General features: G+C 47.3%; 8 protein-coding genes across 9 annotated transcripts in view; 2 read left to right on the forward strand and 6 right to left on the reverse strand.

Annotated features, from left to right (window-relative positions):
- The window catches only part of LOC100764548 (serine protease inhibitor A3N), a 4,722-nt gene extending 1,862 nt beyond the window's left edge, over positions 1–2,860 (forward strand). The window contains exons 2-4 of the mRNA XM_035445645.1: positions 540–813; positions 1,671–1,821; positions 2,666–2,860. Of these exons, the coding sequence (XP_035301536.1) occupies positions 540–813; positions 1,671–1,821; positions 2,666–2,860 (620 nt within the window). The remainder of the gene's footprint in view (positions 1–539; positions 814–1,670; positions 1,822–2,665) is intronic.
- A 7,207-nt stretch (positions 2,861–10,067) lies between these two features.
- LOC100764251 (serine protease inhibitor A3N) lies at positions 10,068–19,395 on the reverse strand. 2 transcript variants are annotated; one of them, XM_035445643.1, is made up of 6 exons: positions 19,377–19,395; positions 17,146–17,163; positions 14,574–15,173; positions 12,480–12,753; positions 11,168–11,318; positions 10,068–10,262 (listed from the first exon to the last, which is right to left on the reverse strand). In XM_035445643.1, exons 1-6 carry the CDS (start codon positions 19,393–19,395, stop codon positions 10,068–10,070), a joined length of 1,257 nt encoding a protein of 418 aa, XP_035301534.1. The 2 variants fall into 2 exon arrangements, with proteins under 2 accessions (XP_035301534.1, XP_027272263.2); XM_027416462.2 differs by lacking the exons at positions 17,146–17,163; positions 19,377–19,395 and having other exon boundaries at positions 14,574–15,180.
- Positions 19,396–28,187: 8,792 nt separating this feature from the next.
- On the reverse strand, positions 28,188–33,456 carry LOC100763955 (serine protease inhibitor A3N). Its single transcript, XM_035445646.1, has 4 exons — positions 32,820–33,456; positions 30,405–30,678; positions 29,320–29,470; positions 28,188–28,388 (listed from the first exon to the last, which is right to left on the reverse strand). Exons 1-4 carry the CDS (start codon positions 33,454–33,456, stop codon positions 28,188–28,190), a joined length of 1,263 nt encoding a protein of 420 aa, XP_035301537.1.
- An 11,601-nt stretch (positions 33,457–45,057) lies between these two features.
- Positions 45,058–51,318, reverse strand: LOC100760187 (serine protease inhibitor A3N-like). Its single transcript, XM_035445680.1, has 4 exons — positions 50,682–51,318; positions 48,525–48,798; positions 46,150–46,300; positions 45,058–45,258 (listed from the first exon to the last, which is right to left on the reverse strand). The coding sequence occupies exons 1-4, from the start codon at positions 51,316–51,318 to the stop codon at positions 45,058–45,060; spliced, it is 1,263 nt and encodes a 420-aa protein (XP_035301571.1).
- Positions 51,319–59,472: 8,154 nt separating this feature from the next.
- LOC118237607 (serine protease inhibitor A3N-like) lies at positions 59,473–65,369 on the reverse strand. Its single transcript, XM_035445651.1, has 4 exons — positions 64,733–65,369; positions 62,238–62,511; positions 61,017–61,167; positions 59,473–59,673 (listed from the first exon to the last, which is right to left on the reverse strand). The coding sequence occupies exons 1-4, from the start codon at positions 65,367–65,369 to the stop codon at positions 59,473–59,475; spliced, it is 1,263 nt and encodes a 420-aa protein (XP_035301542.1).
- A 13,360-nt stretch (positions 65,370–78,729) lies between these two features.
- Serpina5 (serpin family A member 5) lies at positions 78,730–82,159 on the reverse strand. The gene is made up of 4 exons (XM_027416480.2): positions 81,550–82,159; positions 80,374–80,644; positions 79,884–80,031; positions 78,730–78,963 (listed from the first exon to the last, which is right to left on the reverse strand). The coding sequence occupies exons 1-4, from the start codon at positions 82,154–82,156 to the stop codon at positions 78,730–78,732; spliced, it is 1,260 nt and encodes a 419-aa protein (XP_027272281.1). The 5' UTR covers positions 82,157–82,159.
- A 13,669-nt stretch (positions 82,160–95,828) lies between these two features.
- Positions 95,829–100,786, reverse strand: Serpina4 (serpin family A member 4). The gene is made up of 4 exons (XM_035445107.1): positions 100,150–100,786; positions 98,821–99,094; positions 96,634–96,793; positions 95,829–96,026 (listed from the first exon to the last, which is right to left on the reverse strand). Exons 1-4 carry the CDS (start codon positions 100,784–100,786, stop codon positions 95,829–95,831), a joined length of 1,269 nt encoding a protein of 422 aa, XP_035300998.1.
- Positions 100,787–140,084: 39,298 nt separating this feature from the next.
- Serpina12 (serpin family A member 12) overlaps positions 140,085–141,508 on the forward strand; it is a 7,030-nt gene continuing 5,606 nt past the window's right edge. Inside the window, exons 1-2 of the mRNA XM_027416479.1 lie at positions 140,085–140,718; positions 141,439–141,508. The exon at positions 141,439–141,508 is cut by the window's right edge and continues 201 nt beyond it. Coding sequence (XP_027272280.1) covers positions 140,085–140,718; positions 141,439–141,508 — 704 coding nt within the window. The remainder of the gene's footprint in view (positions 140,719–141,438) is intronic.

Genomic DNA, 141,508 nt, shown 5'->3' on the forward strand with positions numbered 1-141,508 from the left:
GGGATAAGCCTAAATGGGATATCTGTGCTTTGTGGAGGTGGCCATAGCCCATGTGTGAGCTGAAGACATGCAACTCACATATTAGTCCCCAATCTATGGGACCGTGGACTGCTCATGGTGTGTGCAAATTCAGTCTCTCTAGTCCTGTTTCCCCTAAAACCTGTCCCACAAGACATTGCCTTCCAGACATGATTCCTCCTGAGCAAGACAGGATCCCAATTCTCTTCAGGCTTCAGTCCACCACTGTCATCCTCATCTCTCTCTTCCCCACCCCGAGCCCAGAACCCTGACTGTTATTCAGGACTCAAGTAGCTGGGCTGTGGTTTCAAGTTCCCTTTCCAAACCAAGCTTGGAGTCTCCTCTCATCTCTAGGAATTTGTCTGCCTAAAAGGTTTCTTTTTCCAATCCAGCATTTGCCACCCTGACTGACACTCTGTGCAGTTGAAGGTTTGTTGTCACTAGTTAGAAACTGAAGAGAAATGGCATAGTGGTGGGGCTCTCAGGTGATGTTACTCTCTGATGACCTTCTTTATATTTAGGAAAATGGAAGACACCCTTTGACCCTCTTGACACATTTGAGTCTGAGTTCCACTTGGACAAGAAGAGGACTGTGATGGTGCCCATGATGAACATTGAGGACCTGACCACACCCTACTTCCGGGATGAGGAGCTGTCCTGCTCAGTGGTGGAGCTGAAGTACACAGGCAATGCCAGCGCCCTGTTCATCCTCCCTGATGAGGGCAAGATGCAGCAGCTCGAAGCCAGCCTACAGCCAGAGACACTGAAGAGATGGAAGGACTCCCTGAAGCCCAGGTACGTGTCCACAGGAACCAGAGATGGGTGCTTCCCATCTTGCTGTCAGCCTGAGGTCCAAGGTCCCTGTACCTCAGAGTCTCACTAGCACTCATGTAATGATTAGATCTTCAGTGGAGCCTGGTGGATTGAGGTGAATTTCCATCTGTTGACGGGGTAGTTTTGGGCCTGTTTTATTGTCATTTTTGTTGTTTGGCAGATGACATCATCTGTGTCTAACAGGCGGTAAATACAAGGACTCTTGAATTTGTTTGGAAGGCAGAGGGGAGTGAGGTTGAGATGATGTCAGCTCTGAACTTCAGCTCTGCCCTCTGTATGCATCTCTTCCCCTCATCGCTCACTCATTCACTATTCATGCATTGATGGCTTGAAGAGCTACTATGTGCCCAACTCTGGTTTAGACCCTGAGAGGATATCTGAGACTCCAACACAAAATTTCTTTCCCTCGAGGGCCCTTATTTAATTGACAAGGATGGAGTGGGGAATTGGAAATGCAACTATTCATTATTTGATTAGTTAAAAGGTGAGGAGGTGTGAAATTGAGAATGGGTGGTCTCAGGAATGAGGAGAGCTAGAGTCTGATGCAGTGTGAAATTTAAAATGGAAGTGTCATTCGGAGAATTGTGAAGGTCCACACAACAAGACAAATACTGCATATTCCGCCAAAAGAAAGCTTTCTCAGCTAAGCTACCATGCCTGTCCCTCTCAGGCACTAATGCATAATTGATGCATTACCAGGAGGAAAATCAAGAGGACTGCTCCCCAGTGACAGGGTTGTCTCTGGTTCCTCAGCTACCAGGTGTGTTGATGGAGCAATGGCATGCAATGACTCTGTCTTTTCTCTTTGTCATTCTCAGGAGGATTGATGAGCTCTATCTGCCCAAGTTCTCCATCTCCACAGACTACAGCCTGGAGAACATCCTTCCACAACTGGGCATCAGGGAAGTCTTCTCCACACAGGCAGATCTGTCTGGGATCACAGGGGCCAAGAACCTGAAAGTCTCTCAGGTAAACAGAGACACACTGGGTGGTTGTCGCTGGGACCTGTATGTGCAGGGGTGAGGGCTTGGCATGGTGTGTGAGGGATGTCAAACCTGTGAGAAAGTCTGCATTTCTGAGATTGCCTCACCCAGGAGAGTTGGATTCCAGCCGATATACCTCTTCTGGATACTGTGCAGCCAGTCCCTCCTCTACACCATGAACATAATCTCACCCTAGAGCTCAGGGCAGGGTGGCCTTAGACCACCATGGGAACCAACCTGGCTGTAGTGTAGATGCCACCAGAATGCACTGTACCGCTGGAGAGTAAATCTTGACTAGTTACAGTGGAGTAATTCACAAGGGATGAATGCACTCGATATAAAAATCTAAACTATAGGAGATAGATGTCTTAGAATCTCATTCTACATTCCTAGAAACACAGTCTGACCATACCTGTCCAGTGCCCACTCAGAGCCCCGGGGTCAGATTTGTACCAGCAGGGCATGGCAGTGTGGGAATGAGAAGCCATGCCTTGTGCATTGCTGTTGTATGTTCCAAGGAGGCTGCAGCAGGAGGGATAATGAAGCCTGCACTGGCTGCCAGCACTCTGGCTGTCCCCTGTGGGTCTCCTGAGAAGCTGGTGTGGGGTAAGGACTGGTGTTTCCTATACCTACCCTCCAGAAATTCCTTGGTTTGAGGGCAAGACAGATTCTCAGAGACTGAGCAGACTCAGGCCATGCCTCACCTCACACCCGGAACAGAGACTTGGAAACCCCAGGGGGAGAGCTCTTGCAAGGAACAAACAACTCCACCAGCAGAATCTCCTCTTCTGTGCTCCTGGTCTCCAGTGAGTGATGTCTTTCTCCTACAGGTGGTCCACAAGGCTGTGCTGGACGTGGCAGAGACGGGCACAGAGGCAGCTGCAGCCACAGGAGTCAAAGTCTCCCTATTTTCTGCAAAACTGGACCCATTTATTGTTAGATTCGACAGGTCATTCCTGATAACTATCTCTGACACTCATACTCATTCTGTACTCTTTTTGGCCAAAATCACGAACCCCAAATGATGCTAAAACTTCCAAAGTGTTGAGGCTTCTTCCCAGGAGCCAGGGATTAATCTTGTTTGTCGGTCTCAACATGAATTTTGATTTCCATGCTCTGATTGTCTGTGGCATGCCTGGATTGCACAATGACAGTGACTAACTGTATGACTCCCACACACACAGGGGCCTGTGGGCAGTCAGTGTCAGGCTCCCAGTCCTCTTGGCAGCACTAGCTCATGTTCCTGAGCCTGGAATCTGTCTTTGTGTCCCCTCCTTGCAGCCTCTCATGTATCTGCCTCTACCTAAAGCTTGGGCAATGGCAGGTAGGCTCTGCCCCTATCTAGGATCTGGTGATGTCTGCCTTCAGCTTCCATAGCCTTCGTGGGATTGTGCAAGCAGATAGGTCAACCATGTGCCACCCCAGGACTGAGAAGGGAACCTGTGTCGAGTCTATTTCCACCATCTGGTACCACTTGGCACCCATTTCCTGCCTCACACTTTTCCTCTTGCACCCACAATCCCTCCAGGGAGGGGCTCCTCACACCTCCCCCATCTGGCACAGTGTTGGGAGAGCTGACTCCTGCAGCTGCTTGGAGCCTGTTGGTCAGACCAGTCCTTTCCCCCTAGTACAGTGAACCCTTTTCTAGGTTCCTTGCTGACCAGCCTCACACAGCAGAAGGCTGACTCACCTTTGTCATCCATAATGCAGGGCTTGGAGCAAAAGGTCAATAAGCGAGTAAGTGCACAGAAAGTGGCCAGGCAGTGTTCACTCAGCTCCTGTTGGCATCGGTGTGACCTCTAGTGACAACAGGGTAGTAGAGATTGACATTCACCCTTTGTGACTGCCCTCTAACTGACATGCTTATTGCACCTCAGATGGTTTGTGGTCAAATCTAGGAACAAGCTCAAATGCCCCCTTGTTAAAATCAGACTTGTACAAAAATAGAAAAAACATGAGCAGTCTTATACCCACCAGCAGATTCTTCCATTTTCAACACATAAACACCCATTTATATATATATATATATATATTATATATATATATTGTGTGTGTGTGTGTGTGTGTGTGTGTGTGTGTGTGTGTGTGTGTGTGTGTTCTCTGTATACATATATATCTATATACACTCAAATACATGCTCACATACATATATATGTGTATACATACATATATATATATATATATATATATATATATATAGAGAGAGAGAGAGAGAGAGAGAGAGAGAGATGGGGAGACATCACACACACACACACACACACACACACACACATGCCTTGCCAGCTCTTTCCCCTGCTGGAATGATTTGAGGTAAATTCTACTTCTTTTCTAATAGTTTTTCCTCTCCTCCTCCACATAGCCTCATGTGACACAAAAGCAGACATTTTGGAGTGTTCCACATGGTGGCAATAGTTCCCCCAGTTCCCCATGCTGTGCAGCTGTTAGATATGAAGGGAGCCAGAGTGTATAAGGTTTCCAAGCACTGGCTTCCCTGAAACAATAGAAACCCTCAAAGTGTTTGTCAGTGACAGCAAAGCCCAAATGTATACAAGGGCAACAGTAAAATGTCAGTCATTAATTATGTCAACAGTCCTCATCAGATGGATTTGCCTTTCTGGGGACAGCACTGGAACTTGAACTCAGAGCCTCACACATCCTCAGAAAACACCCTCACCCTGAGTCACCCCAGCCCTCTCCTGACATTTTTGCTTTGACAGTGTGCTTCCTTAGGTTGCCCTGATTTGCCTTAAGCTTGCTATTAGACATCTCCTCCTTGGCCCCCAATGATAGAGCAGGTGAAATGACACTAAAATGCACTTCTATTTCTCCTCCTTGTGAGAGGGCAAAGCCTGAGACCTGGCAAGGAGGGTCTTTGGCCTGAGAAGTCCTCCCCAGCAGGCCTGGGGATGACCCAGAGGAGCACTGCTCTCCACTCCAAGACTCTGGGAGGATCCACCCCACCCCTTCACAGAAGTTCCAGTGAACATGGACCCAGCAGCTGGGCCTTTCCTGCCTCCCTCATTAGAGCTCAGAGAACCTCAGGCCTCACATTTCCTTCCTGCCTGGGCTTAGTGTAGTCATCTTACCTAACCAGCAGCGTGACCTTCCAGTTGGTCTAGCTTCAAACTGATTTATTCACTTCTGAGTAGATTCCACACCCATTGAGGAGTCACTGCTATCTCTCCTCCCCACAGCTCCTGACAATGGTTAGAACCCTGGGTATGTCCATTAATTTCTGTACCATATATTGTATGGACTGTGTCGGAGGCACATCACACAGGACCTCCTGCATCTGGCTTCTTTCACTGAGCACACTGGCAGGGTCACACATAATGCATCGGGAAATGGCACCTCCATACTTTGTCTAGCACACTAATGGTGCTTGGCTAGAGCCCACTCCACTCATCTGCTCATTTGATGGTGGGCACTTGGGTTGCAAATCCTTTGCTGACTATGAAGAACCTTCATGGAGACTGGCGGCCGCACCTGCCTAGTCCTGGAGTTCTGTCCCTCTGCGTACATTCCTACAGTTCAAGTGCTGCATTATGGGACTGCCAACCTTTGCACAAGCGTCGCCACATTCTGCATTCCTGCTGGCTGGATAAGAAGGCTGTGAATTCTACCTATCCTTGAAGATGCTTATTATCTTTCTTTGACGTTTTAAATAAATTGATGAATCCGTATTCAAGTATTTATTGTGTGTGTGTGTGTGTGTGTGTGTGTGTGTGTGTGTGTGTGTGTGTGTGTGTGTGTGTGTGTGTGTGTGTTGTGTGTGTGTGTGTGTGTGTGTGTTTGTGTGTGTGTGTGTGTGTGTGTGTGTGTGTGTGTTTGTGTGTGTGTGTTACAGAGGATAAAACCCAGGGCTCCCTGCAGAGTAGGCACCTTTCAGAAGGCAGTCTTTCTGGCCAGTGGGTGTGAAGGATGGCTTTGTCATCCAGCTTTTAAAGTTCTTCAGGATTCTAGGTGCAGATGTCTGAGCTGTAGAATTTCCTCCCATCCTGGGGATTTCTCTCCTTGCTCTCACAGTAGTGGGACCCAGATCCTCGCATATTCAAGGCAAGGCAGTATTTTGTCACTGAATACATCCCTAGCCCTATTTTCTTTGACTTTTGTGGTGGTTTGAATAAAAATGGCCCCCATAGGTTCATAGTTTTAACAGCTTGGGGAGTGGCACTCTTCCAAAGGGTTAGGATGCATGGCTTTATTAGAGAAACTTTGTCACTGGGGGTGGGCTTTAGGTTTCACAATCCCGGCTAGGCTCAGTGGCTATCTCTCACTGCCGCCTGAAGGTCCTGATGTAGAACTTTCAGCTACTTCTCCAGCATCATGTCTGCCTGGGCTCCAGCATGCTTCCCACCATGCTGGTAATGGACTAAACCTCTGAAACTGCAAGCAAGCCTCAGCTAAATGTTTCCATTCATAGAAATTGCTGTGGTCATGGCATCTCTTCACAGCAGTAGAACCTTGACCAAGATATTCTTGAACAGTTATTTAACGTATGTCTATGTGTTTATGAATGCATATGTGTGCATCCATGTGTATAACCATACAAAGGTCAAAGGACAACCTCATTCTTTCATCCTCAGGTGCCATCCATTTGGTTTTTAGAATAGGGTTTCTTCATAGGACTGGGCTGCTTAGGGTGGCTGGCCTGGGTGTTTCAGGGATCCACCTGTCTTCACCTCCTAAGAGCTGGGGTCACTAGTTCTTGTGACCACACTTAGCTTTTTACTTCTGCACCAGGGAATAGAACTCAGGTCCTCATGCACTGAGAGCAAAACTTTACCCACCTTGCCATGTCCCTAGCCCTCATCTTTTTGATAGTGTCTTGAGATGCACAAAACTTGCCCTGCCTCAGGCCCAAGGCTAAGAAGCCAGCAGACCCTGGCCTGAACCCTCTGAAACTGATTTCTACCAAACCTTTGCTTCCCTCAGTGGGTTATCTCAGATGTGCTGTCCCAGTGACAAAAGGCTAACTGACACAACCCTCTACATACTGTCTGCTCTGTGCCCCTCAGTAATAACATCAGAAAACAGACAGGGGCAGCCAGCTAGGCAGCAGCTCAGCATCCTCTCAGAAGGTTCTGGAGTTGCCTGTGATGGTTTTGGAGGAAGAAATCTTGGTGAGGATCTGCAGATGATGCAGTTCACAGTAGCTTCCCCTTGGGGACCCGCTGGGTGGGTTAACCCTTAGATACTTTGTCCTGGCCTTAGTATGGAGCACAGGTCTCCACACTCATTGCTGCGGATTCTGTACATGTTGTAAGACAAACTGGGAATGAACCATCATCTGTATTGCACGTCCTACTATGGTATTCTTAGCAAGTTACTGCTTGCAATCCTTCCTGGGAGTGAGGACTATGTCGTGGCCATTCCGGGGAAGTGTGGACACCATGGGTTCTGATGAAATGTACAGTGGCTGGAAGTGTCCTCTGCTGGGAGGTCATCTTGATTCCTGAAGGCAGCTGCCTCAGTGCCTTCCTGGCCTGTGCCAGCAGATATGGTTCAAGGGGTGGGAGGAAGAGACAGCCTGGCCCTTGATGGTTATCATAATCATTGCCACTACTATTCTTACTCTTCCACAGTACTCCATGGTTGATATTCTCTGATTATTGATGTGCAGACCTAAGACCTTGGCAATTACCTGTCAAGTGATTTGCCAAAGTCTCAAGATGAATGTGTCAGACTACAATAACACACAATGGGCCATGTGGCAGAGGCTAGGAAGGTAGTGCATGGTGCATAGTTTTTTTTAGACCACCCCACCACACAGCCACTTACCATCCTTAAATTCCTATAAAGTGAACATTCAGCATGTAGAAACCCCTGAGCCATGCATGAAGTTCCCGGCATTCAATCTCAAGAAACTGCAGTTTCCAGGCACCTGCTTTCCCCTCCATAGTCCGTTACCTCCATTGCACAGTGGTCCTGCCCCAATACGAGGTTCATCACCATGGCGACATTTGATGGCCAAGAGGTGGGGGATTCCTCATCCCCCAGGGAATGAGGAAAAGTGAATCCTCATATCTACGTCCTAGACCCCCATCAGAGGCAGACTCTGATTTGGCCACAAGTTCCAGACACAGGTCAGCTCAGCTTGAGATGCAGTCCCAGCATCCTTATATCCTTATATATCTGGGCTGAATCCAGGGAAAATGGTGGGATACAGCTGGGGCGTGTCAGTGCTTATGGAGTGCTGGTGGTGACCCAGCCTCAGGACCTTCCCTCTACATGTTGGAAAGATGGTTAGGACACTTGTCTGCTTTCTTTTTTTTAAATGATAAATAGGTGTTTATTAGGGAAGAACTTACACAGATAAGAGTAAATAACCACCATGTTCTTCCTGCTCCAGAAGACAGTCTGCTTTCAATAGATGGGTCTCCTTTTGCTCTCTCCTCATGGTCTTCAGGGAATGGTATCTCAGTGTTCACCGGGTAAGGGGATACTTTGAGGAGTCCACCAGGTTGCAATTCTCGGCTGATCTTATGTCCACCTGCTCAAGAGTGTCCCCAGGAGCCTTAGACCCAAGCAAGTCTCAAATGAATGTTCAGCTTTCCCTTTCCGTGTAGACTGCAGGCTGTGTCCATGGGCACAGAGGATTCTCCAAGAATACCAGGTGTCCCAACCCAAATGCATCAGGGCCTCCTCTCCTTCATCTACATGCCAAGCAAGCTCTATCTTGAGCTGAGTCACCAGCTTTCTTTTCCAGCTGTCCCCCCAAAATGCCCTCAGTGTCAATTCCCACATCTGCACAATTCAGTTCTCTGCATTGTAACCACACAGACTAACTTTCCTAAGACAGGAACCATGATTAAGTGTCCCACCCCACCCAGGCTCCCTGTGGCACTGAGTAGTTCCAGAATCCTCCCAGAGCTGGGCTCTATGCCATCCTGTGGCTGTAATTGCTTCTTCCTCTCCACCACCCTTCTGTTCTGTTGTTCAGAGACCCCCTTCCTCTCAGGTTCTCAGAAATGCCTCCATTGCTTGTACCCTCCCAAAGCATTCTTTCTGGTCATCTGACCACACTCTCATCTCCTTTGACCTCAGCACAGACGTCACATGATCCGTAGACTCATCTGGGTTCTCTCTGTGAAGCATCCAGAGCCTTGCTTTATGATCCACCTGCCGCCACCATGGTGATGCCCGTGGCACAGAACCCAGCTTGGTGAAGACTGTTCCTTCTGGCATCAGGATACTTGGGAGAACATCCCAGCTGCTATGATGTTGAGCTATGTGGTCTTGGGGAAATGACTAAACTTCTCTGTGCCTCAGTTTTGTCAGCCAAAAAAAGGGAATAATAATAGGATGAATGTTAAATGGCCTACTTGTCACAGAGTGTGAGTGATAATCGCTACCACACTGTGTTGTTACCAAAGGCCATACCCTTGCCAAGAGGAGCAGAGTGAATATTGTCTGGCCACTTTCTATGCAGTTATATGTTTATTGACCCTTTGCTGCAAGCGCTACATTTAGGGTGCTGAAGTTGAGGGTGTCCATCTTCACGTGAGGTCGGTCAGTGGCAAACTTAGAAAATGGGTACTCTGCCCTAAGTAGGGTACTCTGCCCTAAGTAGGGTACTCTGCCCTAAGTAGGGTACTCTGCCCTAAGTAGGGTACTCTGCCCTACGGGAAAAGGATCTGGTCTGACCAACAGGCCCTTCAACACTAGTGAAGGCTCCAAGAGTGGGCCAGATATTTTTGTGGCCAGCACCTGCTGCAAGAGGTGGTGGTTGGCAGAGCCCAGGGACTGGAGGAGAGAAAGCATAAGGCAAGAACTTGTCACCAGGTGGTACCCGATGCAGGAATAAGATTCAGTGCAGCAGGTTCCCTTCTCAGTTCTGGGCTGGATCCTCATGGTTTGGCCTGTAAGCTTGCACGATCCCACCAAGGCCATGGAAGCTGAAGGCAGATGTGCCTGGAGACCACATTGGGATAAGCCTACCTGCCCCTGCTCACATTTGGGGTACAGGTCTATATAGGGGAGTGAGCAGGGACAGGGCATAAAGATAGATTCCAGGTTCAGAAACGAGCGGGTGCTCCCAAGAGCCCCGAGAGCCTGTCACTAACAGTCCAAGGCTCCTGTGCATGGAGGAGCCATGGAGTTAGTCACAGTCACTGTCCTAGTTGGGCATACAGAACCAATCAGAACTCAGAGTCCAGGATGTGCAAACCCAAATGCAAGCTCCCTCCTGGGCTCCTGGGCAGGAGGCTATCCCCTTGTGAAGCTGTAGCCTCATTTGGGGTTGATGATTTTGGCCAGAAAGAGGGACATCTGAGTATTTGTTTCAGAGACAAGCATCAGGAATGGCCTGTTGAGACGCACTATCATTTTACTCAGTTTTGCACAACACGCGACACATTTGACTCCTGTGGCAGCAGCTGCCTCTGTGCCTGTCTCTGCCACATCCAGCACAGCCTTGTGGACCACCTGTAGGAGAAAGACATCACTCACTGGAGACCAGGAGGGCAGGAGAGGAGATTCTGCTGGTGGAGTTGTTTGTCCTTGCACGAGCTCTCCCCCTGGGGTTTACCAGTCTCTGCTCAGGGTGTGAGGTGAGGCATGCCCTGGGTCTGCTCAGTCTCTGAGAATCTGTGTTGCCTTGAAACCCACTACACTCTAGAGGACGGGCATAGGCAACGCCAGTCCTTACCCCACCACCAGCTTTTCAAGAGACCCACAGGGGACAGCCAGGGTGCTGGCAGCCAGTGCAGGCTTCAGTATCCCTCTGCTGCAGCCTCCTTAGGACATACAACAGCAATGCACAGGGCATGGCTTCTCATTCCCACACTGCCATGCGCTGCTGGTACAGATCTGAGCCCAGGGCTCTGAGTGGGCCCTGGACAGAAGACCAGGCATGGCCAGGCTGTGCGTCTAGGAAAGGAGTGTGAAGTCCTAAGACATCTCTCTCCTATTCTTAAGCTTTTTATCTCGAGTGCATTCATCCCTTTGATTTCCTCTACTGCTACTGTTCTGTGTTCCTGTCAGGAAGTACTCTCCAGCTGTGCAGTGAAGCAGCTGAGGCTGGAAGTGCTTTGCCCTGCAGTGCATTGTGGGTGGCATCTGCACCACAGCACAGGTTGGTGCCCATGGTGGTCTGAGCACAAGGACAGGAACTTCCTGACCCCAGGCTCCTGGATGAGATTATGTTCACGGGGTAGAGGAGGGACTGGCTGCACCAGTAGGAGTATGTTGGCTGTAATCCAATTCTCCCAGGCATGAGATAATCTCAGAAATGCAGGCTTTCTCACACATTCACCAGTCCCCTGCCTCACCTGGCCTTCATCATCCACATTCAGGCCCCAACGAGAACCACCCAGTGTGTCTCTGTTTACCTGAGAGACATTCAGGTTCTTGGCCCCTGTGATCCCAGACAGGTCAGCCTGTGTGGAGAAGACTTCCCTGATGCCCAGCTGTGGAAGGATGTTCTCCAGGCTGTAGTCAGTGGAGATGGAGAACTTGGGCACGTAGAGCTCATTGATCATCCTGAGAATGAAAAGAGCATATGAGGTCACTGGTCTCCATGTCCCATTCAATCCACCCAGTAGCTGGGCAATCATAGCCAGCCCCTCACTGGAGAGCAGACATCTTTACATCCTTGCCTAGGACACTTGATTTGCTCTTCCAAATGCATTAATTATCCATCAGTGCCTGTGAGTGTTTTCAGGGCCCAGCCATCAGTGATTGCTACTAGATATTTTTCTCCTGAGAGCGATTTCCTCTTAGATCTACAAAATATAATCCATCCCCTGTCATGGATCCTCAGACATCTCCTAATGATCCTTCTATTTAAAACTGCACACTCCAGCAGCCGACTCTAGCTTTCATTATATCTGGACACTCCCATCTGTACCTCACCCCTTCTCAACTTTTTTTCCCCCTGAGACATGGTTTCTCTGTCTAACTCTGACTGTCCTGAAGCTAGATCTGTAGACCAGGTTGGCCTTGAACTCATAGATTCCCCCTGCTTCTGACTCTTGAGTGCTGGGATAAAAAGGCGTGCGCCACCACTGCTCAACTCCCACACCTTGCTCCTTTTAACTAACAAAATACTACTGAATTGCATTTTCATCCCCCCATTCTTTCTCTCCCAATGTCAATATGATCCCTCAAGGGTAAGAAATACTGTGCTTTATCACTGATATCCGCCCAGGGTCTACATCAGAGCCCGGCACATAGTAGGTCTTCAAGTCATCATTCCACGAATGGTGAATAAACAAGTGATGATGGGAAGAGATGGTTACACAGGGCAGAGCTGATGCTCAGAGCTGATATCATCTCAACCTCACTCCCCTCTGCCTTCCAAACCCATTCAGGATTCCTTGTAATTGCAGCCTGTCAGACATAGAGGACTCCTCAGCCCCTGCTGTAACTGGTGTCATCTTATGGATAACAAAAGTGACAGTAAAATAGGTCCCAACTACCAAGTCCACAGAGGGAAACTCACTTCCATCCACCTGCCCCTTCTGACTCTCCAGCCATTACACTGTTTTCCCATCACTACAATCTTTATACCATTATCCACTCAACCTGTTTGGACTCACTCTCCTACCATCACACAGGGTACTAGTGAGACTGAGGTGCATGGACACTGGGCAGAAGGCAACATGGTGAGACAGAATAGCTCCGGGTCCTGTGGTCATGCACCTGGGCCTCAAAGAGTCCTTCCATCTCCTCAGGGTCTCTGGCTGTAGGCTGACTTCCAGCTGCTGCATCTTGCCCTCGTCAGGGAGGATGAACAGGGCGCTGGCATTGCCTGTGTACTTCAGCTCCACCACTGAGCAGGACAGCTCCTCATCCCGGAAGTAGGGTGTGGTCAGGTCCTCAATGTTCATCATGGGCACCATCACAGTTGTCTTCTTGTCCAAGTGAAACTTGGACTGGAAAGTATCTTGAGGGTCAAAGGGCGTCTTCCATTTGCCTAAACATGGAGTAATCATCCATCAGAATGTAACAGTACTGGAGAGACCCCACCTTCACCTCATTTCTGCCCAGCTTCTGAGTCTTGACAGCACGCAATCTGTTTTCAATAACGCAGAGTGTTCCTTAGTCATTGCCTAATCTGGATTGGAAAAAACCTGGCAGATTTATAAGTATGAATGAGAAGTGGTCTGCAGGCTCCGTTTGGAAATGGGGAACTCAAAATCAAAGCTTCCATAAGTGAGATATGTGAAAACCAGCCGTGGACCTCTGGTTGAATGTGTAACTGAGAGATGAGATTGACAGTGCTGCACTGGGGCCTGGGGAGAGTTGGCATCCATTCTTCCTCATATCTAGAAGGCAATTTCTTGTGGGACAGGTTCTCAAGTAAACGGAAAGAGACTGAGTCCTCCCATACAATGGTCTGTCAATGGTTCCCCTCATCTCAACCACCTAATGGAAGGCAGAGCCCAGACCCAAGAGTGGGCTTAGACACAAGAGACCTGCATCTTCTCCAAGTTGGACTGTGGACTAAGGCATGGGTAATGAGTTATCAAGTGTGGGCCACAATCACTTCCAAGAATCACAGACATCCTGCCTAGACTTGCCCCACATTCCGAGTGCATGTGACTATCTGCAAGGCACCCTGGTGGACTTGGAACTTTGACAATTGCTTGGGCTCAGCATCCAGAAGCATAAACATACATCCCCACCTCACAGACAAGCAGCCTTGAGCTTGGGTCCTGGGCCAGCAGAGAGGGCCATGCCCTACAGTCTAATCCTTCAGCCATCACTCAGTTTCCCCTCCCTTCAGATCACAGCTTCTTTGAGGCCATCCTGGACTCCTGTCCTGTGTCCTCCTAGCCTCTTCTGTCCATGGACAATTGATTTTCTGTTTATAGTCTCAGAGCCTGCCCTCCTCTTCCATAGCAAATCCTAAGTCCAGCCCCAAATCCACCTCCAGGCTCTAACAACATCATGATTTTGGTCAGGCATCATTTTGTGGGCTGTCACCTTGCTCCCTGATCTATCATGCAGGGTTTTGTGGTTGTGGACTCTGGATGTCTCTCAGCTAACACTATCCACTGCAATTCCAGATAGGGCTCCAAACTCTTTTGCCCCCACCCCTAACCCCAGACTCCCTGGCCCAGGAACCAGCCTTGGGCACTGTGTCCAACAGGATGTCAGGCTGGTCGTTTACAAAGCAAGATTCCATACAGCAGCCACACTCTGACAGACACCACATGGCTGAAATTTCCCTCTTGCAATTTCTCCAGTCCCTGCTTTTCCACGCCCGGGCACATCTCTTTACAGAAAGGGCTCTAGGGAGAGGTCCTTGTCAAAGTATCCTTTCCAGGTGTGGGCCATACTACTTTACCCTTAGCTTAAGAAGTTCCAAGCCCACTTGGACCCTCCTAGAGACAGAGGCTCTCCAACAGGGATGGACACCTTCTACAGGAGCACATTAGAAAAGCTGGGGTGGACAGACTGAGGGACCCTGTCTCTGCAGGGAGAAACCACAGCTTCTGCACACTCATGTCGGACTGGGCACACAAGCTATGCATTCTGTTAGTCAGGAAGTTTAAGTCACAGCCAAATTCAGCCCTCTTAGGGGAGAGCTAAGGATTTGTTTCGAACATGTACAAGGAACCACAACTATATAAAAAAAACTCAAAGCAGAAGTTAGGCCTGCTACTAATAAGAAGGTAGGCACTCATGTATCCAAGGCCATGAGCCCCTCCTTTCCAGTGGTCAGCATAAGGATACAACTTACCAAGCCAACATTCTCTCCATCCAGCCTGAAACAGTGGGCATTCTCACCTTTAAAATAGATGTAATTCACCAGCACCATTACTGTCTCATTATCCAGGTCTGATATCAGATCCTTGATCTTGCCCTGGGTCTGTTTGCTCACATAGCCATTGATGAGCTTTTTGGTCTTATGACGCTGCTGGAAGTCAGCCGAGGAGGCCTCGGCCTGGTACAGGACCCTTGCCTTCTCCTTGAACTCTGCCAGGATCGGCAGGCGTTTTTCAACAAACATGGCGCTGCCTGTGCTGATCTGCACCTGGTCCTCTGGCTGGCTGAGCATGTGGAGGAGGTGCCCAAAGCCCCTGTGGATATCTGCCTCAGGGGTCTCTGTGAGATTGAACTTGAGACCTTCCAGAATCTCTTGCAGAGTGTTGCTGCTTGCTCCCAGGGACAGGAAGGCCAAGGCAAATGAGATGCTGAACGGGGAGAAGACGATGTTTTTATCTGGAATCTTCAAAGCCAGCTCCTTGTAGAGGCTGAAGGCAAAGTCAGTGTTGATGGAGGCCAGGGTTAGACTGTCCACCTTTGTCCCATTGGTCCAATCTTCCTGAAATTCAGTGTTCCTTCCCAATGTGCCGTCTTTTTGGCAGAGGACAGAGGGGGAGACACCTGCCATTATTTATTCTCCTGGTTGAAAAGCAAAGATCCTTTTAGTCTGGATGCCTATGTGGTGCCCTGACCACATCTCAGTACTCCCATCTGGCCTGCATTGTGTTCTGCTCTGCTGCTACTTGATGCCTTTGTGATTGTGCATGGTAGGTGCTCTGGCAACTCTAACACAGTACCACACCCCCTGCTCCTCAGATGAAGTGCTGTTGCAAGAACCGATTTTCCTTATAGAGAGCCAAGACCCAGAGAGTTGAAGGAACATGCCTGGAACACAGAGTAAGGAAAAGAAGAAACTGGGGATGGGCTCAAGCCTGGTGTAATCTGGATTGGTTTATGGACAAATTAGAAAGCAGGGGGCGCTATTCCTTTGTTCATGTGCCTGAGGCCCCATCACCAACCTCTAGATGGGACTCCAGGAAGGATCCTGGGACCAGTTAAAAGCCGAGAACCCACCCCACCCTCTGTCAGACAAGTCTAACAAATCTCAAGGCTCTGGGCTGAATCTAGGATGGCTGTGTGGAGGTAGCAAGCAAATGGCTGGATGTCTCTGAGCAGCCTGGTGAGTGGTCCAGGTTTCATTATTAGTAAATGTGTCTGGCTGATTATGGGCATTTGGGTTGTTTGTGGGGAATGTAAAGAGGGCTATCTCCACCAAACTCCCCTGGAGCGTGTGTGTGTGTGTGGGGGGGGCACAGGCATCCTAAAAGTCTACAGATGGAAGCTTGCAATCATAGTAAACCCTTAGACTCTCGACTCCGTAGATGAGTTCAGCGGAGAAAGTAGATTCTACAGGGCTGGGAAGGTGATGAAGAAGAATCAAGCAGAGAGGACAAGGTGGGGATCGGTTGCAGAGGTGAGAAAGTGGAAGGAGGGGGCAGCAGGCTCTGAGCAGGGAGCGAGGGGGATCAGGTGAGGGAGCCAAGGGGAAGATGGGGGGAGAAGACCAGAAGAGAGTGGGAGGAGACTGGAGGAGCAGGCCAGGGAGGTGTCGGAGCTGAGCCACGTGTCCTCAGGGCTGCGGCATGCCTGCAGAGGGACCAGGGACTTCAGCTTCCTTTACCCTGTGTTTACTGTCAGACTGATGCAACAATTTCCTTGGGAAACCAGTCAACAATATTTTACTTCAAAATTATTTCCACAGAAAACAAGCTGGTCTGTTTGTGCAGGAGAAAACCCGGCTGAGTGGCAGAGCCGTTGTCATGTTGCCCTAGCTAGAAAGGGTGGAGTTCCTCTTCTTGGCCATGGGATCTATGAGGGAAGTGGGTCCCCTGGCCCCAAGCCACCTCCCTCAGAGGACTCGACAGCAGTCCTGTCTCATCCTGGCTCCAAGAGCGGTACCCAGACTAGTCAAGGTCTCAATACTTCCTCCTTGTGGAGGGTCGGAAGGAGCAGGCTCCATTCACTCCCCAGGAGCCTAGCCCATGACATCCGCCTCTTCCATTAACATGAAGACCCAGACTGTAGACCAGATTTAGATGCACCCCAGAAATGTTCCCCAACCCAGTCCCCCAGAAACAACTCCTCACCACCCCCCAAATCAAGACTGTAGGTCATCATCATTATCACAGCCCTGGAAAGGCACCTCTGTCCCTGAGAGAAGGAATCCTGAGCATTACCTGCAGAGCTGATGCCCACTGCCAGGGACTGTGTTAGGTGAGTCCCGATGAACGGGGTTGCTGCCTGCCTGGTGTATTGATCTTCCCACTGCTCACTGATGTGTATTTATCCACACCAGGGACTCCTCCCTCTGCTTAGGAAATGCTGACACATACAAGCTGTTCTCTGTGCTCATATGGGAAATGTTTAAAAGCTCTTGCTAGCAGAATCACTTCCTGATGGGAAAACCTTTCCTGTACTCTAAACAGGCTTGGGGTTCCTGTTGTGGCTTCTGTTTCTCCAACTGTTCTGTTCCTCTAATTGTTTGTGTACTAAGTTGACACACGTGGACCAGGGGAGAAGTCGGGGGCAAAACCATAGAGCACAAGGCCCACTTGTCACTGGGTAGTGCTGCAGTTAACGTTTGTCCTGTACTTTCTAAGTCACTTAGAAAAGAACACAACAACTCTCTGATCATAATCCCGGTTTCTGTAGGGAGGCTCACACGTTAATAAACGCATGCCTCCATGCTGACAGAATCCCACTGCTCCTGTATAGGCTCTTTACTGTGTGTTATCTCTGCCTCCTGCTGGGAAAGTGTGGGGACCTTCTCCTCCTGCTTGCTCTCTATCTATAAAGAGAGAGGCACAGTGTCTCTGAACTGATTCACCCAGAGCTCCCACATAAGGGCTGACACCCCAGGGAGTGGAACCAAAGCATGACCCCCAAAAGTCAGCATCCTTTGGAGATACCCTATGGGCATAATATGGCTGTGTCCTAAGGACCCTCAGAAGTTCCCCAGTAAGCACAAGCCACAGGGGATCAAAACACATTTCTCTTCCTGTCTATCTAGGCATATTTTAGTCATGGGAAAACTCCCCTGCCACTCTAAGGAAGCTCACACTGGGGCCCTTAAATCCCTTTTAATCAGTCAAGGCCCCCAGGCCTGTCTTACAGACTTAGAAATGTTTTGGACAGAGGCAGTGGTACTAGCACCCTAGACTTTGCCAGAAAAGGTGTGGGTGCCTGATCTCTGGATACCTGTCATTTCTGGCCTAGAAAAGAGAAATAGCATCGGGAGTGACACCTCAATTAACCTTTTTCCTATTTTATTGGCTATAATTGTCAGTTTAAAATCTTCCTCAGCTGAGGAGGTGGTCAAGGCCCCTGACACTAAGTTGGAAATTCCAAATGGCAATCCCCTATTGATGGGGAATGTCCTTGTGTATGTTTATCCTATTGGTTGTTGAATAAAGTACTGTTGGCCAATGAAGAAGCAAATTAGGCGGGACTAGGAGCCAAGGAGGATTCAGGGAAATGTAGTAAAGAAGTGTTGTGATCCAGGCAGGAGGTGACATAGCAGGCGCACTCAGAATATAAGCAGGGAGAAGAAGAAATTTGTTGCTCTTCCTCCTGCTCTCTTCCCTCTGGAGTCACCATGTGATCCATGGAAGAGGACTCCAGTGAAAGGCGTCCTCCATAAGGTAAGCCTTATGATTATGGTTGATAATTAAGACTGAGCTAGCATATAAGAAATCTTACTCAATTGGCCAGCAGCATTGTAAACTAATAGAAGACTGTGTGTTATTCTGGACCTCCATGTGGTGGCGGGGATGGGCAGATGGAGTAAAGCTTTATTGTTACACCCTATCTCTACTTTAATGCCAGCACTTGGGACAATTTTACTTATTCATATCTCCAGCCATTACTCCCCTTACTGCTCTAGGCACTTGTCTCTCCTCTTTGTCTCTGCTTTGTTTACTTTCACTATGAAAGCTATTTGGTATCCCAGGGATCTTCTTCTCATGGTACAGGGCTCCCACCACATGGAAAGGGATGCCTTCATTGGCGATTTGGGACACTTCTCTCTGAGGGGTCTTTCTGTCCCTTTGGAGACGTCCTGGATTGAAGCTCTTGTTACCATGAAGCTTATATTCTCTGTTTCCTGACACTCCCTCACTCCCCCAAGAGCTGCCTGCACTCTTCAATTCTCATTTAACCCTAAAAAATCTTTCTCCTACAATTTCTCCTAGCTTTCTCAGAAGACAGCTTGGTAGTTTGGAATAAACTTTTTCACTTTTCACCTAGGAGGTGGCTGTTTTGGTTTCTTTTCTGAACCAATTCTCATTCGTGGTACACAATAAAAGAAAGGATCAATAGTGATGTCAGTCTCTCTATGGACTGTATCTATGACCTATCATTTTATTTTGATATTAAAAGAGCTACTATTAAAATGATTATTTTTAAAGGTTAATCCTAATAGAGATGGAGCATAAATTCTTGATCTTATAAAGCTTTTGGCTTATTGTAAACTACCAAGGATAATTTAAAAAATGCAAGTTAATGGTTGGTCACCTTAGAAGTGATCACAATTTTAAATATGTTCAAAATTATCCTTATAGCTTTGTTAATACTAATGTAATTAATTATAAAATGAGCTTTTCTTGGCTGTCTGTATAAATTTTCATGGTTAAACATAAAACACACAATTAAAACAAATAAGGTTCATATATATATATATATATATGTATATATGCTTCAAGGATCTACAAAATATGGCATTTAATATGTTTAAGCGTCCTTTTAAAGACAATACTGCCTCATAACCTGCCAGAACTTTGCTCATCTGTGGACACTTTGGAGTCAATCACCTTTCTTAGCCAGGTCAGGGTGAGGTTAATCCTCTAAGTTGCTCTTCTGTCCTGTAACCATAGCGAGGGCACTGGACACCTTTGAAAGGGCCCTAGGCACCCTAACTGAACTAAAGTGTTGTTTTTTTGACACTGTTATGTGCCAATCACTTGCTTCTGCTGGTCCCTGCCACTCCCCCATCTCCCGCCAAGTGTTCAAATCTAAATTTTAGTGTCCTCCTTTGCAACTATTTCTCTGTTCCATAGTGCTGGACATATTTATGTCAACTTGACACCATCTATAGTCATTGGAGCGGAGGGAACCTCTATTGAAAAATGCCTCCAGTGGGGGCTGTGGACTAGCCTGTAGAGTTGTTCATTAATTAGTCATGGATGGGATGGGCCCAGACAATGGTTGGTGGTGTGATCCCTGGGCTGAAGCTCCCAGGTTCTGTATGAAGGCAGGCTAAGCAAACCATGATAAGAAAGCCAGTGACAAACACCCCTCCATGACCTCAACATCAACTCCCGACTTCAGGGTGCTGCCATGTTTGGGTTCCTGTCCTAACTTCTTGCAATGATGAACATTGCTATGAAATATAAGACACAGAAACTCTTTCCTCCCCAACGTCCTTTTTATGCTGTTTCTCTCAGCACAGCATTAGAAACCCTAAGGCATCTTCTTATTCTGGCCACTCCTCTGTCCACCCCTGCTTGCTTAGTTGACATTTTGGTGCTGCCTCCTCTGTGTGTCTCTCTCGTTGCATCACTGCAGCCTGATGTCTCTCTGTTTTTTTTCTACCACTGAAGCCTATTGAATGAAAGTTCTTCCATTCAGCAGACAATTCCCCTGTGCACTGTGAGCATGAGCACCCCCTTCTTTGGAGAGTGATGCCTGTCCACTATGATGCGGATCATATTTCTGACAAGTCTATTTCTCTCTGGGGACACCCTCATACTGTCCTTTGTCACTTACTACAAACCCTCACCGTGCCTTTGCTCCTGCGCTGTCAGAATCCCCCTCCTGGTGGGATTCCACTGGTCTGTTCTCTAAGTCCATCACACTTCCCCTTCACTCTGAAGCTCTCACTGCTGCCTTTTCAAGGATGAATTTCTTCCTCTTGCTCTGTCTCTCTCGCTTGCTCAGTCATGGGTTTTGCCATGCCAAGCCTGACTCCTCACCTCTGCTTGCTTCTGCCCTTAAGTCTCTTTCCTGCCTCATTTTATAGGTCTCTTTAAGCCTCACCACCTTAGTTTTTACTATAACAAACATGTCCTGGATTCTCCCTGCTCTGGACAAATTCTGCCAATGCATGGGGGAGGGGTCTGAGAACCTCTGTGTTCAGGCTTTCTTTGGGCTCATTGCTTTCTCCTTCCTCTGTGCCTGTTGGCAGAGGCCAAACCTCCAAAAGCTCATCAGATCCTGGAGCCCTCAGTCCCTCTCCTTTCAGCCTTGAGACACAGGACATAGCACCTCCATGGGCCCTCTAGAGTCTGTAACCTTTCTTCTGAAACATCACAGGATAGTGCTCCATCCTCCATGTTGCTCTCAGCATCCTTCTCTACCAAGCTCCCACAGATCAACCCACTGAGCTCCCAGCATTCAGTGGCTTTTCTAGCTCAAAGTTCCAAAGTTCTTCCACAATCTCCCCCAAGCCATAGTGGGGCTGTCAGAACAATACCTCACTAGGCAGGTACCAAATTGTGTTAGTTATGGTTTTCTATTCTTGTGGAATAAAATTATGACCAAAAAGCAACTTAGAGGGGAAAAGGATTTATAATGCTTAAACTTCCATATTGCTGTTCATCATGAAAAGAAGTTAGGACAGGAATTCTAAAGGGGAAAGAACCTGGAGATAGGAGCGGGTGCAGAAGCCATGGAGAGTAGGGGATTCTTGTAGAGAGAAACCCTGATTATGGGTATCACTGACCACACCCACTAGTGTGTGGTCACAGTTAGGTAACAAGGGTTTAAAAGCAGGGAGGTGAGCATATGGAGGCATGGGTTCGAATCCCATTTCTGACACCAGACATTGATGATTACAAAGTGGAGTCAGAGATAGTTTAATAACCAGTAGATTATTAAGGGAAAATACTCACGTAATGTAACCAGTGACCAGGTTTGCACCTGAGCAGGATGGTCCCAGAAATGCTTCCCAGTCAGCTCAGCCAAGCAAGGGAGCCAATGCTTGCCTCCCTCCTCCTTAAACCCCTGTTATGTAACTGTGAGTACCCCCAAAAAGGCATGGATAGTGATACCTATAATCAGGGTTTCTCCCTACAGGTGATACTACTGGCTTGCTTCCCCAGGCTTGCTCTATTGATTTCTACAGAACCACACTCCAAGGAGTGGCACCATCCACAATAGGCTGGGCCTACCTGATAACTAACTAATTAAATAAATGCCTGACAGCCAGATTTTATAGGAGCATATTCTCCACTATGGTTCCCTTCTTTCAGATACTTCTAGTTTGTATGTCCAGTTGTCATGAGACCAGCTAGCACAGGGACCATGAACAAAGTGGTCATGGTAAAAGAGATGGTAGTTATATGTTGGTTTGGCAACACGAACCTCCAGTCATCAAGGCTGACCTGTTCATATCTGCTGCTGAGTGCCAGATATGCCAGCAGCAGAAACCAACACAGCCCCAGAATGGACACCAGGACCTGGTGGCAGCCTGACTACATTGGGCCACTTCCTCCATGGAAAGGACAACGTTTTATCCTTACTGGAGTAATAAGTTTTATCCTTACTTATTCTGGTTATAGATTTGTCTTTCTTGAATGTAATGTTTCTGCCAAAACCATCATAAGAGGAGTTACAGAATGCCTTGTCCACCATCACATTATTCCACACTATTATTTCTCACTAAGTATGACAGTGGGTCCACGATCATGGAACTCACTGGTCCTACCATGCTTCCCACCATCCTCAAGCAGCTGTTTTGACAGAAAGATGGAATGTTCTTTTGAATCAAAGTTACAGTACCAATTAGGTGTTAGCAAATCTGGTTCATTGGGAAAGCATTTTCTAGAAGGTGACACATACTTCAAACATTTGTCTACTGTATGGTATGTCTTTTCTTTAGCCAGGATCTACAGGTCCAGGAGTTAAGTGGTGAAAATTGAAGGTTTCACACCCTCTCATCCCTAGTGACCTACTATGAAGACTTTTGATTCCTATTCCCCTGATTTTAAGTTCTGCTGGCCTAGAAGTTTTGGTTGTAGAGGGGGATCACTTCAGTCAAGAGGCACAACCAACATTCCATTGAACTGAATGTTAAGTCTTGCTCCTTGTCTGTTTGGGTTTCTGATGTCTTTTATCCAACAGTTTAAGGATGGAATATCTGTTAGGTGTAATGATTGTTCCCCATTACCAAGCAGAATCAGATTGCTTCTCCACAGTGGAGGGAAGAAACATTTTGTCTGGAGTTTGTGTGATATTTGGGCGGGGAGGGGGGGGATCCCTTGGTATTACCATGTCCTGAGATTAAACACTGAAACTACAACAACCCAATATTTACAAAGGAAATTATGGTTTGGTTCATTTCTCCAGGAAAGAGCAACTACCAGGTGAGGTGCTTGCCGAATGTTGGGGAAATACAGAACGTGTGCTAAAGGAACATAGATACAAATAGAGACTATGGCCATTTGATAAGTTCCAGAAATGAGAATTATGACTGACAAGGGTGTGTCTGTCACTTTTTGGTGATTCATCATATGTACATATTGTATTTTCTTTCTGCAACTTCTTAATCATCTAATTAACATCAACGAAGAAAATATCAGTGGATATGTTATTCAAGTTTGAGGTACTAAAAGAATGTCTCTCAAGTAACATTGCCAACTATTATACATCAATAATGCATCTGAGTTCTGAAGAATGACACTTCTGTCATGTTTGGTGTAATTAAGATCTGCTTAAATATATAATGCATTTTCAATTTTGTCTGGGACGGTTAAGCATGTAAGACATAAGTAAGACCTGGTTATGGCTCATTTGGAAATTAAACGTGGCTTTTAATATGATCTTGTGTCAAGTTGACAGTATGTGGACTCATGATGGCTGTAATTGATTGTGAACTTTATTTTATCTTTAATTAATTAAAACCCAAGAACAGGGTACATCCCTAAGAAATTTTTCTTTGTATCTTTTTTTTTTGTCTTAAGGTTTCTGTGTGTAGCCCTAGTTATCCTGGTACTCACTCTGTAGACAAGACTGGCCTTGAACTCAGAGATCTCCTGCCTCTTCCTCCTGTGTGCTGGGACTAAAGTTGTGAGACATTGCTGCCTGGTGAGAAATTTTTTCTTATAATTTTAAGTGGGAAGAGGCAATTTTAATATGGATCTTTAATCTGGGTCACATCTTCTACTGAAGGTTTCTCTCTTTGGCTGCTTGCTTTCACTCTGATTGGCAAGTGCATTCCTTCACTGGAATCAGAGCCTACTTCTTAGGGTTCCAGCATATATGGAAGATCAGGTGAGAGAACTAGGCTTGTGGACTGAACAACTCTTGGATTCTTGGACCATCTATTGGTACACAGGCATTTTTAGACTAATTGTACCACATTGTGTAAGCCATTGTCATAAATCCCCCTTTCTTTATATATAGACTCATCATATAACATTTGTTCCTCTAGAGAATCCCAACACATGAAACTTAATTGTCCTTTCACTGAAGATATTCAATGATAAATGGGTATTTGTGGGGGACTATATAGTAGCCCTTGATAAGTCATCTCTGGTAGACAGCATACCAATTATATAATCATGAGATTTTCATCAGTGAGCCAAGTAGACTCTTCACTGCAGTAGTGTTTTTTTTTTTTTCTGTGAAAGCATCAGTTATGACTTTCATCTTGTGGATAGAATGTGGACAGCAAACAGAGAGAGAGTCACAGGCCTGAGTTAAGAAACTACAAAATCCAAAGGGATCAATCCAGGCTGGTGAAACCCACAGAAACAGTGGACCCAAACAAGAGGGCTTTCTTGGCTCTCCAGACTGATCACTGGGAAACCAGCATGGGACTGATCCAGACCCCATGAATATGGGTGTCTGTGAGGAGGCCTTGGAAATCTATGGGGCCTCTTAGAGTAGATCAGTAGTTATCCCTAGCATAGGGATCGACTTTGGGAGCCCATTTCACATAGAGGGATACTCTCTCAGCCTAGACACACGGGGAGGGGGGGCAGGGTGGTGCAGGGCGGGGCTATACCCTATCCCAAAGGATATGAGAGACACTGAAGACCGCCCCCCATGGAAGGCATCGTCTCCCTGGGGAGCATAAAGGGTATGGGTTAGGTAGAGTGTTAGTGGGGAGCAGGGGAGGAAGGTAGGGAGAGGGAACTGGGATGACATGTAAGCAATCTTGTTTGTAATTTAAATAAATAATGGAGAAAAAAGAAACTACAGATTCACCTTTCCCTCCTATGCCCTGTTTAGCGGGAAATTACCAATACTGAGCCAAGTAGAAATATAACGGCTTTTTATAGGGAAAAGCCTTACTTACAGAGCAACCTAGCCAGCCAGAGTGGCAGCAGTCTGTCTGCAAGCTGAAAAGCAAAAACGACAGTGAAATGCAGCCCTGAACCTCTTACTCTAAGGCACCTTGATCACACCCTTGCAGGCAGGCTTAGGCAGACCTGTATCTAGCCCCTAAGCAGGCATGGCTACACGTTCTCCTACAGCCCTGTTTTTGCTTTATTTATTTTTTATTTTTTTTTCAGTGTTGCTTTAGGAAACAGAATCGTGCTTTGTAGAGAAGGGTGATGGTTTGAATGTTTAATGTCTCCAGAGAAAATAGAAAAAGAAAATGCTCATGAGAGTGCACATAACAGGCAACCTCCAGCACATGTCAGGTCTTCAGCCAACAGTGTGACTCATGAGAGGCCCTGAGGAAGAACCACCCAGCCTGGCTCCTCCTGGGTGCCTGACACTGGGATATTGCACGTTTATTGTTTCAAGCTGTGCATTTGGGGACAATTTATTCTGCATCAGCAGATGAGTGAGAAGAGACCAGTCTCCCTCTTAATCCTTAGGCCCAAGGGAGAGAGTAAAGACAGACATGTCACAAGACAACATGCAGGGTCACACTGAAATGACTAAGGTGAGTCCTTCATGCTCTGTCTCCATCTCATGTTTGCTCACACAGTTCTCAGCCTTCTCTGTTCCCCCACCTCAGTCATGTCTGACTTCACATGTGGTTGAGATTTCCATGGACACATCCATGGTGCAGAAGAATCAACCAGAGCAAGGAAAGGAAACTACATTAAATAAAGATGTCATTACTCAAAATTGTTTGTCATGCTATAACTGAGATAATTACTCTGCTCATCCAGGAAAGAACATTTCAATTTAATCTGATCTTCATCTAAGTAGTATGCAAATTATGGCCTTTGTGGTTTTGTCTTTAAACATGCTGTCTCCTGAGTTTGGGTTGCTACAGATTTTTGGAAGCTTGTGTTCACTCTAGGTCTGGCTATTAATAAATGTACTTAAGTCATTAATTGAATTAATACCATTGTTCCCAATAATTATCTCACATGGATCATTTCAACACATAGTGGTGTCTCACAGGGGACCCTTCCCTAGGGCAGAGTTCCCCTTCCTACCCTTCTTGCTCTCTCCCAATAGATACCACGATGGCCGCCACTGTTGCCTGCCCTCTGTTTGGATTACAGATGTCTGAGATCACTACTGTAAAAATGTCTCTTCCCTCTCCACAGATTGCTAACTCTATTGCACAGTGAGGCAGTCCCTGAAGTGGGTTCATCACCAGGGAAACATATGGTGGTCAAGTCCTGAAGGAAAACTCATAAATGAGAAAGAGTCAAACCCTGATATCTGTGTCCTAGACTCCCTTAGGAGGTGACTCAGACATTCCCATAACTTCTGGACATGGCTTACGGGAAGAATGAGATGTACTTAGCGCCAGGCTCCTTAGATGTCTGACCTAAAGCCGGGAAGGATGCAGCTGACACATGTCAGGGATCATGGAGTGTGTGAGGTGGCTACCTCAGGGCCTTGAATGGCTGTTGGACACACTGTGATATTGGGACATGGCTGCTTTCAATGCTTCTTATTACTCCAGAGTCCTTACGCACTGGTACCTCTGTGATCACTGGAGAAGGGCACCTGTGTGTGACCCTCAGGCTCTAATTCTCAGCAACTACGCATTCATCTGCTGAGTGTATGTTCCTAGGAGCTGAAGACCCAAGTAAGTCCTTTACTGAATGGACAGCTTTCCCTCTCCAAGCAAAACTCTGACTTAGTTTCTGTGCTCACAAATTCTCCATGGATACCCAGAACCCCAACCCAAATTCACCATGGCCTCCTCTTGTCTTCTACCAAGGCACTATACCCTCTGATACTTTGGCTGAATCTCCCATTCTCTCAGATGTGGTCTGATTACCCTGAAACTGCAATAATACAATCCCAGATCTGCCCAGAGCAATTTTCTGTCTTATAGACACCAAGAGTTACCAGGGTCCCAAGACAGAAACCCATCCAGAGCTCCATGTCATTCTCAGTCACTTGAGGGTCCTTACAGGGCCAGGCTCTTTGTCATACAATGGATGTTTGCCTTTTTCTAAGCTTATCACAACTGTTAGAAATGTCTGCACTGTTCTTCACCTCCCCTCTCACCACCACCTCCAAACAAAGCATTCTTTCTGGTCATCTGACCACCTCATCCTCTTCTGACCTCACCACACAGGTCACATGATATTTAGACTCATCTGGGTTCTCTCTGTAAAGCACCCAGAGCCTTGTTTTATGATACCACTGGCACCACCATGGTGATGCCTCTCGCTCAGAACCCGGCTTGGTGAAGACTCTTTCTTCTGGCATCAGGACACTGGAAGAACATCCCACCAGTCATAATGTCTACTGTGAGGTCATGGGAAAATGACTAAGCTTCTCTGTGCCTCAGTTTCCTCATCCATGAGAGGGTATGAAATACTATTAGGTGTATAATCCATCACAGACATCACAGACGGTGAGTGACAATCTCTACTGCAGGATTGTCACTAGAGGCCACACCCCTGCCACCAAGAGTTGAGTGAACACTGTCTGGACATTTTCCATGCAGTGATATGTTTATTGATCATTTGCTGCAATCCCCCCACTTTGGGTAGGGATGGTAGAAGTGTCCTTTTGTCATGTAAGGGTGGTCATTGGGAACCTAGAAAAAGGCTCCTCTGTCCTAAGTAGGTGTCAAAGGTGGAAAGGAGGCAATCAGACCAACAGGCTCCATGCAGCTGCAGGATTGAGTTCTCCCAACACTGTGCCCGATGGGGGAAGTGTGAGGAGCCCTTGAAGAGCCACTGGGTGCAAGAGGAAATGTGTGAGGCAGGAACTGGGCATAAGTGATACCAAATGCTGTAAATATTCTCAGGGAAGCAGTTTCCCTTTTCAGTCCTTAGGCTGAGGGCCACATGATTGACCTATACGTCTGTACAATCCCATGAAGGCAGTGGAAGATGAAGGCAGACATAACCAGAGCCTAGACAAGGGCTGACCTTTTGGGTTGAAGCAGATACTGGAGTGGCAGCAGGGAGGGCCACAAACAGGTTCAAGGCTCAGGAAAATGAGCTAGTGCAGGCAAGAAGACTGGGAGCCCAATAGACTGTCCACAGGCCCCTATGCATGTCAAAGTTATAGTTATTCACTCATTTTCCATCCAGGCATGCCTTAGCCAATCAGAGCATGGAGCCAAAATACGCATAGACACACACCTGCATGCATAATCCCCGGCTCCTGGGAAGAAGCCTCAGCACATGGGATTCTCTAGTTTTCATTGGGATTTGTGACTTTGGCCATGAAGAGTGGAGTCTGAGTATTTGTGCTATAGATAATCATTAGGAATGACCTGTCAAAATATACTTCCAGAGGGTTCAAAATCAGAGCCGATCCCACCATCATGATTCCCGTGGCGGCAGCTGCCTCTGTGCCTATCTCACCAACATCCAGCACAGCCTTGTGGACCACCTGTAGGAGAAAGACCAGAGACCAGGAGGGCAGGAGAGGAGATTCTGCTGGTGTAATTGTTTGTTCCTTGCACGAGCTCTGGCCCTGGGGTTTACCAGTCTCTGCTCAGGGTGAGGTGAGACATGCCCTGGGTCTTCTCAGTCTCTGAGATTCTGTGTTGCCCTCAATCCCACAACACTCTGGAGAATGGGCATAGGAAACACCAGTCCTTACCCCTCACCAGCTTCTCAGGAGACTCACAGGGGACAGCCAGGGTGCTGGCAGCCAGTGCAGGCTTCAGCATCCCTCTGCTGCAGCCTCCTTGGGACATACAACAGCAATGCACAGGCCATGACTTTTCATTCCCACACTGCCATGCCCTGCTGGTACAGATCTGAGCCCAGGGCTCTGAGTGGGCCCTGGACAGAACACTAGGCATGGCCAGGCTGTGAGTCTGTAGTGTGAGAATGTAGTGTGAGGTCCCAAAACATCTTTCTTATTATTGTGAAGTTTTCATCCTAATCGCCATTCACCTTGCTATTTCCTTACTGCTACTGCTGTGTGTGCTAATCAGCAGGCACTGGGCCATCTGTGCAGTGAAGAAGCTAAGGCTCATATTGCTTTCTTCTGTAGTGCTTTGTGGGTGGTATCCTCACTACAGAATAGGTTTGGGCCAGTGATGGTTGAAGACCTAGCAAGGCTCTCCCCACCCCCCAGGCTGCTTGGTGAAGTTATGTTTAGTTGGTAGAGGCTGCATGGTATCCAGCAGAGGTATATAGGCTATAATCCAGCTCTCCAGCAGAGGTATATACGCTGGTATCCAGCTCTCCTAGGTGAGGGAATCTCAGAACTGCAGACGTTCTCACAAGTTTACAATCCCCACACACCACACCTGGCTTTTAGCATCTACATTCAGGTCCCAATGAGAACCACCCAGTGTGTCTCAGTTTACCTTAGAGACCATCAAGTCCTTGTCCCCTGTGATCCCAGACAGGTCAGCCTGTGAGGAGAAGACTTCCCTGATGCCCAGCTTTGAAAGGATGCCCTCCATGCTGTCATCAGTGGAGATAGAGAACTTGGGCAATCGGAGCTCGTCAATCATCCTGGAAATAAAAAAGAGTAATGCAAGACTCCCTGGACTGTGAAACCACGGGGTATCTGGTGCACCGCTCCATAGACGTTTCTCTCAGCAAAGAGAACCCCTCTTTCTATCCATGCCTACATCACATGGCTTTCCTCTTTCTAATGCATTAGTTATCAACTGGTTCCTAGTGCCTGTGAGTGTTTACAGGAGCAGATAATGATTCTTGGTGTCAGCTGTTCCTCTGTGATGCACAAAATGAAGTCCCTCACCCATCATGTGAACCCTCAGACTTCATCTAATGATCCTTCTATTTGAAATTGCACACTGCCTCAGACTCCAGCTTTCCTTTTTGGAACTCTCCTTTTAAAATCTTACTCCTTCTCACCTTTCACAAAATACTGAACAGTTGCATTTCCATCTCCACACTCTCTCTAATTCACTTACAAGATGAGTCCACAAGGGTAAGAAAATTTGTACTTGAGTCTCTGATATCCTCTCAGGGTCTTAATCAGAGCTTGGTACACAGTAGGTCTTCAAGCCATCATCATTGCCTTCCCAGTGGGTGAATGTGTGTGATGGGACGAGATGGCTACATAGGGCAGACCTAATTCTCAGAGCTGAAATCTCATTCTCCCTTCCCTCTGCCATCTAAAACCCATTCAAGATTCCTGGTAATTATAGCCTGTTAGACACAGAGGACTCCTCACCTCCTGCTCTAGCTAATGTCCTCTTGTGAACAACAAGCAAAAAAAAAAAAAAAAAAAAAAGATGAGAGTAAAATCGGTCCCAAACTACTGAGTCAACAGAGGGAAATGCAGCCATCTCCACTAGTCCCTGCTGACTCTCTAATATTATACAGAGAGTGCTAGTGAGACTCTGAGGTACAGGAACATTGGGTTTTGGGCTGACAGCAGGATGGGGAGCCAACAGCTCTGGTTCCTGTGGACATGCACCTGGGTCTCAGAGATTTCTTCCATTTCCTCAGGGTCTCTGGCTGTAAGCTGGCTTCCAGCTGCTGCATCTTGCCCTCGTCAGGGAGGATGAACAGGGCGCTGGCATTGCCTGTGTACTTCAGCTCCACCACTGAGCAGGACAGCTCCTCATCCCGGAAGTAGGGTGTGGTCAGAAATTTAAGCTTCATCATAGGCACCCTCACAGTCCTGTTGTTGTCCAAGTAGAAGTCAGACTCAAATGTCGAATCAGGGTCAAAAGGTGTCTTCCACTTTCCTAAGGATGAAGCAGGTCATCAGATGGTAATATCACCTGAGGACCCCACCTCCATCCCACTTCTGCCCAGTTTCTGAATCTTGGCAGTAATGAATCCATTATCAACAACACAGTTTCCCTTACTGGTTTCATAATCTGGATTAGAAAAAACACCTTTGCAGATGTAGAACTATGAATGAGAAGTGATCCAAGGACTTTGTTTGGAAAGGGGAACTCAAAATCAAAGTGTCTCTATGTGAGATATCTGAAAAACATTCAAGGATCTACGGGTGGCTGTGTAACCGAGAGATGAGAGTGACCCTGCTGCACTGGAGCCTGGGGAGCGTTGGCGTCCATTCTTCCTCAAGTCTAGAAGGCAATGCCTTGTGGGACAGGTTTTAGGAGAAACAGGACAAGAGAGACTGTGTTCCCCCACACCATGATCTGTAGATGGTGCCCTTCACTGTGAACCTCCTAATGGAAGGCAGAACCTAGAGCAATGATTAGGTTTATAATGAAGATCATGAGATTTGCCTTCCTAGAGTTGCATTGCCAGTGCCCATAGTTGTTTGGCTAAGACATAAGTAATGAGACCTCTTCTCTCACATGAACTATGTTCACACTCATGAATCACAGAATCCTGTCCACACGTGTCCCACATCCCATTGCATTAACCATCTGCATTTTATCCTGGTCTCATGAGAGAATTACCAATATGGAGCCTGATAAAGATACAAGGGTATATGTTTGGGAGATGCCTTATTTACAGAGCAATCTAGCCAGCCAGCAGCGCACAGAGTAAGTACAGCAAGCCGATGATGAAAAGGAAGAAGTGGCCTCCACATGCTTTCCCCAGACTCTTAAACCTTCCCCACATCACCCTGACCACAACCTCGCAGGCGTGGTCAGGCACACCTGTAGCCAGTCCTTAGGAAGCTTGGTTACAGTGTCTCCCTACACTGGTCCAGCATTGCAGAAAAGGCTCATGGTAGAGATCCTGCAGAGAAGCTGCCAACAGGACACTTCAATTAGTGTCAGCCATGCTGCTTTCCCCTTATATTTGGTGTAGCCAGGCCCCTTAGGTCAAGATCCTTAAGATGGAGGTTGTCTAGCAGACAGATTCTGTGGGAACTTTTTAGAAACACTGTAATGGGCTGAATGAGGAATTCCTTGTGATAGTTTGAATGCAATTGGTCCCCATAAGCTCATTGTTTGGAGGTGTATCTTTGTTAGAGTAGGTGTGGCTCATGGAGGAAGTGTGTCACTTTGGAGGTAGGCTTTGAGGTCTCAAAAATGCTGAATTATTAGGAGGCATGCCTTTGTTTGAGTAGGTGTGGTTATTGGAGGGTGTGTGTTACTGTGGAGCCAGGCTTTGAGGGCTCATAAATACTGAAGGTACTTCCCATTGCCTGCAAGATATAGGACTCTCAGATACCTCCACAGTGCCATGTCGGCCTGCATACTGCCAGTCCCACCATGTTGACAATGGACTGAACCTCTGAACTGTAGGTGGGCCACCCTAATTAAATATTTTCCTTCATTAGAGTTGCTGTGTTCATGGGGTCTCTTCATAGCAATAGGACACTGACTAAGACACTGTCTCTGCAGGGAGAAACCATGGCTTATGCACACTCAGGTAGGCCTGGACAACCTGAGCTATGCATTCTGCTATTCAGTAAGTTTAAGGCACAATCAAATTCATTCCTCTTAGACTGAGGAGTAAGTACCAGAAACATCAGCTATATCCAGAAGATCCAAAAGGATAAGTAGGGTCTTCTAGTAATATCAAGTTAGGTACCTATGTCTACAAGGCCACTAGTACCTTATTTCCAGTGTTCAGCGTAAAGACACAATGTACCCTAATGAAAGAAGGAGCTTTGTAACCTGTGAGAGTAAGATATCCTTAATACAAAATCACCAGCCAAATGCAAGCCAGATTGTGTCAGGTGCAGCAAGCTAGGAAGGTCAGAGTGAAGGGCTCCCATGTGCCTCGCTGCCCCTTAAAACCCTATCACAGGTCATCCTGACCTCACCTTGACCACGCCCTAACAGGCATGGTGAGGCGCACCTGTAGCCAGCTCCTAGCAGCGTGGCTTACACTGTCCCTTACAGTACCCAGCCAACATCCTCTCCCTCCATGCCCAACCAGTGGCCATCCTCACCTTTAAAATAGATGTAATTCACCAGCACCATTAATGCACTGTCATCCAGGTCTGAGATTAGTTCCTTGATCTTCCCATGGGTATTTTTGCTCACATAGTCATTGATGAGCTTTTTGGCTTCATGAGGCTGCTGGAAGTCAGTCGAGGAGGCCTCGGCCTGGTACAGGGCCCTTGCCTTCTCCTTGAACTCTGCCAGGATTGGTAGGCGCTTTTCAACAAATATGGCACTGCCTGTGCTGATCTTCACCTGGTCTCCTGGCTGGCTGAGCATGTGGAGGAGGTCCCCAAAGCCCCTGTGGATGTCTTCCTTAGGTGTCTCTGTGAGATTGAACTTGAGACCTTCCAGAATCTCTTCCAGGGTGTTGCTGCTTGCTCCCAGGGACAGGACAGCCAAGGCAAATGAGATGCTGAACGGGGAGAAGACGATGTTTTTATCTGGATTCTTCAAAGCCAGCTCCTTGTAGAGGCTGAAGGCAAAGTCAGTGTTGATGGAGGCCAGGTTTAGACTGTCCACTTGTGTCCCATTATTTTGGTCTTCCTGGGCTGTGGTTTCCTTTCCCAATGTGCCATCTGGTTGGCAGAGGACAGCAGGGCAGAACACAGCCACCAAAAGAACAAAAGCTACACAGAGGGCCATCTTCTCTGTTCTCTAGGTTGAAAAGAAAGCTCTTTTAAGTCTGGGAAGGCCAGGTGGTGCCCTGACCATATTCTAGTCCTGCATACTGGCCTGCGTTGTGTCCTTGCTCTGCTGCCATTTTCTGCTGCCTTTGTGACCTTCCTTAGGAGGTGCTCTGGGCACTCAAATGGCATTACTAGACCCCATGCACCCAGTTACCCTGGAGGAAGTGATGCTCTGGTAGCCAATTTTCCTAATAGAGAATCAGGATCCATGGAGATGAAGGGACATGCCAGGTCACAATGTAAGGAAGAGAAGGACCTGGGCGTGGGCAAAAGCCTTGAGAAATCGTAACTCCTTCTTTCCTTTTCTGGCTTTGCATAAGGACTCATTAGACATCAGGGAATTCTCTTAGTTTGCACTTGTGCCCAATCCACCATCACATTCCAGTCAGGACTCAGTGAAGGACCTTTGAATTAGGTCAGTAGCAAATGGCTCACCCCAACCTCCAGATGACATGTCCATGGCTTCTCACTGCCCTGGGCTGCATCTGGTTCATGTTTCTGGACATGGGATGGGCTAATTGAAAGAAATCACTGCACACATCTGTTGTAGTCCCTAAACCATGGCACCCCTGAGAACTGGCATTAGAAGAGCACATGGGGGTCGTTCTTTAAGCTCTCCAGGATTTCACATGGTGGTTTGTATCTCAGGCTACGAAGGTTTCTGGCAGGAAGAAAAATCAGTGCTGTCCCAGTCTCTGCTGCCTGCACCATATTCATTTTGACTGTCAGGATGGCTGTGTGGTGAGCAATTAGGTGGACCTGTCTGTGCAGCCTGTTGAGTGGTCCAGGTTACCTTATGAGTAAAATTGTTTGCCTTATTATGGGCATTGTGGGTGTTTTTAGGGAATTTACACACACTTCTGGAGTGTGTGGGGGAGCACATGCATCCGAAAAGACCATATTTGAAAGCCTGTGATCATCTGTCCACTCTGTAGGTGAGTTCAGAGGAGAACGTAGACAGCAGAGGAAAGGATGGTGGGGAAGATGGATAGGGAGCAGAGAGGACAAGGTGGGGATCGGTTGCAGGGGTGAGAAAGTGGAAGGAAGGGGGCAGGAGGCTCTGAGCAGGGAGTGAGGGGGATCAGGTGAGGGAGCCAAGGGGAAGGTGGGGGGAGAAGACCAGAAGAGAGTGGGAGGAGAATGGAGGAGCAGGAGAGGGAGGTGTCGGAGCTGAGCCACGTGTCCTCAGGGCTGCGGCATGCCTGCAGAGGGACCAGGGACTTCAGCTGCTCCTAACTGTGTTTATTGTGTTTAATGCATTCTTTTCTTTGGGAAAACATTCAACCATAGTTCACTTCAAAATGATTCCCACAGAAAACAGGCTAGTGTGTTTGTGCAAGAGAAGACCTGGATGAGTGGCTGAGCGGTTGTGTTTTCTTTGCTATGAGAGGGTAGAACCTCTATTCCTCGCCATAATATTGGGGAAGTGGGGTGTCTGGACCCAAGGCATTTCCTTTCTGTTGTATGCACAGTAGGGATGCCACCTGCCCCATAGGGACTTTGTAACAGTCCTGTGTCCCCCTAGCTATGACAGCAGCACCCAGGCTTGACAATGTCTCAATACTTCCTCTCCGTGGAGTGTCGGAAGGAGCAGGCTCCATTCACTCTCCAGGAGCATAGCCCGTGGCACCAGCATATTCCATAGACAAAAATACCCAGACTGGAGAAAAGATTTATATACACCCCAAAATGTCCAACTCAGTGCCCCAGGAACAACTCCTCACCACGCCCCATATCAAGACCTCAGGTCACTGCAAGTACCATAGTCCTGGCAAGGCTCTTCTTCTGTCCCTGGAGAGAAGGAACCCTGGGCATTACCTGCAGAGCTGATACCGCTGCTGGCATCTGTTAGGTGAGCTGCAATGCTCCCAGTTGCTGCCACCTGGGTTGCTGTTCTTCCACTGAACACTGATGTTCTATTTATCCCTACCACCTCCCACCTCTTAGGAAATGCTGGCACACACAACCTGTGCTCTGTGCTCAAACTGGAAAAAAAAACAGGATGATTTCTGGTAACACCAATTATGAAACTTTACCTAGCACAAACATTGTGTTCCAATCAATAATGCAGGAAGAGCTGGATTTTGAGGCTATGGCTTCTGTTTCTCTGATGGTTCAAAGATCAATGTGAAACCAGGGAGTAATCTGAAGGAAAAGACAAGCCCCATCTGCATCTGTGTAACCGTCCTGTCTGGCAGCAATGGACATATTCTAAATAGAGCCTTCCTCTCCCCTCTTTGGCTATCAAATTTCTGAAGGGAAGCTGCCTTGTCTGGTGGTGAAGGAAAACCCCTGAAAGCAATCTGTCTGCAGAGCCAGGCTGGCTGATCTGAATTGCAGTAGTGTAGAGGGATGGGGACACTGCAGGACAGAGCCTAATTACCTCCTCTTGGGCTAAGTGCTGCCTCTCTCTGGAACAGCCATGTCTGCTCCCTCTGTGTCAGAACTAAACCTTGTGACAATAGAGTCTATTAACTTATAGACAACCTGCTTCAACCCAATAGCTAAGGATGCCAGCAGATAACATCTTGAGCCTGTAGAGATGTACATCTTGATGTATCTGCCTCTCTGAGGTTCCCAACCCTGCATTTTAATCTTGCCTTGATTTGTGACTTCCTTTCTCTTGTAAATCTATAAAGTTTTTGTGAAATTGCTGTCACATTAGAACATGTTTGGGTGACCTAAACCAGTGTTCTTGGACCACAGTCACTCACAATGGCTCTTATACAGCATCTGTTATTCCCTCAGGATGACAGCTGTGGGGTTTGTGTCAACAGTGGGGTTAGAAACTCAGTAGGCAGGGTCAGGTCCAAAGTCACTGTCCCCAAAATGGAGGTGCTGGTCCTAACAAAAAGGATTTTGGCTGAGTAAACAGAAGCCTAAATGCAGGGCTCTGTGTACCAGAGAAGCAGATCACCCATGGTGCATTTCTGTTTGCCAGGAACCATGCCAGCCTTCCCACACCTGTCAGCAACCTCAGGCAAGAGCACTCAGCTCCCCTTCAAACCAGACAGGCTGAATCAGCTCTAAGATGCCTACCCCGCTCTCGTTGTGCCCCTCCATGACTCTCGTGAGTCTTTAAACTTCCCTCTGAATCATCACAAGCCAGGCCTCCATCCCCTGCACAGCTCTCCACAGTCTTGTCTTCCAGCTCCCACAGAACATCGCACTGACATCCCAACACTCAGGGGCTTTTCTAGCCCAAAGTTCCAAAGTCCTTCTTTACTCATCTCCAAACCCTAGTAGGTCTGTCACAGCAATAGCCCACTTCACTGGCACCATCTTGTCTTATTCAGGGTTTCCTGGCTGTCACAAAACACTGTGACCAAAAAGCAAGATGGGGAGGAAGGTGCATTTGTCCTTTTACCTCCACATTGCTGTTCATCACTGAAAAGACTTAGGAGAGGAACTCAGAAGGGAAAGAACCTGAGACAGAAGCTGATGCAGAGGTCCTGGAGAGGTGCTGCTTACTGGTTTTCCAGCCCTGTCTTGCTCAGTTTTCTTTCTTATAGAACCACCAGTTCATGAATGCAGCCAGCCACTGTGATTTGGGTGTCCTTCATCAATAACTAATTAAGAAAATTTCTTAGAGGCAGATACTATGGAAACATATTCTAAATTAAGATTCCATTATTGATCTCTCTGTCTGTCTCTCCCTCCCTGTCTCCCTCCCTCTCTCCCTCCCTCTCTCCCTCCCTCTCCCTCTCCGTCTCCGTCTCTGTCTCTGTCTCTGTCTCTCTCTCTCTCTCTCTCTCTCTCTCTCTCTCTCTCTCTCTCTCTCTCTCTCTCTCTGTGTGTGTGTGTGTATAAGAACAGCCACAGCCAGCCCCCTCCCATGAACAAAATGGTCATGAAGAGAAATGAGGGTTTTGCATGTGTTTGACAACAAGGACAGTCAATCAGCAAGGCTGACCCGGCTACATCTGCCACTGAGTGCCAGATCTGCCAGCAGCAGACCGACCCTGAGCCCCAGATATGGCATCATTTTCCTGTATAACTAGCCAATGGCCTGGTGGCAAGTTGACCTCTTTAGACCACTTCCCACTTGAAAAGGAAAATAGTTTTTGTCCTTAGTGGATGTGGTGGTTGTCCCCACTGACTCAAGTTTTTGAATGCTTGGCCTGCAGGGAGTGAGACTATTAGGAGGTGTGTCTTATTGCAGTATGGGTGGCATGCTTGGAGGAAGTGTGTCTCAGTTCAATTCTGCTGCCTGCAGATCAAGATGTAGAACTCTCATCTCCTCCCCAGTAGTGGGTCTGCCTGCCTGTGGCCATGCTTTCCTGCCAGGCTGATAATGGGACTAACCCTCTCAACTGTGAGCCAGGACCAATGAAATGTTTTTCTTTATAAGAGCTGCTGTGGTCATAGTGTTTCTTCCTGGCAATAGAATCTCAATCTAAGATGCTGGAGCAGACACTTATTCTGGTTATGAATTTGCCTTTCCTGCAAGGACTGCTTCTGCCCAAACCATCATCCATAGACTTACAGAACACCTTATCAACCATCATGTTATTCCACACAGCATTGCTTCTGATCAAGGAACTCACTTCAGAGCCAGAGAAGTGTGATTCCACTGATCTTACCAAGTCCCTCACCACCCTGAAACAGCTGACCTGATAGAGAGATGGAATGGCCCTTTGATAACACAGTTACAGTGCCAATTATGTGGCAACAGTCCAAAGAGCTGTGGCAGCATTCTCTAGGAGGTGATACATGCTCGGAATCATGGTCCAGTATATGGTATGGTTTCTTCCAAAGGCGAGACCCACAAGTCCTGGAATTAAGAGGTGAAAAGGGATAAATTCCAATCTATCACCCTTAGTGATCTAAATGGGGGAGGTTTAATTCCTATCTCCATGATCTAAATTCCGCTGCCTTTTATCCACAGTCCAAGAATGGAATAACTGTTAGGTGGAGTGATTGGTCCAGATTACTAAGAAGATTGGACTGGTTCTCCACAGTAGAGGGAAGAAAGTTCATGTCTGGAGTTCATGTGACCCCTTAGGGAGTCTCTGTGTTACCATGTCTCAGATTAAAATCATTGGAAACTACATTAACCTAATCCACTCAGGATGACAAAGGGCATGAAGGTATGGGTCACTTTCCAAGAAAGAGGAAAGACCAGGTGAAGTGCTTGCTGAGTGTGCAGGAAATACAGAATGGGCAGTAGAGGAAGACAGTTATAAATACCAGCTAAGACTTTGTGACCAGTTCCAGAAAAGAGGATTATAACTGACGTGTTTCTGTCATTTTTTTGGTTAAGAATGCATTTGTCTAGATATCCTCAATTTCTTTATCATGTAATGTAACATCAATTCAGAGAATATCAGTGGATATAATTATCAAGTTAGATATACTAAACGAATGGCTCTCAAGGAACATTGCAACCTATTATAAAATTAATAATGCATTTCTGGTCAGAAAAAGCATGGCGATATCATATTAGGTATAAATTTGACATGTTAAATATATACTGTATTTGCAGTTGTACATGGGATAGTTAATCTATGTAAGACATAGCTAATACCTGATTATACTTTTCAATCAGAAGTTACACATGAATTAAGGAGACATGATATGTGTCAAGGTGATACCAGGTGGACTGGTGATTGTCAAATTGACTCCATCTGGAATTAGGTAAAACTCAAGTATCAGGAAATCCCTGTCAGGAAATGTTTCTTAAATGATAGTTTTAAATATGGAGAGAAACATTTACTGTGGATCTTTTGAGATGGGAATATCTGCTTTTAATCCAGGCCACACTTTCTGCTGGCAGCCTAGATAAGGGCATAGAAGAAGAATGCTTGCTTTCTTTGTCTGCTTGCTCTTACTCTCCCTAGCAAGTCCACTCCTTCACTGGCATCGGAGCCTACTCCCTCAGGATCATGGCGTAACAAAGACCAGGTGAGACATTCAGTCCTGTATACTGAACAACTACTGCATTCTTGGACCTTCCATTGGTAGACAGCCATTGTTGGACAAATTATGCCACAGGTTTTAAGCATTCTAACAAATCCCCTTTCTGTATATATAGGTTCATCGTATAACTTTTGTTTCTCTACAGAACCCTAAAACATGAAATTTAATATTCCATTCACACAGTAAGTTCAATGATGAATAGGTGTTAAGTAATAGCTGTAGATAATTTAGGTTTGGTAGGCAGCATTCCAACTGTACACAATCATGAGGTTTTCATCAATGGGCCAAGCAGAATCTTCACCACAGTGATGGCTTTTCTGTGACACTGTCAGTTATCACTTGCATCTCATGGATAGAATGTGGGCAGCCAACAAGGAAAGCATCACAGGCTTGAGTTATGAAACTACAGATTCGCCTTTCCCTCCTACCCACTATTTTTTTATTCAGTTTTGCTTGAGAAAATAGAATCTTACTATACAGTGAAGGGTTATGGTTTGAATGCAGAATGTCCCCAGAGGCTCAGGGGTTTGAAATCTTGTCCTCGTGTTGGTGACACTGCTTTGGGAACTCAGTGGCTAACTTTACTAAAGCTGGGAGCTAGAGGGATTTAACTGGCTGAGTTCTGACGAGATTTCTGTTTCCTGATTCTTCAGATGGGTCATGGCAGTTCCTCTGTAGCCATAGAATGAAACTTGCCCTTCCACCCTGACTGTCCTGCCAAGAACACAAGAGTTGAAATTAACCCTTTTACATTCAAATTGCTTCTGTTGGGTATTGTGACCCAGCAACAAGGAAAACAACTAACATACCCAGGCTGTCCTGGCACTCCTGGTCTCCCTGTCTCAGCCTCTCTAGAGCCGGGATGACAGGTGTGCAAGCCTCATCTCCAGCAGTTCTTTCCCAGGCCCCTCCTAAGTCCTCCCCACCTGACCTCTCTTCTCCCCTTGCCCCTCACTTCAGCATTTTCTCTCTTACTTTCCCTTCCTCTTTCTTTCTCTTCTGCTTTTCCTTCTTTCCCCTCTCCTTACCTCTCTTGATCCCCTCTCAGAATTTAAGTCTGAGCATCCCTTTGAGCAGGCCTAGAGGGATTTCCCATCAAAAGCCATGAGAGGGCTGGAGGTTAGCCCAGAGGTAGGGAGCTTGCTCAGCAAATTCAAGACCTGGATTGAGTTTACAGTACCAGGGAAAAAGAGAACTTTAACAGCTGAAACTTAATGGCCCATTGACTTCACATATTCAATGATAAAAGAATATTTATGAGGACAAAGTCATAACCCAAGATAATTTATTTCCATAAAGGAATGTTCAACTCTGCACCATCATGAGTTTTTCATCAATGAGCCATGTAGACTTTTCACCACAGTGGTGACGTTTCTGTGAGAGTGTCAGTTATCACTAGTACCTCATGGATAGAATGTGGGCATCAAACAGGTAGGGCTATAATTCAAAATGTTTGTCATGTTATGATTGAAATAGCTACTATGCTCTTCTAGGAAAGAACATTTCAAATAATCTGACATTCATTAAGTAGTATGTAAATTATGCTGTCCCCTGAGTGTGGGTACCTACAGACTATTTGGAGGCATGATCTCACTCTTGGTCTAAACATTATTGAAAGTATGTAAATCTATTAAGAATAAGTGTACAACCTTCCTGGAGTGTGAAGGATGGGTTTGTTATCCAACCACTTGAGTTCATCAGAATTCTAGGTGCAGATGCCTGAGAAGTAGACATTTCTTCCCTCCCTAGTGTTTGTCTGTTCTGTCTCACTGTACTGGGACCATACACTTCACGTAATAAGCTAAGCTGCTATATATTTCTCCCACTAAGCTATCTCCACAGCTTTCTTCTCTTTCTCCTTGAAAATTTTCTTTATGTGATTCTGTATTTGTAAAGTTTATGTGTGCATCTCTGAGCATATCCATAAGAAGGTCAGAGGTCATCCACACATCATTCCCCACTCATCTTGATTATATGATAGGGTCTATCCATAGACCTGGAATTCACTGAATTACCTAGATTGGCTGGCCAGTGAGTCCCAGGGATCCACCAGTCTCCACCCCAGAGCTGGAACCACAAGTTCATGTGACCACACTTGTTTTTTTTACTTCTCTATTAGGGAAGAGAACTCTGGTCCTCATGCATGTGAGACCAGCACTTTACCCACCTCACCATGTACCTAGCCCTCATCTTCTTGATAGTGTCTTTAGATGCACAAAGCTTAATTTGCCTTAGGGCCAGAGTTAAGATATAAGCAGACCCTGACCTGAATTCTCTGAAACAGTGATTTCGACCAAATCTTTGCTTCCCTCAGAGGGTTGTCTCAGATGTGCTGTCCCAGTGATAAAAGGCTAACTGACACACCTCTCTACATACTGTCTGCTCTGTGACCCTCAGTAATAACATCAAAAAATAGGCAGCCACTGGGTGGCAGCTCATCATCCTCTCAGAAGGCCCAGAAAGTGGTTGTGATGGTTTTAGGGAAAGACAACTTGGTGAGGATCTGCAGATCATTAGGTCACAGAGGCTGCCTCTTGGGGACTCTCCATCTCGGTGTGGTTACCTTTAGATACTCTATCCTGGCCTTAGTTTGGAGCACAGGTGTCTGAACTCACTACTGTAAACAAGCCCTGCCCCCCCCCCATTCTGTTACCTCTATTGTACACCGAGGCTGTTCCTGGAGTGGGTTCATCACAAGGGCAACATTTGGTGATCAAATTCCGGGGGAACCCTCAAGAATGGAGAACAGTGAAACCTTGATATCTGTGTCTTAGAATCCCTTAAAAGGTGGACTCAGACTTTGTCAACAACTTCTGCACCAGTTCACAGGCAGCATGAGATGTACTCAGCACCAGGCTCCTTAGATAACTGACCTAAAGCCGGGAAGGATGGAGGATTGCCGCTGACACATGTCAGTGCTCAGGGAATCCAAGAGATGGCCACTTTAGGGCCTTGAATGACTGTTGGACAATTGCAATTGTTGGGACATGGCTGCTTTCAATGCATGGGTCCCTTCTTATCAATCCGTGGTAGCTATAGGGTGGTACCTCAGTGCTCACTGGGGAAGGGCATCCTGTGTGTGACCCTCCAGGCTGTAATTCTCAGCAACCACATGTCCACCTGCTCAGTGTGTGTTCTTTGAAGCCTTGAGACTCAAGTAAGTCCCATTTTGAATGGACAACTTTCCCTCTCCGTGCAACACTCTGGCTGAGGTTCTGGGCTCATAGATTCTCCATGGACACCCAGAACCCCAACCCCAATTCACCATGACCTCCTCTTGTCTTCTACCAAGGCACTAAATCAGCTGATCCTTTAGCTGAATCACCCATTCTCTTCTCTGATGTCATCTGATTAACCTGAAACTGCCATAGTACAATCCCAGATCTGCCCAGAGCAGTTCTCTGCCTTACAGACACCCAGAGCTACCAGGGTCCAAAGACAGGAACAGTGGTCCACTCATCCAGAGCTCCCTGTCATTCGCAGTCATTTGAGGGTCCTCACAGGGCCAGGCTCTTTGCCATCCAGTGTCTGCCTTTTTCTAAACCTACCACAATTCTTAGAAATGCCTCCAGTGTTCTTTGCCTCCCCGCCCCCCCAAAGCATTCTTTCTGGTCATCTGACCACCTTCTCATCCTCTTCTGACCTCCACACAGAGGTCACATGATCATCAGACTGTAACATGAATAAATAAAAGACCCAGAGACAGATATTGGGATTCAAGCTGAAGATCAGAGAAGCAAAGGAGCCGGCCACTAGCTCTCACCTCTAGCTCATTCTGAAAGGGCTGATCCATGTACAAGCTCTTCACCAAGTCTCAAACTGCTGCCTATCCTCACTGTGGCTGGAGAATAAATCCCTCATACTGCATACTGAAGACCCTGTTTTTATCTTTTATACCACCCTCTACTGCTGGGATTAAAGGCATTTGATCAATTACTCTTTTAGACTGATTCATTCTCATGTATCCCTGGGTGGCCTTGAAGTCAACGAGATCCATCTACCTCTTAATTCTGAGTCCTAGGATTAAAGGTGTGCACCACAGCCTCCTAGCTGCTGGCTGCTGGGATTAAAGGTGTGTGGCTGACTTTGTTTTCTGAATCCTCATGAAAGATTTAATAAATCATAAATAATGTATGACCACATTAGACTCATCTGAGTGCTCTCTGTGAAGCATCCAGAGCCTTGTTTAATGATCCATCTGCCATCACCACAGTGATGCCTTGGACACAGAACCCAAGATTTGTGTAGACTGTTCCTCTGCCATCAGGACACTTGGAAGCACATCTCACCAGTCATAATGTCTACTGGGAAAATGAATAAGGTTCTCTGTGCCTCAGTTTCCTCATCCATGAGAGGGAATGATGATACCACAAGGTGAGAGGTCCATCAGATGAGTCACAGACAGTGAGTGACAATCTCTACTATGCTGTTGTCACTGGAGGCCACACCCCTGCTGAGTGAACAGTGTCTGCCCATTTTTCTGTGCAGATATACACTCATTGACCATTTGCTCAAAGCCTTGCATTTTGGTTAAGAAAGGTGGAAGCGTCCATCTGTCATGTGACGGTGGTCACTGGGAACCTAGAAAAAGGCTCCCCTGCCCTAAGTATGTATAGAAGGGGGAAAAGAACCGATCAGATCAATAGGCTCCAAGCAGCTGCAGGAATAAGCTCTCCCAACACTGAGCCAGATATGCGCAGGGTCAGGAATGCACGAAGGGACAGTGGTTGGAAGAGGGAAAGTGTGAGGCAGGAACTGAGCACCAAGTGGTACCAGATGCTGAAAATAGACTCAGGGCGGCAGTTTCCCTTATCAGTCCTGGGGCTGAGGGCCACGTGTTTGGCCTATATGCATGTATACTCTCATGAAGGTTGTGGAAGCTGAAGGCAGACATAACCAGAGCCTAGACAGGGGCTGAGCCTTCTTGCCATTGCCCAGGCTTTGGGTAGAGGCAGCAGAGAGGGGCCACAAAGACAGACTCCAGGCTCAGGAACATGATCCAGTTTTTCCAAGAGGACTGGGAACCTGACACTGACTGTCCACAGGTCCCTGTGCATGTTCCAGTTGCTGTTAGGATAAAGCTGGAAGTGGGTCCTGTGTGGGGGACCATGGTAGATTCCTTGGCCAGCGACAGTGACCAAGGCAGGGGACAAACATGCCAGGCAGACAGAGCTTAAGTGAGAAGTTTTATTAGAAAAAGGAGGGAGGGGGAAGGAAAGAGAAAAGAGGTAAAGAGACACAGAGACAGAGAGATGCAGAGAGGACAGAAAAGAAGAGGGAGACGGGGCAGAGAGAGAGGAGAGCAGAGAGAACAGAAAGAGCAGTAAGAGCAGAAAGAACAGCAAGAGACCTTAAGAGGATGGGACCTTTCTTTTAAAGGGGTCCTTTAGCCTGCATGCAGACTAGTACTCATGGAACCCTGGGCTGACCAGAGTACTGCCTGATTGCATTCTGCCAGGTGACAGGGACAGCCAGCATAGTGCCTGAATCCTTACACCAGTCATACAGTTAGTCAATTGTCATTGTCCAATCCAGGCATGCTTCGGTCAATCAGAGCATGGAAGCCAAAATGCACATGGAGACCCCATACAGGCTTAATCCCTGGCTCCTGGGAAGAAGCCTCACCATTTGTGAAGTTTTAGCCCCTCTTAGGATTTGTGATTTTGGCCATAAAGAGTGCTATCTGAGTGTTTGTGTCAAAGACAATCATCAGGAACGGTCTGTCTAAGTACACAGTCATTGGCAACCATTTTCTAGACCTAAAGGAGATGCTGACTCCTGTGGCGGCAGCTGCCTCTGTGCCCGTCTCTGCCACATCCAGCACAGCCTTGTGGACCACCTGTAGGAGAAAGACATCACTCACTGGAGACCAGGAGGGCAGGAGAGGAGATTCTGCTTGCACAAGCTCTCGCTCTGGGGTTTCCAAGTCTCTGCTCAGAGTGTGAGGTGAGGCATGCCCTGAGTCTGCTCAGTCTCTGAGAATCTGTGTTGCCCTCAAACCCACAACACTCTAGAGGATGGGCATAGGCAACGCCAGTCCTTACCCCACACCAGCTACTCAGGAGACCCACAGGGGACAGCCAGGATGCTGGCAGCCAGTGCAGGCTTCAGCATCCCTCTGTTGCAGCCTCCTTGGGACATACAACAGCAATGCACAGGGCATGGCTTCTCATTCCCACACTGCCATGCCCTGCTGGTACAGATCTGAGTCCAGGGCTCTGAGTGGGCACTGGACAGAACAGAACACCAGGCATGGCCAGGCTGTGCGTCTAGGAATGTAGTGTGAGGTCCTAAAACATCTCTCTCCCATTTTTAAGATTTTTTTTTATCTCAAATGCACTCATCCCTTGTGAATTCCTCTACTGCTACTGTTCTGTGTTCCTGTCAGGAGGTACTCTCCAGCTGTACAGTGAAGCAGCTGAGGCCGGAAGTGTTTTACCCTGCAGTGCATTGTGGGTGGCATCTGCAGCATAGCACAGGTTGGTTACTTTCCCACGTGAGAACTTGGGCTCCTGGGTGAGATTATGTTTAGGGGAGATGGGGGGCGGGGCGGGGTGGTCTGCATACCATCTAGCAGGAGTATCTAGGCTGTAATCCAGCTCTCCCAGGATGAGATAATCCCAGAAATGCAGGCTTTTTCACACATTCATCCCCCCCCACACACACACAGCAGGCTTTCATCAGCCACATTCAGGCCACAGTGACAACCAGCCAGTGTGTCCTACTCTACCTGAGAGACCATCAGGTTCTTGTCCCCTGTGATCCCAGACAGGTCAGCCAGTGTGGAGAAGACTTCCCTGATGCCCAGCTGTGGAAGGATGTTCTCCAGGCTGTAGTCAGTGGAGATGCAGAACTTGGGCAGATAGAGCTTGTTGATCAGCCTGAGAATAAAAGGGCATATAAGGTATATAAGGCCTCCACGTGCCATGCAATCCACCTCTCACTGGAGAGCAGCCCTCTTTCCACACATGCCTAGACCACTTCATTTGCTCTCCCTATTGCATTATTTATCCATCAGTGCCTGAGCTTGTTTACAGGGTAGGCAATGAGTCTTGGTGCCAGCTCTTCCCCTGTAGAGAATGCTTTCCTCTGAGATACACAAAATGAAGTCCTTCCCCCATGATGTGGATCCTCAGAGTTCATTTAATGATCCTTCTATTAAAAACTGAACACTGCATCAGACTCTAGCTATCATTATCCCTGGACTTTCCCTTTCTTTACTTCAATACATCTCAGCTTTCTTTCTTTCTTTCTTTCTTTCTTTCTTTCTTTCTTTCTTTCTTTCTTTCTCTCGCTCTCTCTTCCTTCCTTCCTTCTTTATTTCTTTCTCTCTCTCTTTCTGTTACTCTTTCTTTCTTTCTCCTTTCCTTCCTCTCTTCTCTCTCTCTCTCTCTCTCTCTCTCTCTCTCTCTCTCTCTTTCTCTCTCTCTGTTATTGTCAGGGGCCATGAGAGATACAGCAGGTGCTCATTAGTGTTCAACAGGCCAACCTACCAGATGGGTGATCCTTTAATAGGGAACTCCACTTGGCAAGGCCATGGAGTTTCCGGCTGTGGAAACCAGTTGCTCCCGTCTGTAATTTCTCTCATGAGTGACTTCATTTCTTCCTGAGAACTTCATTTCTTCTCTAAGAATAGCTTTGGGTATTCTCTCACTACCTGTGTGTTAATCTCATGAAAACATTCCATGGGCACATATATCTATGAGTGGTCTAGAAGATGACTTTTCATTTAGCTTTATGATTTTGACACATAGAATATATACTGGGGCTATGGACACTTAATAACCTGCTTTGTTCCTTTACTCAGACTCACTACACACAATTAGCTAACTTTTACCCTCAGAGCAAGTAACTAGACTAAAGGCCTTTGTAAATAGATCATAAGTTTGAAACCTTACAGCTATGCACAAGGTCATAGCCACAGATGTCCAACCATGGTTACAAAGAAAAGCATGCCGATTCTTCATTTGCCAGTCTACTAACAATGGATCTGTGTCTCAAAGTTGTCACTGGGCCTTGTGCCCCCACCCCATCTAGACAAGGTTTTCCTCCTTTGGCCTTGGGACCTTATGTTTCTATGACAATGACTCAGCCCCATAATCGCTTATCGTAGAAATGTTGTTGTGACCAGTGAGAAGGTAACTCTTGTAATTTCATTATCCCTTCAAGGCTCCTGTAGGAGAAGGGTTTTGAGGATGAAAGAATCTGAAAGAAGAAGCTAGGAGGAATGAGAAGTAGGATTTTTAGAGTAGGAACAGAACAATAAGAAACTGATGCTGAAAAGCTCACAGTGGAGAATACATTTTGTCTTCAAATCTTTCTAAGTCCCACACTGCTGTAAGCTTTCTTTCTGAACCCTGAGCAGTTTGAGGGGCTGGTACCCAAAGATCTCGATATATTGTTTTTCTTTTTCATTTTTCTTCAAGATGGGGGGTTTCTCTGTGTAACTCTGGCTGTCCTGAAGCAAGCTCTGTAAATCTGGCTGGCCTCAAACTCAGAGATGGACCTACTTCTACTCCTTAGTGCTAGGATTAAAGGCATGCACTGCCACCACCCAGCTTTCCCCATCTTTTAATTAATCATATAATAATTGTATTTTCATGACCATGCTCACTCTTCCTCAATCACATTATGATCTCTCAAGGTTAGAAAAACTGTGCTTTAGTCACTGATATCCACGCAGGGTCTAAATCAGAGCTGGGCACTTAGTAGGTCTTCAAGTCATCATTGCACTAATGGTGAATGAACATGTGATGATGGGAAGAGATGCCTACACAGGACAGAGCTGATGCTCAGAGATGGTATCATCTCAACCTCACTTCTCTCTGCCTTCCAAACCCATTCAAGATTCTTTGTAATTACAGCATGTTAGACACAGAGGACTCCTCAGCTCCTGCTGCAGCTGATGTCATCTTGTGAACAAGAGTAAATTCAGTCCCCAAACGACCCAGTCAGCAGAGGGAAATTCACCTCCACTCCACTTGTCCTGACTCACTCTCCAATCGTTTCACAGGATATGAGTGAGACTCTGAGGTACAGGGACATTAGGCCTCAGGCCAACAGCAAGATGGGGAGCCACCAGCTCTGGTTCCTGTGGACACGTACCTGGGCTTCAGGGAGTCCTTCCATCTCCTCAGGGTCTCTGGCTGCAAGCTGGCTTCCAGCTGCTGCATCTTGCCCTCGTCAGGGAGGATGAACAGGGCGCTGGCATTGCCTGTGTACTTCAGCTCCACCACTGAGCAGGACAGCTCCTCATCCCGGAAGTAGGGTGTGGTCAGGTCCTCAATGTTCATCATGGGCACCATCACAGTCGTTTTATTGTCCAAGTGAAACTCGGATTCGAATGTATCAAGAGGGTCAAAGGCCATCTCCCATTTTCCTAAAGATGGAGGTCATCAGATAGTAACATCGCCTGAGAGCCCCATCTCCATCCCATTTGTATCCAGAATCTAAGTTATGACAACAATCAACCCTTCTTTAACAGCACAGTGTGTCCCCTCAGGGGTGGCAAATCTTTAGGAAAATGGAAGACAGCCTTTGACCCTCTTGACACATTTGAATCCGAGTTCCACTTGGACAAGAAGAAGACTGTGAAGGATTGGAAAAAGAAACTTGTTAGGTGGACAAATTCCTAGAGATGAGAGGAGACTCCAAGCTTGGTTTGGAAAGGGAACTTGAAACCACAGCCCAGCTACTTGAGTCCTGAATAACAGTCAGGGTTCTGGGCATGGGGTGGGGAAGGGAGAGATGAGGATGACAGTGGTGGACTGAAGCCTGGAGAGAGTTGGGATCCTGTCTTGCTCAGGAGGAATCATGTCTGGAAGGCAATGTCTTTGGGACAGGTTTTAGGGGAAACAGGACTAGAGAGACAGAACTCGCCCACACCATGAGCAGTCCATGGTCCCATAGATTGGGGACTAATATGTGAGTTGCATGTCTTCAGTTCACACATGGGCCATGGCCACCTCCACAAAGCACAGATATCCCATTCAGGCTTATCCCAGATTCCTAGGTTATGTCCCCATTACCAACCCACTCTGCAGGACTTGGTACTGAAGCAATTGCTTGGGCTCAGGATCCTGCAGTCTAAACATGCATCCCTACCTCACAGCCAAGCAGCCTTGGAGCTTGGGTCCTGATGCTAGAGAGCCATGCCCTTCAGTCTCTACCTTCAGGCCATCACTGTGCTTCCAGCATTCCCAGCCCACAGCAGCTCTGCAGCCATTCTGTCCTCATGTCCTGTGTCCTCCTTTCTTTATTCTTTACCTGTCCATGGCCACCTTGATTTTTTTGTCCATGGTTTCAGAACCTGCTTTTCCTCTACCTTGGACTTTCCTTAATCCAGCCCCAGATCTATCCCAGCTCTGATTACATCATGACTTCTGTCAGGCACCAGGCTCTTGGCTGTCACCTTGCTCCCTGATTTCTATCAGGAAGAGTATTGAGGGTGTGGTCTCTGGATGTCCCCTACTAACCTTACCCATACATCCCCAGCTGAGTCTCTCAACTCTCTTGCACCCAACTCTTATCAGCCTTGCTGTCACCGGAGTGTGGCTGGGCATTCTGACCTTCAAGCTGCTGAGATAGCAATTTTACAAAAGCAAATTTCCAGGAAGCAGCCATACACTAAACACAGAACACTGCCTGGCTGACACTTCCCTCTCATTGATCTCTTCTCCAGAATCCTGGTTTTCACTGCAGGTCCAGCTCATTTCTGAAATGGTTCAAGGGAGGGGTCCTGCATAGGAATTACCACCCATAGGGCTCTTGAATACTTATAAGTCAAGTGTGCTACTTTCCCCTTTAAGTTCAGGCAGCCAGACTCCTTAGGTTAAGAAGTCCCCAGCCCACCTGGACCCTCCTAGAGACAGAGGCTCTCCAGCAGGGATAGACACCTTCTATAGGAGCACATTAGAAAAGCTGGGGTGGGCAGACTGAGGGACCCTGTCTCTGAAGGGAGAAACCACAGCTTCTGCACACTCAGGTAAGACTGGGCACACAAGCTATGCATTCTGTTAGTCAGGAAGTTTAAGTCACAGCCAAATTTAGTCCCCTTAGAGTAGAGCTAAGGATTCATTTCCAACATGTACAAGGAACCACAAATATATATATCAAAGCAGAAGTAAGGCCTGCTGGTAATAAGAAGGTAGGCACCCATGTATCCAAGGCCATGAGCCCCTCCTTTCCAGTGGTCAGCATAAGGTATACAACGTACCCAGCCAACATCCTTTCCATCCACCCTGAAATAGTGGCCATCCTCACCTTTAAAGAAGATGTAATTCACCAGCACCATCACTGTCTGAATATCCAGGTCTGAAATCAGTTCCTTGATCTTCCCCTGGGTCTGTTTGCTCACATAGTCATTGATGAGCTTTTTGGTCTCATGAGGCTGCTGGAAGTCAGCCAAGGAGGCCTCCGCCTGGTACAGGGCCCTTGCCTTCTCCTTGAACTCTGCCAGGATCCGCAGATGCTTTTCAACAAATATGGCGCTGCCTGTGCTGATCTGCACCTGGTCCTCTGGCTGGCTGAGCATGTGGAGGAGGTGCCCAAATCCCCTGTGGATGTCTGCCTCAGGGGTCTCTGTGAGATTGAACTTGAGACCTTCCAGAATCTCTTCCATGGTGTTGCTGCTTGCTCCCAGGGACAGGAAGGCCAAGGCAAATGAGATGCTGAATGGGGAGAAGACGATGTTTTTATCTGGATTCTTCAAAGCCAGCTCCTTGTAGAGGCTGAAGGCAAAGTCAGTGTTCATGGAGGCCAGGGTTAGACTGTCCACCTTTGTCCCATTTTTCCAATCTTCCTGAAATTCAGTGTTCCTTCCCAATGAGCTGTCTTGTTGGCAGAGGACAGCAGGGTAGATTCCCACCATCAAGAGCCCCAGAGTTACAAGGAGGGCCATCTTCTCTGATCTGTAAAGCAAAGATCATTTGAGTCTGGGGTGGCCCGGTGTGTCCTGACCATGTCCTTGTCCTTTCACAGGGCTGCATTGCTGCCCCTGGATGCCTCCTTGACCATGCATGGGAGGTGCTTTGGCCACTCAGATCAGACCCACATCATGGGCTCCCTGTTGTCATCATGGGAGGAAGTGCTGTTGCAGTAGCCAGTTCTCCTTACACAGAAGCAAGATCCAAAGAGGCTCCTGGACACGCCAGGTTCACAGAGCAAGCCAGGAGAGAAGTAAAAGGATGGGCACAGCCCTGTGTGATCAGAATGTCTCTCTCCTTCTCTCTGCAGAAGGATTCATTAGAAGGCTGTGATTCCTCTTACTTTGGGCACAACCACACCACCACAGAACTTAGGTACCTTGGAGCAGAAGTAGCACAGGCCCTGACCTGGCCTCTTGGTGACAAGTCTGGGAAATCGTAAGGCCCTTGACTGAATCTGGTGCATGAAGCTGGGCTTGGGGAGGAGTAATTGAGAGGCATCCCTGGTGATGTCTGGTGCAGTGCCAAATTATTGGTACCCTCTTAAAACACGTGGTGGAAGGACAAACAGGACAAGGTCCTTTCATCCCTGCCAGGGACCCACATGGTGGTTTGCACCTCAGGCTTGGAAAGCCTCCTGGTAGGAAGAAAGGTGGGTGGTGTTTATCTCTGACACCTGGAGCAGAGTTTGTTTTGGCTCTTGGGATGGCTGTTTGGTAAGAAGCAAATGGGTGGAAATCTATCGGAAGCCTGGTGAGTATCCCAGGGTACCTTATTGGTGAGTGTCTGGCTTATTATGGGGTTAAATGGGGTTTCGATGTAGGGAATGTCTAGAGGCCCATCTCTTCCATACACCCCTGGAGTGGGGGCCATGTGTATCCTAAAGGACTTCAGCTGAAGGTTTGCGATTATGGTAAATACGAGCACCCACCTTTACCCTCTGTCCATTTGTTCAGGTGTCCAAAGGTGACAGTGGTTGGTAAATGAGTGAGAGGGAGAGGAAGAAGAGGGGGGAGAGGACAACAAGGGGTGGAGAAATTTAGAAAGAGTGGGAAAATGGATGGAAAGAAAGGAACAGGTAGATAGAAGGAAGGCGGGGTAAGGAAAGGAGGAAGGAGGGGCCCAAGGGATGGTGGATTGGAAGAGGAGCATAGAATGGCATACAGGGAATTGAGGGAGCAGAGGAGGAAGTGTTGGAGCTAAGCCACTTGTACCCAGGGCTGTCACATGCCTGCAGAGGAGCCAAGGACTTTGGCTGCCTTTACTCAGTGTTTACTTTTAGCCTGCTGCCACCATTTCTTTGGCAAAGCACTGAACCATATGTCGTGCTGGTTTGTTTCCAGAGGAAAGGGGCTGCTCACTGTGTGCAGCAGGAGACCAGGCTCAGTGGCTCAGCTAGTGCCTTCTTCCTTCCCTAGTTGAGGGTGAATCCACTCTGCTAGGCCAAGGGATCTACAAGGGAAGAGTGCTCCTGACCCTCAGCTGTAAACATGGCAGGGCTGCCACCTCCCCCAGAGGGACTCTGCATCAGTCCTGTGTCAAAATGGGTCCAACAGCAGCACACAGACTAGTTAATACTTCCTGTTATTAACAGGAAGTGGATGGTCAGAAGGAGCAGGCTCCATTCACTCTCCAGGAGCATAGCCCATGGTACCCTTATCTTCCATAGACATGAAGACCCAGACTGGAGAGAAGATTTTCATGCAACCCAGAATTGTCCCCTGAATACAACCAGGAACAGCTCCTCCCACACTAAGACTCCAGGTCATCACACCAGTACCACTCAGTCCTTGGAAGGCTCCTTTTTTTCCCCCCACAGTGGGTAGGAATCCTAGCATTACCTGCAGAGCTGATTCCGCCGCCGCCAGTGTCTTTCACCGCTGAGTCCTGATGTTCCTGGTTGCTACCTGCCTTTCGTGATTTTCTCCCCACTGCAACTGATGTCTATTTATCCCCACCAGTGACTCCTCCCTCTTCTTAGGAAATGCTGGCACATACAAGCTGTGCTCTATGCTCATCCTGGAAATGGGCAGACAGGATGATTTCTTGTAACGTGGATTTAGAGGCTCATGCTAGCTGAACCACCTCTTGATGTGAAAATGCCCAGATGGGTTCTGAACAATCCTCCTGGATCTCCGGGGACTATCTTCTGTTTATCAAATGCAGATGCAAAGTCAGAGGTAAAAACTGTCTAGGTGGAAAGGGGGAGAGTTATAAGCAAAACAAGTGTGCATGACCGTTCTCTACTTCTCATCAAGTAGTGCTATGGCTAGCATTTGTCCTGTGCTTTCTAAGTCCCTTAGAAAAGAACACAACAACTCTCTGTCCATGACCCCCATTCTTTAGGGAGGCTCACACATTAATAAACACATGCCTCAATGTTGACAGAATCCCACCTGCTCCTGTGTAACCGTCCTGTCTGGCAGCAATGGGCATGTTTGCAATAGAGACTTGCTTTCCTTCTTGGGCTATCAGACTTCTGAAGGGAATCTTCCTTGTCTTTTGGTGAAGGAAAACCCCTGAAAGGAATCTGTGTCTGTGGAGCCTGGCTGGCTGATCTGAGTGCAGTACTGTATAGAGATGGGGACATTGCAGGACAGAGCCTAATTACCTTCACCTGGGCTAAGTGCTGCCTCTCTCTGGAACAGCCATGTCTGCTCCCTCTGTGTCAGAACTAAACCTTGTGACAATAGAGTCTATTAACTTATAGACAATCAGCTTCAATCCAATAGCTAAGGATGTCAGCAGATAACATCTTGAGCCTGTAGAGAGGCCCCCATCTTGAAGCACCTGCCTCTCTGAGGTTCCCACCCCTGCATTTTAAACTTACCTTGATTTGTGACATTCTTTTTTTCTTTTTAAAAAGATTTTATTTATTTATTATGTATACAACATTCTGCCTCCATTTATATCTGCACACCAGAAGAGGACACCAGATTTCATAACGGATGGTTGTGAGCCATCATGTGTTTGCTGGGAATTGAACTCAGGATGACAGCTGTGGGGTTTGTGTCAACAGTGGGGCTAGACATTCAGCAGGCAGGGGTCAGGTCCCATTTTCTGTCCCCAAAATGGAGGTGCTGGTCCTAACAAGGAGAATTTTAGCTATCTCAACTGAAGCCTAAATGCAGGGCTCTGTGTACCAGAGAAGCAGATCACCCATGGTGCATTTCTGTTTGCCAGGAGACATGCCAGCCTTCCCAGAAATGTTAGCAACCTCAGGCAAGGTCACCCAGCTCCCCTTCAGTCCAGACAGAGTGAATCAGCTCTAAGATCCCTACCCTGCTCTCATAGAAATTCTGCTTTCTTTTCTGCCATTTTGCCCCTCCAGGGACTCAATCGAGTCTTTAAACTTCCCTCTGAAACATCACAAGCCAGGCCTCCATCCTCTGACAGCTCTCCACATTCTTGTCTTCCAGTTCCCACAGAACATATAGCACTGACATCCCAACACTCAGGGGCTTTTCTAGCCCAAAGTTCCAAAGTCCTTCCACAATCCTCCCCAAACCCTAGTGGGTCTGTCATAGCTATACCCCACCACGCTGGTACCATCTTGTCTTACTTAGGGTTTTCTAAGGCTGTGACAGAACACTGTTACCAAAAAGCAAGATCAGAAGGAAAAGGTATATTTTTCTTTTTCCTCCACATTGCTACCTTGCTGTTCATCATTGAATAGACTTAGGAGAGGAACTAAACAGAACCCGAGACAGAGCTGATGCAGAGGTCCTGGAGGGATGCTGCTTACTGATTTGCTTGCTCTGACTTGCTCCGTTTTCTTTCCTATAGAACCACCAGTACAGGAATGCAACCAGCCACAATGAGCTGGGCCCTCCTTCTTCAGTAAATAATTAAGAAATTTCCTTAGAGCCAGATCTTATGGAAGCATATTCTAAAAAAATGTTTCCTTCTTTGATTTAATGATTTGTTTGTGTGCTAAGTTGACATAGACCACCCAGCACATGGCCCATGAACAAAGTGGTCATGGAGATAGAGATGAGGGTTATGTATGGGTTTGACCACGTTTACCACCAGTCAGCAAGGCTGACCTGGCTTTATCTGCCACTGAGTGCCAGACCTGCCAGCAGCAGAGCTCAACACTGAACCCCAGAAATGGCATCATTTTTCTATATAACTAGGCAGTCACCTGATGGAGAGTTGACCACATCATATCACTTCTTTGTCTAAAAAGAAATAGTTTGTCCTTACTGGATGTGGTGGTTTTCCCTAGTGACTCAAGCCGTTGAATGCTTTGCCCACAGGGAATGGCACTATTAGGAGGTGTGTCTTATTGCAGTAGGTGTGGCATGGTTGGAGAAAGTGTTTTAGTTCATTTTTGCTGCCTGCAGATCAAGATGTAGAAATCTCAGCTCCTGTCCAGCACAGTGTCTGCCTGCCTGTTGCCATGCTTTTCTGCCATGATGATAATGGACTAAACCTCTGAACTTTAAGCAAAGACCAATGAAATGTTTTCCTTTGTAAGAGTTGCTGTGGTCCTGGTGTCTCTTCAAAGCAGTAGAGTCTCAGTCTAAGACCCTGGAGCAGATACTTATTCTGGTTATGGATTTACCTTTCCTGCACGGACTGCTTCTGTCAAAACCATCATCATGAACTTATAGCACACCTAATCAACCATCATGTTATTCCACATGGTACTGCTTCTGATCAAGGAACTCACTTCAGAGCTTGAGAAGTAAGATTCCACTGATCCTACCATGTCCCCCACCACCCTGAAGCAGCTGACCTTTGAAGACACAGTTACAGTGCTAATTATGCAAAAACAGTCTGGAGGACTGTGGCAGCATTCTCCAGAAGGCGATGCTTGCATAAAATCATTGTCCAAAATATGGTATGGTTTCTCCTGTAACCAGAACCCCAGGTCCAAGAGTGAGGAGATGAAGAGGGAAGGGTTCTACACACAGTCACCATTAGTGATCCAACTGAAGAGTTTTGATTGCTATTCCCATGACATAAATTTTGCTGGCCTAGAAATTTTGGTTCTAGAGGCTGGATTGCCTCTGCCATGAGATAAAACATTCTACTTAACTGAAAACTCAGACCTCTACCTAGCCACTTTGGGTTTCTAATAGCTTTTATCCAACAGTCTAAGAATGGAATAACTGAGATAAGTGGAATGATTGGTCCAGATAACCAAACAGGATTGAATTTCTTCTCCATAGTGTAGGGAAGAAAGATTATGTCTGGAGTTCATGTGATCATTTAGAACATCTCTTTCTGTTATCATGTCCTGACATTACAGTCAAGGGAAACTATAACAATCTAGTCCAGACAGTATGACAAAGGGCATGAAGGCATGGGTCACTTCTCTAGGAAAGAAGAAAGAACAGGTGAGGTGCTTGTTGATTGTGCAGGAAATACAGAGTAGGTGGTGGAGTAACATAGTTATAAATACAAGTGAATGCTCTGTGACCAGTTCCAGAAATGAGGGTTATAACTAACATGAGTGTTTCTGTCATTTTTTGTTAAGAATGTGTTTGTAAACATATTTGTGTTTTCTTTCCTCAATTTCTTTATCATGCAATGTAACATCAATTCAGAGAATACAAGTGGATGTAATATTCAATTTAGACATACTAAAATAATGACTCTCCACTGCCTATTATAAAATTAATAATGCATTTGTGGTCAGATAAAGCATAGTTATGTCATTAGGTATAATTTTGACATGTTAAATATATACTGTACAATAAATATATGCAGTTGTACATGTGATAGTTAAAACATGCAAGACATAGCTAAGACCTGCTTATTGTTTCCAATGAGAAATTAAGCATCAATTAAGGAGACATATTGTCAAGGTGACAAGGGGTGGATTTGTGATTGTCAACTTGACTCCATCTGGAGTTAAGTAAAACTCAAGCATCAGGCAATTCCTGCCAGGAAATGTTTCTTAAATAATAATTTGAAATAGGGAGAGACACATTTACTCTGGATCTTTTGAGGTGGGAAGGCCCACCTTTAATAAAGGCCACACTTTCTTCTGGCAACCTATAAGTACATGAAAGAGGAATGCTTGTTCTCTCTGCCTGTTGCTCTCACTGGCAAGTCCACTCCTTCACTGGTATCAAAGCCTATTCCCTCAGGATCCCAGGATACGCTGAAAATCAGGTAAGACATTTATCATTGTACACTGACTAACTACTGCCTTTTTGGACTTTTGTTTGGTAGACAGCCATTGTTGGAGTAATTGGACCCCAGTGTGTAAGCCATTGCCACAAATCTCTTTCTCTATATAGAGATTCTTCTTATAACTTTTGTTCTCTATAAAACCCCAACAGGTGAAACTTAGTGGCCCATTCACTTTACATGTTCAGTGATAAAAGGGTATTTATGGGGACAAAGTCATAACCCAAAATAATTTATTTCCATAAAACAATGCTGCACTCTGCATGATCATGAGGTTTTCATCAATGAGCCATGTAGACTCTTCAATGCAGTGGTGACGTTTCTGTGAGAGTGTCAGTTATCACTAGTACCTCATGGATAGAATGTGGGCAGCAAATAGGTAGGGCAACATAGGCTTGACTTATGAAACTACAGATTCGCCATTCCCTCCTACTACCTGTTTTTTTTGTTGTTGTTAAGTATTACTTTAAGAAATAGAATCATGCTTTGTAGGGAAGCGTTATAGTTTGAATGTGTTTCTGGACTCTAAGATTCTCCATGACCACCCAACCCCAACCCAAATTCACTGTGGTCCACTCTTGTCTTCTACCCAGGCACTAAATCAGTTGATCCTTGATCTGAAAAACCCATTTTCCTCTCAGATGTGGCCTGATGTTCTCTGAAACTGCCATAGTACAATCCCACATTTGCCCAGAGCAGTTCTGTCTTATAGACACCCAGAGTTACCAGGGTACCAAGACAGGAACAGTGGTTCACCTATGCAGAGTTCTCTATGGTTCCCAGTCATTTGAGGGTCCTCACAGGGCCAGGCTCTTTGCCATCCAAGGACTGTTTGCCCTTTTCCTAAGCCCACTGTGACCACACTCTCATCCTCCTCTGACCTCAGCACAAAGGTCTCATGATTCCCACACTCATGTGGGTTTTCTCTGTGACGCATCCTGAGCCTTGTTTTATGATCTACCTGCCACCACTATGGTGATGCCTTGGGCACAAATCTCCAGTTTTGTGTAGACTGTTCCTCGGGCATCAGAACACTTGAAGAACATTGTGCCAGTCAAAATGTCTAGCCATGAATCATGGAAAAATGACTAAGCTTTTTGGTGCTTAGTTTCCTCATCCAAAAGGGAATGATGATACCATAAGTTGAGAGGTCCATCACACAAGTCATAGATTTTGAGTGACAATCTCTACTACCCTGTTGTCACTAGAGGCCATGCCCCTGCCAACAGGAGCTGAGTGAAACTGCCTGACCACTTTCCACGCAGTTGTATTTATTGATCCTTTGCTTCAAACCTGCAGTTTGGGTTAGGTAGGAGGAGTTCTTCTGTTGTGTGTGTGTGATCATTAGGAAACTAGGGAAACGCTCCTCTACCCTAAGGAGATGTAGAAGGGAGAAAGGAGCCGATCTGACAAACAGGCTCCATGCAGCTGCAAGAATGAAGGCCCCAACACTGTGCCAGATGTGGGAAGGGTGAGGAGCACCTGACGGGACAGTGAATGGAAGAGAAAAAGGGGGGCAAGAACTAGGTACCAAGTGTTCCCCAGATGCTAGGAATAGACACAGGGTAGCAGGTTCCCTTCTGTGTCCAGGGGCTGAGAGACACATGGTTCACCTGTAAGTTTGCATAATTCCATGAGAGCTGTGGAAGCTGAAGGCAGGCATAGCAAAAACCTAGATAGGGTTGAGCCTACCTGCCAGGGACCAGGCATATGGGTAGAGGCAGATAAAGAAGTGGCAGAAGGGAAGGGCCACAAAGACAGATTTCAGCTTCAGGAACATGAGCTAGTGCTGCCAAGAGGGCTGGGAGACTGACACTGACTGTCCACAGGCCATTGTGTATGTGGTAGTCATACGGTTAGTCACTGTTATTGTTCAATCCAGGCATGCCACAGACAATCCGAGCATGGAAGCAAACATGCAGACAGATCCTCCCATATAGGTTTGATCCTGGCTCCTGAGAAGAAGTCTCAACACTTGGAAAGTTTTAGTTTTGCTTGGGATTTGTGATTTTGGCCATAAAGAGTAGAGTCTGAGTGTTTGTGTCAGAGATAATCATCAGGAATGGCCTGTTGAAATGCATTTTCAGAGGGTTCAAAATCAGAGCCGATCCCAACTTCAAGACTCCTGTGGCGGCAGCTGCCTCTGTGCCCGTCTCTGCCACATCCAGCACAGCCTTGTGGACCACCTGTAGGAGAAAGACATCACTCACTGGAGACCAGGAGGGCAGGAGAGGAGATTCTGCTGGTGTAATTGTTTGTTCCTTGCACGAGCTCTCACCCTGGGGTTTCCAAGTCTCTGCTCAGGGTGTGAGGTAAGGCATGCCCTGCGTCTGCTCAGTCTCTGAGAATCTGTGTTGCCCTCAAACCCTCGACACTCTAGAGGATGGGTATAGGCAACGCCAGTCCTTACTCAACACCAGCTTCTCAGGAGAGCCACAGGGGACAGCCAGGGTGCTGGCAGCCAGTGCAGGCTTCAGCATCCCTCCTGCTGCAGCCTCCTTGGGACATACAACAGCAATGCACAGGGCATGGCTTCTCATTCCCACACTGCCATGCCCTGCTGGTACAGATCTGAGCCCAGGGCTCTGAGTGGGGACTGGACAGGACACCAGGCATGGCCAGGCTGTGTGTTTAGGAAAGTAGTGTGAAGTCCTAACACATCTCTCTCCTATTCTTAAGCTTTTTATCTCGAGTGCATTCATCCCTTGTTATTTCCTTTACTGGTGATGTTCTGTGTAACTGTCATGAAGTACTAGGCCAGCTGCGCAGTGAAGAAGCCGAGTCTGGAAGTGTTTTTTCCTGCAGTGCATTGTGGGTGGCATCCTCACTACCGTACAAGTTGGTGCTCATGATAGTTGAAGACCAAGCACAGGCTCTTTCCCATCCAGGTTCCTGGGTGAGGATGTATTCAGGGGGTAAAGGAATGTCTGGCTGTATGGTATCCAACAGGACTATTTAGATTGTAATCCCGATCTCTCAGGGGGAGGGAATCTCGGAAATGCAGGCTTTCTCACACATTTACCATCCCCCCTCCCAACTGGCCTTCACCATGCACATTCAGGCACCAATGACAACCACCCAGTATGTCTTGTGTAAGGAGTCAGGCATTATGCTGGCCTGCCTCCATCCCCTGGCAGAAAGCATTCAGGCAGTACCCTGGTCAGCACAGGTGCTAAGGACCCCTTTCAAAGAAAGTCTCCCACCCACTTATGCTATCTTTCTGGATCCTTTCTTTGCAGCTGTCTTTCTGCTCTCCCTTTCTTCTCTCTCTTTCCCTCTCTCTCCATTCTCTCTTTCCCTTTCTCTTTTCTGTTGTTCCCCTGGGGCAGACAGGACTTTTCCTGTCTCCCTCTTCTCTCGTGTCCTCTCTGTGTCTTGTGTCTCTTTTCTCCCCCCCTTCCTTTCTAACAAACTTCTCACTTAAGCTCTCTTTGCCTGGCATGTTTGTCCACCACATTGTCATTCACCCCTGCCTGCCATGGAATCCACCACAATACCCAGCGTGCTTTTTCCTAACATCTTGGCTTACCTTAGAGACTCTCACGTCCTTGTCTCCTGTGATTCCAGACAGGTCAGCCTGTGTGGAGAAGACTTCCCTGATGCCCAGCTGTGAAAGGATGCCCTCCAGGCTGTAGTCAGTGGAGGTGGAGAACTTGGGCAGGTAGAGCTCATTGATCCTCCTGAGAATGACAAAGAGAAAGGACAGAGTCACTGCACTGTGTTCCCCTCAAACCACAGCATAGCTGGGCACCTCTTCCCAGACAGTGCTCTCGGCAGAGAGAAGCCCTCTATCAATCTGTGCACACATCGCATGGCTTTCCTCTCCCTAATGCATTAATTACCCATCAGTGCCTGAGGGTGTTCACATGGGCAGGCAATGAGTCTTGGTGCCAGCTCTTCCTCTGAGATGCACAAAATGTAGTCCTTTCCCTGTCATGTGGACCCCAGACTTCATCTAATGATCCTTCTATTTGAAATTCACACTGCATCAGACTCCCACTTTCCTTTTCCTTGAAAATTCCCTTTCTTAATCTTTTTTTTTTTTTTTTTTTTTTTTGGTTTTTCAAGACACGATCTCTCTGTGTAGCTTTGGAACCTGTCCTGGCACTCGCTCTGGAGACCAGGCTGGCCTCGAACTCACAGATCTGCCTGCCTCTACCTCCCGAGTGCTGGGATTAAAGGTGTGCGCCACCAACGCCGGGCATCTTTCCTAATCTTACCCCTTCTCACCTTTTCACAAACCAGACACTGATTCGTTACATTTGTTTCCCCACTCTCTCTCAATTACAAGATGAGCCCACAAGGGTGAGAAATTTTGTGCTTGAGTCTCTGATATGCTGTCAAGATCTAAGTCAGAACTTCGCAAACAGTAGGTGGTGAATGAATGAGTGTGAGGGGAAGAGATGGCTACACAGGGCAGAGCTGATGCTCAGAGCTGATATCATCTCAACCTCACTCCCCTCTGCCTTCCAAACCCATTCAAGATTCCTTGTAATTACAGCCTGTCAGACACAGAAGACTCCTCAGCTCTTGCTCTAGCTGGCGTCATCTTGTGAACAACAAAAATGACAGTAAAACAGGCCCAAAACTATTGAGTCAGCAGAGGGAAATTCACCGCCACATCACCTGCCCCTTGTGACACTCTCATCATTACACTGAGTGCTAGTGATACTCAGAGGTACAGGAACATTGGGCCTCCGGCCGACAGCAGGATGGGGAGCCACCAACACTGGTTCCTGTGAATATGCACCTGGGTCTCAGAGAGTCCCTCCATTTCTTCAGGGTCTCTGGCTGTAAGCTGTCTTCCAGCTGCTGCATCCTGCCTTGGTCAGGGAGGATGAACAGGGCGCTGGCATTGCCTCTGTACTTCAGCTCCACCACATAGGACGACAATTCCTCATCCCGGAAACAGAGTGTGGTCAGGTCCTTATGATTCATCATGGGCACCTTCACAGACCTCTTGTTGTCCAAGTAGAAGTTAGACTCAAATGTGAAATCAGGGTCAAAGGGCGCCTTCCATTTCCCTAAATGTGAAGCAGTTCGTCAGATGGTAATATCACCCGAGAGACCCCACCTCCACCCCATTTCTGCCCAGCTTCTGAGTCTTGACAGTAGTCAATCCATCTTCAACAGCACAGTTTCTCTTACTGGTTGCATGATACAGATTAGAAAAAACTTGGCAGATGTAGAACTATGAATGAGAAGTGATCCAAGGACTTTGTTTGGAAAGGGGAACTCAAAATCAAAGTGTCCCTATGTGAGATATCTGAAAAACAGCCAGGGATCTACAGGTGGCTGTGTAACCGTGAGATGAGAGTGACCCTGCTGCACTGGAGCCTGGGGAGCGTTGGCGTCCATTCTTCCTCAAGTCTAGAAGGCAATGTCTTGTGGGACAGGTTTTAGGAGAAACAGGACAAGAGAGACTGTGTTCCCCCACACCATGATCTGTAGATGGTGCCCTTCACTGTGAACCTCCTGATGGAAGGCAGAACCTAGAGCAATGAGTGGATTTGTACTGAAGCTCAAGAGAGCTTCAGCTTCCAGAAGCTGGGTTACCAGTGCCCATAGTTGTTTGGCTAAGACATAGGTAATGAGCCCTCATTCCCAATGGGCTATATTCACCTTGATTAATCAGAGACATCCTACTGAGACTTGTCCCATGTCCCAAGTTCATGTAACTATCTGCAGCACACTCTGGAGGACTTGGAACTTTGACAATTTATTGGGCTCATGATCCAGTAGCATAAACATACATCCCCACCTCACAGCCAAGCAGCCTTGGAGCTTGGGTCCTGTGGCCAGCAGAGAGGGCCGCATTCTGCAGTCTAATCCCGCAGTCATTACTCTGCCCCCCCTTCAGAGCACAGCTTCTCTGGGGCCATCCTGGACTTCTGTCCTCCTATCCTACTCTGTCCATGGCCAATTGTGTTCTGTCTATAGTCTCAGAGCCTGGCCTCCTCTGCTCTAGACTATCCACAGTCCAGACTCCCAAATCCAACTCCCGATCTAGTCGCATCAAGATTTTTATCAAGCATCATTTTGTAAACTGTTGCCTCCCTCCTTGGTCTATCAGGCAGGGTTTTGTGGGTGTGAGCACTGGATGTCTTCCCACTAAGCATACCCACAGCAATTCTAGCCTAGTCTCCCAACTCTCCTGCCCAAAACCTCAGACTCCCTGTCCCAGGAATGTTCTTTCAGCAGTATGACCCTGCAGGCTACAGGGCTACTAAAATTTCATGAAACATCCAGCCACTAGACACAGAACACTGCCTGGCTGACACTTTTCCTCCCACTAATGGCTTCTTTTCAGCCCTTGCTTTTCCATGTCCAGTTCCAGGATTGCAGAAAAGCCTCATGGGAGAGGTCCTGAACAGAAGCTGCTCACAGGGCACTTCAATTATTGTCAGCCATGCTGTTTTCCCCTCACAAGTGGGGTAGCCAGGCTCTTTAGATCAAGAAGTCCTCACACCACCTGTATCCTCTTAAAGATGGAGGTTCTCTAGAGATGATTTGTAGGAGCACATTAGAAATAATGTAGTGGCCTGAATTTGGGACTTCTTATGTGGTATTTTCAATGCAATCGGCGCCCATAAGTTCACAGGGAGTGGAATTATTAGGAGGCGTGCCTTTGTTAGAGTAGGTGTGCTTATTGGAGGATGTGTGTTACTGTGGAGCCAGGCTTTGAGGGCTCATAAATACTGAAGGTACTGGCCTGAGTCTCAGACTACCTCCTGTTGCCTGCAAGATATAGGACTCTCAGATACCTCCACGGTGCCATGTTGGCCTGCATACTGCCAGTCCCACCATGATGACAATGGACTGAACCTCTGAACTTTAAGAGAGCCATCCTAATTAAATGTTTTCTTTCAATAGAGTTGCTGTGTTCATGGGGTCTCTTCACAGCAATAGGACACTAAGACACTGTTTCTGCAGGGAGAAACCATGGCTTCTGTATACTCAGGTAGGCCTGAACACCTGAGCTATGCATTCTGCTAGTCAGTAAGTTTAAATCACAGCCAAATTCAGCCCTCTTAAATTGAGAGCTAAGTTATATTGTGGAGTAAGTACCAGGAACCACAGCTATATCCAGAAGATCCATAAGAATAAGTAGGGTCTGCTAGTAATAGCAAGTTAGGCACCCATGTCTACAAGGCCACAAGCACCTTATTTCAAGTGGTCAGTGTAAAGAAACAAGGTACCCAGTCAACATCTTTTCCCTCCATGCCCGACCAGGGCCATCCTCACCTTTAAAATAGATGTAATTCACCAACACCATTAATGCACTGTCATCCAGGTCTGAGATCAGTTCCTTGATCTTCCCATGGGTCTGTTTGCTCACATAATCATTGATGAGCTTCTTGGCCTCATGAGGCTGCTGGAAGTCAGTCGAGGAGGCCTCGGCCTGGTACAGGGCCCTTGCCTTCTCCTTGAACTCTGCCAGGATTGGTAGGCGCTTTTCAACAAATATGGAACTGCCTGTGCTGATCTGCACCTGGTCCCCTGGCTGGCTGAGCATGTGGAGGAGGTGCCCAAAGCCCCTTTGGATGTCTGCCTCAGGGGTCTCTGTGAGATTGAACTTGAGACCTCTCAGAATCTCTTTCAGGGTGTTGCTGCTTGCTCCCAGGGACAGGACAGCCAAGGCAAATGAGATGCTGAACGGGGAGAAGACGATGTTTTTATCTGGATTCTTCAAAGCCAGCTCCTTGTAGAGGCTGAAGGCAAAGTCAGTGTTGATGGAGGCCAGGGTTAGACTGTCCACTTGTGTCCCATTATTTTGGTCTTTCTGGACTTTGGTTTCCTTTCCCAATGTGCCATCTGGTTGGCAGAGGACAGCAGGGCAGAACATAGCCACCAAAAGAACAAAAGCTACACAGAGGGCCATCTTCTCTGTTCTCTAGGTTGAAAAGAAAGCTCTTTTAAGTCTGGGAAGGCCAGGTGGTGCCCTGACCATATTCTAGTCCTTCATTGTGTCCTTGCTCTGCTGCCATTTTCTGCTGCCTTTGTGACCTTCCTTAGGAGGTGCTCTGGGCACTCAAATGGCATTGCTAGACCCCATGCACCCAGGTACCCTGGAGGAAGTGATGCTCTGGTAGCCAATTTTCCTAATAGAGAATCAGGATCCATGGAGATGAAGGGACATGCCAGGTCACAATGTAAGGAAGAGAAGGACCTGGGCGTGGGCAAAAGCCTTGAGAAATCGTAACTCCTTCTTTCCTTTTCTGGCTTTGCATAAGGACGCATTAGACATCAGGGAATTCTCTTAGTTTGCACTTGTGACCAACCCACCATCACCAATTCCAGTCAGGACTCAGTGAAGGACCTTTGAATTAGGTCAGTAGCAAATGGCTCACCCCAACCTCCAGATGACATGTCCATGGCTTCTCACTGCCCTGGGCTGCATCTGGTTCATGTTTCTGGACATGGGATGGGCTAATTGAAAGAAATCACTGCACACATCTGTTGTAGTCCCTAAACCATGGCATCCCTGAGAACTGGCATTTGAAGGGCACATAGGAGGTCGTTCTTTAAGCTCTCCAGGATTTCACATGGTGGTTTGTATCTCAGGCTAGGGAGGCTTCCTGGCAGGAAGAAAATGAATGGTGTCCCAGTCTCTGCTGCCTGGGTCATACTCATTACTCATTTTGACTGTCAGTGGTGGTAGCAAGCAAATGGGTCAACCTCTCTGGACAGCCTGTTGAGTGGTTTAGGTTATGCTATTAGTAAAAGTGTTTGGCTTATTATGGGCATTGTGGGTGTTTTTAGGGAATTTACACACACTTCTGGAGTGGGGGGGGCACATGCATCCGAAAAGACCATATTTGAAAGCCTGTGATCATCTGTGCACTCTGTAGGTGAGTTCAGAGGAGAACGTAGACAGTAGAGGAAAGGATGGTGGGGAAGATGGATAGGGAGAAGAGACGACAAGGTGGGGATCGGTTGCAGGGGTGAGAAAGTGGAAGGAGGGGGCAGGAGGCTCTGAGCAGGGAGCGAGGGGGATCAGGTGAGGGAGCCAAAGGGAAGGTGGAGGGAGAGGGACCAGGGACTTCAGCCTCTTTTACCCTGTGTTTACTGTCAGACTGATACATCCGTTTCCTTGGAAAAAACTTTCAATTATATTATACTTCAAAATTATTTCCACAGAAAACAAGCTAGTCTGTTTGTGCCGGAGACCTGGCTCAGTGGCTGAGTGAATGTCTTCTTTTCCTCGATAGGAGTGGTGGAGCCTCTATTCTTAGCCATACGATCTGCTGGGGAATTGGGGTTCCTGACACCAAGGCATTTTTTTCTACTGTAAGCACAGAGGGGGCTGCCACCTCCCCCAAAGTGACTCTGTAACGTTCCTGCCTCCCCCTAGCTATGACAGCAGCACCCAGGCTAGACAATGTCTCAATACTTTCTCCCTATTCACTCTCCAGGAGCATAGCCCATGGCACCCACACCTTCCATAGACATGAAGCCTCAGTGCCTCAGAAACATTTTCTCTCCACCCCCCCAAATCAAGACCCTAGGTCATCACCATTACCATAGTCCTGCAAAGGCTCCTTTGTCCCTGGAGAGAAAAAACCTGCAGAGCTGATGCCGCTGGCAGTGTCTGCGTTAGGTGAGTCCAGTAGTTCGGGGTTGCTGCCACCTGGGTTGCTGTTCTCCCACTGCACACTGATGTCTATTTATCCCCACCAGGGACACCTCCAATGTCTTAGAAAATGCTGGCAAGGTGTTCTCTGTGCTTAGACTGTAAGTAGGAAGACAGGATCATTTCTGGTAACATGAATTTAGAAACTCTAGCAGCAGAAACACCTGTCGCTGTGTTCCAATCAATAAGGCAGGTGCAGCTGGATTTTGAGGTTATGGCTTCTGTTTCTCCTATGGTTCAAAGATCAACATGGAACCAGGGAGTAGTCAGAGCAAAAGGTAAACCCCACCTGCATCTGTGTAAACTGTCCTGTCTGGCGGCAATGGGCATATTCGCAATAGAGACTTGCTCTCACCTCTTTGACTATCAGACTTCTGAAGGGAAGCTGCCTTGCCTGGCATTGAAAGAAAATCCCTGAAAGCAATCTGTCTGCAGAGCCTGGCTCTGAGCCTGAATTGCAGTACTGTATAGAGATGGGGACATTGCAGGACCGAGGCTAATTACCTTCTCCTGAGCTAAGTGCTGCCTCTCTGGAACAGCCATGTTTGCCGCCCTCTGTGTCAGAACTAAACCTTGTGACAATAGAGTCTATTAACTTATAGACAACCTGCTTCAATCCAATAGCTAAGGATGCCAGCAGATAGCATCTTGAGCCTGTAGAGAGGCCCCCATCTTGATGCACCTGCCCTCTGAGGTTCCCACCTCTACATTTTAAATTTGCCTTGATGTGTGACTTCCTTTCTCTTGTAAATCTATAAAGTTTTTGTGAAATTGCTTCCACATTAGAACATGTTTGGGTGACCTAAACCAGTGTTCTTGGACCACAGTCACTCACAAAGGCTCTTGTAAAGCATCTTTATTCCCTCAAGATGACAGCTGTGGTGTTTGTGGCAACAGTGGGGTTAGAGACACAGTAGGCAGAGTCAGGTCTCAAGCTGCTGTCCCAAAATGGAGGTGCTGGTGCTAACAAGAAGGATTTTGGTCGAGTAAACGGAAGTTTAAATACAGGTCTCTATTTACCAGAGAAGCAGATCATCCATGGTATATTTTCATTTGCCAGGAGCCATGCTAACCTCCCCACAAATATCTGCTACCTTACCAAGGGCACACAGCTCCCCTTCAATCCAGACAGACTGAATCAACTCAAAGATGCCATTTAAAATCTGTTGTCTTTTTTTTTTTTTTTTTGATATTTTGATTCTTCTTTCTGCTCTCCGAGGGAGAGAAAACTTGACAGTTTGATCCCTAATAAATCTTTTTCTCCCACTGCAGTCACCTAATTTGATGAATTTTACTCTTTCCTGGCTTATAATTGGTGCTGAAACCAAGGAAAACTGGGCACCTTTCCAAGGGCTCTGTCTTCCCTAACTGAAGTGATGATTTTTAACACTCTCAGTGAGGATAACTTGCTTCTGCTGGCTCCCCCCCCCACCATGTTCTACTCCAAATTTTGGAGTCTGCCTTGCCAATTAGTTCTCTACTCTACTGTGCTGGCTAAATTTATGTCAGCTTGACACAAACTGTTGATGTCTGAGGGAATCTCAATTGAGAAAATACCGCCAAGTATTGGGGTCTGAGGCCCAGCCTGTAGAGCATTTTCTTAATTAGTGATTGATGGGGAGAGCCCAGCCCATGGTTGGTGGTACCATTCCTGGGCTGGTGGTCCTGAGTTCTATAAGAAAGCAAGCTGAGCAAGTCATGGACAGCAAACCAGGAAGCAGCACCCCTCCATGTTGTCTGCATCAGCTCCAGCCTCCAGGACCTTGTCCTGTTTGAGTGCCTGTCCTGACTTCCTTTAGTGATGAACAGTGCTGTAGAAGTATAAACCAAAGAAACTTTTTTCTTCCCAACTTTCTTTTTGGTCATGGTCTTTCATCACAGCAATAGAAACCCTAAGTAAGCCGTCCACTTTCTCACCTCTGTCCACCATTACTTAAGTGTGTTTTGAAACTGCCTCTTCTGTGTGTCTCTCTGATTGCATCACTGCAGCCTGATGTCTCTCTGTCTTTTTCTACTACCGGAGCCTGTTGAAACAAAAGTCCTGCCGGTGTATCAGGCAGCTCTCCTATGCACCCTGGGCTTCCCATCCTCTGGAGAGGAATGTCTGTCCACTGTGAGGCTGTGCATCTTTCTGAGGAGTCTCCTCCTCTTTGGGGACACGCTCAGATAGAGACTGTCCCTTCAACACTTACTGCGTCCCTCACTGGGCCTTTGCTCCTCTGCTGTTGGAATCATCCTTCTCGTGGAATTCTTCTGTCCTCTTTTCTAAGACTCTTGTTTCCTCCTCACTCTGAAGTTCTCTACTGCCACCTTTTCAAGGTCGTCTTTCCTCCTGCTTGCTCTGTCTCTCTCATTTGCTCAATCACGGGCTCTTCCCATTCCAATCTGGACTCCAACTCCACTTGTCTCCGTAAGTCTCTTTCCCATCTCAGAGATCTCGTTAAGCCCCACCACCTTATTATTATTATTTTTTACTGTAATATACTCTGCTTGCCATATAAGCTTGACAGTCATTCTCAATGGTCCATAAATGACATATTGACTACCAGATTCTTACTGATCTTGACAAATTCTGCCAATGCTTGGGCAACTTGTCTGAGACCTCCTATGTTCAGGCTTTCTTTAGCCTCACTTCTTGCCCCTCCCTCTGTGCCTTTTGCCATACCCATCAGATTCTCCCGGCAAAGGCCAAATCTCCTCCCAGAGATGATCAGAACTGTGAGCCCTTGGCTCTTTCTCCTTTCTCCTTTGGTATAGAGGACATGGCTCCTCATGGACACCTGCTTAACCTATCCCTAGACAGGTGTCTCTCCCACCTTGCCCAATGGCACCCTCTCAATTACTCTGCCTTCTTATCCCTGCTGTATTTTACCCGCACTTCCCTCATCACCTCTGATGTGTGGTTGTTCACTGGTTCATGGACTGTTGGCAATAGACTGTCTGGATGATCAGGGTCTTGAAAGAGCATGATTGGAAACTTGGTGAGAAAGACGTCAGGGGAAGAATGTGTGTTGAGGTATCTCTCCAAAGTAGTGAAGAATGTCCCATATCAAAAGCTGATTTCATTTGAGGAGGAGTTCAATAATCATGTAGATAGGATGACCCATTCTGTCAGCAGTCGGCTTCTTTCCCCTGCCATTCCTGTCATTGCCCAGTGAATTAATGAAGAAAGTGGCCATGGTAGCAGAGATCAGGGTGTCCATGGGCTCATCAAGGCCGACCTGTCTACATCTGCTGCTGAGTGCCAGATCTGCCAGCAGTGGAGACCAACAACACTGAGCCCCAGACATGGCACCATTCCTGGTGTGACAAGTCAGCAATCTGGAGGCAGCTTGACTACATTGGGCTACTTCCTCCATGGAAAGGATACTGCTTTGTTCTTCCTGGAGAAGATACTTATTCTGGTTATGGTTTTGCCTTTCTGCATGTAATGATTCTGCCCAAACCATCATCTGTGGATTTACAGAATGCCTTATCCATAGTCATGGTATTCCACACAGTATGGCTTCTGACCAAGAAACTCAATCCACAGCCAGAGAAGTGCAGCATTTGGTCCATGATCATGGGATTCACTGGCATTACCGTGTTCCCTACCATCTTGAAGAAGATAGCCCGATAGAACTATGGAATGAACTTTTGGAGACACACTTACGGTGCCAATATGGTGGCAGCAGCCTGGAGGCCTGGGGCAGGTTTCTTCAGAAGGAGTGTATGCTTTAAATCAGCATCGAATATAGTGCATAGTTTCTCCACAGCCAGGGTATACAGGTCCCAGAATTGAGGTGTAAAAATAGAATAGTCCCTCTCACTATCACCCATAGTGACCCACTAGGAAAGTTTTTGCTTCCTGTTCCCATGACCTTAAGATTGGTTGGACTAGAAGTTTTTGTTTCAGAGTGGGAAGGGTTCCTGCCAGGAGACACAACAAACTCCCCATTGAAGTGGAGACTCAGACTTTTCTCTGGCAAGTTAGGACTTCTGACGCCCCTAAGCAAACAGGCAACAAAAGGAGCACCAGTGTTAGGAGGAGTGACTGATTGGATTACTAAGGGGAAATTGCATTGCCTCCCCGCAATGGAGGTAAGGAGGATTATGTCTGGAGTGCAGGAGAGCCTTTAGGGCATCTCTTGGTGCTACCATGTCCTGTGATTAAAGTCAATGGGAAACTATGATAGCCTAATTCAGGCAGGATGACCAAAGGGCACAGACCCTTCAGGAATGAGAGTATGGGTCACTCCTCCAGGAAAAGAGCTGACATTAGCTTTTAGTAGAGGAAGTTAGTTAGTTAGCTAAAGCCAAGTGACCAGTTGCAGAAATGATTATAGTTGACATGAGTATTTCTGTCATTTTTAAGAACATGTTTGTACAATGTTTTTGTGTTTTCTTTCTTCAATTTCTTTTTTATTTTTTATTAGAAAGAAAATTATTTTACATGTCAATCCCAGGTCCCTCTCCCTCCCCTCCTCCCCTGCCCCCCCCCAACTAACACCCTGCCTATCCCATGCCCTTTCTGCTCCCCAGGGAGGATGAGGCCTTCCATAGGGGGTCTTCAAAGTCTGTCATATTCTTTGGGATAGGGCCTAGGCCAACCCCCTTGTGTCTAGGCTCAGGGAGTATTCCTCCATGTGGGATGGGCTCCTAAAGTCCATTTCTATGGTAGCAATAAGTACTGATCCACTACAAGAGGCCCCATAGATTTCCAAGGTCTCCTCACTGACACCCACATTCAGGGGGTCTGATCAGTCCCATGCTGTTTTCCCAGCTATCAGTCTGGGGACCAAGAGTTTTCCTTTGTTCAGGTCAGCTGTTTCTGTGGGTTTCACCAGCCTGGTCTGGACCCCTTTGCTCATCAGTCCTCCGTCTCTGCATCTGGATTTCAGTTCAATTCAAGGTTTAGCTGTGGGCGTCTGCTTCTACTTCCACCAGCTGCTGGATGAAGGCTATATGATGGCATACGAATTAGTCATCAATCTCATTATCAGGGGAGGGCATTTAAGGTAGCCTCTCCTCTGTTGCTTAGATTGTTAGTTGGTGTCATCTTTGTGGCTCTCCAGACATTTCCCTAGTGTCTGATTTCTCTTTAAACCTAAGATAATGTCTCTCTCTATTATATTATCTCTTATCTTGCTCTCTTCTGTTCTTCCCCCCAATTCAACCTCCCTGCCCCATCATGTCCTCCTCACCCCTCCTCTTCTCCCCTTCTCATTCTCCTAGCTCCCTCTCCCCTCCCCCCCATGCTCCCAATTTGCTCAGGAGATCTTGTCCCTTTCCTCTTCTCCAAGGGACCATGCTTTTCAATTTCTTTATCATGTAATATAACATCAATTAAGAGAGTATCAGTAGCAAACATATTTAAGTTTAAGGTAATAAAAGAATGTCTCCCAAGTGCTATTGCCATCTATAATTAATACTATGTTTGTGGTTACATAAAGGATAGTTATATCATGTTAGGCATAATTATGACCTGGTTAAATATGTAATGGGTTTGTAATTGTACATGGTGCAGTTATACCATGTTAGGGATATGATCTGGTGATTGTTTACATTTGGAAATTAAACATAACTTAAGGAGATATGATTGTGTGTCAAGTTGGCAAGGGATTGACTTGGGATGGCTATTTTTGGTTGTCAATTTGATTACTTCTGGAATTAACTAAAACCCAACCAGCTGGGTCCACCTGTGAGGGATTTTTTCTTAATTAAGTAATCTAAAGTGGGAAAATCCATTTTAAATTCGGATATTTGGGGTGGGAAAATACACTTTAATCTGGGCCGTAGCTCCTGCTAGCAGCCTATATAAAGGGCATGGGAGAAGAAACCTCTCTGTCTGCTTGTTCTCATTCTTGCTGACAAGTCCATTCCTTCACTGGGATTAGAGCATAATTCTTCAGGGTTCTGCCATAGACTAGAACCAGCTGAGACGTCCAGCCTTATGGACTGAACAACTATAGGATTCTTGGACCTTCTGTTGGTAGACAGCCATTATTGGAGTACCTGGATCACACAGCTTGTAAGATATTCTAATAACTCCCCTTTCTCTCTATATAGATTCATTCTATAACTTTTGTTCTTCTAGAGAATCCTAATATGTGAAACCTTATGGTCCATTCATTTAATACATTTGGTGTTAGATGGATATTTCTGGGCACCAAGTAATAGCTCAAGATAATTTAGTTCTATAAGGCGATGCTGCACTCTGTACAACCATGAGGTTTTCATCAATGAGCCATGTAGACTCTTCACCACAGTGGTAGCTTTTCTGTGACACGGTCAGTTATCACCTGGATAGAATGTGGGCAGCAAACAGGGAGGGCGTTACAGATTTGAGTTATGAAAAGACAGTTGCATTTCTCCCCTCCGCCATGCTTGGCTTTTGTTCAGTCTTGTTTTTGGAAATAGAATCTTGCTATATAGTGCAATGTTATGGTTTGAATGTAGAATGATCCCCAGAGGGTCAGGGGTTTATTCTTGTCCACCAGTTGGTGGTGCTGTTTTGGAAATCCAGTGGCTAACTTTTGACTAGAACTATGAGCTGGAGGGATTTAACTGGCTGAGTTCTGACCAAAATCTCTGGATCCTGATCCTTCAGACGGGACAAGCAGATCCACCACAGCCACCATAGATGGAAACTCGGCCTGTAACCCCGTTCCTGTCCTGCCAAGAGACCAGGAGCCAAAGTAAACCCTTCTACCCTCAAGTTGCTTCTATCAGGCATTGGGGGCCAGTAACAAGGAAACAACTAACATACCCAGGCTGTCTTCACACTCCTGTTCTTTCTGTCTCAGCCTCTCAAGTGCTGGGATTTCATGTGTGCACAGAATCGATTGTGGAAACTCTTTCCCAGGCCTCATTAGCTTCTCTCCATGTCCTCTCCTGTCCTCTTTCTCCCTTCTTCTCTTCTTCTCTTTTCCCCTCTCTCTCATCCTCTCTTTCTCTCCCCGCTTAGAAGTTCTTGGCAGGCCAGCCTGGTGATGTTGGTGGGGGCTCAGCTCAGCCCTTTGAGTAGGCCCAGAGAGAGATTTCCCATCAAAATCCTTGCGAGGACTCAGTGGGAGGGGCTTGCCCCGCAAGCACAAGTTCCTGGCTTCAGTTTACAGCACCCAAGAAAATGCCCATGAGAGTGCACTTAGACAGGCAACCTCCAGCACATGTCAGGTCTTCAGCCAACAGTGTGACTCATGAGAGGCCCTGAGGAAGAACCACCCAGCCTGACTCCTCACAGGTACCTGACACTGGGATATTCCATGTTTATTGTTTCAAGCTGTGCATTTGGGGACAATTTATTCTTCATCTTCAAATGAGTGAGAAGAGACCAGTCTCCCTCTTAGTTCATAGGACCAAGGGAGAGAGCAAGGCCAGACATGTCAGAAGGCAACATGCAGGCTCACACCACAGCAGTGCCACACTGGGTTCCTCCCTAGGTAGTAGCTCCCTCTCTGCTCTTACCTCGGGCCACATTAGCTACCATGGTTCCTCTGTTCCTCCTGCCTAAAACCCTGTTGCATCCCCACCAGCAGCTTCTGAAGGTGGACTCCACTCATGACTGTTTTCTTTGCAAGCTCCCAAAGCCACATGCCAGTTGATCGTGAGCCAAGCCAGGTCTGAACCAGACCAGCTGCATGGTGTCCATCCTCTGTACCAACATAGTTTTGTTCCCTGATGGCTGTGATGAGACAGAAACCTCAGGGCAGAAGAGTCAACTGCTGAGGTCACCTGACTCCAGCCCAGAGGCTGTAGCCCTGCTCTGTGGCAGCCCAAGGTAGGGTCACCTGCTGTGGCTGGTGGGATCGGCTGTGAATCAATCATGCTTCCCTTGGAGGACACCATAGGGCTCTGACTTTAGGGGTGAAGACTGTGTGTGCCACCATTTCTGTGGTGGCCATTACGGCACACTTATGCCTGGGTCTTAGAGCTCCTGTGTGCTTCAGAGGCATCTTGTGACTAGAGTTTTGCTCCGAGCTTTTGATAGAGGGGCTTTCTGTGCATCTTTCCTTAGTGATCCTTCATGCTGGGTGTGTGCTAACCAGACCCCTTCACCATCCTCCTGCTGGTTCCCAATCTCCATCCCCAAATATCTGGCCCTGAACTTCTGTTAGCCTGGGCCACACCGTTCCAAAGCACCTCCATTTTAGCCAAACTGTGACAACTCTAGAACTTGAAATCATTTGGTTTCCAGAACTAAAATAATTTATTTCTATAGATTCTGGCCTTCCCTACCCTATTAGTCCCCCCACCCCCAATAATGGTTTTCCTCCAGAGATGTGTATCTATCCCCAACATTTTATTTTAAATCACTACTCCTTGGTTATCCTAGCAATGACAAAAAGGAGCCTTTCCAATCAACTTGCCACTCCACTTCCTGAGAAAACTCTAAGAAGGAGCTGCTAATTGAATGCACGGGCCTAACCTCTTCTCAGAGCATTAGCCACGCTGTGTAGCCCTGCCTATTAAGTACAATGAGCACCATGTGTACATCCAAATCTCAAGGGAGAGCTTTAGGGCCTTGCTATTAACATCCTGATTCCTAGGCTTTGATCCAGTAAGACGTATTTATATATTTTTTATTTATTTACTTAGATTTGTGTATATGCAGGTGTGTGGGTATGAGAGTATATATGTACAGTGTGTGTGGGTGCACCTGTAGGTGTCATGGCTGTCACAGGAGACTAAGAATGAGTGAGTGTCTTGGGGAGCAGCTGCTGTGTGTGCAGAAGCCCAATACAACAGCCAGTGGGTGAGGCTCTGGCAGAGCCTTAGAGAAAAAAAAAGTGTGAGCGCCTCCTAGAGGGCCAAGTGGAGGTCTCGGTTGATGTGCAGCTTGGGAAAGGACAGGAAGAGGTCCAGGGACATCCTGGGTATGGTGTGAATGGTTGTCACACTCATAGTGAATAGTGTCAGTTATGAGAGACATTAGGAAAAAATCCAAGTCATGTGTCTAAGGCTCTTGTCTTTGAACAGTCAGGACAGCGGCTTCTTTTCCCAATGTTTTCCTTCATGTTCCCCACATGGGTTTCGGCCAGTCTCTGTCCTTTCTCTTTCAACACACCTTGTCTATTTCATGCTCAACTCCAGCTGGTCGTTCTGTCTGAAAGTCCCCTACCTGCCCCAAATTTTCTGCCTACCAAAGTTCCACTCCTTCTTCAAGGCCAGCTCCTTGTTGTTGGTTTTGTTTTGTTTTTTGTTTTTCAGCAAAACCTTCAGTTTGTCTCTCTGAATTGCCATTCTGTACATCCCAGGATCACATGGCAACTGAGGACACTATCTTCCAGCAAGCTCTAAGACAACATTTAATGTGTGATACGCAATAGAGGTTCCACATACCGCTTCCCCACCCCCGCCACTCAGCCCACACACAGTGTTTGCTTTATATCTGCTTGTTGAGTAAACTTTCAGAAGCACTGGACCTTGGTCTCAAACATGACCCTTAGACAGGACTCCTCTCTGACCTCCAACAGAGTGGGCAAACAGAGAGAGACACAATTTGTCGAGAATTCCTGGACATTACACAATGGGATGACATGAGGGGGTGGACGGCCGTGCATTCAGCGAAATCACCAAGAAGATCTCTGGATCTGGTCATAGCCACGTACACTGCTGCAAGCCAGCACGGATGTGCCAGGCACCAGGGTCTGAGCCTTCACTGTCACTGCCACAGTGACAGACCTCGCTAGGAGGTAGTGATGAATGAATTTGATTGCAAATAAAAAGTGCCTGGTGCAGACTGGCACAGAGAAACCCTTAGTACTCTAGAGGGCAATCTAAGCTCAAAGGTTCATTCCTAGAAACCAGAATGGGAAGGAGGTTCACACCTTTCTGAAACTCCAGCTCCCAGGAATCTGATGCCCTTTTCTGGCCTCTGAAGGTACCTGTGTATGAGCGTACACTTGTGCACACACGGGGACACACACACACACACACACACACACACACACACACACACACACACACACACAGGCACATACATACTATCAGCTCTATTCCTTTAGGGAATCCTGACTAACACACACCACTGGGCATCCTTCTTCGACATGATCCAGGGATCAGAGCACTGAGCACAGCCTCATGGGAGCCATGATAGTGATATGCACGTTGGGGAGGGCAAAGTACTCTGCTCTGGTGTAGCTAACCTGGGTACAGCTTTAGGTTTGGTGGAGGAGCTGCTCACCCTCCGTTCACCCATCTGCTCTTTGATGTGTCAAACTCCCTCTTTGATGGAGGACAGGAGGGAACGCGCCCCAGTCAATCCAGAGTGCTGAGATTCAGACACACTTGTACTCTGCCTTCATTCTGCCTCTTCAGCAGAAGCCAAGATTAACGGTAGCTGTGGGGTCATACTCCCTATCTGTTATGGTTTAGATGTAAAATGTTCCCTACATGTATCTGAACACGTGGTTCCCGGCTGGTGACGCTATTTTGGGAGTGGTAGGGAATGCTGGGAGATGGGACGTAGATGACATACGAGGATAGCCGAGGGATGGGCCTTGGGGTTTATAGGCCAGCCTTCCTTTCTGTCCACACCTGCTTCCTGATACACTCAGATGTGAGCAAGCAGCCTTACACTTCTGCTGCCACAGCTGAGAGCCTTCCTTGCCACGATAAATTATCTCCTCAATCCATGAGCCAAAAAAACTCTTAAGTTGCTTCTTGTCAGGTGTTTGTTGCAGTGATGAGAAAATAACCAATATACCATTAATCTTAGCTCTTACATGTGCAAGCTATTGACTGGGTAAGCCACCTAAACCCCAGCAAGCCTTCCTTTTACTGTCAGTCAAAGGGCAATGGTGGTGACATCTTTTTCCTCATGAGATACTGTGACGGGAGAAGTGCCTAGCACCAACTTTGGAACATAGTGAGTGTCACTTATCCCCAGGGCTGTCTCCATAAGGACAATGAGACCCAGTCTTTGTGAAATGCTTTATTGCTATTGCCAAGGTGAAAATCAGCAAGTCAATCTACAATCTACATTCCACTGTTTGCAACAGGCCTCTATTGTCCCACCCCAGTCAGGTTTGCGAATTGATACCTTTGTTTGTGGTGAGACACTTCTATCCAGATGCTCAAGTATGCTACTAAAATAAGATCTTATATCAAGCATGACTGGCATGGAGCAGCCAACCCTGTGTAATGATTTCACAGACCAGTGTATGGACTTCTTGCTCTAATCCTTCATTGTATACACAGAAAAACAAAGGTCCAGAGAGGAGCATTGTCACTCCCATGTTATGTAGCTATTAGTGCCATTCCAGAACCTTAGTTCAGTGTCCTTCCTAAACCATGATAAACTGATAGCTGCTGCCTATAGGTGGGAGACCAGGCTTAAAGATGTGCTTCCTGGTGACTTTACCTAGAGTGACCAGTTTCTTACAAGGTTTTGGAGTGCTAGACTGGGCACAAATGAATTGGGGTCTGGGCATGACTATGTCACAACTACGGTGGTAGGAGCTTGGAGAAATCAACTAGCCTCTTTAGGCTCAGTGCCAATTGCAGATGAAAGATGGGGCCAAGAACACATACCTTGCAACTGTGATCAAGGAAGCAGCCATTACTATATTACAATCTACTCTATGCAAATCACCAGCTACCAACAGAAGGATGGGCTGCAGTATACTCATGGTTTCCTCTGGGTAAGCCCGTGGGTTTTGGAAAGAGTTACACCTGTGGGATAGACCAATTTGCCAAGGAACAAGAGATCCATGTTCTCGACGATGGCCAACAGAAAGGGTCTGTTGAAATTTATCTTCACAATCATCGGTCGAGCAGATCTGAATGTGAAGACCTCTCCTGTGGCAGCAGCTGCTCTGGTTCCTGACTCGTCTACCTCCACCATGGATGTATGCACCATCTGCAGGCAGAAAGTGGGGCTGGGTTGTGGTGATGCATCATGATAAAAACGTTACTTATATTTCAAATGAACTGGAACTTTTGTTGGACCTCACAGCCAGAGATAATGATATATGCAGAGGTCACATGAGGCTGCTGTCCTACCGTGGACTCAACCTGTTGGTTTTTCCTGCTTTTAAGACAATAATGCAATAACCAACCTTAATTGCCTTGGAGTTCCCCGTGCTATCTTAAGTTATGTACTCTTATCAGTCTCTGATCTAGAACAATTCATGTGTGTCATTTGCTGAAAACAGCATACACAGAGACACAGACGTTGAAAGTAATCTTCTAAAAGTGGATTCACTTGTGGATATCAGTTTATAAACAATGATGTTTGATGTCTGAGGCAGTTGGAGTTAGTGACTTAATCCCTTATAAAACTCTGTTGAAGGTTTCTGCAAAGTGTACCATTCTTTCTTCTCCATGTGACACTTTATGTGCTGTTCAATAAAGACAGAGCTAAATTCACACACACACACACACACACACACACACAGAGAGAGAGAGAGAGAGAGAGGAGAGAGAGAGAGAGAGAGAGAGAGAGAGAGAGAGAGAGAAGACAGCACTCAGACAGGCACAGATTCCTCCAAGGTCAGGTGGCAAATATGGGTTCCCATTGTAAGAAGAACAAGATACAAAGGAAAGTCTGTGAATCTCTAAGGGAAAGGAATCATAATGGGATAGAAAAGAATGAACAGGATCAGAAGAGATAGAATGGGACAGATCAATACAGGACCTAATTAGATGGAATGGGGTGGGGTGGGGTGGGGTGGGATAGGAGGTGGGGTGGGATGGGGTGGGGTGGGGTGGGGTGGCATGGAATAGGATGCTAAGGCTTCTAATTTCTGAAAGCAGGTGCTCGGGAGCATCTCGACTCACCTCAGACAACTTGATATTGGGGTGGTTAGTAATGCCAGACAGGTCAGCATGGGAGGTGAAGGCGTCCCTGATGCCCAGCTTGGGGAGGATTTTCTCCAGTTGGTAGGTACCCTCAATGGAGAACTTGGGGAGGTAAAGGTTCAACTGACTGGAGAGAGTAAAAGCCATTCTTAGACACCATGAGATGCTGAGACATCCTTAACACCTCTTTCTGTGGCTTCACAGACCTTATGGAACCTTCGTCTCTGCTGGAGTGTCCCCTGATTTGTACTTAGACTTGGGCTGCCCACTCTGGTGTCACCCCAGAACCCCACTCTTCCAGGTCTTATCTCTCAAGCTAAACCAGGTCCTGGACTGAGGACATCACAGGAAGTCTTTAGGCTTTGAGGTAGCTCACTGTCTGAGGAGTCTTTCCCACCATCACCGTGTGGTCCTGGATCATGTGTAACCCCAAGCATAGGTAGAGCCCCCAGAATGACTTAGAAAATACCTCTTGGTGCCTGAGTTCAGCCAGTTCTTCAGTACTCTACTGTTCAGGCCGTTCTCCACCTGCTGCATCCTGCCTTCACTGGGGAGAATGAACAGAGCTGTGGCGTTGCCTTGGTAAGGGATCCTCACCACTGTGCAGGAAATACTTTGGTCCACGATGTGGTAGTACTCATCTTCACGGTTCATCATGGGCACCTGTATGGTCTTCTTGGGGGTCACGTGGAAATCTTTCTGTTGGGTGTTTTTGGCACTGAAGGCTGTCTCCCACTTGGCTAAAGTGAACATGGGGTAGGAGTGGAAGTACTGAGTAAGAATGAGAGACCCTTGGCTGTGCCTGAAGAGTGGATATAGTCCAGAAAGTGTTTACAGAGCCACCTCAGCAGTAGGAGCAGTCACACCTCTTGGCCTTGAAGGCCAAATCCCCTCTTGACTCTGGGCACCCTGGACCTTTTACATGCCTGTTTTCCTAAAATCTTGACATGTGAGTTGAAGGAGAATGTCCCCCACAGGCTCGTATGTTTGAATGCTTGGGCCTCTGTTTGGGGAAGGATTAGGAGGTGTAGCCTTATTGAGGGAATTCTTTGGGAAAGGATTAGGAGGTATAACCTTATTGAGGGAAGTATGACATTGAGGGTGGGCTTTGAAGTTTCAGAAGCCCACACCAGCCCAGGCTTTCTCTCTTTCTGCTGAGTGCTTGTGGATGACATGTAAAGCTCCCAATTACTGACCTAGCATCATACCTGCCTGCCTGTTACTGTGCTCCGTGTCATAATGGTCATAGACACACCCCTGAAACTGTAAGCAAGCCCCAATTAAGTGCTTTCTTTTAGAAACTACCTTGGTCATAGTGTCTCATCACAGCAATAGAAAAGTAGCTAAGACACTTGCCTTCAGAAGCCCTTGGTGCCTGTCCTCTGCCCTTTTGACCCCAACCAGGTTCATATTCCCAGATCTAGTGGGTTTGGTATCAGTACTGTTTTGCCATGATAGCCCTGATGAGGGCCAGGTGCTGCCTGGTGAATCTTTGACAGTCTTTTAAGGAGGTTCTGTCTTACATGTAGCTGCTTTCCTTCCATCCAGCTGGCACCTGGATGAGTTGTTCTTTTGTGAGGGAGGAATGCTGTCTTGCAATAAAAACAGAAATGTGAGGAAGTTCAAGTTTGAGCCAAAGACTTACCTCTGAAGAAGATGTAATTTATCAACACCATGATGTTGGTATTGTCCAAATCCTTGATCAAGTCTACAATCTTGCCCCTGGTCCGCTTGGCCACATAGTCATTGATCTGCTTCTTAGCCATTTCAGGGTTCCCAAAGTTGGTAGAGAGAGTGTCTGCCATGTACAGCGTTTTCATGGCACTCAGGAAGCTGTCCCGAATATGTACTGCTGGGTCTGCAAAAAGGGCACTGCCCAGGCTCAACTGGAGGCCATCTCTAAGCTGGCTGAACCTCTGGAGCAGCTGTTGGAAGCCCTTATGGAACTTATCCTCTTGGCCTTGCTGGAGGCTGAGTCCCAGGCTCTCCAGGATCTGTGTCTTAGTGTTGGAGCTAGTCCCCAGAGAGAGCATGCCCAAGCTCATGGACACGCTCAGGGGGGAGAAGACGACATTCTGACCAGGGGCTTCAGAAGCCAAGGCCCTGTAGAGGTCGAAGGCAAAGTCTTCGATTCTGTGAGTTAACCCAGAGGACTCCTTCACCTTCTTCTCCCAGGAGCGGGAGCGGTGGCGCTGGCGAGAGGCCACCCCGAGGCTGAGGAGCAGCAAGCACAGAATGGGGAAGAGCCTCATGGTGGCAGCAGTTCTGAATGGGAGAATAGGAAAATGTTCTCAGAGAGGGAAAAGCGGGGGAGGGGGCAAAGTGAGAGAGACAATGAGGGGGCTGACATCCTCAAAGAAAGTCTCCACTTATCTTCCGAGGGATGAGGAAGAGGCTAAGGCCTTGGGACTGCAAAGAGAAGCGGTGGTACTCAGTGCTGTCGAAAGGTCAGATGAAGCAGGCAATTGCTTAAGACAGACTTGCCGACCAGCATGCAGTGAAGTTACAAAACGTCACCATTTTTTTTTCTCATAATGTTTTAAGTAAGTTTAGGATTTTGTATTGAGCCTCATTCATAGGAGTCCTAGGCTGTAGCTTGGACAGGGATGCCTAGGGTCTGTGTTCCATCCACCCACGTCCTCAAGCCCAGCACGTCCCATAACAGCAGGTGTACTCACTCTGTAATGTGTTTGAGTGTCCCAATGGCAGTCCACCTGGCTTAGAAGAGGACAGAGGATAGACTAAATTGCAGCCTGAAATTGTCACTGATCACAGAGGCTCTGTCCCCACCCCATCCCAACTCCGCCCTATTGAGAGCTGGGCTGATCTAAGAGTTTCTCAGAGGTCCTGATAAAAGACAAAAGGGACCCAGTTCTGCTTCAGGAGTAGACTTGGCAATGCCAGTCTGAGCCTGAGGCTGGGGCCTTAAAAGAGTTGACATTTCTGTTCCAGGGACTTGGCTTTTTCCCCTGAAGAGACTGGCCTTATCAGTCCCAAGGTTGCAGTGTGCTCAGTCTATAATGATCTGGAGATACTCTGTTCCTTTGTGCGACATTGTTTGATTAGCTTCCCCCTGACTTAGTCCCATCATAGGACAGTTTCTGCTGGCTCTGTCCCATTTCTTCCCTGGAAATAGTATGTAAGATACCGCACTTTATAAGAGGCTTGCTTAACATAGGGCATAGACAAAAAGACCTCCTGATCCCAAACTTTATCTTCTCTTTATCTTCTGATCTCCTGGTCTGCTCTCTCAGGACCCTGCCACCAAAGAATCATCTGCTGGTCCAGGTCAAGTAGTGACTGAACAGGGACACCTGAATATGAGGAAAAGAGTAAGTATGGCCATAATACATCGATAATTTTTTAAAAAGTCAGGTCAGATAGATCACCTGAAGGAAGAAGTGAAAACATCGGTAGTAAAACATGGGATAGCAAAATTCTTAAGGCCCTTAGGGTGGTTTGAAAGAAAATGGCCCCCAAAGGGAGTGGCACTATTAAGAGGTGTGGTCTTGTTGGGGTAGGTGTGGTCTTTCTGGAGTAGGTGTGGCCTTGTTGGAGTGGGTGTGGTCTTTCTGGAGTAGGTGTGGCCTTGTTGGAGGAAGTGTGTCACTGTGGGGTGGGCTTTGAGGTCTCCTATGATCAAGCTATGTCAAGTGTCACAGTTCACTTCCTGTTGCCTGTGGATTAAGATGTAGAACTTTCCGGTCCTTCTCCATCACCACGTCTGTCTGCGTGCTGCCATGTCCTGTCATGATGATAATGGAACTGAACCTCTGAAATTGTAAGCCACCCAATATTTTCCTTTATAAGATTTGCCATGGTCATGGTGTCTCTTCACAACTATTGAAACTCAAACTAAAACAGGCACATTTTTCCCTTTAAATGCCTTGTTTCCTTTTGTATTTTAATTCCTATAATATGCTAAAGTGCTTATAAAAATCCTTTAGTTTCATTAAAAAAACCAAAACAAAAAAACCCTGCCCTTGGGTCCCTAAAATAACATTTTGTAAGTTTAAAGACATGGAAATATGTAGGCAAAAGTTTAAAGACAAAATATTGCTCACAAGTGCCATGTGAGTTTCATATTGATGAGTTTGTGCTGTAAAATTTTATTAGAACTTGCTTAGATCCACAGTGTAAAGCTGATTCAATTTTAATTCACCACCCCAGTAAATCTGGTCATAGATCTACTCCAAAACAGACTGAGAAACAAAAGATAAACATGAACAGTCAAAAAAAAAATGGAGATGAAAGGTTCCAAGGACAAAGAAGCAACACCAGTTCTTGTTTTTTTGTTTGTTTGTTTGTTTGTTTTTGTTTTTCAAGACAGGGTTTCTCTATGTAGCTTTGGAGCTTGTCCTGGAATGTGCTCTGTAGACCAGGCTGGCTTCAAACTCACAGAGATCCACCTGCCTCTGCCTCCCGAGTGCTGAGATTAAAGGCGTGCACCACCAATGACCAGCCTGTGACACTAGTTCTTAAATTGCTTTGGCTTCCTGATGCCTCAGAAGATGAGGAGAAAGTGGTTTTTGTTTGTTTTGGCTTGGGTTTTTTTGTGTGTGTATTTTGTTTTTGACGATACAGTTTTAAAATAACCTACAAGTAGCTCTAACACATTTAGCTGAGCCGATCCCCTTCCTCTTTTACATAGACAGGATTATCAGCACCATGCTCTAACCAACTGAGCTAACCGGCCATGTTATAGACAGGATTATTAGATGCCACAATAGAGACTTCCATCCTACATTTGCCCAAGCTGGAGGAGCTTGGAATCCCCGATCAAGCATTTTGGGCAAAAAAAGCTACTTTTTTTTCTAGATTCCCACCCCCCAACTACAGCAGGGGATTTTACAGTGGAGGGGCAAGAGTGGGGATGGGGGACACAGTCAGAATTCAGAATCCCAGCTCAGAGGACAACAGAGTGCTCCAGCTCCTAGACACAACAGTCCCTCGATAGCCTGCCTTTGCCTAAAAAGATAATTGCTCCAAACAGTCCTTCCTAGTCAATTTTATATAAAAGTGAAAAAGGATATTCATCCACATGACTATAAAAATCTCATTATATTAAAAAGTAAACATTTTATAAGGATAAAAATTTGTTTTACATGTTATTAGAAAATTAAAATGTGGGCCATTCAGCCCCTTCTGGGCCTGAATCAGTGGAGAGGGGCACAAATCAACCAGGTATGTCATACCAAGTTGGGTACCATCATACCAAATGCTGCCTGAGGTCTCTAGGCCCAGTCACGAGAGAGAGGAAAGGCAACAGCTCCATGCCATTCCTTATGACTGGGGTGGACAGGACTCACACAAGTGCCACCTGTGGCCCAACCAAGAGTCTTGGGGCTGGATGATTGGGCACCATTTTAGTGAGAGAATACAGGGTGGGTAGGAAGAAGAGAGGGAGAGGCAGAATGGTTCGTGGGCTGGGGAGGAAGTGGACCTGGAGAGGTGAGGGTGGTGAGGAACAGGCTGATGTGAATGGCCAGGGGGCCATCCGAATTCAGGGTAATGTCTGGGCCTGAGCTCTGACTAAGGGCCAGGTCTTGGTCAGGAGCTCTGGAGAAGCAGAGGGGGCCTGGTTTGGTGTTTGTGGCTTCTGTCACCTCTGGGTGGGTGCCTTGCAGGGGACTATAGTCTGACTTACCACCTGGGGCCAGGTTGATATCTTGGGGCCACACTGCCACACAGTGGTCATGGTGATGTCCTGGACCCAGGCTCCTGCTAAGGACCATGTGGTCTTGCTGCGGGGTCTATGTTTATGTACCTGGCCCATGTTGTGCCCAAGGGCCATGTGAATGCCCGGGGTCTGGGCTACAACCTGTGACCATGTTGGTATCTGAGGACTGTGCTGCTGCAGGGGCCAGGCCAATTAGGGTGGCCAGTGTTGTCAGCTGCTGCCATGGTACTATCCAGACAAGGGATGCTGCAAGGGCCATGTCTGGGTTCATGGCCCTGTCACAGCCAGGGTCTGTGTTGATGAAGACTGGGCCAATGCCCCAGGTCTGGGCCACCACCTGGGGCCATGTTGGTGTCTGAGACATCTGTTGGTTTAGGAAAAGCAAGAGTCCCTTAGACATTGAGGTACAAGTTTGAAAAATAAGGAGGGAGCTGTTGATGGCTGGACTGACCCAACACTTTCTCAGTGTCAAGTCCAAAAGAAACTCAGGGAAAATGGCTAACTTTGTGACTGGCAGTGCCTATTACCACTCCAAAGTGCCTGCTGCTGGCTGCTCTCTCTTCTCCTCTTCTCTCTCTTTCTCTCTTGCTCCCCCCACCCCCACCCTCAAGGCCTGGTCTCACTGATTATGTTTAGTCTTCCTGCTCTGGAATCTCCCTGATGTCTCTGACTGTACTCTCCCTCATATCTACAATAAAAACTTTCTCCTCAACCTTGGAGGGGTTATGTCTTCAATTCATTGTCTAGTCCTCGAAAACTGGGAAGGGCAAAGCTTCCTTCCAAAGAGCTCAGTCTCTCCTAACTGAGCCAAGCTGCCAACTCAACTGTCCTAAGGTATGTATGGATCATTTGTTTCTGCTGGCTTCTTCCACCCACCCTACTTGACTTTAAATTCTAGAATCTGCTTCTTTTCACCACCTGCTCTAACCATTCACCTTTCCTACCCTACTCAGTAAGTGTTCTCTCTGACTCCTGAAGTCTGCTATACTATTGCTGATGGTTCTTCTCTACTGCCAGGTCCTGCTGCCGCTTTCAGCCCCAAATGATCACACAGAGACTTATATTATTAAACTGTTGGCCAATGGCTAGGGTTTCTTATTGGCTAGCTCTGTCTTAATTATTAACCCGTTTCTATAAATCTATGTATTTCCACATGGTCTTAGCTTACTAGAGAATTCTTGGACCTGTTACTCCTTTGTGGTCTACATGGCGACTCCTTTGGCGGGGCTCTCCTTGCCTACCTTTCCCAGAATTCTCCTTGTCTCCTAGGCCAGCCTATACTTCCTGTCTGGGCAATCAGTGTTTTATTCATCAACCAATAAGAGAAAAATATACAGAAGGACATCCCCATCAGTATACCTCCTGGGCACTCACCATACATCTCTCTTTCTCCCTGGCTTCTGCAGCCATGGGTATCTTTCTACTAAGATGCTTATCCCTCTCCATCTATTGGAGTCCTCCCTTTCTCTTGTATGGTAACAACTCCTGCCACTGCATAAACAAATGATCCCAATCTCTTATATCTAAGTGTTATTTTCTCTGCCTCCCAAAAGTCTTTTATCGCTAAGCCTTTTCTACTTTCCTCTCTTGAAAATCTTTTATCTTTATGATTTCTTCACACTCTGCACTAAAACAAAAATTTTCTTAAAAGTATTGTGTGACCTCTATCTCAGGATTTTTAAGTTTATTGGGTATGGTTAAAAATCTGTAAAATCTGTAACAAAAAGTTGATAGTTTAAAAATCTATACATAGGTTGTCTTAATTTGTTACCACGTATTATGTGACCCAGCTCTTCTTTAGGAAAATAGATGTTTTTAACTAGCAGCCATGTGACTCGCCTCCATCTTGGCTGATGACATCATCAGGATGAAAGAAACAATGTAGCTGGCAGCCATATTTACCAAGGTTAAAAAGAGTATTGCAGGGTGTGGCGGAACCTGTCTTTTATCCCAGCACTTGGGAGGCAGAGGCAGGCAGATCTCTATGAGTTCTAGACTATCTGGGTCTACAGAGTGTGTTCCAGAACAGGCTCCAAAGCTATACAGAGAAACCCTGTCTCAAAACAAAACAAAAAGAAGAGTGCATCCCATGTAACTTAACTATCATCTTGGTTTAAAAGATCACATGGCATAAACCAAGTAAGTCAACACTCATAAAACTTAGGCCTATTGAGCCCTCTGCTTATCATTCTATCTTCCTTTTAGACTGAGGCAACAGCAGCTCTCTGAAATATTTTGGATATGGATGGATTTTTGTATAATGATAAATTCCTAAGATTATAAAGGTAAACTCAGGTTAACAGAAACTGACTTGGAGATGTGTGTCTAACTACTTATGTCCTTGCTAAAAGCTCAACGCTGGGCTTTTAGAAAACGTTAGATAAGGAAGAACATAAGCTTGAAAACTTAGGTATGTTGGGTAAATAAGGTTTATAAATTCCCAAGGGCTACCCAGGTGAACAAACAGTAAGAGACTTGAAGGGATGTATCTTCTTTGTCTTTGCTAACTTGGTTAAACTTTAGCTATTTGAAGAAACTGAGTCATACAAGAGGCCATGATATTCTCTAGAGGTGAACTAAGAAAGGCTAAAAAAAAGTTTCCAGTCCCTCGGTGGACTGTATTTATGGTTTAATTTTTTATTTTGAAGCTAAATGATCTTCACTTAACCTTTCAACTCAAATCTTTAAGGCTCAAACTTAACAGGGATAAAGCTGTAAACTTCTAATCTTATAAAAGCCACTAACTTGTGAACTTTTAAGGTAACTGGGACATGCAAGTTAATGGTCAGACAGCTTATAAAGGATCAAGTCTTTAGTGTCTCAGAACTGTGCTCAGAGTCATGCTAAGTACATACGCCTTCATGGTTAGTCCTAAAACAAGTAATTAAAAGTAAGTAAAGTGTGTTTAAAATAAGATATACTTAATAGATGGGTTAGAGATCGGCTGGATATGGCATTTCAAATGCTTAATGAAAAGGCTTCCTGTGCTAGGCAGACTTGCCAGCCAAGAGCCCAGGAATATGAAAAATTGTTTGCTAGTTTCCACCGCACAGCAGCCTGCCTCTGCCACCAAAGCAGTTACATCATCACCTGTTGCCAGGTCCCTTTTAAAGTGCCTGCCAGGCACAGTTTGCTTCTCTCTCTCTCTCTCTCTCTCTCTCTCTCTCTCTCTCTCTCTCCCTCCCTCCCTCCCTCCTTCTCTCTCTCTCTCTCTCTTTCTTTCTTTCTTTCTTTCTTTCTTTCTTTCTTCCTTCCTTCCTTCCTTTTACATCTTTTTACCTCTCCTGTCTCTCATCTCTCTTGCCTCTTACACCCTCTTTGCCTCTTCTCTCTTGCTTCTCTTCTTCTTCACATCTGTCTGCCTCTCTCAAGTCCTGACTCCGATAAGGCCTTTCACTCTCTTACCCCCCCCTCCCCCAATAGACCTCTTGCGCTAACTCTGTTGCGTGTGACATGTTTGCTCAGTGGCATTCCTTGGCAGGGCCCAAAGAAGGTACCAACTTTGCCTTTCTTTTTATTTACCCTTTCAGGATGTCCATAGCCTATACACATATTTTGGAAAGTTGGAGCTGATAACTGCTGTGGACAAAGGTTAATCTTTAATAGAGGCCTCTAAGTGACCCTCTGCCCTACATTCCTTTCAGCTACGGCAGAAGGCAGCTGGGTCAAGAGAGCCACCGGTTTTTGCAAATATCTTGAACTAACACCCTGAAATCAAAAGTTATAAATTTCGGAATATAACGTGACTCAAGGCCTTCACTAGAGATTGTAAAAATTCCTCTAACTGTGCCAAAGCCTAACCTCAAGATTATAAAAAATCCCTTTGACCCACCACCTGGTGCTTGGTTTTGACTATAAGAAGAGGCTCAAAACCTCCACTCAGTGTCACAGTGTCAGGAGCCCGGAATCTGTCTGTGGCCCTAGCTAGCTAGAAGTCTTTGTGCCCCAGGTGTTTGGAATAAAGTTTGCTTCTGGTTAATAGACTTTGGAGGTCTGGTCCCCAGTATTTGTGCAATGCCAGGACCCAACAGCCATCTCCTAGCAGCAACCCCAAGGTCTCCTAAGAAGCTGACAGGACACAGACAATTCTCCTTGGATTGTGGTAATGTTAACCACTAGGCAAAGAATTGCTCTATGCCCCACTCGCGGCCAGGCCTGCCCAAACTGTACCCTGTTGTATTGACTGCCCTACTCCACCTCACCAAAGTAGGTCAGTTTTCGCAAGTTCCTTCTCCATAGGAAAATCTCTCAGAGCTTCTCGGTCTGGCAGCTGAAGATGAAAGCTCTCCTGTGTGATGGCTGAAGATTGACTTCTGCCCCTCAGCGAGACCACCTGGATCATCACGGGAGCCTAGGGTACCTGGTAAGTTTCTATCATTTTAACTGATACAGAGGTCATTTTGGTTTCCACTTCCTGTTCTAATGTATCCTTCTCAGATCTTTGATGTGGATGCTTCCCTGTAGCTTTATCAGTTCAGTAGTAGGTACCCAGCTCCTCCCCATGAGGCTACAGCTGCCTGGTCAGTTCATTTCACAAGTAAAAATTTGGCTTTTTTTTTTTTTTCTAGAGATGCTAGGTCTCCTGTTGAGAAAGGCAGATACAGACCGTTTACCTCACTAGGCCGACTTCACATCAAAAGAATGATAAAGTCACAGAACAGGTTCCAGTGTAACATTTTACTGTCCCCTTTATTTACAGGAACTTGGTTGGCAATGACAGCTCTCAGTATCCAACCAACTATGTCCCATGATTGGACAGAAAGAAGAGGTTCGAAGTTTGTAAGTTGTGGGAGTCTAGGAAAGTAATTTAAGGTATGTAAACACAAGGTATAAAGGTCTGGGGATGTGAACGTGTAAGTTGTTAGGGTCTAGGAGAGTGTCGTAAAGTGTGTGAGCGCAACTTGTAAAGATCTAAGGAAAGGCTATTGTTATATTAAGACTTCAAAAGTTCAGAGTTTTAGCATTAATCAAATTTAAACTTCCTGTGGCTGTTCCCTAAGTATAGGCTTAAAAGTGCTTCTCATTGTGCTGAGAACATCTCTGTCGGATCTATATGTCCAGCACTCTGGACAGAGGAAGGACTGTTAAAGCTTTTAACTCAGAAACATGTCAGAGTTGCCAAGCTTTTCCTGTGACTGGAAGGTGTGGGTCTACAGCCTACAGCACATAACCACGAAGAGGATTTCAGTGCAGAGCCCAGTCTTGGGACCCCTCCCTGCAGCTACCAGGGCCACAGACCTTAAAGTTTCAAGATAAAGATGCTCAGAGGCCCTGACAAAAGGACAAAAGGGACCTAGTTCTGTGTCCTTGCTCAGGGGTGGACTTGTTTTCTGTTCCGGGGACTTGGCTTTTTCTCCTGAAGAGACTGGACTTATCAGTCCCAAGGCCACTGTGTTCTCAGTGTTAATGTTCTTGAGATACTCTGTTCCCCTTTGGCAACATGATTAGCTTCGCTCTGACTTAGTCCCATTGTATGGTAGTTTCCTCTGGCTCTGTCCCATGTCTTCCCTGGGACTAGTATGTAAGATACTGTACTTCTTAAGACGTTTGCTTGGCATAAGACAGCTTGTGCAAGACTTCCTGATCCCAAACTACCTTATCTTCTCTGTTTTCCATCTTCTGATCCCCTGGTCCTCTCAGAACCCTGTCACCAAGGACACCTGTTGGTCCACGTCACTGCCCCAGCCTGTACTGCCTTGTCCTAGAAGGCTTCCCAGACAACAGGCCAGTTGCAGGCGATGCGGCTCAGGATGGAGTTCTCATCAGGTTGCCTGTCACCGCTTGCAAACCGATTTCCATCACCATTGCTTGGCTTTGAGGGTACTCTGGGAGATAACAGTGACAGGCTACTGTAGACTGACATCGCAGGATAGTGGAACACCATCCCTTTTCTAGGCAGGAGTCCTTCATTTTCTGCAGCCAGTTTCCCATGGACTCAGGGTGGGGGGGGGGGAGGGCTTTGAACCACTTCCCTCAGGCCTTTGTACTTGCCAGATAACAAACCCAGAAGTCTGATAACTGCTACAGTGAGAAAGTCTGGCAATGGCAGAAATGGGACAGGTGTCATTGTGTCCATCTTGTATGTCCTAAGAACCCAACTGAGGCCCATGAGGCAGAAGGGAACGTTCCAGGTCAGGCAGCAGATTAGAACCGCAGCATCTGGGTGGCTGATGTAAAGGACGGTGCTCTTGGCTCGGAACAAATGTATACCCAGGACTTCTGGGGAACCTTGTGAGATTGTCTCTCTCTCTCTCTCTCTCTCTCTCTCTCTCTCTCTCTCTCTCTCTCTCAGTGTGTGTGTGTGTGTGTGTGTGTGTGTGTGTGTGTGTGTGTAGCAGAGGACATGGTTCAGAAGCCAGCCATCTACTCTGCTCTTTTGAGACAGGGTCTGTCATTGGCTAGGAGCTCAGCAAGCAAGCTAGGCTAGCTGATCAGCAAGTCCCAGTGACCCACCTATCTCTGCCTCCCTAGTGCTGGCATTATAAGTATACATCACCATGGCCAGAGCTCAGGTTTTGGGCCTCCCAAATGTAACAAGATACAGTAGCTGGCTAGAATATCTTGCATGGAGTCTTTGATTTACTTAACTTTTTTTTCAGTATTCTAAAGCAAAGGGTATTTTGAAACCTGAGCAACTAAATTCAGTATTTGCCTGATACAAGGCATAGGTGATGCAAACATAAGTCAGTAAACTTCCATCCATTACCTTTCTATTCATTAATTCATTCACTCACTCATTCATTCATTTTTCTGGCTGGGCCTGTGCTATACAGATTACCTAAAGTCAGGGGAGCTTTGGAAATTTGGGGATAACAAGGCCCTGTCTCTAAGATGTCCCATCTGATAGGCTGTAGGGTAAGGTGGGACAAAAGTGATGCTCAAGCTAGCCAAGAATGATGACAGAATGACAGTCTGGCTTGAGGACGGTTACAAACAGTCTTGGTCATGTGTATGGCTCAGATAAGTGGCTGCAAGAGAGAGGCTTAGAGATGAGAAGAAGCTGTAGTAGACGTGGGCAATGAAAAAGACCTGTGATTAAAATGACATGACACACACACAGTACAGGAGAAGCCGCTAGCATCAGGCCAGAGAGCTTTGAACTTGTATTCAATAGGGAGTCACTGACTGTTTCAGAGTGAGACAGAAACAAGCACACCATCAGCATGAGGAGTCGTTTTCCCTGATTCGAGGGTGAGGCGCTTTCGTCTTCTCCCCTTCATCACACCAGGGTCTCACACAGTCAGGTGTCACTCTAGCAGGGTTGTTGCCATAAGTAAACCTAGACTGCCCCCAGCTTGCCTTCTTCTACTCACTCACCCACCTGTGTCTATAGTGTTGAGAGGGGCATAAGCCAGCCTGGGCCTAACTTTAGTTCTTACAGGGATGTTGAAAACCAGAATCCAACTTGTCCTGGGCTCAGCCATCCAGTCCTGGGATCTGCAGGACCTCTTGAGTTCTAAGCACTTATATGTGCTTGTGAATATAACCTGGAGGAGGGGTATTGAGCCCCAGAACTACCCCTCTCAGTAACGCCCCCTATGGGCCCCTTCCTTGTCAGTGTTCTCCTGAGGCTGACTTGGGTCCTGTTTAAAGCCGTGTTTTAGAGGCCTGAGTGGGGAACAGCCTCCTTGGTCCTGACCTTCCCACTTCCCTTGACAACACTTTCTGTTGTGAGTTGAGGGGTTACTCCAGCCTCTTCCTAGGCTTATGGCTTTACTAGGGCCATGAGCATCTCCCATAGTCCCTAATGGACTCTGACTTTTGAATGGGTGTCAGCTGGAGGGGGCTCTCCACGGTCACCATCGACCTCTCTGTCTTTGTGATATGATGCTTCTTGTATGTCACAGATGAGAGTCGGGGACCCTGGGTCCTGTTCTCCAGCAATGGAGTGAGCAAATTTTCAGAACTATCTCTAGGTGCTCTGGACACCATGAAGTCCCCCAGAGTGAGCGTGGTCTGTGGCCTCCAAATCTTCACGTCTGGAAAATCCTTTGAGTTGACCACGGAGGACCAGCCCCAATTTCCACCCAAAACAAACTGTGAAGAAAGGTTCTGCCTCTGTTTGACCTACAGAGAGAAAGGGGAGAAGTGTGGAGGGGAGTGCTGATCTAGAAATCTAGAACCTTCTGGAAGCTCAGTCAGGAAAAGCACTGATATTAGGAAGAGAAGGGCCAAGAAAATGGCCCCAGGTTCAGGTCCAGCCCCCTATTGGGATGCTGTTTTGTCTGAATAGCATGTATGTCCAAAAGAGAATGACCTGGGATGCATAAGGGGAGTTGGCCTGGGTGGGGACAAACTGAAGCTCAGTGGGGATGTGGACAGCACTGGGTGTCTGGGATGCGGGGCTCATGGAAGAGTAACAAGGATGGTGTGTGCATAGCCCCATTTTAAGGTTTCCCATGCATAGAAAGTGTGATTCTATGAGGCAGAGGCAGCTATTCTTGTCCCATCTCATAGTTGAGTGTACTGAGGTCCAGAGAAGTAAAATCAGAACCCAAAATTTGTGACACCACTATGCAATGGGAGTAAAATGAACCACCTAGCTTGTAGATGCAGTGTGAGCAACTAGTGGCAAAGCATTATGGGAGTTCTTGTCCTGGACATAACAGTAGAGAGTGATCCAGATCTAGAAAAGAATGGGGAGGAGTCTCTCTTGGCTGCCCTGTTCTCAGCTCTCATTATCCTGGAATCAGAGAGGCCATGTTGGATCTCAGCCTGGTGCTAGTCACACTAGGCCCTGTGAGCCCGCAGGGTGTGGCTTGGAGGAGGCATCTGCTGGAAACCGAAGGTGTGGGGCAAGCAGAACCAGTTCCTGCCAGCCTGCCTCATCCACAGGCAATGTTTTATTCTCCCAGATGCTAGAAGCATCCCTCCTTGGAGGATCCACTCTGCTTCTGAAATCATCCGAGCTAGATCAAAGGCAGAGGGGTATAACATATTACTCATGTGGAGAAACTAAGTCCCAAGAATGGAAGGGACTCTCTCTCTTGAAGTCCCAGACCACACCAGCAGCAGGGCTAATATATTAACAATGCTGCTCCTGGCTCCAGGTTGGGTTCCTGCAGCATGCTACGGCCACAGCTGTCTGTACTAGGAGCGTCACTAGTCAGCTATCAGGCCATAGGCAGCACGCCTCTCTCTGAGCCTTCCTTACTAGGTATCATGGTATGAATCTGAAATGTCCCCACAGGCTATGCTTTGAACACATTTTCCACCTGGAATGTCTAACAGTTGGGGCTTGTCTGTTGAAGCAGGTCTTTAGGGGTGAGCTTTTGAAGGTTGGTCCAGCCCTCGGTTCTGGCCTCGCTGTCTGCTTGCTGGTCCACCATGATATGAACAATCTCCTCCATCTCCTTCCACCCCCACCATGAACTGACATGGTTGCCAAGCCTTCCTGCCATCATGGACAGAAGCACTCTGAAGCAGCGAGCCAACCCCCCTTCCTCAAGCTGCTTCTGATAGGCATTGTCACAATGAGGCAAAGGTAATAAAAGCAGGAGGCCAGTGTCCAAGTGGCTCAGGTTGCTTCTGTTGGGAGTCGTCCTACCAAAAACATTCTCAGTTCCTCTTCTGGAAAAAACAAACAAAACAAACAAACAAACAAACAAAAACCTGAGCCCGGGCATTGGTGGCACATGCCTTTAATCCCAGCACTCGGGAGGCAGAGGCAGGCAGATCGCTGTGAGTTTGAGGCCAGCCTGGTCTACAGAGTGAGTGCCAGGATAGGCTCCAAAGCTACACAGAGAAACCCTGTCTCGAAAAAGGAAACAAACAAACAACCCAAAAAACAAACAAACAAACAAACAAAACAACCAAAAACCACTAACTACACTCAGCCAACTGACATCCCTTCTCTTACATACATGGGTAGCTATATGGGACTTGAACACCTCATACTCCATGTCTGGGACATGGAGTTTGTTATGTCCATGTCCAGGTTTGCTAACAGGGCAAGGTCTGGGAGGAAAGGCAAAGGACATGTCTGTAAGTGTCTGCTACGTGTGAGGCACCACACACACCAGGGTCTCAGAGCTATCACTGGGTTTAATCGGTGCAACCTCCCCACCCCAGAAAGGCCGTTCTCATTTTCTAGCCCATCTTGCTATACCTCTTCCTGTACCATTGACTCCTCTTTGGAGTCAGGGACCCTTCCCTGCTCTCAATCATGGATGCAGAGCTCTTCCTACCCAGCCCTCCCGAACCACCTGCTGCTGCTGGTAACAGCCCAGCTAGTCCTGGGACAGCTATGCTGTGGGGTTGAACACCTTCCCCATGAAGAAGATACTCTTGGTGCTGGTGGAATATATCACTATGAAGAATGGCCGGTTGAATATAAGGACATGTCTCTTGTGCTGGGCAGAGAAAAAGGTGACAGAGACACTAGTGGCTGCCGCAGCCTCCGTGCCAACTTCATTCACATCCAGGGTGGCCTTGTGGAAAACCTAAGAGAGAAACCACATGCTTTACAGCCTCTCCGAATTACACAGTAATGACAGATGTTGCTCCTAACCCCCTCCGTGTGTCTGTGTACTCCTGTCACCTCCTAGGAGGTCAGCAGCATTGTGGCCACATTAGGGGTAAGGATAATTAAATCAAAGATCAGGCAATATCCCAAGGCAAGGAGCAAAATGGAAATTCAGACTCCTCTCCTAGGGTGAACCCATTAATATGTCTATTGCCCATGTGCAAAGTAATGGATCTCTGGTTCTCCTATAAAAATACACTGATTCAGGCTTCAGCCTCCCCCTTTTCTGTCCCTGTAGTGCATCCTTCACTCTCCAGGCCTCTGACATACCCAAATTCCAGGCCCCTGGCCTAACCCAGAGGTGTCTGAGGGCATGGGCTGGCCATTGTCATATCATTTCCACACTGAGACTGTGTCTCGAAACTGGTGTGCTGCTGGGTGGATGCTCATACCTGTGGAAGACTGAGCATACTCAGGCTCCCAGAGACAGTATGGTAGCAGGGAGTGTCTCTACTGCCACCTCCTTCTCAGACGAAGAAGTCTCTCATAGAGACCTACAGGGTCAATGACCCTTTCTTACTTACTTTGGATAACTGCAAATTCTCTTCTTGGTTAATATTCGAGAAGTTAGCACGCTGGGTGAATAGGTCCCGGAAGCCCAGGTCAGGCAAAATTTCATCCAATGCATAGGAGTTTGCAATGGAGAATTTGGGAAACTGCAATGAGAGCTTTCTGTAAAGGTACCTGAAGGGGCAAAGTGAAGGAGGTATGTTAGATTCTCTCTCTCTCTCTCTCTCTCTCTCTCTCTCTCTCTCTCTCTCTCTCTGTGTGTGTGTGTGTGTGTGTGTGTGTGTGTGTGTGTGTGTGTGTGTGTGTTGCATGTGCACATGTGTGGCAGTCACAGGACAAACCACAGGGACAGAGTCTTTTATTGTCCTGGAACTTGCCTGGTGAGGTAGGCTGGCTTGTATGCAAACCCCTGTCCACTGGGATTACAGGCACCTGCCACCACTCCTGGCTTTTAGAAACTGAGTTCTGGGATCCAGACTCAGGATCTCTATTGTCTGAGCCAGCTCCTGAAGCAGCCGGACCTTCTTCAGAAGAAAATGACTCTACTTCAGTTTGGCTTTCAGAAGCACCCGTAAGACAGGCAACCCCTCAGCTAGGTGCCTATAGGGGTGACAGACCCCGAATGTCTACTTAGCTATCTAGAGGAGTGATTTTTTAAAAATTGAAATGTAATTACACCATTTCACCCATCCTTTTCCCTTCTCTAACTCCTCCTCTTAGTGTTTCTTGTATGTGTATGATTCAGGGCTGACCACTTGGTATTGCGTAACCAATTAAGGGGCTCCTCCTCTGGGGAAGACTGATCCTCCTCTGAGTATTCTTGAGTTGCCTATAGTTTATCTGGGGTAATTACTGCCTTTGGACACCTTAAGAGGCTGTATTGTGGAGGGATACTCTGGAATGTTACGATAAATCTTTCTGCCAAATGTCGCCGAGCCCCACCTCCATGTGTACACTTTATGCCAGCCGCCTGCCCGAGTTAGGCCCAAATAAATACATAGAAACTTGTATTAGGTACAATGCTGCTTGGCCAATGACTAGGATTCTCATCTGTTAGCTCAGTCTCAATTATCATACATCTATATATTTTATAAGACTTATCTTATTGGACGCCTTATTGGTGTCCCTCTTTGCCGGAGCTCACATCCTGCTGCTGGAGGAGGCAAACGGGAAAAAGGGCCCTTCCTGGTTCTCCTTCACTTAAATATGAGTCTCCTTGCTATGTCACTTCCTGCCTGGATCAGCACTTCTCTACTACATTTCCCAGAATCCTCTTTGACTCCTAGTTCCATCTAACTTGCTGTCTCATTGGCCAAACAGTATTTTATTTAACAATCAATACATAGTAGTACAGCCCTCCCTCCACCCCTACACCCCTCCACCCTTCCACCCTCCACCTGATGGATCACATCTGCTGTGGGCCTGCTGACTTCTGAGGGTTGATTGCCTGTCTCAGCTGATGCACCTGAATGAGGCCTCTGACTTGTGCTTTACTTCTGTGTGACTAGAAACGCTTCCACTCAGGGCTTCAGTGTGAGGGGAAGCTGCCTTGTTTGAAGCAGCGGGGGCCCAGCTGATCTGAGTCTTTGTTTCACCTGAGTTTGGCTACCAGAAGCACCACTGTGAGTGTGCTGGGTAAACAGGTCCTGGAAACCCAGGCTGGGCAAAAATCTCATCCAGTGCACAGGAATGTGAAATGGAGGATTTGGGGAACTGCAACAAACCCTTTCTGTAATGGTACCTGAAGGGCCGTGGGGGGCACTGTACTTTCTCCTCCTCCTCCCCTCTCTCTGTACTTTCTCCTCCTCCCTCCCCTCTCTCTATCTCTCCATGTATGAAATTGGATGGGTGGATCGAATTTTCTTAACCCTTCTACATCAGCTCAGTCATCTAGCTGGGGGTGGCAATTTTCATATTCATTGCACAAGGTTTGACCCTCAGAGGTAAAGTCACTCTACCCAAGGCCTATGCAACAGAAGAACTCAAGACCATAACTCTGGAGTGTTTCTCTCCAATGAGCGTGACCCTGTACTAACCACCACGGGAGAGTTCACTGTCTTAGAAGACAAGGGAAGTCTCAGAGCCAGGACCCATGCCTTCATAGATTAGTGGTCACTCCAGTTTCTAGCCACTGAGTTTCATGAGAAGGTCCCATTTGCAAGTAGCACTGTGGATTGGACACCATGGGACATCTTGATTACCTATTTTGAAGCAAGTGGTTCCACCGTTTTAGCATGCCTGGGGACAACACCTGCTCCACCTCCTCCATCTTGTCCTCTTGAGGAAGGATGAAAAACGCCATTGCATCACCTTTGTAATCCATCCGCAGAACCGTGCAGGGCACATGCCTGTCATCAAGAAACCAGTGTTTCTGATCATCTTGCAGCATCATGGGTACCTTCACGACCGTGTTCTTATCTACGTAGAAGTTACCGTTGAAGACTTTTGAGGAAGGAAAGGGTTTCTTCCACAGACCTGAGGGTATAAGGGAGACAGAGGAGCCAAACCTTCGGTCAGGGAGTGCCATCTGTTTCCCAGAGCCATGGTATAGCCACTGAAGACCCTTCCTCATTGTTACTGTGTCCCATCCAAGCCATCTAGGAGGAATGGTTGATCTCGATCGGCAGCTTGATTCAATTGAGAATAATCTAGGAGAGTGGTTCTCAAACTGTGGGTCACGACCCCCTTGGCAAACCTCTATGTTCAAAAATATTCACATTTTGATTCATAATAGTAGCAAAATTACAGCTATGACATAGCAACAGAAATGATTTTATGGTTGGGATAACCACACGAGGACCCATATTAAAGGGTTGCGGCATTAGGAAGAGTGAAAAGCACTGGACTAGACAGATGGCACAGCAATTAAGAGCTCTTGTTGCTTTTCCAGAGAACTGGGGTTCGATTCCCAACACCTACCTGGTGGTTCACAACCAAATGTAACTCCAACTCCAGGTGATCTGATGCCTCTGGCTCTGGCCATCACCTGTATTCACATGCATATACCCCATACAGACATACAACTACACAAGCAAACAACACAACAGCAAACCCAATAAAATAAATCTTCAAAAGGAAGTTGTTTTTGAGTGGTCAGTGGTGTGTAAACTCACCACATGTGGCACACAGGTGTGGTGACTAATTTGCCTGGGAATGTTTTCATTTTGCTCCCAGTGGATCCTGAATCAGAACCAGTTACAAGCTGAGATTTGGAGCCGTGGAGATCACATATGACATAGAGGCTCCACCATCAAGTCCTCATGACTTGAGTGTGACCTTCAGGACACACCGGATGAAAGGAGAAAAGCAACTCCCAAGAGTTGCCCTCTGACCTCCACATGTGTGCTGTGGCATGCACTCATAAAAAGCTGAGTTTGAAAAGTGGACTAGCTGTGTTGAGCTCCGGAGGTCCTCACAAGAAGATGGGACCTCGGAAACAGCTAGAGGTACCTGGATACTGCAGCCCACCCTAGCCTACCTCCCAGCAGGAGTGTATGCTCGGCAGTGAGCTGGCACCTTGTTGAGCTCACCTCGGAAGAAGATATAATTTATCAGAACCATCCTCATGTCAGGGGTCAGGCCGCTAACCAAATCCCTGATCTTGCCACGGGTTTTCTCCTTGACATAGTTGTTGATGAGCTGGGTGGTAGCCTCCATGTCTCTGAAGTTACTGCGTAAGACTTTGCCATTATAGGAGGCTTCAGCAGTGCTGACAAACTTAGGGAGGAGATGCAGGTCCTGGTTCAGGATCAGGGCATTGCCTACAGAGATGTCCAGCTCAGTGGATGGACGACTTATCACTTGAAGCAAGGACCTGATGCCGTCCTGGATTTCAGGCAATGACAGCTTCGTGAGATTGAAGGCCAGGCCTTCAAGGATCTGAGTCTGGGTGTCCCCACCAGCTCCCGTGGACAGCATGGCCAAGGCAATAGAGATGCTGAGTGGGGAGAAGAAAATGTTCTTTTCAGAGTTTTGGGATGCTATCAGGTGGTAGAGGCTGAAGGCAAAGTTGGCATTGCTAGAGGCAATCTGGTAGCTGGAGACGTTCAACTGTGAGAATTCTCTGTTGGTTTGGTTGGCTGTGTTGTCGATCTCTTGGACTGCCTGGCTGTGAGACAGCATCAGGTGTCCAGCCAGAAGAAGGAGCAGGCAGTGAGTGCAATGCATGCTGGATCTTCCAGGTCTGCAGAGAAAATGATACCCCGTCCCCAAGGATATTCCAGCAACAGACAGGAGCCCTGCTTAGCTGACATTAGCAGGCATGGACACAGAGGTGGGGAGATTCCATCACTAGGTAGGGAGTTTTAGGGGCTAACACCTATGCTGTTTTGGGATGGCCCTGTAAGTGACATTACATTGCATTACATGTAAATGTAAATATCATTTTAATTGCTGTGTTCCTTTGCTCATTTCAGGTGAGGTTCTTCTTAGAAAACCATCAAGGAACTAACTGGTTTTAGGTAGTTGGAGCTCTCCATTCCCTCTTCTACTGACCTAGAAATAACCTCACACTAGAGATAAATTCTGTGATTTTCCAAATCAAAATCCAAAGATGTTCCTGTGAGGCATCTTTGAACACAGAACATACGATCCCTTCTACATGTGATAACAGGTCTTTCCAATGAGAAGATGTCTATGTCTCCAATGTGTTTAGGAGTTAGCCCCAGCACTCTCATTATTGTCTGATAAAGGCCCTCTGCTCTCCTCTTTCTCCATGTTTATTGGCTTTCCACACACTCGGAATAGAGGCTTGTGCTCGGTTCTGTCACCGGAAGGAAGTGAATGCCGGTACCCTCCAGGCAGGTGGTAACATTGCTTCAGATTCAGGAAGCATATGCCTATGCCCCCACCTCTGTGAACTTGCCCAGCTTGCAAAGGTCCAGCCAGAGCTAGACTTCCTCTGCCTGGCACCCTCTGTTCTATTCTTTCCCCGTGACTTTATCTTAGTCACTCAGGGAAAGGACAACGAAGGTGTGAACACCACCTTGGCCACCCTCCCTGTGCCGCCCGGTCCACAGGCCACTCTCCTTCACTTTCTTGTGCTTCTCTCCCAGGTGGAAACAGGAAGGGCTGTCTTCCTCTCACTGCCCCATCCGGAAGAAGAAAGTGATGTCAGTGAAGGACTCCAATGGTGAGACCGATTCCCTTCTCACAATGGACTTGACTTGTCAGGGACAGGCTATTCATGTTTTACTCTGAATCTACCCTTGTTCCATCCAATGGTCCTACTACTGTTAGGTTCTTGGCCAAAAGTCCTGTGAGCACTCTGCTCATCTGTCTGGCCTTCTATGCCTCTCCCCACTTCCCATGGCATATCCTGGGAGTTTCTCTTTGGACCATGCATCCCCTACACACAAGGATCCTTGTCTTCTCTCTCTCTCTCTCTCTCTCTCTCTCTCTCTCTCTCTCTCTCTCTAGGGTTGAGAAACTTCCCACAAAGTGCCAGATAGTGTCATCCATGGCTTTGTAAGCCAGTCTCTTTGGCCACAATTTCACTCTGCCCTGGACACTGGGAAGCAACTGTGGACAAGGCAAGCATTTTTTGACAAAACTATGCATGGACTCTTCCATCTGGAATTCAAATAATTATCGTGAAACATTATCTACCTATTTTTATTCTCTTTTCTTGTGCCAGGAATTGATTTCTGGGCCTCATGTACATTAGGCAAATATACCATTGAGTTTTAACTCTGGTATCCCCAGCCATTTTTCACCTTTAAGAAAAGATTTATTTATTTTTATTTATGTATATGTGTGTGTGTCTATATGAGCATATGTGCACTTAGGAGACAAAAGGCTTTTGGATCACCTGGAACTACATTTACAGATGGGCTATTGGATGTAGGTGCTGGGAACAGAACCCAGGTCCCATGTAAGAGCAGTGATTTAGCTTGACTATTGAGCCACCCCTCCAGGCTTCTTTTGGACATTTGTTAGTATGGCGTGAGAATATGGGTGACAGGTATAGTCAAAGGCCCATCTGGCTCCTACTTTTTGTTTTGAGATACCATCTCAATACGTTGTCCAGGGCAGGCTTGAACTCTCTAACACTGGAAGGCATTAAAGATAGCATCCTGCTTTAATTTCCTGAGTAGCAGGGATTACAGTCTTGGGTCACCACAGTCAACAACAGAGTTCAATGGTAATTCTTACATTTATATTTAACTTTTGTTTTCAAATTAGAACTTCTGTATTAGAACCTCTACATCTTGCATTCCTCACTGACCTTGGACGACGCAGCCGCAACAGTTGCTTTCTCTGCCTGGCTTTTCATCATGGGAGGGAGGATTCAATCACACATCTGGCTTCCTGGACTCTCCCTTCCCTACATAGCTTCCAAAGCCCAGCCCCAGGACTGTGTACTTTTCTATGGCTTTAAGTGAATTACCCAGAATGCCTTATGGTATGTCAACAGCACCTACCCTAGGAGCTTTGGAAAACCAAGATTTGGCTGAACTAGTTGTATGGAATCAGGGCTTGAGTGCCAGCAACCTAGAAGAGGAGCAGGGTCACTTAACACAGGTACACCAGAGGTTCTATCTAGTCTCGGCATCGCTAACATGTAGGGAGGGTGACTAGCTATCCAGTTGGTCCCAGAGTCCCCTGGCTTTAGCTCTAAAGTCCAGTGACCTAGGAAGAGCTTTTGGTCTTGGGCAAACCAGGATGGCAAGTCTCCCTCTTTTGACATTGTTCCCCTTATCCCTGGGTTACTCACGACACAGTCCGTCCTGGAGTGGCCCTGGGTGGCTATCTGAGCTGCAGAGTGGCTTATGGCGCTCAGGGAAATAAAGTCCTCTGCCCCCTACTTGCTGCCTCCAGATCAACTAATGATTAACAAACAGGGCGATGGGTACAGCCCAGATTCCTCCCCCAGGACAACACCCCTCAAACCTCCAAAGGGAATCTGGGATGGTTTGCCTCTTTGTGTTTTTGCAAATGTGAGGTTTTCCCAGGGAAGACCTTGAGACAATCCTCTCCTCACCTGGCCTCCCACGTGCTTCGTGAATATAAACTGACATTTTTCTGGGCTCCATCGGTGCCCTCATGAGCCAAGTAAGAAAGTTCTCGGTGTCGCTGTGAGGAATGGCTGGCATGTGTCACTGGAGAGAACTAGTTCTCATAGGCCATTCGCCATCAAATGAGGGCGAGACTGCCCAGGGCCTCCAGGTTCTAGCCCTAAACTGTAATTTCTGAGACTGGAACCCTTGAGATGTCACATGCGGGACCCTAAGGACAGTACATGTAGTTCAAGAGATGAGACTTGCAGTAATGGGGATAGGTCAAGTGCAGCCCTGGGCTAGCAGCTAGGGCCCAGCACACGAACACCAGGACAAGGTGAGAAGTGTGTCTCGTGGATGTTTTACCGTCACTCACTTCTCTACTTTCCCAGAGAGGGCTTTTCTTATCAGACACAAGGGGGCACAAAAACCAAGAAGCTGTCAACTCAGATACCAGTCAAGCCCCCACCCCTTGCCCCAAGACTGGGGCCATGTTTTTCCAGGCACCTGCCACTTCTTTCTCTCTATTGTGAGCACACACTGGCTGCCCTTTGGCCCCTGATGCCTGCCCCTGGCATCGTGCTAGGACAGAGATTAGAGTTTGGAGCAGCTATGAGCCATGGAGGAGTTGCCAATGCGGGCCTGATAACTGTCCAATCAGCTCATAGTAAGCATTGGGGAATTAACAACTCAACCTTAGGGGAGGGGTGACTCTTGCACCCTCAGGTGAGCCTAGACCTTGTCCTGGGTCTTTGAGTGAAAAGGGACCTTTGAGCTATGGGAAGCTCACCTGGCTCTCTGTCCTTCTTAGATTTATCTGTCTGTCTGTCTGTCTGTCTGTCTGTCTGTCTGTCTGTCTTCTATTTATTTATTTTCATGAGCATCTCTTTACTGATTACATTTACTTATATACATATATTAAGTAAGCATCTTTGCTTTCTTTCATTTCTTTTTGTCTTTTTTTCTTTAAATTAGAAACAAGCTTCTTTTACATGTCAATCTCAGTTCCCTCTCCCTCTCCCTCCTCCCCCCCCACCGACCCCCTATCCCATCCCCTTTCTGCTCCCCAGGGAGGGTGGGACCTTCCATGAGGGATCTTCAAAGTCTGTCATATCATTTGGAGCAGGCCTAACCCTCCCCCATGTGTCTAGGCTGAGAGAGCATCCCTCTGTGTGTCGAGGGCTCCCAAGGTTCATTTGTGTACTAGGGGTAAATACTCATCCACTACCAGGGCACCATTGATTGGTCAGATCTCCAAACTGACTTCCTCCTTCAGGGGAGCTTCCTTCTTAGTTTTAAATTGATTGATCGACTTGTGTGTGTGTGTGTGTGTGTGTGTGTGTGTGTGTGTGTGTGTGTGTGTGTATGAGAGGCGTCAGAGGATAACTCTGTGGAGTCAGCTGTCTCTCCACCTTTATGAGGGTCTTCAGGTTTGCACAACAAGCACCTTTACCTGCTGAGCCCTCTTACAAGCCCCTTTGCTCTTGTGACGATGGCAGAGCCACATCTAAACAGACACCTCTTTTTACAGAGAGGGATAGAAGTTGCCAAGTCTGGTCACAGAGAGGAGAGAGCCCTGGCCACACCACAGAGGGCCCATCCTTTCCAAGCAGAGCCTTTCCTGAAGAGTCAAGAGAAGAAACCTTTGCAACAGGCTGCCTGCACTCTTGCAGTTGGCACCTGAGAATTCTCAGTACTGGGGGGAGGGGAGGGAATTCTGTATTCTACTTGACAGGAGCAGTGAGTTGAGCAAGCACTGAGCTGAAATCTAATCTAACCCTGCCCCAGGCACACAGCACTGGAGTTAGGTCTTGGGCTCTGGAGCGGGAAGGCTCTATGGAGCAGTTCCTGAGGCAGGAGCTTGGGTCCTTGCAGAGTGGGAACGAACTGCCAAATGTAAAAAGAGCAGAGGGAAGAGATAGCAATGAGAGTTTTATGGCTCTGGTCTTGCTGGTAGTGGCCTCATGCGGCTTCTCTCTTTAAGCACAAGTTCAAGCTGTATAGACAAGTGTAGCCGATGCTCCACACTGAAGGAACAGTGCAGCTTGGACATCTGGAAAGTCAACAGCTAAGACAGCTGGACCAGACATCTGAGGGAGGTTAGAGAGACACCGTCAGGGTTTCACTAGAAGCCACAGCTCCTGTTGTCATGGAAACCTTCTGGGAGAAAAAAAAACATAGTCATCCTTCCTCACACTGCAGCTCTGTGGACACACTGGGGGGAGACAGGACAGGCTGGGAGAGGAGAAAGCAGGCTGCCAGCCTCCCACGGGTGTACTGATGGGAAGCCAGGGAACAGATAAGCTGAGCATGTCAGCGGGGACGAAGCACCTCACCCAGGAGTGGTGGAGTCAGTTGTGCCTGAAGGTACTTTGATCATATTAGATTTAAAAGGCAAACAAACAACCCAAAGAATGGTGTGTGGCTCATACAGCGGGCTCCGTGGGCAGCAGCAGGGACTGCAACAGCCTTCGTGGAAGGCAAAGAGTTCTCTCAACCAAGCAAGATGGAGCCACCTGAGAGCCTCACTGACCTTGTCACACCAGTCCTAGCATGAGGGGTCCTGGCAGTGGGAAGGTAGATGCTCCACAGCCTGCAAGCCTGGATCAGAGGACTCATGGGAAGTTGTCAGGAGGCTGGAGTTCCAAAGGTGCATTTACCATGGATCCCTCCCTCCCTCCCTCCCTCCCTCCCTCCCTCCCTCCCTCCCTCCCTCCCCTCCTTCTCTCCTTCTCCAAAAGCATCTTTTGACAACTGGGAAGAGACCCTCAAGATCAGGCCTGTTGATGTGACATTGTCTCCTAGAAGGAGACAGTGGGAGGGTCATTGGAGCCTCACCTGAGATCCTGGCTACTCTATCCTGCACTTCCAGTCAGTTGTGTGCTTCTACTCTTGGTGCAAGTGGCTTTGTGGTCTGCAGCAGAGTTAGAGGACATCACCATGGAAAGTCAACTGAAGGGGGCCCTCCGTCTATGCAGCTATGGGGGAGGGGTCATCCATGCGTATGGCTGCTTTCCATCTCAGAGAAAGAGCTCCTACAACGCCATCTCAGAACCAGGTTGTTACAATGACAATAAAGTCGTCCCAGGAGCTTGTGGAAAACCTTATTGTATGCTTCTTGGGGAATCTGATCTCAGATTGTCACTGCTCAGAATATGGTGAGTGCCAAGGATGTGTTCCCTGGAGGTAAAATGGGCAGTAAATCTTTATGGGAAGTACGAATCCTATACTAGTGGATTGGCCAGAAAAGGTGTTGGCATGTCTGTTCCTCGTGTGTCTGCTTCGTTGTTTAGAAACTGCAAGTTCACCTGACAGATGCACATCGTTCAACCACACATGTGGACAAATGATGTCAGAGGAGGAGAGAGGCCTAGGGCCATTTTTTTTTTCCAAGACATGGTTCTCTGCGTCGTAACTTTGGAGCCTATCCTGGCCTGGAACTCACAGAGATCTGCCTGCCTCTGCCTCCTGAGTACTGGCATTGAAGGCGTGCGCCGCCACCACCCATTGGGGTCAGGTTCTTAAACATCAGTTATCAGCAGTCACCCACACACAGCAGGTGCAACTGACCCTGTGTGCCGAGCAGACAAAGGCTCCACTGCTGTCATGGAAACTACAGTCTCCTGGCCATCTTAGACATGAGTCTGCTCTTGCTGGAAGGTATGGGTGATATTCCACTGCAGTGTGTCATCCAAAGATGACTCCAGAAGCAACCTCCATTCTCCAAGGACTTCAGAAATTTAGATTTTTAAAAAATTAGCCATTCCAGTTTCTAATCACAGGCCCCGGATTTCAACAGCTCACCCACTGCGTGCATATGCCAGACAGCGCTGGTTTGAATGCGTTTGGCTCTTCTCTCGCAGATCTGTACTCTGTGTGGGGGACAATTCAAATAAGAAAGGATCAGAGAGGCTATTTACAAAGGAGAAAGCTTGAGGACTTACCCTGTCAAAATTAAAGACTCACCCAGAGCCCTCAAAGAGCCACAACGGAAGCACGGAGGTGGAGAGGGGGAGGGGCCGAGTGCACAGAAAGCGCATTAACAAGCTACAAGGTGCAGCGGGGCCAGTTGCTTCTGAGCGTCCCTCCGGGAGACCAGCAAAAAACTCATTCTCACGATTCATTTGGGAAAGGGATGTCTTGTCCCTGAGGGTCACCCTCTTTCCCTCCCTTCACTGAGATCGCGAAGTGTAAGGAAGCCCACAGCTTTCCAGGAAGGAACACACCAGCCTCCAAACCTGTGTTCTTCCCTGACCCAACTCTTGTACTGAGCACACGCGAACCTCACATTCCTCTTTTCCCATCCATTTGCAGGTCCATCCTCTAGACGCCAATTTGCCTGAGAGGGACTGCAGACCATGGCATAGAAAGAGGGTGGCGTCCAGCAGATGGCAGCAGCGTGCTTCTGAGGTCTCTGCAGAAGCCAGTCTCCCAGGCTTTCCTGCCTTAATCTCAAAATTCCAGAAGCGGCTGAGGCTGAGTGGGACCTCAGAGCCACAGCAAGAGGCATTCAAGGTGACTTTTGTCCCCTGAGGACTTTTCTGGCTTCTACAATTGGGGGGTGGGGTGGGGAGAGACGTTACAGGCATCTCATGAGGTGTCACCAATGATGCTGTTGAATGTTCTGGAACACAGAGGATACTTATCTCTTAGGGTAAAAATGATCCAGCTCAAATGCTGGCAAAGGCCAGGCTGGGAAGCCTGTGTTCACAGATGGGTAAATTGAGGACACAAAGGGCAGCTTAACTGTGTGCTGCTTCCCAGTATGGCCACATGGTGTGACTTCGGAGCACGAAGAAGTGCTGGGATTCATGCATACCATATTGTAAGGAGCCTTTTCCTGCAGTCCTACTGCATGGTGGCCATGGGATCCCAGAAAAGCAGGGAGGAGGAATGGCCTGGGCTGACAAATTGAAACAGGACCCTGGACTGGAGAGAGAGAACAAAGCAGGGCAGATGCCCATGTGCCTATTCCCAAGGTGTGTGACTTCTCTCTCCACCCCTTCACCCCTCACCCCACAGGAGACTCTGAGGTGCCAGGATGCATCCATCAAGTTGTCACACACATCAAGTGTCCAGATGTAGCTTACAGCACCCTTAGAATCGGTTACATTATAAAATCTTAATATGTCACCAATCTCCCCAGGAAGAAATTCATGCTTGCTTCTGTAAACCTGGTCAAGAGCTTATGGCTGGGGAAATCATGGGCTCTAGGGGGACCCTGCTACCACTGTTTTGCTCCAAGGCCATGCTGTGAAATTGCCCTCTAGACACCACGTGTATGGCCACGGATTCGTGCAGGGCACAATCTTCATTGGAGAAACAAAGTTAAGGTGGAGGCTTGTTGCTAACTGGGACATCTATCACCCCCTCCCAGGCTCAGGGAACACTGAGGAAGAAAAGGTGTAAAGAGTATGAAAGCCAGGCTGGAGAGATGGCTCAGCCATTAAAGGCTAGGTTCACAACCAAAATTTAAGAATATGAAAGCCCAAGGATGGAGAGACAGGCAGTCAAAAGATGTCGTCCTAACGTGGCTCAGCCATCACATATCTGCACAAGACCTGCATACAACTGCACCCCTCAACATCTCACCACAGATAGGGAAGGAGCCAAAGAGGCCTCACTCCTTCCTGGGAAATACTGGCAACTAACTGCTATTAGGAGTCAGTATATTATTTTCTTCAGTGATGTAGACGCTGGTAAGTTGTTCTTGGTTTCAGGAAAGAACACTCACCCATGCTCAGCAAAAACTCTAATTGCCAGGCATGGTGATACACATCTTTACTCCCAGCACTCAGGAGGCAGAGGCAGGAGGATCCCTGGGTTCAGGGCCAGCCTGGTCTACAGAGCTAGTTCCAGAACATCCAGGGCTATACAGAGAAACCCTGTCTTGAGAAACCAAAGACCAAAAATGAAAATAATAAAAATAAAAGAAACTCTAGTTAAACTCAGCAGATCATCACACTGCACAGAAGAACACATGAAAGCATAAATGATGGGCCCATGGAGAGGAGACCCATCAAGACAGGGACAGGAGTGAGGAGGAAAGCAGGGCATGAAAAAGACTGCAGTTTGTTATGTAAATGTATGAAACCTTCAAACAGCTAAAGTAATAAACTTATGTATAAATGGCGTTGCTAATTTGGGGTCTCAACTTCATGCCCCCTACCCCTCTGGTCACAGTTTCTAGACTTATCAAAATTGTGTAATGGACTTCAAAGGCTGGGGCCAGGGCTTCCTTCTTACAGACAAACAGAGAGCTGTGGGGACTCAGCTGGCAGGTGGGATGTGAGCTGTTTTCCACCCAAAGCCTGAGCTCTGAATCCTAGCCCCACTTTCCCAAGGAAGGAAAGGGGTACCGTGAGCCGCTGTCTGTCTGCCCAGGGTCACCCACTCCATCACCTGAATTCCCAGAGACGGTGAAAGAGTTGACAGAAAGAAACTTGCCCTCTGCAGGCCATGGCCTTGCCTAGACTGACTCTGTGACAACCCTTCTCACCCCACTCCCAGTCTCAAGGGCCTAGGCCAGGTTGGCCCTTTTCTGTAGTCCCATTGTGTAGCCTCACAATGTACCCATACCTCATCTCATCTTGGACTGTAGTCGGAGTTTCCTTTGGGCTGCCAGCTCACAAATAATGACAGGCTTGTTATTAATTTTGAAAGCTCAGCCTACAGCTTAGGCTTGTTCCTAACTAGCTCTTATAACTTTAATTAACCCATTTATATTAATCTACAGTCTATTACGTGGTGTTACTTCTTTTCCATCTTGCACCTCCTGTTTCCTCTGCTGGTGTCTCCTGTGTGTGTAGATTCCTCCTCCTCCTCTTCTTTCTTTCCCTGGAAATCCCACCTATACCTCTTGCCTAGCTGTTGGCCATTCAGCTCTCTATTACACCAATCCCAACAAGTATTTATTCATGCAATATACAAATATCCCACAGCACTGGACCACAGGCTCCTAGAGAGTGGAGGGTCTCGTGTGTGTGTGTGTGTGTGTGTGTGTGTGTGTGTGTGTGTGTGTGTGTGTACACGCATGCTGCTTTCCTTCAGCCAGCAGGACTGCTCCAGACTGGATCAGCTCTTGCTCGTCTGAAGACAGCTGTAGTGGCATTCTTTTGCCCTGACTGGCTGTTTTGACAGCTCCTTGGAGCTCTCACAGCTCTGGGGTTGACTAGTGATGCTTGTCATAGGTACAGAATGGAGGGTGGGAAATTGAGCTGCTTTTTGGATCCTCGATCAGAGTACTGGAAGGAAAAGATTGGATGAGGGGGCAATCTTTCCAGTAAACCACAAGTTTAAATAGTTTCACTGTTAAACTTGGACCAAGACACTTTGCCAGTATTGGAAAACAATGAACTGTGTGTCAGACTGGTTGTGACAGCAGCTTCCAGGTATAATCTTCTGGGGCAACATGTCACAGTGTAACAAGAAAGAGCTGCGTGGGGGAGGTGCTTCTCCATCTGCATTATTTGAAGCTACACTGCTGCACTCTGACTTGAGTCTCTGCCATGTTCCGCTTGGCTGTATCCCAGCATCCTTTCCTGGCTTTGGGGTGCTCCGCTTAATGAGAGAGTGCTAATGTCCCCATTCAGCTTTGTGGGAGTTGTTTCCTGGGGAAAGAGCTGTGTGTGTGTATGGGGTGGGGGAGTGGGTGGGTCCTAAATCTTAAAGAGCCAGGTGTCACTTGTGAACCAGAAAATGAATTATGTGACCATATCATAGTTCCTGATGAGATGGTAACCTGTGTGTTATTTTACCCCCACCCCCACACACACCAAGAATGAACTGAGACAGTAAAGAAAAAAATAAGTGCATATCCATTGATATTCTGTTGCTGTGATAAAATACCATGACCAAGACATCTGACATAAGAAGGAGCTGATGCTGGGATAGCAATATAGCGGCTAATAGTTCACTGTGTCAGGCATGGCACATCTCCAGCCACAGCATGAAGCAAAGAGAGTAAACTGGAATTGAAGAGAGGTTTTTTTGTTCTTTTTTTTTTTTTTTTTTAACCTTTCAGCCCCCAGTGATGTACTTCCAGCAAGGCTGCCCCATTAAAACCTCCCCAAACAGCGCCACCTGCTGGATACTGAGTGTTCAGATGCCTGAGACAAAGGGGGAACATTCTTCACTCAATTTACGTAGAAGGGAATTTCTATTTATCGATAACACAGAAGCAGTGTAAATAGGAGAGTGAAAACTTTAATGGGCAAGTGGAAACTGAAGCCAGGGGTGGCAACAGGGTGTACAAGTGTGGCAAGCAACAAACCAACAAACAGAAAACCTGTGGGCAAATGCTTTCACTCTGAAGCTGTTGATTGGCTTTCTGGGTACCTGCCAAGAGTACCCAGTCTCCAACAGAGCAATTCTGCACAGAATGGGTCACTGGCAAGAGCATCGGGGACAATGGTCCTCCAATCCCTGGCAGGTCTTGAAGGCTGGAGTGGCAGGACTTTCTGTCTCTGCTGTGTCTTGAGGGCTGGACCAATCTCCCTTCTTATATTTTGGTTGTGAGCCTAGCCTTTAACGGCTGAGCTATCCCTCCAGCCCATCAGTCTCCCTTCTTTTTCTCCTCCAGTGGGCAATACAATGCGATGAATCTGCTCCCTGAGTCTTCAGTCTTCCTCTTCTGAAGGGCCCTGCTGGTTAGGTCCCAGGCTCAGTCTAGCGGGAGCCAGACTAGAGAAAATCACTTGTGTACCCTATCATACAGAGCTGGGCCCAGATTGACTGTGTGTGTGTGTGTGTGTGTAAGAAAATTATGCATAGAATAGGACCAATCAGGAGAGAGGGAGAAAGCTGTCAGGCCTAGGAACAGAGAGAGAAAGTGCACCCAAACCTGAGCATGTTCTCAGTCAGCCGCAGGCCTGGTCCAATGTTACTATGAACTCTCACACCCAGGGCTCTCAGCCTCAGAAGCCTTGGAGTTCTGGAGTTCAGATTGACATCGAGAGCCATTCTTTGGCTGCTAGTTAGGACAGCAGTGGCGGGAACTGGGGTGGGGAGTCAGGTGAAAGGTCTCGGTTGGTCACTGCAGGCCAGCATCACTGAGGTTTATTTAGCTTCCTGGATCTCTGAGGCTGAGAAACCTTAGCGATTGTCAGCCTCAGCTGGGGCTGCCCTCTGTAACTGTCTCTGTTACAGTTTTCACTAGATAAAGATGGGCTTTGTTTGGCTTAACTTTTCTAGAGAAAAGTATGACGACAAGAGTTACTGTGGATTTGAGCCTACTGTGGATTTGTAGCTTATGTGTTCAGACCGAAGAGGTGCTCGTGGTAGAGACTTAGTTCTCTGGCTTTTGGGTGTTAGTGGCCCCTCCCCAAGAAGCTAGCCCCATGGCCTCTAAGCTTTGAATGTAAAAATTCTGTGCCCTTAAGTAACCCTTGGTGGCTCTCACAACTTTACCTCCTGTCTTAGCTGGGCTTCTACTGCTGTGAAGAGCCACCAGGACCATGGAAACTCTTATAGAGAAAACATTTCATTGTTGTGACTTGCTTACAGTTTCAGAGGTTCAGTCCACTGTCTTCATGGTGGTGAGCATGGCAGTGTGCGGGCAGACGTGGTGCTGGAGAAGTAGCTGAGAGTCCTACATCTTGCAGGCAACAGGAAATGGCTAAGTGTCACAATGAGCAAAGCTTGAGCAAAGGAGACCTCAAAGCCCACCTCCACAGTGACACACTTCCTCCAACAAAGCCACACCTCCTAATACTGCCACTCCCTTTGGGAGCAATTTTTTTTCAAACCACCACACCTCCTTATAGAGTCTTGGCTGGGCGGCACAGTTTCTGCTTTCATCTGATCTACTGAACTTTTCAACTGTCTTCCCACAGCTGTGAAAAACCCTCACAAAACCTCACTCTTCATCCGGAAGTCCCCTCCAGCTATAAAACAAACAAACAAACAAACAAAAGCAACAACAAAAATAAAACAAAACAAACAACTGTGAGCCATCCATAAAAGGTGTGTAGAGAAACCTTTGTTGGGACCCAATGTTGCTACACTGAGGAATAGGACACAGACGAGAAGCCTCTTGCATTCATTGTACACTTTTGAAAACCAGCCTGTGTCTATAGCCAGAAAATGGGTGTGACTCACTCATGCCTAGCTTCCAGGTCGGCAGTCACAGCCTGGTTTATGTGTGGTGCCAACCCCAAGCTTCTCATCAGTGCCAATCATAGACTTTTTGTTGAGTCACCGAGGAGAGGAAACACAGCTCCCCCCACCCCTAGTGAGAACAGCTGCAGGATGGGAAGGGTCTGTCAGGTGTCAATCAAATGGCAAGCTGGCTTACTTTTGGCAACTTTGCTCATTTGAAACACCAAAAGCATGTTTATAATATACACTGAACACAAAATAACATTCTCAACAGTGCCTAGCAATAATAAGAACTGGCTATGGGAGCATGCACTGGCAATCTTACCACTTGCAAGCCAACACAGGAGAATACAGGGTTCCAGGCCAGGCTGGGCTGCATAGAACAACCCTGCCTCAAAGAACAATAGCAGCAAAATAGTACTTAATTCCTAGTCAAGATCTCTAGCCCCAGACCCTAGAAAATTCCCAGAATTTTCTCAAGCTGAACTCCTTCTACTCCTACTCCTCAAGGATCTCCGGGTCTGGCCAGAGCCAGCAGAAGTTGCCATGTTGGGTCATCATGGGCCTGCGTGGGGAGTTTCCACACACACTTATCTGATGGAAGATTCTTAGCACTTCCATATACTCTGGAGAGCCACTCCCACAAATGAACACCTGACTGAGCCCAGCTCTGCGGGGATCAGGGTTTCACCATCTGCTGCTTCTCTCTCCCTGCTACCTTTTCATATTGTTTAGTTTATGGGGATTGTGGGGGTTGTACACTCTGGAGAAAAAAGTGGAAGTGGTGGACAGGACAGAGATGAAAGTGCAGAGTGGCCAGCAGAGTCGGCAGAGGAACTGGCAGAGGAGTGAGAGAGGAACAGGGGGAGGGAAAGAGGGAGAGAGAGGCGGGGAGAAGCAGAAGCTTGTTAAATAATGGTCACGGAGAGAGAAAAAGTATAAAAACAATCAACTTAATTTGGAGAGAGAAAAAGCTCCCACTGGAGGTTATGGGAGGGGACCCAGCACCAGGAATCCACTTTTACACGCTCCAGACCTTCTCCTCTCCACCCCCTACGTCACTGCTCTTTCCTAACACTGGTGTCTGTCTTGGGGGTGAGGCCAATCTTGGAAGCAAGGAACGGTTCCTTCTAGGGGGCCCATTCCTATGTCCCAGGTCTGCCCAAGTCTACTGACCACCCCCACCCACTTTAATCTTACCTCTGCTTGCTGTGTGCTTAACAAGCTCATTCATTCAAAACCCAAAGCACAGCTATCCTCGATTACTCTCTGCACAAACACAGGTTGGTAACTCTATCAAAAGCTAAGAATGTCAACCATCTCTCCAACAAATATTTATTGAGCATCCACTCCTGCCTAGCACAGTTTCGGGATCTAGAAGATGAGGAGTCTGTCCTTGAAGAGGTGATGCTAGTGTGTGGGGGAGACAGACAGCAAACAGGTGCTAGGGGACAAGCACTAAGGACACACCTAGCGGGACTGGGTGGAGAAGAGATCCGTGTTTGTGGACAGGTCACGGTGGGAAGTCCCTGAAGCTAGCATTTGTGTCAGAGATTTGAGCCTGAGATCCTCCAGTGGTGGCTGGTCAAGGGCTTGAGGTTCAGGTGGTACTTCTCCACAGTGGGTCTGACACCATGGCTTCCACAGAGACCAGCTAGTGAATGCACCACAGCTGGTGTGTGCTTGTGGGTTCCCCTTCCCCACCACTACATGTCCTTTTAGCCACAGACAGCTCCACATCGCTTCAGTGAGGCTTGAATGGGTGGCTATGCTGGAAGATCAGAGAAGGCTGAACATTGGCAGTCAAGGTGTGGTGGAGAGTGTCATGTGACTTTCCCTGGGGAGAGGTGGACAGATGTATATTCACCTCAGAGAGGGCACTAGCAACAAACCAAAGAAATGAACCCACTCAAGTCCAGCTTGGTGGCTGGGTCATTTACAGGAACACCAGGGATGACTCGAAGACAGCCGTATCTCACCCAGCATGGGTGATGGCTTATGAAAGCTGCATCCTGGGAGCTTCCCGAACAACGTGTAGGTCGCTCCACTACAGAGTCTCCCGCCCCAGCAATTATTTATTGCCTTCATCACCTTGGCTAAGGACCTCATGACTCCTATTTCTTTAACTCCCCGAGTCTTACGAGCCCCCCTCCTCCCTCCAGCAGGGAATGTTTCAGTTCTGAGTAAGTGATTACACAACAGATGTGGATGGAGCGGGAGATGGCTCCTTGGGAAGAATAGGATACTAGGACGTGATTGAGGCAAAGGTAAGGGCATGGCAGGTCTTGGGGGTGAGATGTGCACCCTGCCTCCCACTAGAGTATGAAGTCTCAACACCCCGGTGACTCAGGATGGGATCATCTTTGGAAACAGGATCTTTGCAGAGGAAAATTAACATGAAGCCATGAAGGTGGGCCCTATCTAGTGTGACTGGTGTCCTTCCCGAAAGGGACCTTGAACTCCAAGAAGCCAGCTATGGGGTGATGGAGGCAGGGGTTGGAGTGATGAGGGATGAGCAGCCACCAGAAGCAGCTGAGTAAAGGCAGGAAGGAGTCTCCCCAGAGTCTCAGAGGGAACAAGGCAAGGCAATGGCCTGATGGTCACTTCTGCCTGTCAGAATGACGGGGTATAGGGGACTTACCACAGGCCCCAGCCACCTTGCTTTTTTTTCCAGGATGCTCTGCAGCCTCACACTACAGGTGAGAGGAGTTTGGGGGAGCAGGTAAGTTTGAGGGGCAGGTGAATTGGGGGGGGGCAGGTGAGTTTGGCATTGACAGAGGGCTTAGCCAGGAGAGACACTGGATCTGGGCAAGAATTGCTCTTTGGGTGAGTGTTACAATAACTAATGACCTGCTGAGGGCCTGGTCAAAATAAAGGCCAGAAATGGCCTTGGAGGTGTGGCCTTCCCAGAAAGCTGGTGGCATCTGGCTCTCCTGGGAGTATTAGGGTAGCTGCCAAGGATCTGGGTGGAGTGGCTAATGGACAGTGGTGGCATCACTGAGATCATGAACACAGCAAAGGGAGGCCACCTAGGGCCATTTGAGACTTGGAACCTTTGCTGTGCTGTGTGGCGGCTAGGCACGCGGTCCCCACATGGCTGCCTCCCTCTCAACCATCAGCCGTCAGTATCTCCCCTTAGAGACACTTAGCCACATGCCCCTGTCGGTATTCAGGGTGATTTCAAGTGCCCCCGTCTCTCTGTCCTGCTATTGGGGTTTAGATGTAACAGCGACCCCTACAGGTTCACCATCTGGTGGCTAAAGGAAGTGGATCTCTGTGGATGGAGATATGGAGCAAGACTTTGATCTTAATACTCCAGCCCTGCTTCCTGGTCTTCTGAGATGTGAGCAAGCAGCCTTCCTTTGCTACTGCCACAGCCATGGACCCCTCCTGTCATCGTGCCTTCCTCACCATGACGGAATGTACTTACTGTAAATCCTTTCTCCCTTAAGTTGCTTGTTTTCAAGTTTTGGCAGCAGTGATGAGAAAAGTATCTGATGTCCCTGTGTTTTCTCAAGTCTTTCCCACCTTCCTATTTACAAGCTTACCAGGTCTTTGCCGAGCTCTTGCTATTGATGCGTGGAACCCACATTGCTTGCTGCTAAACCTCCAGCTCCAGAATGCCATCTGCATGTGGATGGTGTATAGCATTTGCTGAATAAAAGAATGATAAAGATAGTTGGTGTCAGCTGTAAAGCTTGGGAACCACAACTATGACTGGTCCATCAAGATACCCCAGTGGTGCAATAGTGGCACCCTAATCTTGGGAGCAACCATCAGCTGCCTAACCAGACTTAGGGTCTGCCCAATAGGGAAGGATTCATGCGATGTAATGTAAGTTACCCAATTATCCACACTGGAGAAGCCATAGAGGAGAACCTACCAATGCCATTATCTCAAAGCACCAAAACTTGAAAATAATTTCTCATTGTATCCTAAACATTCGTCTACATACCCACACAGAAGTATAACTCTGACTCTGTTGCAAAGATGCTTCCCCCACAGCAGCAGTGGGTGCAGACTGTTACAGAGAGCCACAACTGTTCAAAATAAAGAGAATATGTGATCTTGGATGCCCAATCCTGTTTGGTACATCTACAATGCAACCCTTACACCTAAGGCTCAGAGAACTTTGCCAAAGAGGGTGCATAAGGACTTTAAAATCCAGAGGATCAGAATGCTTGCTATAAAATGGTGCTTTCTTTCTAGACATGACAGGATTACTGCATCCATGATATCCTAATGATATGATTGCCTGGCTAAGACCCGCCTGACAATAGTCAATATACTGAAGAGCCCAGGCCCTTGCCTGGAACTAAATTAGCAGGTTCTAAACATGCTTTCCTGATAAAGGTGGAATGCAGTAACCACAGCAACTGCCCAAGAGGTAGTACCTTCACTGAAGCTGCAACCAACCAATTAGCCAAAGTCAGTTGCCCCCCAGCTCAGAGGTACACCAATCCTGAGTCTGTTCCTATGCAGTCTGTAGCCCCCTAGAACACCCTGTTGCTTTACCCCAATATATACCTTGTCCCACTGCTACTTGGGGCCTCCCCTACTCCACCACTGTGTCAGATGGATGAGACCTGGGCTGGAACTCGCAATTAAAAGACTCTTTGTTTTTGCCTCGTTCTGGTCTCTTGGTGGTCTTTGGCGGTCTGGACTCTGGGTACAACACTACTTCCCCACATGGGGAAAATTTTGCAATAGCCCACCCCTAGATAAAGAGCAATCAAGGGCTGTTGAGAGAAGAATCAGTTTTACCAGGGAGACAAACTCTCTGGTATCTAATCCCAAGTTGTCATTTGTGTGTGTGTGTGTGTGTGTGTGTGTGTGTGTGTGTGTGTGTGTGTGTGTGTGTGTGTGTGTGTGTGAGAGAGAGAGAGAGAGAGAGAGAGAGAGAGAGAGAGAGAGAGAGAGAATGGATAATAATTAAAGAAGAGGTCATGAATTTGAAAGGGAGTGAGGGGCCATGGGAGGAGTTGATGGATGGGGTAGATTTGATGCAAATCCAGTACTCATGTATATAAAAAGATACAAATTAAAAATAAAATAATTTTTTTGTAATGTATAGATTTTATTTGTTTGAAAAAAGCCAGCTGATGTCTCCACTGTCTTCTCTGGAAGCAGATGCAGAGATGGAGTTTGGGATGAATGACTCTTCAGAAAAGCAAAACTGAAAGGGGGTAAAAGGATGAGAGTGCTGTAGCTGGAAGAACTGTCATTTACCCACAAAGTGTTGCCTCCTCGTGGGCAAGAGACCATTTGCAGGCAAAGTCCCTTGTTGGGATGAAATGGCCTGACCACTAATTTCCATCTATCTTAGGGTTCCTATTGCTGTGAAGAGACACCATGACCATGGCAAGTCTTATAAAGGAAATCATTTCATCGAGGTGGCTACAATTCAAAGGTTCAGTCCAGTATCATCATGGTGGGACATAACCACGCACAGGCAGATGTGGTGTGGAGAAGTAGAGAGTTAGAAGTAGAGAAGTAGAGATGTAGAGAGTCCCACATCTTGCAGGCAACAGGAAGTGTTGTGTCATTGGGAGTAGCTTGAGCATAGGAGAACTCAGAGCCCACTCCCACAGTGACACAGTTCCTTCAACAAAGCCACACCTACTCCAACAAGTTCATACTTCATAATAGAGACACTAACTTTGGGGGCCATTTCTTTCAAACTACCACACCATCTTACTCAGCTCACAGACACCACCTGCCCTGGAAAGCAAAGTCCCTAGAACCCAAGAGCTGGAGGCTATCTCCTAGCCCATCTCCATGGCTGTGGGCAGGTCCATTTCCCAATCAGAGCTGGACCCATAGATTCTTAGGGTCACAGGGATATGACATTGAAATCAGAAAGGTGAATGGTCAGCAATTACAAATGACATGTGATCTGTGTCCAAGAAAACATGCAAGTGTGTAGGAGAGGAAGGCACTGGTTGATTGAACATTTCATCCTTAAGATTAGAGGTGGAGGCAGCCAACCTCATCCTGGAGTTCACACAGCCACTGGGCCACATGGTTTTCTGTCCCCACTGGCCTGCCTCTACTGAGCAGCAGGACTCTATCTTATGTCCTGTGACATTGCAGGCCCCAGAAAGACTTCTGTCCAGTAGGACTCCATGGTCACACTTGACTGTTTTACTCTGCTCTCTTGCCTCCCTCAAAGCCCAAGCCTAAAACACCTTCACTGCACTAAGAGTTCACTTGCAAAGCCAGCCTGGTATATACTAGAGTTCCAACCCTCAGGCTGAGGCAGGAGAATGAAAATTTCCAGGCCACACTGGGCTATATAATTAAACCCCATTAATTAAAAAGAAAGAAAGATCCCTTGAGAAGTTACCCCCCCATACTTTTGATTTGTTAAATTTCAGGTTAGGGGACCTAATTATCTAAGTCAGCACACTATAGGGTATAGGTATTTCTGTCACTGGATCCCAGATACAAAAGGGATCTTGTACTGTCCCTAGAGAGATACTGGGGGAGGGAGGAGGCTTGCTTAGTACTATGTCTACAGTGCCCAAGGCACAGGGGTGTTAGTAAATGAAAAGATAGTAAATGAAAGTGGTTGGGTGGTTGAATGACTGAATGGATGAATAAATGAATGAATTGTAATAAATTGTTAAAAATAACTGTTTTAGGTACCTGGGCTCCCTCTTAATGCCCTGTCCTGCTCTGGGATGCTCTACCATTTCTCCTCAACCATCTGTCAAAGGTGACCTTCAAACCCTTTATTGTCAGTCAGGGACAGATGACCAAGAATAAGCTAAGACAGAGTCTGTAAAGATTGAAAAGTGTTCAAAATTTCAAATGTGGAGAGAGTATATAATGCAGTACTTGATCTTTTGACGACATTATATTGAAATAAAACTATTACTTGGGTGAAAGTTTTTAGTTGTTAACATCAGCACCATCATCACAGACATTAGAACTATGGCCACTACTGCTATTACACCACTACCGGGACCAATGTCATTGCCCCAGATTAATGTCACTGCCCCAGCATCATCACCATCATCACAGCTACTATGGCCACCATCATCATTTTCACCATCAATATCATGACTCTCACATTGTCACTTCCATCATCACTATCGTCACCAATAGCATCACCACCACCATCACCTTCACAACTATCACAATCACTGTCACTATTACCGCTATCGATACCATCATCGTCCTCATGATCGATACCATCATTGCCGCCATCATGATCGATACCATCATCGTCGTCATCATGATCGATACCATCATCATCGTTGTCATGATCAATACCATCATCGTCGTCATCATGATAGATACCATCATCGTCATTGTCATGATCGATACCATCATTGCCGCCATCATGATCGATACCATCATCGTCGTCGTCATGATCGATACCATCATCGTCGTTGTCATGATCAATACCATCATCGTCGTCATCATGATAGATACCATCATCGTCATTGTCATGATTGATACCATCATTGCCGCCATCATGATCGATACCATCATCGTCGTCATCATGATCGATACCATCATCATCGTCGTCGTCATGATCGATACCATCATCGTCGTCGTCATGATCGATACCATCATTGTCATCATCATGATTGATACCATCATCGTCGTCATCATGATCATCATAATTACTACTAGCACCATCGCCTTTGTCACTACCATCACCACCACAGCTACTGTGACTGTCATTATCACAGTCACCATTAGCATCATCACCTCATTCATAGTCATTATCACGACTATAGCCATCACCATCATGGCCACTGTCATCGCCATAGCTACCATCATTACCATCACCACTGTCACCACCACCACCCTCTCATCATCATCACCATTGCTGTAGTCATCTCCATCACTATCATCACAATCATTGCCGTCACCATCAGCGTTTGTATCTTAATCACTACAGCTATCACCACCATAAACGTCACCATCTAAAATGTTATCACCACCATTGTCACTATTGCCACCTCCTTCACTATTGTTTTCACTACCATGACTATCAGCATGTCAACTGTCATTATCATCATCATTGTCACCATCAGCACCACCATCTCCTCCAGCTCTATCATCACCAGCATCACCATCACCAGCCATCATCAATCACTACCATACTCACCACCATCACCTCTGTTATCCTTACTGCCATCCACAGGAGGCCGAAAAATAATTTCTCAGGTGGAAAGCAATCAACTATTACAAACTCGAGGCCCAGAGCTTGTCAGAGGTGAAGAACAAAGATTCTTCCCTTTCGTCCGGTGGAGTCAGAGAGTGGCTGAAGGAACCAGAATCATTAGTGGTGACGTGGCCACTTCAGTGTTTATTACAGTTCGTATTCAACAGATTTGGATTTCCTTTCATAGGCAGTGAGGACAGTGTCCTGAAGGCAACAACAATTACTCATTCATTTGTTCAACAGGTATGTATCAAGTGTCTGTCTATGATTTAAGGGACACTGGCAAACAAACAAACAAAACCCCCACAAACAAATCATCACAAAAATCCTAGGAAGTTATTTATGAGTAAATGTCATTGTGCTATTATCAGTAAAAGCAAATACAGCTTCCGAGCATATCTCTCTCTCTCTCTGTCTCTGTCTCTGTCTCTGTCTCTGTCTCTCTCTCTCTCTCTCTCTCTCTCTCTCTCTGTGTGTGTGTGTGTGTGTGTGTGTATATTTATAGTGTATGTACACATGCATTGTATGTGTGTGCACATGTGCAGGAGGGGTGAGAGTACGTGAGTGTACCTGTGTGTGGAGGCTGAGTAGGTGACTGTACTTGTGTGTGGAGGCTGGCCTTGGTGGTGGTGTCATCCACCATCAGTCTCCATCTTAGCTTTTGATGCAGGATCTCTTCCTGCCCTGAAAGCTCATTAACTGGCTGCTCATTCTACCTGCAATGTGGACTCAGTGGGGGCTCTGGAGCAGATTAACTTTAGGGGTAGAGGTGAGACTGTGTGGACACATCTAGCAGACCCTCCCCAAGGAAGGTCTCGTGGAAACTCTGCCCTCTCCACAGGGTTCTGCTTGAGTCTGATTTCTCCAGGAAACCTTTCCGGCCCACTCAGACAGCTGAGGCTCCCTGCACACTGCTGTTCCCAGCTGGCATCCCATGGATGAGAACGGACTCTAACACAGAGCCACAGGGCTGGAGGCTAGAGCCCAGCAGCAGGTAACCCCACCCACTGACCACCTGGTTCCTCAGTCACGAGGCCTAGCTTCTGCCTTTCTCACTCTATTCTGATGTCCTATCAGACTGGACTCCTTCCCCGGACACCCTTCTGCCACAGAGACCCTCACATCTTAACCACCCACTGGCCTTTCTGTAGCCACCAGCTGTCACCCCACTCATCACAATTTCCTCAACCCTGTACTATTGCTGGCTCTGAGAACATCTGGTCCTACCAAGAGACCCCAGGCCTGGACCTCAGTATAGACTCAGATGTCTGGGACCCCACCCCACCCCCAGTTCCCAGACTGAGCCCTTTAGAGCTAACTTCCAAGAACCCAAGCTCATCCAGCCTTGCCCGTCTGTCCGTTCCCCGTGGATTCCGAACACCACTCTTCCTCCCTTTCAATCATCACTGATATGTGAGTCACTGCTACCAGGGCCTGGCTGAGGCTACCCACATTCTGCTCTGGCATCCAACTCAAACCGTGTGACTGTGGAAGCTACCAACCTCCCAGGCCTGGCATGCTGAAGGCTGCCATAGTGTGCTGGGCGGAGGCAGCCATGATTGGGAGGTGAGGAGGGTGTGGGGTGGTGATATGGTCACATGCGTGGAAACACTCAACTTTCTGGACTCCAACCTTTTGCAGTCACTGGCCCCAAACAAGCAATTCCATCATCAGAGTTGTCCTGAAATGGTCATTAAAATTCTACGTGACAACGATCACAACAAAAACAAGCAGCCAGCTCAGTGGCCTCGGAGTGCTTCAGTCCAGGCCTGTAACCCCTGCATTCTCTAACTCCAGCATTCTAGGCATCAGACGTTGAGGTTATCCTAGTCATTCTTGGCTGTAGGCTAGCATGGGCTAGCTGAGACCCTGTCTCCACAGCAGTTCCCTACTTTGAAGGTCACACAGCTGGGCAGAACATTACTAGTTTCCTCTAGTTTCCTTCTGTCTTTGGTGTAGAGGGCACCTCTGATGTGAGGGTACCACAGTGACCTAGGTTATTCTGCAGGGACTTGGATCGCATGCCAACTGAAAACACACACTTTCAAGAGAGTCTTCGGATATCTACAGATGGGTTGCGAATATGAGGCACAAGGGCTGGCTTCTGTCTTCCTGTTGCCTACCCACTCTGCTCTCTGACTCAAGTTGGTTCTGCATGCACTCATGATGGTTGTTTAAAGTAGTTTGCAGGAGACTGTCACACCCAGTGAATTTGGCCTCTTGTCCACTGGAGCTGTCCTGTGTGTCTCCATCACCCTTGTGCTTTCTCAGGCTCAGGCACCTCTGCCTCACCATTGGTCCCCAAGCACCGTGACAAAAGCCACAGTGCCTGGGTTGAATTAGTAGCTGCCTCAAAGCCTGAATACTATGCAAGAAAACACCTTAAACCTTCACAAAAAATGAAAATTCCCAAACATTAGCCCCAGCAAGCCAACAAACTTCCACCCCTGTGTGTGCCTGAGAGCAGATGGGTAGCTCTCCATCAGCACTGTCTCCTTCCTCGTGAGCAAAAGCCCCGGTTAGAAGTCTCTGTGTCTTGCTTATGAACTTTGGCCTGCTCTCTCTCACTTTCATCTTCTGTGCCCAAGTTGCCATCTCTTCTGTCAGCTTGGGGGATGCTGGCTTTAATCATAGTGTCACTTTGTGGACTCCACACTGACCACCTAGCCCAGCCAGTACCTCACACTAAGCACTTAATACACCCAGTCCTTCATGGACTCCAAATTGAGCACCTAGTACCCTCATGAACTCTGCACTGAGCACCTAAGTATTTCACTGACTCTACACTAAGCACTTACTATTTCATGGACTCCACTCAGAATCTTGTACTTCCTTGCCTTTTTAAAAATTTGTTTATTTATTTATTTTTTGTTTGTTTTGGTTTTTTCAAGACAGGGTTTCTCTGTAGCATTGGAGCCTGTCCTGGAACTTGCTCTGTAGACCAGGCTGGTCTTGAACTCACAGAGATCCTCCTGCCTCTACCTCCCCAGTGCTGGGATTAAAGGTGTATGACACTGCCGCCTGGCTCTTTAGTTGTGTTTTTGAGGCAGGGCTCATTATGCAGCACTGGCGGGCCTAGAGCTCACTATGTAGATCAGGCTGGTCTCGAAGTGCTGGGAGCTGGGATTAAAGTCTTGCATCCCATATCCAGATGCTTTTCTTTTTTTTAAAAAAAGCTCATCCTTGGCTGGAGAGATGGTTCAGTGTTTAAGGCCTTCTCCCTGAGGAATGGACTTGGGTTCAGTTCCCAGCACCCACAATGGGCAGCTCATAATCACCTGTAACTCAAATTCAGAGCTTGGTCAGTTACTGTGACACACTTTCTGGTCATTTTGTACAATGTAGATTTGAAGTACAGTGGTGAAAACATTAAATGTGACATTTGAAAAAAACTCACCTGTAACTCCCGCCCCATGGAATCAGATGCCCGCCCTGGCCTCCAAAGGCACCTGCACACATGAAGGCAGACATACACATAAATAAAAATAAAACCAATATTTTAAAAAAATCAAAATTCATCCTCAATGTGAATAAATGACTGCTCTTTCATTAGCCATTAGCTTCAGAGCTGGGATTTCTTAAGACTCCCCCCACTTTCTTGGGTGAAGAAATCAAGGTCTTGAGGGATGCAGTCACTAGCAGAAGAGCGCACAGCTGGAACAGAGCAGTAGCAGAGCCTATGGGATTCTTGACTCCAGATGAAACTCTCTCCCCAGACCCCTCCCTTCCTCTGTCCTGATTCTTCCTAAAACCAAAATCCCTCCTCCATGCCTCAAATCCCTGCCACCGTTGGCTTCTTTTCTGATGTAAGTCAGTTGCATCTTAGTTTTCAAGAAGTAGTTTCTCTCCAAAAGTTTCCTCCACTTTGTCTCAGTCAGTCCCCTGCAGAAGGACTGTCAGGTGTCAGCAAACAGAGACATCTCGGTCACATCTTCACAGACAGAGGTGACCTACTTCTCAGTGCCAGATTTGTTTGCTTCTGCCTGTTACCGTCCCCTCTGGAGGAGAAATGTGGAGGGATGAAGTCTTCCTTCACCCATGGGATGACTGCCTGTAGAGTTTTCCTTCTTTCCTTTCCTTCCTTCCTTCCTTCCTTCCTTCCTTCCTTCCTTCCTTCCTTCCTTCCTTCCTTCCTTCCTTCTTCTTTTGACTGGGGTGAGATGATGAAAGATTTTGATAAAGTGTGTTTGTGCGTGTGTGCGCGTGTGTATGTGTGTTGCTCAGGTTGTACCCAGGATAGCTTCGAATTCACAATCCTCCTCCCTCTGCCCCTGAGTGCTGGCTGGGATTACAGGATTTATCACCACGCCCTACTCAAGAGTCCTCACTCCTGTATAGTTGCTGGCTCTGTCTCCAGGGTCCCTTAGGGGGTGCATGGAGCATTCCTGTGGGGTGAGTGTCTCTGATGCTTCGTCCTCTGGCCAGAGGCCCACAGAGATAAGTGTTTCCATCCATCCCTTCCCTGTAGCTCAGAAAATAGTCAGGGGTCACCTAGAAAATGGTCAGTGCTGCCTAGTTATACACAGACCTCAACCTGGCTTCTTGCTATTGCTGTTGCTATTGCCAGCTGCAGCACACATCCCATTGATTGGATAGGATGTAATTGTCCCACCCCAGGACTACTGAACAGACACACATACAGTAGTTGCAGGAAGTGTGTGGACAGGATAAAGTGTGTCTCTTGGGTAAGCTAGCTCACCCTCTCAATCTCATTGTTACTATCATAATTAATTATTATTGCTTGTTACTGTGATTATTACTAATTATTTTTAATTTGCTTCCTTCAGATGGGCCATGGCCTTTGACAGGATTGCTAACTATTTGCTGGAGGAGACAAGGAAGGTACTTCAATTATATATCCCATTAAATAAATGGAAACAGTGAGACACTAGAGAGGTGTGGTAACCTGGGTGAGGTGTCTCAACACGATCGCGTAGAGTCAACGTGCACCGGCTGCAGACTGCTGGCCACCTCAGTGTCACAGGGTGACCCTAACCCACTGCTTGTCCTTCCAAAGGACATGAGCACCAGGGGATTCCCCTTGCTGGGAATCTGGCCTAGCTCTGCTCTCCTGGCCTTTTCTACCTGGCTCCTTCCCACCCTTGCTCCCATGGAATTTGCAGGTCCATGGAATACTTTTTGAGGCCTCAGGGTTCCTGTACCTTCCTGGGGCTTTGACAAGGACACTTCTTCCAGCTGTTGCCTTTCTGGGTACAGCGGGCGAGTCTCAGACTTCACACTGACAGGCAGGTGCCACCTCCTCAAGAAGGCCTCTTTGCTTGCCTAAGTGACCAAGGTATCCTCCCACTGGGGTGTCTGAGGGGTCTGACTGGACCTCGGGCATAGCAACAGTGCCTTTGCTTTCCTGAGTCTGTGATACTCCAGAGGAGGTGGCCTTGAGTGCTTTCCCTCTGCCCTACACATCTCTGGTTGACCAACACATTAGATCCTTAATTCATATGTCAGCTCTCATTCTGCCACTATGGAAGGAAAGGGGGGACAAGAGGTCAGTAGAGGGAGACAGTGGCTGGCCTCCTAAGAGGAGTGTGGACTACTGCTGGAACGGAGAGTGGGATGTGGTGCCTGCTTGCAACCCCTGCCAGGCTGTACATCCACCAGGACAAGGCTGTAAATGGGACTGGTGCCTGGGGCTTTATGGGGCAGTATGAGGACACTTTCTTCAACGTCTCCCAAACATTCTCCTCTAAGACTTAAAAATTGATTTCATTTACTTTTATTTATGTGTATGAGCTATTTGCCTGTCTGTGTACCACATACCTGATGACCACAGAGGCCAGAAGAGTCCAGGGTCCCCTGAAATGGGAGTTCTTGACAAGTGTGAGCCACCATGTTTGTGCTAGGAATCAAACTCAGATCGTCTGCAAGATGAGCAAGATCTACTAACCACAGAGCCATGTCTCCATCCTGCCCCCACATTTAGTTGTTGAATTTATATTCTGGTAATCCTAGAAGAATAATTTCCCCTCAGTAGCTGGGCAATAGGTAAAAATATTCAACAGACCTCTCTCTAAGTAACCCCAGTCTTCCAATCTGTATAAGGAAGCAATAACCCCATCCTCATGGAGTGCTAAGAATTAAGTGTGTGTGTGTGTGTGTGTGTGTGTGTGTGTGTGTGTGTGTGTGTATGTTTGTGTGTTTGTATGTGGATATATGTGGTGCTATATGTGTAGTGTAAATGTGTGCATAATATATATGTTTTTTGGTGTGTCTGGTATATGTGTGTGTACATGTATGTGTGTGTATGTATGTTTATGTGTGTATGGTGTATTTGTGTGGAGGAATGTGTGTGTGGTGTGTATGAACGTGGAGGGATGTGTGTGGTGTGCATGTGTGTTGGGGAAGTGTGTGTATGTGTGGTGTATGTGGGGGATGTGGGGGGGAATGTATGTGTGGTGTGTGTGTGTGTGCGTGCGTGCGTGTGTGTGTGTGTGTGTGTGTGTGTGTAGGTGTGTGTGCGTGTGTGTGTGAGTGTGTGTGCGTGCGTGCGTGTGTGTGTGAGTGTGTGTGTGTGTGTGTGTGTGTGTGTATGTGTGTGTGTGTGTGTGTGTGCATATCTGACTGGCTGTTAGTCTGTCATAGTCATCTGTTCATGCATCTGTCTGTCAGGAGGTTGGTCTGATTGCCTTAAGAGAGTGAACCAAGGGCTTAGGCAATCATGTAGACATCTACTGTGTATGCTGCCCATGCCTAGCTCTAGGGCTTCAGGCTGGGCAGGATTCACCTAGGTCAGAGCTGGTCCCCAAAATACTGTGGCCTCAGCTGCTCTTCATGGTCCTTCAGAGTCTGTGAGGCAACAAGGGCTTCAGAAGCAGCCCCAAGTCAGCTTAAGACCTGGTTAGGAAGCCTGGGTTCTCGTAGGAAAACAGGTCTACAGTGCAGAAGTCACACTCAGGGTGAAAGCAGAGTGTGGGCTCTGCGTATACGCATCAGCAGGCCCGCCTGCTGACAAAGCCCAGGAGACTGCCTTGTTCCACAGAGGCGGGAAGAAGGACAAGAGGAGAGCAAGACAGGCAGAACCTCCAGAGTGGCCCCCCAACAAGCCTTCAAAGCTTGCTTGCTGCATTCTTCCCAGGCGGCCTGTGTGGACTTTTGGGTCATCTCTGTGTTGCAGCTAACACAGGGATTTGTGGTGGCTGCAGTGTGTGTTCTTACTTATGAACCCCACCCCTTTCTTGCCCCTGAGCGTGTGCCCTCAGGTGAAGTGCATAGGTCATAGGGGAAGCAAAGGCTTGGCTTGAATGTATTCTACTGAGCAATTTCCCAAACCCTAGTGATGTCCCCACCCACACCTGAGAGTCCCCGTTGCCCCATCCCTGCTGGGTCAATACTTCTGAGTGCTAAGATTAGAAGGCCACCACAGTTAGCTTTTGCAGTCTTAAGGATGGAACCCAGGACTTAATGTGTGCTGGGTAAGAACTCTACCAACTGAATCACATTCCTTGCACTGCTTTGTTTTTATGAGGCAGGGTCTCTCATTGGCACAGAACTTCTTGAGTGGGTAGGCTGGCTGGCCCAGAAAGCTCCAGTGACCTGCTCTTCTCTGGCTCCTCAACTCTAGGGTGACAAGAACACGGTGCCATCCCTAACTTTTTAGAAACATGAGTTCTAGGGTTTAAACTAAGGACCTCAGGTTTGCACAGCAAACATGTCACCAACTCTGCCATCATCTCAGCCCTGGGGTTTTTAATGATGTCCCTCTACAGAGGGCTCCAGGGACCCCAGGAGGAACTTCCTTACAGAGAGGAAAGATTCTCTACCCCAAACGCATATGCAACATGGCCTTCGGGAGAATTTCAGGTTTCATGCCACACCTGCTCAGTCCAGATCTCCAGAGGGATGTCTGGAGAACAATCCCATCTAAAGCTGCAAGGGCAGCAAGTGACCAGAAAAGATGGAGGTTGCTGCCCGTGGTGTCAGGTTACAACCAGAGCTGGTAATTCCACCCTGGTGGGGGCTGCAGAGGTGGAAGCAGAGAGAGCTGTTCCAGAGATAGTGGGTTCCCTGTGTGTAACTAAGAAACTAGAAGGTCAAATGTGGTGCCTACACCACAACTAAGTCTATGGAACCTCCACCTGTGGCATCTGCGCCACGACTAAGTCCAAGTATTGGGCGAAAGCCTGGAGATTTAATTAAAAACCAAGCTGTTCAGTCACTTGCACTAAGACAATGTGTGCACATCTATCTTTTTTTTTGCAGGGAGGGAGCAGCCTTATATATAGACTTACGGCACAGTGGAAAAACCTCAACTCGTGTTTTTGATGCCAGTGGGGCAAGGCCCAGGCTATAATCCAGGACTAGAAAATAGGATTCATCTGTGGTTATCAACTCACAGAGACCCCGTTGGGGCTGGGGCCCAACATCTCTCCCAAGAGTCAAAGATACATTTTCATGTTTGTCATCCTTAGACCGTGCCCGTACTCTTCGGTGGGCTGCAAGACTTCTGAGGAACTATTCTGGCCCCAAGTTTTAACCTGGATAACTTCCACCCACCCCATCTTTGAAACAGTCCTCAGCATTCCAGACAGGATCAGGTGCCTCCTCTACCCTCTAGCCTCTCAGAGTCTCTTCTACTCATCCTTACAAACCCGGCTTGTGCCTCTGTGTCCTGCTATGTACTCATTGGATCAGAGCTTTGGAGTGCAGGGCTGGAATGTTAAATGTTCTGAGAGCCTTTGTGGGGTCTGCCCAGGAAACCAAGAAGGAGGGGAGAGACTAAGGATTCTTTGTGATCCCCTCGTCCCTGCACACGACAGTCCTGTGAGGCCAGTGAGCCTGGACCATCAGTGTATAGACAGCAATGTCACCAGCTGGACAATCTTGTATGTCTTTATAACCCTGATGGACATTGGGTCCAGTCCCTTGGGCTATATATGTGGTTGGTGTCAGCCTTGAGTCCAGGTCATGACCTGCTAATGATTGAGGATTCTCCTAATAGAAAAGGTAGATTTTTCATCTGCTGAAGCCTCAAGAACTATCTGACTTTAGTTACCCCCAGTGCAGCCCAAACCTCAGTGGCCCTTCTCACCCGAGACTCTCCCTGCATGTCTCCTGTGGGAGTTTGGCCCGGAGCATAGAGAGTGTGGAGAAGATGGGCAGGTGTGGCCACGGGACTCACACAGGCCTCACCCTGTCATTAGAGGGCAGGGTTTTCCCCTCCCAAAGCCAGGGTACAGATGCAGATTCTGGGTCAGCACCACCTCAACAGCTCTCAGTCTCCACCTCTGCAGCCTCTGCCAAGATGGGACCACCAGCCCCGGTCACAGCCCGTTCTCTATCCAACACATCTGCAGAATGAGCAGAGGCCCCTATCTTTTCAGATTTCATGCTGGATCTAATGCCAGCACATATCCCCAGGCAGTCCTAGCTTCCCAGGTGAGGGGTGGCTCCGGCATTTCTCTGGTGCTGAGTACTGAGAGTCCCACATTCCCTGGTACCCACAGCCTCAGTGACCAGAGTCAGGACCACATCCGTTCACAGCTCAACAGTTTCTGGAGAACCACTTTCCTGGATTACCACCTGCTCAGCACAGCCTTGGAGATGAGAGTTGCATCTTTCAGCATCACAGCATAACCGCAAATAATCACTTTGTGGGAAAGGAATACCCAGATAGATTCTGCAGTCTGTGGCGGCACATTAGCAGAACAAGAAATTAACCCATGGGCCCACTGCTCTTCCAAACCAGGACCGTTGGTTTTGGAAGGTGCTGACATCATCCACATGATTTTATGGAAGTAAGAAAAGTAGAAAGAAGAGTTTCATTTTCCTTTAAGCATTTAGAATTTAACTCCTGAGGAGCATATGATCTGGGAAATGCAGAAAAGCAAACGAGGGAACAAAGGCCAAGCATAGTCTCAACAAATATGTGATAGAAACATACGGAGTCATTTTCTTGAGTGACTCCAGACTTTGGGTTTTTCGAGACAGGGTTTCTCTGTGTAGCTTTGGATCCTATCCTGGCACTCGCTCTGGAGACCAGGCTGGCCTCGAACTCACAGAGATCCACCTGCCTCTGCCTCCTGAGTGCTGGGATTAAAGGCGTGCACCACCAGCACCCGGCCATGACTCCAGACTTTGGCACTAGTGTTTGTGTCAGTTATTTGTCTCATTGCTGTGGCAGGATACCTAACAAAAACTTAAGGAAGGAAGTGTTTATCTTGGTGCACAGTTTGAGAGTACAGTCCACAGTGGTGGAGAAGTCACGGCAGCAGCTGGTCACACAAGCAGAAAGAAGAACGACGACACTTAGCTCAATTTCTCCTTTATATCCCATCTAGGACCTGGGTCCACTAAAGGCTACTGCCCACATTTCTGGTGAGTCTTCCCATCTGAGTAAATCTAATACCCTACACAGATTCATTCTCGATGACTCTAAGTCCCAACAACTTGGCAGTCAAGACCAACCATCGAGGTGTTTGATTCCTGTTACCCCAATAGGAATGATGCATGTGGTTTTCTGCTCATCTAAATTCAGACCACTCCTCCAAAAGATCTTCGGGGTGCTACTGGATCACAGTTGACTACCAGCATGAAAAATAGCAAAATAAAAGGCGTGAAGGCAAAGGAATGAGTTCCCTAACCACAAGACTTCCAACCTTTACGGTGGAGGGCAAAGGTGATTTGGGGGTTGACTCTTCAATGTCAATACCAAAGGCGGATCCACCTGTTGACTCTCCCAATCCCCAGACAGTAATTGGGAAACTAAAACGTTGCAAAAGATATGAGTGGTCGGCGTTAGGTAGCTCCCGCCCAGTGGGCGTGGTCTGCACATATCACACTGTGCTAAACTCCGGAGATGAGGAGGATCCTTCAGAAGTGGTGTGGCCACTGCTCCTGAAGCCCATCAACTGTCCCACGGCCAGCTGCTTCAACTGGCCACATTCTGCCTCTTCAAGGGGGTCCTTGAGGTATAAATAATAAAGCAAACCAGGCAGGTCCCTTTGGCCCTGTGGATATCGCCTAGATGCACTGTGAGTATGCAACTCCTGGAAAGACTGGGAAAAAGAGTCTTATTTCTTATGAGGTTGACTCCAGGGGTGAGAGACTGAAGGGTATTGTACTCTCTAACCCAGGTGTGAATTAGAAATTCTAGAGGATTTCTAATGTGTGTAAGAGTAGCCCTGGAGGGGCGCTGGACAGATACAGTGGAAGCCTGGTTCATTTTCATTAATATGTACTTCTGAGAATTTTCTAGAAGAAAACTGGTTGGGATGGGGATTGGGAGGGAGTGGAGAGTGAGATCTTCAGCGGCAAGGCAGCCCTCCTACCTAGAGTCCACCTTGTCCCCTGACTGATCCCTGTTGATCTTGGTGGCTCTGTTTGCCCCCAGCTAAGGAGCTAAGGAGTTCCAGGAGAAAATGAAACTTGCTGCCTCCTTGCCTGCTTAACTAAGTCTCTCTCTCTCTCTCTCTCTCTCTCTCTCTCTCTCTCTCTCTCTCTCTCTCTCTCACACACACACACACACACACACACTATTTAATATGTAGCCCAGGCTGGCCTAGAACTGTCTACCCTCCTGCCTTGGCCTCCTGAGTGTTGGGATTACAGGAGTATAGCTTCATACTAAGCACTCAAAAAGTATTATTAAAAGAATGAAAACAAAATTCTACAGGACAAATTAATAAGTGGGGCCATTCAGCCTCTGTTCCCCAGGAAGGACTAAGCACATTGCAGTGGGCATTAGAGCTCTCTTGTGGGGCTTCTTTCTGGCAGCTGGAAAAGACCGTCTTTCCATTTAGTTCTAAACTTGCTTTGAAAAATAATAATTTCATTGCTAATGCCTCTAGTTAAGTTTATCTTTTAGCAGTATCAGTGGGCACTAGAGCATATCTAAGATGTCTTATCTGTACCAAGGATGGGGCCCTTTGATGCGTCTTTGAATATCTCTGCTCTGGGAAGAGCACTGGACAGACCCAAGTGCTGCAGACTGAGAAACTCCAGGAAGGGTCCGGGACAGCTGGGGTCTCAGAAGGTGCAGGATCCTCTTGGTATGGAAAGAAGGGTGCTTGGTGTAGGCAGCCATCAGAGGATGGCTCCACAGAGCAGGGGTCGCTGCGGTTGCTTCAACGCAAGGTATCATGGGTGAGAACTTGTAAGAAGGAGCCACAGAGTTGGTCTCTGATTGGAGAAGGACTAGAAGGCCAGCTAGCTTCAACAGAGAGCACAGATAGTCAGGAGAGAGGTAGGTGGGTGTGGGCGCCTCTTCCAAAGTGAGTGGTTCCAGGTTCCTTCCCTGAGTTTGGAGGTAGCCCACGTGTTCTGGTTATGACCGGCTTCTCTAAACATGTTAACCAGGAAGCAGTTTGCAAATCCATCAGTACCACAGTTGGCCCCTGTGCTCACAGGCTCCATACCCACAGATCTGACCAGCCATGGGCCAACAAATGCTTGCAGGTAACGTTTGCACCAGCAGTGAATATGCAGACTTGTATTTCTCTTGTTGTATTGCTTAAACCAGCCTGTGTGGTGATGATTGCCAGAGAATATGCACTGTGTAGGAACTGTGGGCAATGCAGAGATCTGAAGTATTCAGGAGGATGTGTGGAGGCTGCAGGCAGCACCATACCATTTTATGCACAGGAACTGAGTCCACCAGGATACTAAAAAGAAAAGGAGGGTCATGCATTCATTTATACACATACTTGTGCAAACACACACACTTACTTAGACAAGGTCTCCCATTGTAGCTCAGGCTGGCCTCGCACTTGCAGTTCCTTGCTTTCCAAGTGTTAGGATTAAAGGTGTGCGTCACCAGGGAAAAATTAATATGCCTGCCATTGCATTTCCCCATGGCTTTGTCAATGTGGGAGGAGGCGGAGACAGCGCCCAGGGCTGAGCCTGCGAGCCCTCCAGCAAGGACTGGACACATGCAGGGTTGAAGCCAATGGTGTAACTTGCCCCAGTGGTTTCTCTGTGGCTGGGGATCAGTGGGAGGTCAATTTACTCACAGGAAGATAAAATTGTTTTCCCAAATAATGTGGGATGTGAATGACCCACAAACTGAAATATTGTTGGCTTTTCCTGTCTCTTGTGTGTCGCACAGGCTACAATGTCTAACTTCTTTTTCTTACCTTTATTTATATACTTGTGGTTTATTTTGAGTAACACACATTCATATAAACACAGACACAGAGAGAACCTTATACACATTCCAGTCTACAACCCAACAGATTGTTACTCAACTCAAGAGAGCTGGTCCATCAATTTATTGGGAAATAACCAGTTGCCCCACTATTTTAATTGCTAGAATAAAAAAAAATAGCCTACTTAGGCATCTCACTCATCTGACAAATTTGGGTCAGTTTAGGGCCTGTGGAGATGGATGGAAAACATGGGACTAGTGTGGGTTGCTTTGGAGAAAAAGGTCAAAGGCAGGGCTGGGCAGGGCCCAAGGGGATCGATCATAGTGGCAGCATCACAGGTTTGCAGAGGTAGGAGGCGAGCTCAGCGTGTGGCTGTGTCCCTAGGGGTGGAATAGCTGTTGGTCAATAGCATCTTGTGGGGAAGAGACCAAATTTTATGGCCCCTACATCAGCACTGTTTAGCACGTGAGGATGCTGTGTTCCAAGGGGTAACAGAACACATGGGTAGGAAAGGGAGGCCCACCATCCAGGTGTGTGATTCTCTTGCTAGTCCTCACTGGAGCCTGGCACCTGGAGAGCCTTTCAGGGGCCTTGGCAGTGGTCCTCCTCAGAGAGCCTGGAAGAGAATGGGTCTTTCAGGGAGTGCCTCTGGGGCAGAGTATCTAGCCAGCAGTTGCCTTCCCGGGCTGGCTCAGGCCTCTGTCCTGTCTGCTCTGACTCACACCCAGCTCCTGCCAGTTCGCCCATGGCCCTGACTACCAAGGTGGTTGGCAGAACCTCTCTTGAGAACTTTTTGTCGGCTGTGTGAGTGACGTGACGTGTCTTAACTTTTCCACTTCACAGCATTGGGAAATGACACAGGGCGGCAATCTGCTTTGAGTAACACAAGCCTCTGTTTTAATCCCGGGTGCCTGTGTCAACAGCCCAGCCCATCGAATCCTGAGTTCTAGTCCTATTTCCTTTTTCTGTTCTCTCTCTCTCTCTCTCTCTCTCTCTCTCTCTCTCTCTCTCTCTCGCTCTCTCTCTCTCTCTTTCTTTCTTTTTTCTGTCCTGGAACTCACTCTGTAAATTAGACTAGCCCCAAACTCAGAGGTCGGTCAACCTCAATCTCCTAAGTGCTGGGATTAAAGGTGTGTGCCACCACCTCCCAGATGAGTCCTACTTTCCTTAATTTCTCTGAAGAATCTTTGAGGAATCTATCATTTCTCTCCCATAATCTATTTCTATCCAGCCCCTCACTAATAGCAAATTAATTTTAATCATTACTAAATGGGATTCTTGGGAGATTAAGGTGTTTAAAGAAACCCAGTCTCATAGAAAGAGAACGGCACCGAAACATACCAACAAACAGCTGAGGTTCACTCTTGGTGGACCACTGGCATCAGGCCAGTACAGTCACCTTCTCTGTGCGTGCCCTGACTGGTTTAGGACTGTCTCCTGAGCCAATCACAGCAGGGGAGCTGAGATTGCCTCCCTAAGAGTTCAGACAGAAACCTGGTCCCTGGGGTGCATGCAGCCCTCCAGAGAGGGGATGGCAACTAAAACAAGAATGGGTACGTGAATAACCCATCAGTTATGTTTCTTGTTGCTATAACAAACTGCTAGCTGGAAGAAAAGGCTTATTTTAGCCTGAAGCTTCAGTCCATCATGGAGGCAAAGGCCCTGGGGTGGCCATGGCCACGAGGAGCCTAAGGTGGAGGCCCCTCAGATCTTGTGGAATAAGAAATCAAAGCACAGCTGGGCGTGGTGGTGCATGACTTTAATTTAGCACTTGGGAGGCAGAGGCAGGTGGATCTCTGAGTTCAAGACCAGCCTGGTCTACAAAGTGAGATCCAGGACAGACAGGGCTGCACAAAGAAACCTTGTCTCAGAAAGAAAGAAAGAAAGAAAGAAAGAAAGAAAGAAAGAAAGGAAAGGAAAGAAAAGGAAAGGAAAGGAAAGAAGAAAGAAGAAAGAAGATGCCGGGCGTTGGTGGCCCATGCCTTTAATCCCAGCACTCAGGAGGCAGAGGCAGGCGGATCTCTGTGAGTTCGAGGCCAGCCTGGTCTCCAGATCGAGTGCCAGGATAGGCTCCAAAGCTACACAGAGAAACCCTGTCTCAAAAAACCAAAAAAAAAGAAAAAAAAAAGAAAGGAAGGAAGGAAGGAAGGAAGGAAGGAAGGAAGGAAGGAAGGAAGGGAGGGAGGGAGGAAGGAGAAAGCAAGCAGAGAGTAATATCCTGGGCAGAGATGGTTTGAAGACCCACCCACTAGAGGTCACATCATGTCCAAGGTTACAAAACCTCCCCAAACACACAACCTTCCCAAACAGGGCCACTGACTGAGGACAAATCATGAGTCCAAGGGGAACATTCCAGATTCAAGACATAACAGGCAGTGCCTACTAAAATTTTCCAATACGTGCCACAAACTCTCCAAAAAATCTTTCTGCTGGGATGAAGGCTACATCTGCAGTGCCTTCTCTACAGGAAGACCTGGGGGCTGGGGAACTCTGGGTTCATGTGCTATGTATGCCAGCATATGTCACCTGGAAGACCACACCTGGTGTCAGGTCGTAGGACCTAGTTGCAGCAGACCCTGTTGATGGTCAGTGCCACTATGAAGGTCACAACTCCTCTTCCTCCCCAGAAAAATCTCTGCTGTCTGGAAGGAACCAACTGTCTCAGGTAGTTGTAAGTCACATCCTGGATCCTGGGGACAGATCATAACCACCCATTGTCTAATTCTACCCAAACGCTCAGAACCTCTTAAGATGCTGCTTTGAAACCAGACCAAGGCTGGCTGGCACCTGGATAGCATCTTTGTTCTGTCCCTTCCTCTCATCTTGCTTCCCTTACTTCCCCACAGGCTCTCTCTAAGACAACTCTCATCCTGCTTCCAGCTCCAATGTATGGACCCATCTCATGCCACCAGGGATAGCCTTTATTATTGATGGGTTTACTATTTCCCATGGGCCCTCGACTCCAGAAAACAGAAATTAAGGGGAAACAGTAAATGGAGTTCTAATTGGTCTAAAAAAAAAACAAAAACAAACAAACAAACAAAAAACCTGGAGTCAGATATAGGGGAAAATGCTGAGAGATCAGAGAGAAGAAGGAACAAGCCAAAGCCACCTTTATGTTATTAGCTTCCCAGTAGAAAAGAGAGAGTTCCTGTTTGCTTCTGCCTATATCTTCTCTCCACCCAGCCATCTCACTTCCTGTCTCCACCCAGCCATCTCACTTACTGTCTGTCTGTACAGACCTCCAGATCTCTATGGTTAGCTAGTGGCAAGCTCCACCCTCTGATCTTCAGACAAGCTTTATTTGTAAAAGCAAGATGTCACCACAGGAAGCACTGTGGCACATCAGAGATCCACCCAGAGGCCTGCTTTTACTTTACATATGAATAGCTCCCAAATCTTTGAAAACTTGACTAGAGAAAACAAATGTCTGGAACGCCACAGTTTAGGCAGCTCTGTGGAGCCATGTGTCTAGAGATCAGAGGAAAATGGGGAGGGAAGTTATTTACCCTGAAAGTTCACAGTGCCACTGGGGGATGCAGGGCCTGAGGGGCCAGGGAAAAGAGATCTTGAGTCAGACCAGCTTAGCTTTTGTCTCCATTGATGCTACCCCTTCCCCTTTCCTGGAAATGATAAAGGGAGGGTTTGCTGGACCTGGGGTCTTCTCTGAAGGGCACTCTTTTCCCTTCATGCCTTGGGGGTCCTCTAGAGGGAGCTGGATTCCTGAGAATCAGGCAAGAAAACCAAAGCCAGCTCAAACCAGCCAATCTCCAAATAGAAATCTATTGTCTTGGTTTGAAAAAAAATGGAGGCAGCTAGGTACCAAGTTGATTCGGGGATTCAAGATGTCATTAGATGTGACTCTCATTTCTTCTTCCATCATTATCTCTCTTCTCTCCATCTACCTATGGGAGATAATGGCCAGGTTCAGGTTTTGGGGCTATGTCATTAAACCAATCACTTTTGAGAGAACTCTGTGTCCCCAGGAAAATCACTGAGTGACCTGAGTCAAGTCCCAAGTTCACTCATGAAACCATTGCAACCAAAGTATAAAGTGTTGTGCTGACAGATTGTCAGTCACAAGCCCACGCTTCAGCGTCTTGTCATTGTGAAGGGTAGAGTGTCCTCAAAGACATTGAGACATTGCTAACTTAAGACAAAGGGGGAGCTGGGAAGGTGGCTTAGTGGGGAAATCACTTGTCATGCAAGCATGAGGAGCTGAGTTTGAACCCTCAGAACCCACATAAAGCCAGGAATGAAAACAAATATTTTTTAATCTCAGTGGTCCTATGGAAAAATTCCAGACGGAGATGGGAACATCCCTAGATGCTCCTGGGCCAGCTAGTCTGGCCTATGCAGCAGTGAGCAAGAAGAGATCTTGGTGGAGAGCAGGGAATGACACCGAGGGTTGTCCTCTGCTATCCACATATCACCATGGGACTCACACAATAAACACTCTCTCTCTCTCTCTCTCTCTCTCTCTCTCTCTCTCTCTCTCTTTCTCTTTCTGTCTCTCTCTCTCTCACACACACACACAAGTACACCTACCTGTTCATGTGTATCATATATACATTCACACACACAAAGTTAAGAGAGAAGTGCTCAAAAGCAAGAGTAGTGGGCTAGTGAGATGGCTCAGCCAATAAAGGCACTCGCTATCAAGCTTGATGACCTGAGTTTGAACACCAGGACCACAGGGTGGAAGGAAGGAACCAATTCCTGCAAATTGTCCTTTGATTTTCATACATGCGTTATGTTGTGTGTGTGTATCTGTACACACACACACACATTCATGTATGTGTGAGTATGCTCAGAATAAAAATAAGCATATGCCAAAAATTTTAAATGGGAATGGTGTTCTATGCTCAGACCTCTCACTTGGGACATGAGGACAATAATTTCTAGTCCTTGGGGAGATGACAAAGATTAGAAGCTATCAAGGATCTCAAAGTACTCAACAATGGTATTCAGTACCCCACAGCCACTTTTCGCCCCTTGGTCTTCCCGGTGGATAAGACAGTTGCCATGGGGTTCTCTTTTCATGTTAACCTCAGATCTACTGCTCAACAGGCTAATCTCCAAGGACAATGAACCTCGTGCTGGGCCTGGGCCTGTTTCTGGCAGGTCTTCTCGCTGTGAAAGGTCTCCTGCAGGCCAGAGATTTTCTAGAAACCTATGGAGCCCCACTCAAGGTGCAAGAGTGGAAGGGCAAGAAAGATGCCCGAACACTTGCTCGACGCAACATGGAATTTGGCTTCAATCTACTCCAGAAACTGGCTGCCAACAGCCCTCAGCAGAACATCTTCTTCTCCCCATTGAGCATGTCTACTGCCTTCTCCATGCTGTCTCTGGGGGCCCAGAACTCCACACTGAGGGAAATCAAGGAGGGCTTCAACTTCAAGGAGATGCCAGAAAGGGACATGCACTTGGGTTTCTACTACCTTCTCCACAAGCTCAACCAAGAGACACAGGACATAAAGATGAACCTAGGCAACGCCCTGTTTATGGACCAGAAGCTGAGGCCCCAAAAGAGGTTCCTGAAACTGGCTAAGACAGTGTATGATGCAGACATGGTGCTCACTAACTTCCAGGACTTGGAAGGTGCTCAGAGGGAAATCAACAAGTACGTCAGTCAGAAAACTCACAACATAATCAACAACCTGGTCAGAAGCATAGACCCAGGCACAGTGATGCTTCTTGCAAACTATATTTACTTTCGAGGTAAGGCAGAAGGTGGAGGGACTTGGGTTAGAAACTTGACCCTGTCCTTTGCTTGTTCTGTGAGCCTCTGTGTCAGTAACAAGCCAGGACTCTGCCCTCTCTGGCTCTAAACTGAACACCAAGATACATAACCCACCAAGGAGTTACTGGGATTCAGAACCAAAATGATTGGGAAGTGAGCTTTGCAGTCCAGATTACTCCCAGGACCTGAGGACCTGAGTTCAGAATCCCAGCACACACACACACACACACACACACACACACACACACACACACACACACACACACACACCAGTAACAATAACTAGATAAAAGGGGAGCATTCAGACAGAGTTCCCCAGCAAGGCCCCACAGCACACTGTCCCTGTGGTTTTCTCACTCCCACGTGAGAGTGGCTTCCCTCTCACAAATCCAAACAACCCCCAGAACTGCAATCCAAACTCTGTTCAGATACAGGCTCTGTCTCAGCCTCAGGGGCTTCTGGCCCTAGGGTAATGTACTGTGCCTCTTGCGGCCATACAACACTAGTACCAGGCTCTTTTAATTGGTTCCCTGGGCCTGTGTCCAACCCACTGAGGCCTTCCAGGCATGGAGGAGAAGGACTTCATGAGCCCTTCCCTGACATCCTATAACTTCCCTCTGAACCCATGTGGATGGTGGCCTGGTCCCCTCCTTTGTTTCTGGACACTTGTGCCATTTTTGTCTGTCTTCAATCCTAAGCCAGGTGGCAGTATGAATTCGATCCAAAACAAACCAAAGAGGAAGAGTTCTTCTTAGACAAAGGGAAGAC

This window comes from Cricetulus griseus, chromosome 5 (genome assembly GCF_003668045.3).
Source record: "Cricetulus griseus strain 17A/GY chromosome 5, alternate assembly CriGri-PICRH-1.0, whole genome shotgun sequence".
NCBI classification, from domain to species: Eukaryota; Metazoa; Chordata; class Mammalia; order Rodentia; family Cricetidae; genus Cricetulus; species Cricetulus griseus.

Bases quoted from the DNA above. Each gene is read 5' to 3' on its own strand.
- LOC100764251 (XM_035445643.1), bottom strand. The intron at 11,319-12,479 runs GTGCATGACCAC...TTTCATTCTCAG, and splicing joins AAGGACTCTTTGAGGCCCAG to GATGATCAATGAGCTCTACG. The intron at 10,263-11,167 runs GTAAACAGAGAC...TTTCTCCTACAG, and splicing joins AGAACCTGAATGTCTCTCAG to GTGGTCCACAAGGCTGTGCT.
- LOC100763955 (XM_035445646.1), bottom strand. From the start codon at position 33,456: ATGGCCCTCTGTGTAGCTTTTGTTCTTTTGGTGGCTGTGTTCTGCCCT. The intron at 30,679-32,819 runs GTGAGGATGGCC...CTTCATCCTTAG, and splicing joins GAATTACATCTATTTTAAAG to GAAAGTGGAAGACACCTTTT. The intron at 28,389-29,319 runs GTAAACTGAGAC...TTTCTCCTACAG, and splicing joins AGGACTTGATGGTCTCTAAG to GTGGTCCACAAGGCTGTGCT.
- LOC100760187 (XM_035445680.1), bottom strand. From the start codon at position 51,318: ATGGCCCTCCTTGTAACTCTGGGGCTCTTGATGGTGGGAATCTACCCT. The intron at 48,799-50,681 runs GTGAGGATGGCC...CTCCATCTTTAG, and splicing joins GAATTACATCTTCTTTAAAG to GAAAATGGGAGATGGCCTTT. The intron at 45,259-46,149 runs GTAGAGTAGGAC...TTTCTCCTACAG, and splicing joins AGAACCTGATGGTCTCTCAG to GTGGTCCACAAGGCTGTGCT.
- LOC118237607 (XM_035445651.1), bottom strand. From the start codon at position 65,369: ATGGCCCTCTGTGTAGCTTTTGTTCTTTTGGTGGCTATGTTCTGCCCT. The intron at 61,168-62,237 runs GTGCATATTCAC...TGTCATTCTCAG, and splicing joins AGGGACTCTCTGAGACCCAG to GAGGATCAATGAGCTCTACC. The intron at 59,674-61,016 runs GTAAGCCAAGAT...TTTCTCCTACAG, and splicing joins AGGACGTGAGAGTCTCTAAG to GTGGTCCACAAGGCTGTGCT.
- Serpina5 (XM_027416480.2), bottom strand. From the start codon at position 82,156: ATGAGGCTCTTCCCCATTCTGTGCTTGCTGCTCCTCAGCCTCGGGGTG. The intron at 80,645-81,549 runs GTAAGTCTTTGG...TGTTCACTTTAG, and splicing joins AAATTACATCTTCTTCAGAG to CCAAGTGGGAGACAGCCTTC. The intron at 78,964-79,883 runs GTGAGTCGAGAT...TTCTGCCTGCAG, and splicing joins CCAATATCAAGTTGTCTGAG to ATGGTGCATACATCCATGGT.
- Serpina4 (XM_035445107.1), bottom strand. From the start codon at position 100,786: ATGCATTGCACTCACTGCCTGCTCCTTCTTCTGGCTGGACACCTGATG. The intron at 96,794-98,820 runs GTAATCAAGATG...TTGCCCCTTCAG, and splicing joins AACCACTTGCTTCAAAATAG to GTACCTTTACAGAAAGCTCT. The intron at 96,027-96,633 runs GTAAGTAAGAAA...TTTCTCTCTTAG, and splicing joins AGAATTTGCAGTTATCCAAA to GTTTTCCACAAGGCCACCCT.